The sequence below is a fragment of the Oryza glaberrima genome, chromosome 5, assembly GCF_000147395.1.
Source record: "Oryza glaberrima chromosome 5, OglaRS2, whole genome shotgun sequence".
Taxonomy (NCBI): domain Eukaryota; kingdom Viridiplantae; phylum Streptophyta; class Magnoliopsida; order Poales; family Poaceae; genus Oryza; species Oryza glaberrima.
In genome coordinates, this window is record NC_068330.1 from 8,444,513 (window position 1) to 8,588,691 (window position 144,179).

General features: G+C 43.0%; 3 protein-coding genes and 2 pseudogenes across 7 annotated transcripts; 4 read left to right on the plus strand and 1 right to left on the minus strand.

Annotated features, from left to right (window-relative positions):
• Positions 1-3,436: 3,436 nt before the first annotated feature.
• On the plus strand, positions 3,437-12,936 carry LOC127773702 (probable LRR receptor-like serine/threonine-protein kinase At1g56140). Of its 3 annotated transcripts, none has more exons than XM_052299839.1 (24): positions 3,437-3,641; positions 5,022-5,208; positions 7,502-7,573; positions 7,776-7,847; positions 7,929-8,000; positions 8,353-8,424; positions 8,525-8,596; positions 8,684-8,755; positions 9,026-9,097; positions 9,189-9,260; positions 9,336-9,410; positions 9,515-9,586; positions 9,679-9,744; positions 9,841-9,906; positions 9,978-10,022; positions 10,110-10,174; positions 10,276-10,643; positions 10,710-10,908; positions 10,982-11,140; positions 11,218-11,336; positions 11,483-11,693; positions 11,824-12,055; positions 12,138-12,288; positions 12,381-12,936. In XM_052299839.1, exons 1-24 carry the CDS (start codon positions 3,536-3,538, stop codon positions 12,699-12,701), a joined length of 3,018 nt encoding a protein of 1,005 aa, XP_052155799.1. In that variant the 5' UTR covers positions 3,437-3,535; the 3' UTR covers positions 12,702-12,936. The 3 variants fall into 3 exon arrangements, with proteins under 3 accessions (XP_052155799.1, XP_052155798.1, XP_052155800.1); XM_052299838.1 differs by having other exon boundaries at positions 3,438-3,641; positions 10,261-10,643; XM_052299840.1 differs by lacking the exons at positions 3,437-3,641; positions 5,022-5,208 and having other exon boundaries at positions 7,502-7,578; positions 10,261-10,643.
• A 7,602-nt stretch (positions 12,937-20,538) lies between these two features.
• LOC127775159 (gibberellin 3-beta-dioxygenase 2-like) lies at positions 20,539-21,198 on the minus strand (annotated as a pseudogene).
• A 9,420-nt stretch (positions 21,199-30,618) lies between these two features.
• Positions 30,619-41,718, plus strand: LOC127774586 (probable LRR receptor-like serine/threonine-protein kinase At1g56140). Of its 2 annotated transcripts, none has more exons than XM_052300854.1 (24): positions 30,619-30,772; positions 31,093-31,279; positions 36,304-36,375; positions 36,563-36,634; positions 36,718-36,789; positions 37,117-37,188; positions 37,296-37,367; positions 37,452-37,523; positions 37,798-37,869; positions 37,967-38,038; positions 38,117-38,191; positions 38,296-38,367; positions 38,454-38,519; positions 38,614-38,679; positions 38,753-38,797; positions 38,892-38,956; positions 39,041-39,420; positions 39,489-39,687; positions 39,757-39,915; positions 39,998-40,116; positions 40,251-40,461; positions 40,601-40,832; positions 40,915-41,065; positions 41,270-41,718. In XM_052300854.1, the coding sequence occupies exons 1-24, from the start codon at positions 30,655-30,657 to the stop codon at positions 41,516-41,518; spliced, it is 2,970 nt and encodes a 989-aa protein (XP_052156814.1). In that variant the 5' UTR covers positions 30,619-30,654; the 3' UTR covers positions 41,519-41,718. The 2 variants fall into 2 exon arrangements, with proteins under 2 accessions (XP_052156814.1, XP_052156813.1); XM_052300853.1 differs by having other exon boundaries at positions 41,156-41,667.
• A 21,016-nt stretch (positions 41,719-62,734) lies between these two features.
• On the plus strand, positions 62,735-71,659 carry LOC127774587 (tau-cadinol synthase-like). 2 transcript variants are annotated; one of them, XM_052300856.1, is made up of 6 exons: positions 62,735-63,294; positions 67,333-67,714; positions 68,266-68,484; positions 69,940-70,075; positions 70,639-70,887; positions 71,187-71,659. In XM_052300856.1, the coding sequence occupies exons 1-6, from the start codon at positions 63,018-63,020 to the stop codon at positions 71,478-71,480; spliced, it is 1,557 nt and encodes a 518-aa protein (XP_052156816.1). In that variant the 5' UTR covers positions 62,735-63,017; the 3' UTR covers positions 71,481-71,659. The 2 variants fall into 2 exon arrangements, with proteins under 2 accessions (XP_052156816.1, XP_052156815.1); XM_052300855.1 differs by lacking the exon at positions 62,735-63,294 and adding an exon at positions 63,306-65,846.
• A 9,341-nt stretch (positions 71,660-81,000) lies between these two features.
• On the plus strand, positions 81,001-97,909 carry LOC127773490 (probable LRR receptor-like serine/threonine-protein kinase At1g56130; annotated as a pseudogene).
• Positions 97,910-144,179: the final 46,270 nt, after the last annotated feature.

Genomic DNA, 144,179 nt, shown 5'->3' on the forward strand with positions numbered 1-144,179 from the left:
CCGCCGCCGTCTCCATCTCGCCGCCCCGCGCCGGGCCGCCGGCGGCGGCCTCCATCCCGTCGCCCTGCCCGGGGCCGCCGCGGCCGGCCTCCATCCCGCCGCCCCGCCGGAGGGGAAGGGAGGGGAGGAGGGGGAGGAGAGAGGGGAGGAGGAGATGGGGTGAGAGAAGAAGGAAGAGAAGGATAGGAGGAGAGGAGGAGAGAAGAAGATAAGATGGAGATGGCTGGATAGGAGAGGAGGAGATAAGGATGGAATTAATAGGAGACTTTGCATGCGCGTCTGGATAGAGGTTTTGTTTTACCGGTTGTTCAACAACCGGGACTAAAGTTAGGATTTTTAGTCCCGGTTGGTGTTAACAACCGGGACTAAAGATCACAAGAGGGCCTAACAGCCCCTGACAATATACGAACCGGGACTAAAGATCCCGGTTGGTATTACCAACCGGGACTAAAGATCAAATATACCCACTATAGCTACCAACCGGGACTAAGATCATCTTTAGTCCCGGTTTTTAGTGGAACCGGGACTATTGTGGATTTTGGTCGACCGACCAAAGATGGTTTCTCCACCAGTGATATCTACCCTCCGTGCATTATTAAAGGCTTTAAATGAAGATAGTACATAATTTCTACTCAAGGTACATTATTGTAAATAACGAAAATTATGCATGCACTAGTCTTGTTTTTCTCTGGTTTCTGAAAAGACAAATATAATATACTACCTCCATCCACAAAAGTTATACCTATTTCACATTTGAGTTTTTCCAAATAAGTTGTTCTTATTTATAGTCTTTATATATTAAGACTTAAATGAAGAGATAAATTAAATATTTTATTAGAACCAACGAGTCATCTGAATACTCATTGGTTACATGCTTGCATTCACTTCTTAATTTTATAACATCCAAGGTTATTTAATTTTTTCTTGGTCTTGGTGTCAAAAGAATACGTGTAATTTTGTAGATGAAGGGAGTACCTGTCTCTCTAAATCGATACAGTAAATATTCTTTTAATAATAGAAATGATTTACATCATCGGTCTTTGCCAAGCACACAGTCATTTAGCAAAGAAAATATAAAAAAAATCGAGGTTATGAGATAAAACATTAATCTCCCTCATGATGATATCTAATTAAAATACCGAATAGAAAAACACATATTATCTCTAACGATATTATATAGGAATTAAGTCATTTAAAGGGAAAAAGATACCCTAGCTAGCTACTGATTCCAGGCACCAGTTCCAAACCAAATCGGTTTTTAATGGATTTAGTTAGCCAATTACAAAATACTTTTAGCATTTCATGGAAGGGCATGCATGTTGAAAGAAAAAAAAAAGACACATCGCCAATCACACTCTGACACGTACGGCGATCTATGTAAAACATTATCTATCCATGTTACCTATCCATAGATGAGGTCCGCAGCTAAGGATAAACAAGGAGTAAAACAAACATGAATATGATAAACAACAATGCTTTTCTCCCTAATTTATATTAGCGAGGTTATCTTTTAGTTACTTTTTGTAACGGCGTAAAGACTTTACTCCCTCCGTCGCAGAATACATGGAGTTTTTTTTAGAGTTGGACACGGTTATTAAGAAAGTAGGTAGAATTAAATAGAAATGGGTTATGATTGGTTGAGAAGTGAAAGTAGTTGGGAAAAGTGAAAGTAGGACTGCGATTGGTTAGGAAGGGAATGTTGGTGGAGAAGTTGTTATATTTTGGGATAAACACGAAGTGCTAAAAGTTATTATATTTTCGGACGAAGAGAGTAACTTTTAGTGCTATCTTTATCTTGTGGATTCTCACATTGAAATTCATAATCATAATATACATATATTTAATTGAAAATTAACCTTTTTTTACAACCACGTAAAGCAATCTTTTTCATTTGATAGGGTTACATTTGATAAATGATAGAATAAATTACTCCAGTCATCTAGGAAATAAAATTTGACTATTATTTTTTAAGCAACATCAAATATAATACTAGATTTAAATATACTATATTACTCCTGCGTCCCAAAATATAACAACTTTTACACCAACATTCTATTCCTAGCCAATCACAACAGCCCATCATTCAATTTGTCCAATTACCTCCATTGCTTAACCAATCACAACATTCCCCATTAAAATGTACTCCAATAATCAAATCTATAGTTTGGATGGGATGAATCCTAATACTAGCATATGTCCCATCGTATGCTACGTTGCTATATTGTGGGGATGAAGATAACTCCTACTCTCTCCGTCCCAAAATATAAGTATTTTTGGACCTTGTCACAGTCTTCGAGATGCTACTTTGACCAAAAATATTTATAAAAATAAAATGTTTTAAATAAAAAGAATTGCATATTATAATAGTTTGATTAATGATAAATCTAGTAACATCAATTTTACATGATTGATCTTTTTTATTTTATTGCTATTAATAGTCAAAGTTAAAAATGGTTGTCTTGGCCTTATGCTAAAAATGCTTATATTTTGGGATGGAGAAAGTACATTTTTAATAACCGTTTCAACCTAAAAAACTCTTATATATCATGAGGCAAATGTAATAATAAAGTAGATTCGTTTAAAAATCTAATGATGATATATACTAACTATTATGGTACTACCTCTCCCAACATAATTATATTTATGGCATTCAAATTTTATGCCAGAAAAAATATATTCTAGTGAAGTACTACCTCCATCCGTCCTAGAATATAAGCATTTTTAAAGTTGGATGTGGTAATTAAGAAAATAGATAGAAGTGAATGATGGAGGGTTGTGATTGGTTGAGTAGTGGAGGTAGGTGGGAAAAATGAATGGTGGAGGATTGTGATTTGTTGGAAAGAGAATATTGGTCGATAAGTTGTTATATTTTGGGACAAATATCGAGAGCTAAAAGTTGTTATATTTTAGGACGGAGGGAGTAACAAATTAATTAGATAATATATAGGCTGAGTTCGTTAGGACCGGTTGGGAACCAGGATAACACGGAAAACGGAGCAGTCCATTAGCACATGATTAATTAAGTAATAGCTATTTTTTAAAAAAGTGGATCATATGATTGTTTTAATCAATTTTCGTATAGAAATATTTTTAAAAAATATACCATTTAACAGTTTGAAAGCGGAACAATACAGAGGAGAGTTGGGAAAACTTGCTGCCGAACACAGCGCTTCTAGTCTCTCATCTTTCCATCCCCATCTCATAATCTTTATTTTAATCCAGTTTACGTATGGATTGTATGCATGCAGTAAACGTGCAGCTAATCTTCAAGAAATATAATTATTCCGAGACGTAGATAGTAAATAATTAGATTTCCCAGTACAGATTGTCGGTCAAAGTTTGGCAACTTAAAGTCAAAGTAACGAAGAAGTACGCCTATTTCCATGTTCTCGTGTCAGCTGGTGAGCCATTCTCTGTTCCAAGTACAAAGGACAGCTATTTAACAACTCCCTCACTCTCTCAATCGGTGTTGTTTTGGACGAACGCGAGCTGACAGAGGAGAGAGAGAGAGAGAGAGAGAGAGAGAGTCAGAGAGATGCGGCGTTGCAGTTGCTGGCAGCTATTGTGGCTGGTGCTTGTGTGCTCATGGCGGATCGCTGCAGCTCAGGCTCAGGCGGCACCAAGAACGGATCCAACCGAAGGTAAGCTCCGCAATCACGCTCGTATGCCCTCCCATGGATGCATTTGCGTCTTCTTTGGTTTCCTCCTCCATCTATGGCAGGAGCTAGTACTAATCTTGGTTGCTACAGTGTCTTTCTTGCCCGATGCATGCCAAAAGAGTTACTAGTAGATCGAAACAAGATGATTTCGATACGGGAATTCGATTCAAAATCGAGCTTGCAGCCGCTGCCGTGCCCGCTTGAGCTGGAGCTCATCGCATGATCTGTCGATTCGGTACACGTGTGGAGGAGAGAGATTGATGAGTGGGGATAAGATAAGAACGCGATGGGGTTCAGGAGAAGGGGAAAGGTAGGGGTTGATTGGAACCACTCTTCTCTAATTTTCCTCGGTTCCAAACCTGTTCACACACACAAAGCCATGGGTGGGTCGGTTTGGTTCGATGTCCTGTCAGAATTTTCGCAGTGGCAGTGTCTAGTTCCACAGCCAAATTTTGTTAAGTATACGTTCACACATTTGGAGTATTAAATGCAGACTAATAACAAAACAAAATTACAGATTCCGCATGTAAACTGCGAGACGAATCTATTAAGCCTAATTAATCCATCATTAGCAAATGTTTACTGTAGCACCACATTGTCAAATCATGGCGTAATTAGGCTCAAAAGATTCGTCTCACAATTTACATACAAACTGTGCAATTGGTTTTTTCGTCCACATTTAATGCTCTATGCATGTGTCCAAACATTTGATGTGACGGAATTTTTGAACATTTGCTAATGACGGATTAATTAGACTTAATAGATTTGTCTCGCAGTTTACAGGCAGAATCTGTAATTTATTTTGTTATTAGTCTACGTTTAATACTTCAAATGTGTTTCCGTATACGTCAAACAAATTTTGGCCAAAGAACTAAACACGGCCACAGCCTAAGGATGTTTTGGCACTGCCACAACATTGTAGCGTCTGCCTTGAGTTGACACTTAACAGAGATAATTATGGGGTTTAATTTGATGCTAATTTTATTATTACTCCAAAATATTTGGCACAACATGATAGTAGCATCTGAATGCTTCTTTTTTACACGAGGTTAGTTAGTAGAGGTATTTTTAGTGATTCTCTAGCCAAAAGTTGTTGGCCTAAACAGTGCATTTGTCAAAAGTGCTAAGTAAATAGAAACGCAGAGTAATAATTGTGATATGGATGAATAGGTACTCCTACTTAGTACGAAAATTGTTTGTAGGCTATAATCTCAAAACAGTGTTTAGTTTACTACTCAGCTTACTTCTTCTTGTTTTTTTTTACATTTTTATGTTTACATGTTATTTTCATACTTTTAATTATATCCTCTGTTTTACTTTCCCACAATGCAAAGAGAGCATAACGCCGAGTTAACCGTGCAGCGGCAGCTCTGAACACAATCCTGGGAAGATGGGGCAAGAAAGCATCATCAGAGTGGAACATCAGTGGCGAGCTTTGTAGTGGCCTGGCTTCCGACAAGACCAACTGGGATGACTACCCCAACATCAACCCATTTATCAAGTGTGACTGCTCCTACAATAACAACTCTGTCTGTCACATTATCAAATTGTATGTACGCTCCTCGTCTTATTTTGATCAGCTGCAAACCTGGTGCTTGTTTACTACTCCATACTTCCTCTGCTTTTTAATGCATGGCGATGTTGAATTTTGGACACACGTTTGACCATTTGTCATATTCAGAAAGAATTTGCAAATATGAAAAAATGTAAGTCATCCTTACCTTAATATATGTTAATTATGTAATTTTTTAATAAGCCAAATGGTCAAAGATATTTCCAAAAGTCAATGATAAAACAAGTCACAACAAAATAAATGTTAATTATGTAATTTTTTAATAAGATATTTCAAAAAGTCAATAGTCATTAGTTTAGAAAAGTAACATTGCTTCTGGCTGCATAATTTTTGTAGTAGTGTAAAAAACTAAACCAGGCACGATTAATAGGAAAGAATCAGATTCAGTGGCTTGTGGTTAGATAGTCTGGTTGATCAATGTTACCCAAAAATATTTGAATGCACCAACAATGTTCTAAACTCACATCCACTGGGTTAGGAATAATAATGATATTGGAAAGATCTAAACTCACATCCAAAAATATTTGAACTTGCAAGAGAACCTCGTATCATTATATTAGGAAGAAGAAAGGGTAGAAAACCTTAAGTACACACACCCTCCCACCCTTAACTCTTAGAGTACATGTGCGCCTATAACAACAGATTACAAACGACCACGACCTGAACATAACCACTGGGTTCTAGGGCAGTAAAGAACGAAAACCCTTGAGCCCCAGCCAAACACCAAAGTCGGCCCTCTTCCTTTGCAAGCAGTACGGGGCCTGCCAAGTTTTGGATAACACCATAAAGAACAAAGCGATTTCGATGCTTCCAAAGCATCCAAGCACCAATAAATGATGAGAGGGTTGAGGCCCTGACGTACCAGGCCGCTAATTGCCTCACTGGCCTGTTCCACCATTCCTCAAAGCACTAATCTGCAAGCATAGGGGCCAAGGTGTTCAGATCATACCTCTATAGAAGGATGAACAAAAATTGTCTTGCAAAGATACAGCTCGTGAGCAAGTGACCAGTTGTCTCGTCATCGATATGTTCACAGGACTATAAATATTTACAAACAATAAGATATAATCTAGGTGTGACGATTAACAATAGAAATTTTCTTTCTTCGAACACGCAGGAGATCTGCATATCATTTCATTAAGCAAGGAAAAAATAACCGAAAAAAGGACTTACAAGACACCCACACGGAAAAGAGAGGAAAAAACAAAGAGAAAGAAACACCACTTAACAAACAACTCTATGAGCCCTCAGCCTCAACCCTAGTGACCAGCTGCTGAAGGTTGGCAGCTCCTGCTGTGCACCAAAGGCATAACAAAGGGACATAATACCATTGGTGTGGTGTTGGAGTTGTGCGTGCATGACTTTACCCACTTGAATTCAAATTCTGATATCCATAATTATGGTTGTGTGCATCGGTAGTTGGTGCTAAGGCCAAAAGTTATACTTGCAATCTCAAATAACAAAGGGAAAAAAGCAATGTTATTTGATCTACAAGTTTTTAGTTGATGACTTTTTAATTTGAGATCGTTTACATTCCTAAATATGTGTTGCAGAGCTCAATGATCTTTTGAATTTTCCATACAACTTTGGGTGAAAACAAAAACTTTATATAGAAGTTGTAGAGCTCAATGATATTTAGAACTTTGTAGTTGATAATTTTCTATTTGAAACCATCTAGAGTGTCAAATACGCCCTAAAGGGAGAAGTCCTCCCATATAACGCATGTGCTTGTATTTCACATGCAAATCACATGATTTTGTATTGTGGCTGTGCATAATTACCATGGAAAATACGAAATATTTTTTACAATATTTTTTTGGCACCTAAAAATCAAAAACTAGAACTAAACTATCACTCCTAGTTCATGCCTTGAACCGTTCAAACCGGTTGACACTCCCCAAGTACATTGTTGATTGTGTAGTGTATGTTCAGAAACCTGCAATGATGCCAGTTATAAATCGACACTCATGCCCATTTCTGTGCTAGTGAATCTTATCTACCTTGACTGTCATCTTTTTACTGCAACCATGAAAACTCTATAAAACCCTCTACCTTTCCATATCAGTTTTGGATGGTAAAGAGATTTTTTTCAATAACAGGATACATAGGACTTCTATAAAATTTTGCTTGTATGTTTCCTTGTTTGTGGTTCGATATTAATGTTTCCTTAGCATAGAGGAATTCTCCAGACCAGTTCATCTCATATTTTGTATTTTCTTATGTGCTTATTTTCCTTTTACTTATCGATATTACTTATTTGTTTATGCAGGAGGGTATATAAGTTAAATGTTGTTGGTCAATTACCTTCAGAGCTTCAGAATTTCACCTATATGGAGGACCTGTATGGTATCTGTGTGACTATGTCCATTCTTGAAAAATAAGAATTAAGCTGTAGATTAATGTTTCACAGAGACTATAAATTGAACATCATGCATGATTGAAATGTTCAACTTCTGATTTCCTGGCAAAAAGCAGCAAATAGTAGTCTGGTATGCCTTTTTTCTCTTTCGGCTATTTACTTTTTGTTTCTGGTCTTGTTTCAGGAACCTGGCTTATAATTACTTGAGTGGTGTGGTGCCATCCTTCATTGGAAAGTTTACTTCCATGGAATATTTGTAGGAGTTATAAGTTCTCTTATAGATTTATGTTCCATCCATTGTTTTTTTCTATTAATTGTCTTTCATCATTTATTAAAGGAACTTGGCTTTCAATCCATTATCCGGGCAACTTCCGAAGGAAATTGGGAATCTCACAAATCTTCTCATGTTGTAAGAGGTCTTTTCTTAGTTGTTAGATAAATCCTCAACTATATTATGTACTGCCTGAACTATTAGAATTATACATCAGATATTAATTGCATAACTTCTGACAACTAAACTTATAAATGAAATTGTAACTCTTTTATATTAGGCACAGCGATGTTACCTCCCTTTTCTCAGTGTTTCACATATGACTTGTTTGAGTAAAATTGACCTGATGAAGACTTGAAAATACTCCAATGGAGAATATTAGGGGGGGTCCGGGGGTCAGATGGCTCATCTGCAAAACAATGCCTTTTTTTTGCTATTATTTGAAGAGAAATAATTTATATCAGTCTTGAAATATTTCATTTTGATTCAGGGGAGTTAGCTTTAACAATTTTACGGGTGAACTTCCTGAAGAACTGGGAAATTTGGTGAAACTTGAGCAGTTGTAAGATGCTTGACTTCTAGCTTCCATTTCCTATACTTCTAAAAGAACTATAATTCGGAAGAGAAAGATCTGTTGTTGAACGTGATAATTTCAATGACAGGTACATTGATAGTTCTGGATTCAGCGGTCCATTCCCTTTGACGTTTTCAAAGCTTCAGAGACTGAAGATCTTGTACTGTTAATAACAGAGACTGGTCAGCTGTTTATGTTATTTTGTGTTCTCATATGCTTAATATCAAATATTTTGGTGTGCTTGCAGGAGGGCACAAGATAATGATTTCACAGGCAAAATACCTGATAATTTTGGCAGCATGAGTAGTTTGGAAGATATGTAAGATCAGCTATATTAAGTTGTTAATAATACATTATTCAGTGTATATTATGCAGTAACAGATGGAACCTGTGCAATATAAATTTTTTGTATATGTTTCTCTTCTCTGTGGACTAAACAGACGTGCACACATGCATGCCAATAAGCTGGCCCTATGGCATGTTAATGCGTAGAGTTTTTATCTAGAATAGTTGACATGGAGAGCTTTTTTTATTATATTAAAATAGACAGGCATATCTCCACATTTTATCTTAAAGTATGAACTTGTAGGGCTTTCCAAGGAAATTCATTTGAAGGACCAATCCCAGCAAGTTTGTCAAAATTAACCAAATTAACAAACTTGTAAGTACATTATCTTTTTTTTGTGCTATCAATCTCTAGAGGGTTGAGATTGTCAAGCTTGATAACTGCTTCATGAAACGCAAATGAGCAGGCGAATTGGTGATATCGTAAATGGGAGCTCTTCACTGGCTTTTATAAGCAATCTCACCTCTTTGAGCAACCTGTATGTGATTCTTTTAACCAAATTCATGCAATATGATAAAGTTACATGTAACGAGATTGGATTTCATTGTTACAGGATATTAAGGAACTGTAGAATATCTGGTAATCTTGGACTAGTAGATTTCTCGAAGTTTGCAAATCTAACATATCTGTAAGTTATCATTATGGACCATGTTCCAATTTATGATTCTATCGCGCTCCTTTCCTGTATTTTTGAAGAATATGTTCAAGTAATATTACTGTTGCACTGCACAGGGACTTGAGTTTTAACAATTTCACTGGCCAAATTCCTCAATCCATCCTGAATCTGGGAAGTCTTGAATTCCTGTATGGAATCCATCTTTATATTAATTCAATTGATACAAACACATGTTAACATTATCTCCATTATTCATCATCTTTTACTGTACCCAATCCAGTTTTCTTGGGAACAACAGCCTTACAGGAAGTTTACCAGATCCAATAAGCTCTTCGTTAAAAACGTTGTACGTCAAAAGATCACCATATTAGTATAGCAGGAAATATTTTCATAATACAATGTTGTATTTGTTCCAAATGTAATAATTCTAGTTTGTTTGTAGAGATTTTTCCTACAACCAGCTCAGTGGAAGATTTCCTTCTTGGGTCAACCAGAACAATTTGCAATTGTGAGTGTAAAATTCTGAAATTTGTATTGCTCGTGAAAAAAAAAATGTTCTGACATTTTTATTTTCCATAGGAATTTGGTGGCAAACAACTTTGTTCTTGTGGGCACTAACAGCAGGTACTTATAACCTTGTGTTATATTTTTTCAAAAGATAAATTGTAACAATTTCTTATACTTGTAATTTTCAATTCAAATTGTGCACAGTATTCTACCTTCAGGTCTAGGCTGCCTCCAACAAGACACTCCTTGTTTCCGAGGATCTCCAGAATGTATGTCTTGCTCTTTATCAACCATAGCAATTAACAGGATTACATGAATTGCAATAATGGTTATAATTTTGCAATTCTAATTGCAGATTACTCCTTCGCAGTTGACTGCGGCAGTAATAGTTCTACGAGTGCCTCAGATAATACTATTTTTGAAGCAGATCCCACGAGCCTTGGCACTGCAGCATATTATGTCACCAGTCAGACAAGATGGGGTGTCAGTAGTGTTGGGAACTTCTTCCAGGGCACAAATGGAATGGATAGAATATATAGCTCCTCCAAGCATTTTCAGAATACTGTTGATTCAAAACTGTTTGAGACTGCTAGGATGTCATCTTCATCACTGAGGTACTATGGTCTTGGACTTGAGAACGGAAACTACACAGTTCTGCTTCAATTTGCAGAGTTCTCTTTTACGGAAACACCGACTTGGCAAAGCTTAGGAAGGAGAGTTTTTGACATATATGTTCAGGTACAAATTGAATGCATTGTAAATCTTTTAGTTCTTTATCTGAATGTATTATTGAAATTGGTATAGGGTGCACTGAAAGAAAAGAATTTCGATATAAGGAAGACAGCAGGTGGAAAATCTTTTACTGCAGTTAACAGGAGCTACACAGCAACTGTGTCGAAAAACTTCATTGAGATCCATCTCTTTTGGGCTGGCAAAGGCACTTGTTGTGTACCTACTCAAGGTCACTACGGACCGACGATCTCAGCATTAAGCATCACTCCAAGTAAGCACAATATTTTTAGTTGACTGCAACTAGGATTATATTGGCTTCTTATGTGTAAAACCATTTTCTTCAGATTTTACTCCCACTGTACGGAATGGGGTACCAAAAAAGAGAAGTAAAGCAGGTGCAATTGTTGGAATAGTGATTGGTGCATCAGTTTTAGGATTGGCAGCCTTATTTGGAATATTTTTCTTAGTAAAGAAGCGAAGAACAATGGCACAACAAAGAAAAGGTACCATCTATTATTGTGCAGCAATTGGGACATTGTAACTTTCAAATGTTTTATTCTATCCTGAAAAAAATTTGCAGAACTGTATGACCTGGTTGGACGGCCTGATGTCTTTAGTAGCGCCGAACTCAAGCTAGCTACAAATAATTTCAGTTCACAAAACATTCTTGGAGAAGGCGGATATGGGCCAGTGTATAAGGTTTCTGTTTCATACAACTATTCATGTGAAATTATAAGTTCATAACGTAACATTGATATTTCATTTTGTGTTTCAATGCAACCTTTTGGAACCCTGTTGGTCTATGCAATATGCATGTAATTTTAGGAAGGTTCTTGCTTTTTCAGGGTAAGCTACCTGATGGAAAAGTTGTTGCTGTCAAACAACTTTCAGAATCATCTCATCAAGGGAAAAGCCAGTTTGTGACAGAGGTTGCTACAATTTCTGCCGTGCAACATCGTAATCTTGTGAAATTGCACGGCTGCTGCATTGATAGTAAATCACCCTTGCTGGTTTATGAGTACCTTGAAAATGGAAGCCTAGATCAAGCACTTTTCAGTGAGTTCACCTGCAAATTGGCAGCACCTGTTTTATTTCACTAAGAAAACTCTGTTGTTTAATGAACTCTTCAGCATTTTGACATGAACTGAATTCTCAAGGGCTTATTGAGTTATTTATGCTTGTACAGGAGGCACAGGCTTAAAACTAGACTGGACAAAACGCTTTGAGATAATTTTAGGCATTGCAAGAGGCCTAACTTATCTTCATGAGGAGTCGAGTGTGCGCATCGTGCATAGGGACATCAAAGCCAGCAATGTACTACTCGACACTGATCTCACCCCAAAGATATCGGACTTTGGACTCGCCAAGCTATATGATGAGAAGAAGACTCATATCAGCACAGCGATTGCCGGCACATTGTAAGAACATTTTTATCATCTCTGTTCTTGTGGCTGTAACTTCAAAACAAAAGCTAATTGTAACTTGTCTGTCATTTTCAAGTGGCTATCTGGCACCCGAGTATGCAATGAGAGGTCGTTTGACTGAAAAGGCTGATGTTTTTGCATTCGGGGTGGTCGCGCTCGAGACTGTTGCTGGTCGGTCAAACATCGACAACTCCCTTGAGGAAAGCAAGGTTAATCTCTTTGGATGGGTAAGTTGATCAATGATCCTTTTGCAACCTAGAATGAACCAATTCATTCATGTCCATAACCTTCTGATTACTAAAACTATGCTCATTTCAAGGCATGGAGCCTGTATGAAAAGGAGCGAGCTCTAGAAATCGTTGACCCAAGAATCAAAGAGTTCAGCAGGGATGAAGCCTTGAGAGTCATCCATGTTGCACTCATGTGCACCCAGGGCTCACCGCACCAGCGACCCCCGATGTCAAAGGTCGTGGCCATGCTCACCGGAGACGTTGAGGTGGCTGAGGTGATCATGAAGCCGAGCTACATCACGGAGTGGCTGCACAGGGAAGGGGACAGCAGCTACTTCACAAACTACGCAGGATCTGCCACCCCCGAGTTCAGTGGGCACAAAGAGAGTGAACTTTCGTTTATCAGTTAGTAACTTGTATATTCAAAGTTAATAATAGAATTACTTATTATTCTGAAATTGTATCATCGAAATAAAAATAACAACTCCTGCCGTGGTATCGGGGGGTTCCAATGTTTGAAAAGTTTAGTTTGGGAGCATTCGCAGGTGTTTGTGTGAAGAGGACTTTTACGGTACATTCTACTGCTAGAATATACTAGCAGCATATTTGATCCAACGGTGTATATTTATCTGATTTTCCTTCTAATTATCGTGCAGTATAAATTGAATAGGGCAAATTTGTCTTTTTATCTTTTTACGTGGGAGGGTATTTTTTAAAATTCACGCTATCTCACTAAGTCAGATCCGTTTGCCTGGGCAGGCCGGCACCTAGTCGAAATCGAAGCCGCTCGGCTCGCAACCGCTGCCGCTGGTTTCTTTCGGCGCCGCCTCTGCCGGCGTCAGCCACAATCGATGCCGCCACCATCGGAAATCGATTCGATTTCCCTCCTTTCCTCCTCTCGTGTCTTTTCCATCCACCCAAATCCTATTTCTTCCAAAAATTCCCCAAATCGGCGTCGGCTGCTGGGTCTACGGGAGGAGACCGGCCGGCGGACTGGGTCTGCAGGTGGCGGCGGGCAGGCGGAGGTACAGAAGGGCGCCGCCTGCCGGGGACGCCAGAGGTATCGAGAAGACGCGGATGACGATCTCCAGAAAAAAAAAAAAACCACGTCACGTCGCACTTGGTGAGACACGAAGGATGTTGCTCGCTTGTGAGAGTTGGTGGTGCCCGTGCTTTTCTTTCTCTTCCGTTATTACCTGATTCTACTAGTAATTTTGTTGTTTGTTTTGGACTAGCAAATGTACCCATGCTTTGCCACGGTAAAATTTTAGTGTCTCCGATTTATAAAGAAGGTTATATTCGCTTGTATATCAAATGTGTTGGCGGTACGGCATGGGACCCTTCGACCGAACCTGTCGAAACCATGCAACCAGTGAAGGATCAAGCCCGAGACGTCAAGTTCGTTGGGGTGAAGCCCCCACGGCAAAGACTATGAAGCGAAGACGGCGAAGGGCGGAGAATCGCGCTGGTACCTCGCAAGGATAAAGACATCTTGGGCAAAGGCTATAAGGCGAAGAGTGTATGACGAAGGAGGGTGACTTTGCCATAGCAAGTTCGGCTTCGGGGAGGCCCATGAGGCCTCTCAAGCCCGGTGGCCAGTGGGCCAACATCCGCCAAACGGCCGTCAGAAGCCCATATATCTCAATTACACTGTATACCCATGTAGATGTCCCTTTCATAAGGGCAACCATGTAAATTCCCCTGTATAACCTAAACCCTAGTAGTGAGGACATGTAATGGGGATATAAATAGCCCCCTAGTACCATGTAATGGGGGGATTGAAAATTCTCAATTTAATACACTTTACTGTTTTCCAACCACTGTTGAGTAACCACGTCTTTCGACGTATGCGGTTGTCGTTTGGACAACAAAATGCATTCTTTCATTTCTATTTTCAGGCTTATCAGTTAGGGCCCTTGCAAAATTGTACAGGAAGCTCAACAGAGCAAGACCATTCAATGAGTATTTTTATAAGCAGTAATCAAATTCTAGTTGTTGCTTTACTATACTATGCTCTCACGTTTTTGGATAAAAAAAATCATGCCATTAATTGTTAGTGCATTTAGGGCTGATGAAGAATCACCTAGAAACAAACACGTACGGGTCCCATACTCCCATATGTGTTCCGTTTCCAGTAATGGCAAAGATTCAGCATTTGGGACTTCTTAAAACATTTTTCACCGTGCTGTTATATATTAAACTATACGAATTTCTAAAGTAACTGAAGGCATGTGGTTTCACGAAACTGTACTGAGGAAAACGGCTCGATTAAACTCGAGGCGTTCTATCCTTGTTGTGGGTTCTTCATAGGTTTACCTCCAAAGATAATAATAAAGCTTTTTCAAAAGTGTTAATTATTAAAGCATCCAAACATAACGTAATACAATTTGTGAAAAATTATAAGCGAAAAGAAATTAAATACAAATCTAATTTCCAAGTTCCTAAATATAAAAAAATATTACAATATGAACGCATATGATTAAAAATAAAAAATGTTATAGTGATTTGGTGATTAAATAAAAATATAGTTTCCATAGATGAAATACTAACTAAATAGAATCACGTAAATAATTTTTTTATTGGGAAAATAAATCAAATAATACTTGGAAGGAAAAGTTAAAATAACTTCCAATATGATAAATATTATTGACATACAAGTGCCAAATTTATTAATTTCTCAACAGTATAGGTTAAGTGGTAAATTGATAGATCAAATTACAAACTATAAAATAAATATTACTCCCTCCATCCCATAATATAATGGATTTCGGAGGGATGTAACATATATTCTAGTAGGATGTGTCATATCCCTTTAAAATTCCTAATATTTTTGGATGGAGGGTGTATCCTTTAAAGAATGAACAGATATATTTTCAATGAGATGTAGTTTTGAGGGAGATTTGAATTCAATAATTCACATGGTCAAATTGCCCAAATGCCCTTGGCCTTCCCCTTTTCTTTCTTTGGGACCTGAAATGAAATTACAACCGGACACTGTTGATCAAATGAGAGCCGCTTGACCGATAATACTGTTGGGGAATACGTTCATTTATAGTCCATGTATAGTCTGTTTCTGAACTCATAAAACAGTGTCAACCTTTATCCCAAGGTAGTACGGCTCCCGGTTTCGTCCGACGTGGCGCTTTGGCTCTGGTCACCTGTGCCGAGTCAACGCTGGACCTACATGGGACCCACGTATCAACAACCAAGTCTCCTCGCCCACTCCCTTCTCAGCAGCGGTGCTGGCAGCGTGCCCACGAGCCGCGCGTGCCCCAAGGCATATGGCGAGCGGCGGCGACATGGTGGTGGCTACCGGCATCCGATGGATGGTGGGAAGAGAGGGTCGCGGCGGTCCGCCACCAGAGGCGGCTTGCGCAGGATGATGACGGAGTTGATGATTGATCACCTCGCCCTCCGGGTGGTGCACGCCAAAGCCATCGTGCCAGATCTCCACCGGGTAGAGGAAGATGCGGGCACCCTACGTGCTCCGCACCAATATGGTGACACCTGGCGCCATGTGCCTCCTAAGGTGCTCCACCATGTGTGCCTTCTCTTCAGTAGCAACACCGACAGGGAGCCCATGTTACGCCCAGAAATTCACGAACCAGAATTTCTAAGCTGAATGTGCATTAAATCCCTGTCCAGGACTAGCCAGGGTACACAAACGACAATTGTTGACATACAGATCCACATCTTACAAAAATATAAAAGATTACAAATGCAGCGGAAAAGATAAAACAAACTAAACTTGGACTCTTGACTTCTGCAGCGGGCGACTCCACTCCACAGGCAATCCTTAACGGCATCGACGAAACCAACTTCAACAGAACAGCTCCCACTAGGAAGATCTTCAGCTCTGGTGTGGGGGAAAAGAAAGCAAGACTGAGTACTACCCACTGTACTCAGCAAGTCATACAGGATGAGAAGGTATGATGCAGGATATAACCAAAGGAGGCTATGGGTTCATTTGCACAAAGCTAGCATTTAAAAGCAGCAGTTGAAAGCAGTAAAACAATTGTAGTAGTTAAGCAATATTAACCAATCACTGTCCAACGCTACACCACGTTGCAACAGGCCCAACCAACCACCTGAACTACACCAGTTCATTAAGCTAAACTAGGGGTGAGACTAATCACGGTGAATCTGGTTGATCGCCCATAACCGCGGGCACGGCTATTCGAATAGTTTTACTCTAGCCAGAGGTGTACAATTGTACCCACAAGACACTATTCCACACATGTCACCATGCCCCAAAGTATCACCATGATACTGCAAAGGGGGAAATCGTGACAAGACCCTCCGCATAACCCTCTCCTAACCATCCACACCACGCAAAGGTTTCACCCCCACCCCCAACGGGCAATGGGCGGTCCCTCTTGCACCGCGGTGAATCCGGCAGCTGGACAACCAGACACCCCGGCCGACCCAACTCCATCGCGCCCACCCTCGCCACCGGTGCCTAGGAAAGGGTCGAGCTATACTTCAGATCAAGCAGTTACCCACTCCCGCTTGTGGTAAGCACGGTAAGTCTCCCAGGGTTTCCTGTGAACCAGTCCTTAACTGCCATGGATGCGACCAGCTAAACCATGCACCCACAGCCCACCATTCAGTGTATTTTAATTAACTAACACCATTGCGGTGGCACCAATCCAAAGCTATGCTAATAGTCAAAGTCTATGTAATAATGTGATCCCCATTTGTGTACTAGTTGAACTAGGCATGGCTAAGCATTTCCTAAACCAACATCTAATCATTTTGATACCCAAGTTATCAATGGCATAGGGTAAACAATAAATGGCTGAGTGGTAGGACCCATCCCACATGACATTGTAAAAGAATGCAACATTTGATAGAAATGCGGGATATTTGTAAATTGGGTACAATATGATCAATTATAATGCATGACTTGCCTTGCTCTCGCACTGATGAGACCTCAGCAAGGTCTTCGAGAAACCGCGGGTTGACGAAACGGCCGAAATCTACGCGACAAACAAAGCACACAAGCAAAACATGCTATAAGACTACTGAAACATGAAACAAAACCATTTTTAATGGATTCTAGGGATTTTTATGAATTTACTGAGACTTGAATGGACTTAAATACAGCTCGGATGAATTACTTATGAATTTTAGAAGATAAACTATGTTTTTACTAATAAAGAAAAGTCCTTATTCGATTTATTGCGCAATAAATCCCCAGGACGGACATCACCCAAAGGGTGGGGTGCAGCGCCGACATGTGGGACCCACGGGCAGTGGCTCAAGGGGAGGGGAGAGGCACCGGTCCACCGTGGACCGGGACCACGCGGGTGGTCCACCGCCGGTCCACGGGACCAACTGTCCGGATCGGCCGGGAGGCCGATCGGACGGCGGGGGCGGCGGCGCGCGCATGCGCAGTCACCGGCGGTGACCGGCGGCGCGAGGAGACAGCGGCGACCGGCGCGAAGGCGGCGGCGGTGGCCGAAGACGACAGCGCACGCGCGGAGGGCGGCGGCGCTCGCGGGAGAGAGGAAAGGAAGGAGGAGAGGGGTTTCCTCACCGAGGCGATGACGACGACCGGCGCGGGAAGAGACGAGCGGCGGCGGCGCTTCCAACAACGGCGGATGGGGTCGGGCACAACCTGGGAAAGGCGATGACCAGGTTAGGAGGAGGGGAGGATGACCACAGCGACTAGAGCGGCCGGCCGGAGTTGGGCGGAAATGGAGAGCTCACCGGCGTGCGAGGGAAACGGCGCTTCGGCGACGTTTGGCGGCAAGCGAGCGGCGGCCGAGGTAGCTCTCGCGGCGGCGGAGGTAGCGGCGGTGGTTGCGCGGCGCGGCGGCGAGCCTAGCAGCGACGGCGTGCGGCCGAAGGTCGGCAGCGGGCGGCGGAGGTCGGTGTGACGGCGCGGGCGCGGTAGGGGGCGCGGGAGAGGACGGCGAATGGGGGAAACGAGAGAGAGAGCTCGGGGAAGTGATTTTATGGGCTCGGGAGGGGCGGAAACGGCTGGGGTGGCCCCCTATTTGGCCGGCGACGTGGGGTGGAGAGAGAGAGAGGAGGGGGATTCAAATTCGAATCCCGGCCTCTAAACGGGCGCGCACGAGAGCGGGAGAGGTGGAGGAGGTGGGCGGCGACGTGGGCTCAGGGCACGGGAGAGGCGCGGGAGGCGGGGAAGGTGGGCGGCGTGGGGAGCGGCGGTTGGCGCCGGGGCGTGGGCGGCTGGAGGTAGGGGACGACCTGATAGGTGGGCCCCACCTGTCAGCATCCCAGAGAGGAGAGAAGGCGGCTTGGGCTGGCCCAGCAAGAGGGAGGGCGCGGGAGAGAGATGGGCCGACGGCCCATCAAGAGAAAAAGGAAGGGAAAGAAAGAAGTAAAAGGAAAAGGATTTCCTGGGATTAAATATTGCGGTTAATGAATTTTAATTGGTTAAAATTATTTATAGGGCTCTGAAAATTCCACTAAAAATCCTGTTAATGCATTAGGGCATGGGGAACTCAAGAAAAATTCCACCACACTATTTCCGATTATTAATTGCATTTATTAATTAGGGATTCAACTCTAGGTTAATTAAACTATTTCTTCGGGCAATTTATTTAACCATTTTTTTTGAAAGCAAGAAAAAGGGGAAACTTCAGGGCGTGATAAGAAGCCTTCCATGAGGTGAGCTTGAGCGCTTGAGGCATCCGGCTGGCGACGGGGACAAAAGCGGCAAGTCGCCGGCATTCGGTGGGCGGTGGCCAATGCTGAGGGTAACTCAAGGTTTCCGTAGCCCGCCACCCTCCTGCCTCACCTTCCTCGGCTCCGGCCTGCTCCGACTCAGCTCCCTCTTCCTCACCGCGCGCCATCTCCTTGCCGCCAACAGCTACGCCAGTCACCTCGTCTGCGTCGATGATCCTGTCCTCGTTGCCCACCGAATGAGGATGGCTTGGCACACGTGGCTCGTGGGCTAGCTGCTAGCGCCACTGTTGAGAGGGCAGATGGAGAGAGAAAGGGAGAAGGAGAGGAGTTGGCTGCTAACATGTAGGGCCCCGTGTAGCTACCATACTGACTCAACATAGCTGACCGGAGTAAAAATGCCACGTTGGATGAAACTGGGAGCCATACTGCCTTAGGGCGAAAGTTGAAACGGTTTTGCGAGTTCGGGACAAGCTATACGTGGTATTGTAGTCAGGGAAGAATTTTAGACTCGGTAACAAATTGAGGCATCTAAAGTGAACTTATTCCTACCATTGGTAACATGCCAACAGTTCGGTGCAGGCTGAGCCCATCCAACTCTGTTCCCATCCTGGCCCCTGCCCTGCCAGACTGGCCTCTGGCCCTATGAGCCACGCCTAGCCACAAGCCCACAATGCACGATCGACAAAGAGCCGGGAGCCACGCCCATGATGGCGGCCAGCTCCGTAACAACTAACAAGGACATTGGCCAAGCAATAAGGACAGAATCGTTTGTGATAGCTCGAATAACGACGATGGTGATAAATTACCACCACAAGCTGTAGTTTAATTACATTTCAAAACTAATTTGAGCTGTGTAACTTGTATTTGAAATTGTAACACATGGCCCATGAAAATTTGAACACCAATCATCAGATATAGTACTGTATTTTAGTGTGACGTCGTCCCACTGTATTTTTAGGTTTACTTTTCCAAATTGTTTACCAAATCGTTCAAACAGGATACTTGCCTGAAGAATAAATTTTATGTAAAAATCCTCTACCCGTACTGCTTACCTACTTAAGATACATGTTAACTTTATTTCTCATAATATTTAATTTATCAATATAATAAAGTAGATAACCCGCATCAACAATCCGTTCAATGATGTTTTAAATCAAGCCTAAGTAGTATTATGAAGATTATGCAACACTTTTGATGACTTTTTGCTGATTAGTTTTTTCGTCAGCAGGGACCGGAATATCTTTGGAAGAGCATATGTGTGAGCAGGATTATCTCTAACCTATCTTGTTCACCTGAACAATAACAACATCTCTTTTCTATTTCTTTCTGCTTTGAGACGAGCTGTGATCAGAGCTGCTTTAATTTTATCCTAGTTTTGTCAGCACGTGAACTGTGAAGAGGTCAAAACGTCATGCGTTTATGAACAGCTGGAGGCCTCTGCCATAATCACCGTGCACGGAAGAAAAAACACAGAGCAAGAGGCAAGTATTGTGCTTTCTACCGAAAGTATTATACTACCAGTAGAACTAATCTGAACCGTTTATTCTTGAGGGTACAATAGTAAAGTAGTAAGACAGATTAGGGGTAAATATTATATGACATCCCGGACGATGTCGGTTACGTCGTTGTGTTCGTCAGTGGCGGTAGGGGTGGAGACCATCTCGAGGGTGGAGCCGCCTGTGGTGAAGGCCTTCTTGCGGACGGCCTTGTACTCCGGCCACGTGACGGCGCGGTAGGCGGCGCTCCGGCCGGGCGGCACGCGGCCTCCGGCAACCTTGACGTTCGGCGGGTGGGCCGAGGAAGTATCCGAGCGATATCCTATCGCGGTTGCGGTTGACAACGGCGCGGTGGTAGACGCTGTGGAAGCGGCCGTTGGTGAGCATGCATATGGATGAGGTCGCCGACGTTGAGGACGAAGGCGCCAGGAACGACCGCCGGCACTGCCACCCACCGGTCTGGTCCCCGCCGGAATAGCTGCAGCCCTGGCACGATGCTCTAGAGCAGAAGCCGGAGTCGCTGTGTGCACTGAGTCCCAGCGCTCGCCGCAGGTCCGGGCACCTCGGGTACCAGTGCATCGTCGCCGTCATCTTCTTCCACCTCGACTCCGGTGAGACCCAGTGCCCGCCCTGAGGAACAACTCCAGCAGCTTGTCGGCGCCGTCGGATCTCCTTGTGGAACTCCTCCATCACGTCACTGCGTATATTATACGTGTATCAGTACACTTATACGTACAACTATACATGTACACGCAGCTCGAGAGAGTGTGTGTGCATGGCGGCGACGGGTGTACGTGAGAATATCAGAAGAGGAGGTAGTCGTCGCCGGACTTGGGCTAGAGACAGCGGAGCTTTTGCTTATCCGATTGCAAATGCGTGTCGGATCAGAACGAGAGAAGAGTGAGTGCAGCTAGGTTTAGAAAGTGGGATTCGAGACTCTGTTGATGAAAACGGACTGTAGACGGACAAAACTATCTTTATCATATTTTATCTTAACTAATTAGAAAAGAAAAATCTGTAACCTTCCGTTCGTCACTTTTTTTTCTGTATTTTTGTCCGTCAACGTGCTAATTTGGTTGAATCAGACTTGACTTCGCCAGAGAGATAAAAACTAGGGTTCACTGGAGAGATAAACTCGAGTCTGAGCTCGATACGGAAGCAATTTTCATGGGATTGACTTCAATTTCCTGAGAGAAAAGATATATCAAAAGCCCTCGACTAATTTGAGATTAACTCCACAGGTTTGGTTGAATCGGACGCGGGATTAGGGTGGCGTCAGGTGTAGGCCGGCGAATTTCCTAATTAGCGCAGACGCGCTAACTAGCCATCTAGCGCGCGTTTTAGGCCCATGTCCTCGTACGTGATTTCTCTTCCGGCCCACTTTTGTTTCTGTTTTTTGCGCGAGGGATCGCTGGGAAGCGTGCGCAAGTGCGCCAGATTCCGATAATTATGTTTCTTTAATTAATCTTTCCTTTTTTTCATGAGGTCCTATTTTTTTAACTAAAGATTTAAAAATCTATACGTGAAATTTGAAACTTTCTATAGATGAAAAATTAAAAGTCACAACTCAAAATTTAAACTTTCAATTTAAAATTTAAAAACTTTCAACTCAAAATTTAAACTTTTAAATCAATTTTGAAAACTTTCATCTCAAGTTTTGAAAACTTTCGACCCGAATTTGAAGACTTTCGACTCAAAATTTGAAAAGTTTCAAGTCAAATTTAAAAACTTTCAACCCAAATTTGAAAACTTTCAATCTAAGTTTGAAAACTTCCAACTCGAGTTTGAAAGCTTCCAACTCAAATTTAAAAACTGTCAACTCGAAATTGAAACTCTCAAGATTTTTTTTTGAAACTTTCAACTCAGATTTTGAAATTTTTCATCATATTTTCGAAACTTTCAACTTAACTATTTATGTATTTTTTTGATAATAAAAACTATAACTAGATTAATCCATATGACTAGCGCTGTTATTAGCGCTAATGACGCGTGGCCGTAGTGGACCCACGCGCTTAACCTCCCCGGACGCGATGCGGAACAGAAAAATATACAAAACGATGAAACAGGAGGAAGTTATGGAAGTGCACGCTACAAAATTATCTAGCGCGTCTGTTCTAACCAGGAGTCCCCTGTAGGCCGGGCTCGACTGGAACTTGAAGAAACTACTGTAGCAATAGGGACATAAATTAGACTTCTGTTAGGACTTATTTTCCTAGACCCAATTGAGGAGGACGCAAGCAAGATTTACCGAAGAAAGGAAACATGCCAGAAACAGAGAAGAGACAAAACAAAAGGAGGGAATCAGGATTTTTCCATATTTGGCCCAAACCTGAAAGCGCGGATTTTGATTCATTTTTCTAATTAAATAATTGCTGAAATGATCTTTCATTTATTTTGTGTTCATGTTTCCGGGGCCCAGCTGTATGGCAGAAAGAAAATAGTTCGGTTTGCTGGCCGGTATAAGATCATGATTTGGATTAAATCTAATTATAAAAATATAACTTATATTTGATAAATCTACATCATTATATCTAAACATTCACCAAAATTTTTTTAGATCCACTATGATCAACGGTGTATATTTTTGTTTCAATTAATGTGTTGATTTCTAAGCCACAGATGTGAATAAATATTTCTTTATTTTTCGTTGCAACGCATGGCACTTTTTTTTTTCTATATCTAACTAAAAATTAAGTAAGACTTATTAAAGCATCGGTCCACTCGATATTATGCAGCTGATCCGCGAAGCGGAAGCGTGACCGCGATCTCTAATGCCCCGCAAATAAAAGAGAAGAAAACAAAAGAAAGCTAGCAAGCGGCCCAAACAAAGCAGCAGCAGGCTGGCCCAACAGCCAGCCCATAGAGTAGAGAAGCAACGGCCCAGCACAGTACCGCGTAACACTGTATCGGTACTCCCTCTATCAAAAAAACTCAACCTAATAAGGGATGGATGTGACCCTTCCTAGGACTATAAATCTGAACTACTCTTTTGTCCAGATTCGTTGTCGTAAGAGGAGTCACGTCTCCTCTTAGATTAAGTTAACCTAGTTTTTTTTGGACGGAGGAAGTAGGAATGCCTAAGACTGATAACACGAAATAAGGTTTGTGCTTACACGAAACGCGAAGCAGGGATAGAAAAGAAGATGCAATTTTATTATGTAAAAAAATAAAAAAGAATCACATATTTATAGTCCTCTGAACTACTCTTTTGTCTAGATTCGTTGTCGTAGGAGGAGTCACGTCTCCTCCTAGATTGAGTTAACCTAGTTTTTTTTTTTTTACGGAGGAAGTAGGAATGCCTAAGACTGAAAACACGAAATAAGGTTTGTGCTTACGCGAAACGCGAAGTAGGGATAGAAAAGAAGATGCAATTTTATTATGTAAAAAAATAAAAAACAATCACATGTCTTTCTTTTTTTTTTTCATAAAACAAGTAATCACAAAAAAATGAATTATTCTTGTTGAAAAAAAAATCACATACCTTTTTTAAAAAAACATGTAATCAGTAACAAAATGAATTATTTTAGAAAAAAATAAAAAAGAATCGCATACTTTTTTTAAAAAAAACACGTAATCACCAACAAAATGAATTGTGTTTACATCAAGAATTTTTTCCTCATCACATCACTTTTTTCTCATTCATGGTACGATTTCCTTATGATTTTTCTTAGAGTGAAAGTATTCTTTTTTTTTTCATTCATTGCATGATTTCCTTCCGACTGTTTTTTAGTTAAAGCCATTCTGCGATTGGAGTGTAGTGAGTGTGATCAGATAGCTAGCCAAAATCATTTCTTCTACTGTGAGTACTCTTTACAGTATGACAAAATAGTGTTTATCAATATCAAGTAAAAAAAATCATGCATTGCAACCGACTCATAATTTCTTTCTAAGGTTTCGAACTTTAGTCTGTAATACATAATTTCATTTTAAAGTGGGAATAATAGTTTTCTTATAATCATCCACGCTAGTGGATTTAGAGCAATTAATAATTATGTCATGTTAGCGTTTTTGTTGCACCGGTGGCATTATAATAACTTCAATTAATCTGGTGGCTTCATGCTCTCACACTCACTACTACTTATTTTGGCTTCACCCAGTGCAACGCATGGACATTTTACTAGTTGTTTTTATAATTTTTTGGAATTGAAAACTCTGGATACGGAAATGGTATCGAATTTCATCGAATACGGATATGAAACAAATACGGTAACTTACCAGAATATAAAACCCTGAGTAAATTGCACGTTAGGTCATCTGTTTTAACCAAATGTTTTAATTTAGACTACATAGGGATAAGACAACACCTTCATTAGAATAAATTTCACGAAAACAATCCGTAACCGATTCTTTCCTGGAGTCTGCCGGTCTAACCGTCATGCAATCGAATACTGTCGCGTACAAAGGCGGAGCAAATACAAAATGGAATGAATATGGTAACAAATATTTATCGGAATATAAAAACTCAAACTGAGATACCTGAATCAACAAAAAGATATGACTTGTTATTTTTCTAAAATAAAAGGTCAATATTTCTAAATTTTATATCATCAAATTCCCTAGGCGGTTACATGACTTTTTGTGAATTGATTTCCATAGTCCATCCCTTGAAAAATTTGCATGTGAAAATGAGTTTTCACTTCCTGGTGCCTTAATGGGATCCAAGATATCTTCCTCCACTCCACGTGTAGCTTACTAATTAATAATCTCATATATCAAGGTCTCGCTGTGTAGGTTGATGATGCTATTCATTTTATTTTACCTCTCCGAAGCATGTAATGTTTTATGCACTCCTAATATTTTTAGATAAAATGGTCATAGACTAGAAAGTAGTAAATCCCATCGAGCTATACAACTTTGGTATAGAGCATGTCCCCATCAGAGATTGTTTGAATCATAGATTTATGATTTTACAATGAATATTTTATCTCCTAAATGATCTCAAATGATAAAGGTGTCAGCAATAAAGTTGTAGATCTCATCAATCTCTACAATTTTGATATAAAGTTTATCTTCATCCAACTTTATATGATAAAGTGACGTACACATACGTGTTTTGTTTTTTTGAAAAGTTGATCCTCCATCTGACCGTTTCCGATATCCATCATATACTAGTCCCACCGTTTTCGTTTCCATTTCTGAAAATAAAACTATCCATATTCGTTTACCATCTAAAAATTATCTATCCAAGACTATTCGTTTACGAAAATGCGTCTGAAAATCGAAACTATCCGAACAGATTTCATTCCTAGTCTGGGCAACACAATGATTTGTGCTGCAATCCTGCGTGGTCCAAAAGCAACGAATGTATGAAAACCAAACAAAACCTACATAGCATAAAACCTATATGTTCCTCTTATTTAATAATATTTGAAAATTGGAATGTCAGTTCTTCAATTCTTCTGATGCATGCAACTTCACCAAGTTGCTAGTATATACTGTACACCTCTTCTTATTTAATTATTTGAAAATTAATTGGAGTGCCAATTCTTCATTCTTCTCATCCAACTTCACCAAGTTGCTAGTTCTGTAACCTCTTGTGGAGAGTCTAAGATGTCCCTCTCGATGGTCATCATCTCATTTCAGGCTATTCCTTGCGCTGAGTCGTCTACGATGTCCCTGTCCTCCCTCTTGCTGATAAAAAACTGGGGTATGATAGCATCCGCGTCCCTACATTTCTAGTATTATGTAGCTTTCTAGTTTCTAAATTCAAGCAATATTTATGTACAAATGAGTTCACCTTGTCATTGTCAAAAATCAAGTGTAGATTTGAATTAGCTGCTAGTCTTTCTGTAGAGATAAACATATATCAAGGAACAGTACGTCGAGGAATCTCAAATCAGGTAATGCGAAAATTAAATAATATATTGGTCCAGCAAATTAAATAATAATATCTGGACTATTATTTAATTTTCCTCGACGTATATGCCTTGATATAATGGACTAATCAAATTGGCTTGCCCATTATAGACTCAATTATGTATAGGTCCAGCAAACAAATGACCAATGCCATGTACCATGCATCGATCGAAGCCTCATGTGCCCCAACATAATTATTCAGTAAATTCCACTTGTAAAAAAATACACTTTTGTAGGTGCTTGATAACCCATTTACCACTATAAAAAATAAATTTCGCATATGAATCCCATATCACTGTGCAAACGGGTCACATTTTTAGCTACACATGATAGCACAAGTGACAGCCTAAAGTCCTGGGTGGGGGTGCGATGGGCGTCCTCCTACGAACCGCTTAATTAAGGTCCGTCCCGCTCCGCCTGTGTATACATATGTGTTTTTTTTAAAACTAATTGCCTGCAGAAATCAAGGATTTGCGCAGGGAAATAGAGCCTCAAATCAAGGATTCATGAAAATGAATGTCCAGAACAAAAGCGTTTTACGATCTTCATGCAACTGACAACCTACAGAAATCATGGATTTATGCACATGGATTTCACAACCGCACCTGAAAATTATTTTATTTTTCTCAAAAATAGATTTCTTCTTTTTTATTTTTTAGGCACAACCACCACCCTCCCCCTCTCCCCCCAAAAATAAAAATTTTAGTAGTTATCTATATAGGGTAGCAGGTAGTGTAAAGTCAAAAATCACACGATTTTACACTCGTGTGTGGTATATATATAGGATTCAAACCTAGCACCTCTTACTCCACACTCCACGCGTAACGGTTTTACAATCTCACTCTAGTTTGTGAGCATGGTATGAATGCCCACTTTACCTCTCTAGAATTTGTACTCTCTAGCTTGTTTTCAATTGTAAGACGTTTAGTGTCTTTATCCCTTATCTATATTCACTAGCATTTCCCTCATCTATATTCACTAACATTCATATAAATTTAGACACATATACGAACTTATTTTACATGAATCTATTCAAAACATATCAAGTAACATATAGATCATGTTGAGGTCTACAACTTTGATATACAACATATCTCTATCTGAGGTTATAATTTTCTTCATGGCTCTTAAAATCATGATTTGAAGATGCAGTTTTCTTAAAAAAAGATATCCTTGAAAATGAACCTATTTTACATAGGTAGTTTTCTTAAGACCCAAATGTAAAAAATGGATTTTTAACAGACAGTTTATGACATTGAAGTGGCATGAACCATCTTCTCAGCCGGTTTTCTTTTGAGGCCATCTATAAAAACGAAAGCCTAGAGTCTGCGCAAATAATTTTTTGTAGTGTTCAAATCAACCTTTCCCCCCTTAAATTTTTCTTGTTTATTGTGGATATTTTCTTTTTTATTCTTTTCATTTTTTGATTTTAACTTTTATTTCCTTTGTTATTATTATCATATGCCAGATATCAATGTACATTACTAGGTAAATAGAATTTAGGAAACCAAATGCTAAATTGAAAGCAAGATATACAGGGACTAATAAGGCTGCGTTCATTCGGACGAGAATGAAGAAATCTCTCGTTTTCCACGCACACGCTATCCAAACAGTTAAACAATGTATTTTTTAAAATATTATATAGGAAAATTTCTTTGTAAAATCATAATAATTCATTGTTAATTTTTTTAAAAAATAATACTCAATTAATCATATGCTAAAGTCTCACCTTATTATTTTAAAAATCTTATCGTTCTTCTCTTTTACCCTCCTATAGAACGGAGCCTAAAACAGAAAATTAATTAAAAATCAGTTGAACTGGACTGCCAAGTTGAATATGGAGTGCAAATAATAGAATAAGACGTAAGTAGAGATGGAACACATTGTGGATAGTCTTGCCATGTATGCAGCTTTCCACGGAGAGTCTGTTATCCGCCCTATCGGGAAAACAACTAAGGAAAATGAGAGGTCGGTAGAAAATTCAGGCAGAGGATGCTGTCATGCATGACTATGGATAAAAACAATAAACTCCCTTCACGTGGGCCATTCGGACACTTGGATAAAATGTTTGTTTTGAACATGTCATGGTCAGCTTATACTCCCTGAAATTTGTTTTTGGGTCAATCATTTTAGCAAGCCAAATGGACCAACTAGGCTTGCAAATGGTTTCACACACCCAAACCGGTGAAAGAAAAATCATTGCAGATAGCTAGAATGTTCTATACTTTCTGCAATTTGTAAAAGGAAAAAGTCTAAATTACTACTTTGAACTATATAGCGATTGTACGAATTACCCCTTAATCACGAAACCAAACATTTTAAACCCCAAACTCTTTATACCGAATAAATTACACTCTATCTCGAACCAAATTAGTTATAGTCTTGATTGAGAATTAGGGGTAACACTACTAGAAAAAACATTTTTACAGGCGGACAAAACTAATTTTCCGAGGCGGGAGGGAGGTCCGCTTGCACCACAGCGACTGCGAAAATCATCGGGGCAACGTGGCCCGTCTGCGAAAATGGAATGAACAAACAAAAAAAAAAAATCACCGGCCCGCTCCATCGTCGCCGCCGCCACCGCTCCACGCTGTTGTCGCTGTCGCCGGCCTCCCCCCTCCCTCCTCCGGCCAGATCTGGGAGGGAGGGGGAGGGGAGCCGCCGCCGCCCTCCTCCCTCCTACCTCCGGCCAGATCTGGGAGTGAGGGGGGAGGGGAGCCGCCGCCGCCGCCCGGCCCGCGCCGTCGTCACCGCCGCTCCACGCTGTCGCGGCCCCCGCTGGCCTCCCCCCTCCCTCCTCCGGCCAGATCTGGGAGTGAGGGGGGGGGGGGGGGAGCCGCCGCCGCCGTCCTCACCGTCGTGGCCGGAAGCCGCGCCACCTTGCCTCCTCGCCGATGTCGCCCTCCGCCGCCACCGCCTGCCGCCACCGCTGCGCTCCCCGCAGCCCCCTCTGGCTAGATCTGGGAGGGACGGGCCGGGAGCCGCCGGCCGCCGCGCTCCCCCCGCTCCCCTCCGGCCAGATCTGGGAGGGAGGGGCCGGGCCGCGCTGCCCTCCTCCGTCGCCCTCCTCGGCCGCGCCGCCTCGCCTCGCCGCTGCAGCCCTCCGCCATCACCGCCCGCCGCCGCCGCCGCCTCCGGCCGGCGGCCGGGTAGAGTAGAGGTGAGGGGAGGGGAGAGGCCGGTGAAGAGAGGTGAGGGGAGGGGAGAGGAGGAGAGGTGTGGAGGGGAGGAGAGGTGTGAGACTTAGAAAAAAATTTGCGTCCGCAAGTCTATTTATATTCAAGTCTATTTTCGCAGGTGGACCACTTAAGCGGTGCCTGCAAAAATGAGCCCCCCACGTCGGGAAAAATGCTTTTTCTAGTAGTGTAATTCATCTAGTTTTAAGAGTTTAAGGTTTAAAATGTGTAGTTTTGTTGTTTAAGATATTTGTGGACTATCGCTATAGATAGGGGAGTAATTTGGATTTTTTTTTCTTCGTAAACCATCATGTTACCAATCTATAGCATTGACATACGTATGGTAGCACGACTCAACTACCGCAGCAGAGAGATCGATCGTTGTTCCTTCCGCAATTTGGTCGACGGCAGGTTTTTCCTTCGCACGGCTGTCAAAACAACAGTGCGGTTGCAGCTAGCGACGATGACAACTCTAGGTTGACAATGAGGGCCACTTGAAACTATTAAGACTATATATATGTATATATATGATTGGAGTATAAAACAAAAAATGAAGTACAAGATGATTATGAGAGGGAAGAAAATCGAAGGATATGTATATAAAAAAGATGATTAAAACGACACAATATTTGTAATTAAGAAAACAAATTTTTACACTTTGTTTTATATTTTAAGACAATTTAATTTTTTCAAGTCAAACTTATTTAAGTTTGACCATATGGTAACATGTACAACACCAAACTAGTTTCATTAAATATAGCATAAAATGTATTTTAATAATGTTTTTGTTTTGGGTTGAAAATGCTAATATGATTCATATAATGTATTAAAAAGTCATAAGCAAACATCTACATACTCCTCCGTTAAATAATATATCTCACGCTATAGTACTGTGTTTTTTTCTTTTTTTTTTGCCTGCGATGTTGACACGTTCGTCCGGTGCATATATTCTAGTGCTGTACCTTTTTTTTCTAATTATATTTTTGCTGACAGATCTACTAATGTTTATTTTGACAAACGAAATCTTATTATATTTTATGCATGTACTTACTCCCATTTTTTTCTATTGTTTGAAGCGACATCTATGATCTATATCTATATTTATTAACAAGCCAAGCAACTACCCAACGTCGTTGTTTCCACAGTGCGTATGAGCGAGCGAGCGAGCGATCAGAGAGATGCGGCGTTGGTGCAGCAGGATGAGCGGTCTCGTGTGGGTGGTGCTTGTGTGCTCATGGACATGGAGGATCGCAGCTGCTCAGGCTCCGCAACCACCAAAAACTGATCCACTCGAGGGTAATTGTACTACTACATCGATCTTACCAGATTTTTTGATGTATCATTTTTTTTTGTTTTGTAATAAAGACTCTGTAAGTTTGTTTGGCTCAATTTCTACATATATACCAAAGGCTGAGTCAATGGATCTGATTTGTCCGAAAGATCATCTCATACCATGTGCAAATCGTCGTCTTGATCTTGGTTTTCCTCCATCGATTGCAGGCCTCTAGCTTGCCTCAGAAAAAGAACTAGAGGGAACTTGATTCATTTTATAGTTCTGCATGGACATATATACATGAACACTAATTAAACAGTAACGCTGAGTTTAACCATGCCAGCGGCGGCCCTGAACACGATACTGGGAAGATGGGGCAAGAAGGCGTCGTCGGAGTGGAACATAAGCGGCGAGCCCTGCAGCGGTCTCGCCTCTGACAAAAGCGACTGGGATAACTACCCCAACATCAATCCATTCATCAAGTGCGACTGCACTTTCAGCAACAACACCCTCTGCCACATTACCAGACTGTAAGTATACGCTTCCACGTCTTCTCTCTTTGGTCAGGTGTGCTGTGCACTATGAGTTCAATGAAGTGCCCTTTGTAAAGAGTTCGTTTAAATATTTGATCTATATATTTGATGGTTCAAATATATGTGGTCAAGTGTCAGACTGTTAGTGACTGCTTGTTTTTTGATCTAGTGTCATCTAGTTCAGCTAATTAACTCTACATGTGTTGCTTGCAACTGCTTCCTACCATAAAATATGGTCCATTCCAACCACTGCTTTTGATCCAATTTGTTTATATTGTACTACTGTGTTTCCTCTATTTCTTTTTTCTTTAAACAACCCCGCACAAGATAGTACGACGTTTCTATTGATACAGCAGAAAAAAAAATCACAAGTCCATAGTCCTGCGAGACAATAGTTAGGAAAAAGAAAAAGACAACCACACCACATATCTACATCTCCTAATGCTAAAATCGAAACAAGCACACAACAATCCTAAGGAATGTGTCTTCTAAATGACGCCTCCAAGGAGAAAACGACGCTAAGAGCGCCGCCACCACCCATTCTAAAGAATCAGGACTTAGTTTTCACCAAAATAACCCATTGGGAGAGAAGAGGAAACATAGCAATGCCCCAAGGGGAAAGCGGGGTCCGTAGGCGTCGCCGTTGCCGGCCCGAAGGCTAGGCCTTCGCCCATAGTTCCTACTCTCCCGTACTAAAGAGTGCATATCAGATTCAGCAGAACCACCAACCAATCCCCTTCGACACATAGCAACTACGCCGGCACCTCGCTGCTGGCCGGTCATCAAAGAGAGTCTCAAACTCCGGCGCACTTCAACTGCATCCACGTGGTTGGGTTGGAGAAGGAGAGGATGAGAGTGAAGAATGGATCATCTCTTCCCCGTACTAGCTTGTCCAGCATGGCCATCTTATGGCAGCAAGCCACCGTAGCAAAAGCACAAACGCCTGGAAAGATGCTCGCCGCAGGCTTCAACGTTCTTCTCATAGCACTACCATTGTCACCACCTCCACCAAGCTACCAGTGTTTTCGCAACGGGCCGCTAGGTATCATCATCATTGCTTCCATCCTCTCACCACGGCAGCCACACCGCCACTGCACACCAGCCATGCCATGCTCGCACCATGACGCCGTTTGCACCGACCTTCCATAGCCCTTGGTGGCCTTTCACTGCCTCTGCTCTCGCCACGTTAGACTCCCACAGCCCCACCTCATCGGGTGCGTCTCCTAGCGCCACCATGCCTACTAACTGCCGCCACCGGACGCTCCCAGTAGGGTTCTCCTATCCCCGCCGCCATCTCCGCCTTCCTCCCACCGACGGTGTTGCACGGGTGAGCCCACCATCGATGGTGCAGCATCGCGCCTTTCCGCCTCCAAATGTCTGCCCCACCACCTCTGATGTCCACCACCTCCACACTGCCGCGCCCCACCGCCTCCCCGCCGCCACTAGCTCGAGGATCGGCTCCCTGCGCCTGGGAGGCTGGATCCGGGCTGAGGGGCTGGATCTAGTAGCCTCCTTGCTGCCTCCACGTCCGCACTGCCACCGACATCTACACTGCTGCCTCCACGCAGCCGTGCCTTGGCGCCTCGCCGCCACCACCGCCGGATCTAGACAGGAGGATGCCAGATCTGGCCAGCGGCATCGTGCCTCGCCATCGTTACATTGCCCTAGATCTGGTCGGGGTTGTGGGCTTCGATGCCGCGACCTCGGGGGGAAGGGATGGCCCCGCCGCCGCCATCCTGGCGGCCACGTAGTTTCTAGTAGCCTGCTCGAGGGGCGGTGAGGTCGAGGAGGGAGATAGGCAGGGATGGTGGCGCACCGGCTGGGGGCGCCTCCCGTGTCGCCCCTGCCCTAGGAGTGACGTGGGGGCTTGCCTCTATTTCAAATTACTTGTGCTTCAAATGCACTAAGAATCCTCTCTTCACGACTGTCGATACCTAAACTTGTCGTCCGTGTCATTTTCCGATCTCTCAAAATATATTTTCAGGACTTCAAACTTGTCAAAGTGTGCCGTTGCGGTCCCACATTATCAATAGACGCTCATGTGAAATGCCACATGGGAGTTGACTCATTTTCTTTATCTTTTTTCTCCCCTTTTTCTTTTTCTTCTGTTCTTCCTTCCTTTTGGTGTGGAAAAAAGGAGAAGGGAAACACAAAGGGAAGGAAATAGAAGAAGAAAAAAATTTTGGGACCGGAATATTAATGTGTTATGTCACATTAGTGTCCATGTGACATGCCACATAAGCGCCATGTAGGATCTCGGAGGGTCGTGGTAATTTGAGACCATAATGACACATTTTAATAAGTTCGAGGACCTAAAAATGAATTTTGACAGTTTAGGGACCTAGATGACATAGACGAACAAGTTTAAGGACGGGCAATACACTTTACTCTAAAAGTTATATCTGACATTGATTAGTGGACATTATAGTCGGAGTGAAGTGTGCCGACAGTCCCTAAATTAGTGCGGGTGTATCATCTAGGTCCATAAACTATCAAAATGCATTCTTGGATCCCTGAACGTGTCGTGGGTGTCATATAGGTCCAAGCGGGCTCCAAGTCGCTCCGTGCGTTGACGTGGAATGCCACGGTGACGCATATGTGTTAGTGTGACCCACATATTAGTCACATAGAAAAGTATATTTTCTCCTCCCTTTCTCCTTCTGGATCTTACATGAAATTAGAGGAAGATAGGGGGGAGAGAGAAGAAAAATATGTTTTTTTAATTTTAATATCTTCTATGTGAATGACATGTGGGTCCTGTTGACATGTAGGTGCCACCTTGGCATGTCACATCCACGCATGAAGTGGATTGGAGCCCATTTAGACCTTGATAACACCCATTAGAAGTTCGAGACCCAAAAATAAACTTTGGATGTTCAGGGACCTAGATGGCGCACTTACACTAGTTTAGAGATCACCTGTGTACTTCACTCAATTTTAAATCACAAAAATTGTTTTTTTTGTTGGACCGAGGGAGTAGTACTTTCTATGTATATACAACAGTGAAATGATCATCTCTCCATGGTAATGGCCGCAGTATCGTTTTTTCGCATCACTGTCCTCTCTCATCTAAACCCTAGCCACTTGCTACCCCCCGCCTCCACCTCGCTGCTGCCTGAGCAGGCCACCAGAGGGCGAGCGATAGCTAGGATGGCTGCGGTGAGGTCTTCCTCGCCTCTTTTGTCGGTCTGAGCCAGAGATGAGGGACAGTGAGCAACACCAGAGTTTTTTTTTTGACTGAAAGTGAGCAACACCAGAGTTGAGGGACAATGAGCATGGCTTGAGCGACATGAAGGGTGATGAGCTGATGACGCTGTCGTGGCCACACGCAGGAGTGCTAAAGGAACCCATGTGTTGGATGTAGTGCAACGGTCGGCTCATAATAGGGATAGTGAATCCCATGGGCTAGATTTGGCCGAATGACAATGATGGATGGCAACCACATAATGCCTATCAGTGGCCAAGGTGGCACATGGGCATTGGGAGCCGTGCAGTGGTGCCGTTGGCAGGTGCGGCCTAGGTGGGCATTGGTATTCTCGAGCCTACAAGCGACGCCTAAGTTTCAGTTGTGCCGGTGTCACGAGTGGTGGTGTCAGCGGTGGTTTAAAGCAAGGACATATTTTTTAAGATTTGAAGCTTAGTATTCTAGCTTTCTTTTCAGTCCTCTAGCATTTTTCTTGTTTTTTCTATAATAGAAAAGGTACCTGTGCGTTGCAACGGGTAGAGCCAATTTAATTTGTACATATGTGTCAGATAGAGAGGGGAAGACATATAGGTCCCACTATTATTTTGAAAAGTTTTTTCTGCCGACTTAGCATAAACCATTGCCTAAACCACTAATGGAGCTAATTTGCACCGGTTTTTTAAGTTGAGGGAAGCATTATACCCGGTTCTGGGTTGAGAGATGCCATTTGATCATAGGCAAAACATGAGATAGGTAAAATAGACTTATTCCTTCCCCTCAAGTTTACAGCCCATATATGTTAGTTCAGCCAGCTTTCTACAACCCAATTAAATTTGAGAGGATCCATTATATGCCACTGACTTTGTCACATGTTTACGATTTGTCTCTGACTTTGTCATGTTCTATAATATGCCATCGACTTTTGCTTAACTTCTACAATTTACCATCACCGTCTGGTTAGCCTCCGTTAACACTGTACATTTTTTTTCCAAATGACCAAAATACCCCTAGGACAAAAACTTCCAAAATTTGGATAAAATTATCAAAATATCATATTATAAACATAAGATTGTAAACATCCAAATTTTGGCCAAAAACATAAAATATGATATTTCAGAATTTTTATCCAAATTTTGAAAGTTTTGCCACAGGGATATTTTGGTCATTTTGACAAATTTGTACAGTACTAATAGAGACTAACCGGACGACGATGGTAAATCGTAGAAGTTAAGAAAAAGTCGATGGCATATTGTAGAACGTGATAAAGTCAGTGGCAAATCATAGATATGCGACAAAGTCAATGGCATATAATGGATTCTCTCATTAAATTTGCACTAATAAAGCATGAAAATAATCCTTTTCTTTACAGCTCGATTCAATCTTCATTGTCAGTCCGAGCGAGTGAACTTCGGCTGAATTGTGCCGAACTGAGCTGATATGACAATGGAAACAAATCGGACAACACACAAAATTTTCAGGCAAAAACACCTTAAACTTTTATAATAGTAGAGATAGAGATAGAGATTGTGAGGCGTGGGGTTTAAATACTCCCGATCGTAACTTTGGCTGCATACATCCAACTATGGACAAGCCCATCCAAATTTCACTTCTTTTGTTTTCCTCTGAAACCACACCAGTCCGTCCCAAATTTGGTATGCCGGATGAAAACCGGGTATTCTATTTTTTTTGGGTGAATCGGCCTGATTTTGTACGTTCTTTGGGCAAACCAAATGATTTGGGAGTTAGGGTAAAAAGTGAATAGTTCTCAACAATCCAAGGGAAAAAATAGAATTATTTCATTTACTTATCAACATTGATTACTTTCTTGTTTTTGCAGGAGGGTAACAAATTTGAGCGTTGTTGGCGAAATACCTTTGGAGCTGCAGAATTTCACCTATATGCTGGACCTGTATGGTATTCTATGCCTTATCATCTTAATCCTGATAATCAATGTTAATTTTGCAGGAAATATAAATTCAACTCCTTGTTTTGAATACTCAACTCTCGACATCCTGGTGAAAACCAGCAAATAGTAGTCGGGAATGCAAGATTTTTGTGTTAGCTAACTGACATGATGTTTCTTGGTGTTGTTGCAGGAACCTGGGCTATAATTACTTGACTGGTGCCGTGCCATCATTCTTTGGAAAGTTTACTTTCATGAAATATTTGTAGGAGCTATACGTCAATTTCTCAAATTCATGTAGCATCTATAGATTGGTGTTTTGTGTTAACTATTTTTCATCATTTAAAGGGCTTTTCCTTTCAATGCACTGTCTGGACCGCTTCCAAAGGAACTTGGAAACCTCACCAATCTCCTCTCGCTGTAAGGACTTGTTTTTCATGGCAGATCAATCTTCAAATATAATTTTGCGACTGCCTGAACTAAAATAATTATACTAGAAACGATTAATCACATTTTTTCTCGACAATAAATTTACTGTAAATTCAGAAGTCTATATGTTAGTCCTGTCGGCATATCTTAGCCTGTAAGTTTCAAGTTGTACTTCACATGTTCAAGGAAAATTGACCTGAGGAAGGCTTGAAAATTTATTATGTAGGTCAGATGGCTCATCAGGTTAAACTGAGCCCCTTTCCAGCTATTAGAGGAATATAGCTAATTTATTGTCATGAAATATTCGTTTTGATTCAGGGGCATTAGCTTTAACAATTTTAGCGGTCAACTTCCTGAAGAACTGGGCAATATGACCAATCTTCAGCAGATGTAAGATGCACCATTTCTAATATCCAATTGCTATTTATGAATAACTAAATTTTGTTATGGGCAGATATATTGTTGTACAGGATAACACTTCAATCTTTCAATAACAGGTACATCGATAGTTGTGGATTCAGTGGTCCGTTCCCTTCAACATTCTCAAAACTTCAGAACCTGAAGATCTTGTACGGTCAATACCATAGCCTTAGACATTATATATGTTCGTCATGTTTTCATGCTAAATGTCTAACATTTGGATGCGGATGCAGGAGGTCATCAGATAACGATTTTACAGGGAAAATACCTGATTATTTGGGGATCATGCCTAAGTTGGAAGATATGTAAGATTAATTATATAAACTTGTTGACATACCACTCAGTGTATCTTATTCAGAGACAAATGGAATTGTTCAACATAAAGTTTCTGCATGTGTTTTTCCATCTGAACTCAAACAATAGAATTTTTCACCTTCCAGTCTGCATGGAATTAGAGTAATCTGCATGCCATGTTGATACAAACAATTTTGACTTAAAAATGCTCATACATGGAGCTTACTTTTCTCTATTAGAATGAGCTTCGCATGTCTGTACTTTTCTGAAAGTGTGAGCTTGTAGGGCTTTCCAAGGAAATTCTTTTGAAGGACCGATCCCACCAAGTTTAGCTAATCTAACCAAGTTAACCAACTTGTAAGTACATTGTTTTGGGTATCATTGATTCGATGATGGCTGAGAGCCTGACAAGGTCAAGCTAGATAACTGATTTGTAAAATATACAAATGAGCAGACGGATTGGTGATATTGTAAATGGGAGCTCTTCATTGGCCTTTATCAGTAACCTCACATCTTTGAGCAACCTGTATGTGATGCTTTTACACATAGAGCTTGTAGTATTCACAAAGTTTCAAGTTACTGAAATTTGATCTTTTTGTCACAGAATATTAAGGAACTGCAAGATATCTGGCAATCTCGCACCAGTAGATTTTTCGAAGTTTGGAGTTTTAACCCTGCTGTGAGTTTTCACTCTTAGCATTGCTACATGATTTATTGTGCTTTTAATCATTTCTTCAGATTGTGAAGCATCTCTTGATGTAAAAAATCTGTCATGAATCACAGGGACTTGAGTTTTAACAATATCACAGGCCAAATTCCTCAAACCATTCTGAATATGACAAATCTTGAATTTCTGTAAGAATGTTTTCATTGCCTTAATTAAGTTTACACAAATAAAAGCTGAGCTCATCATTATGTTCCATCATCTTGTACCATATCAGGTTTCTTGGGAACAACAGCTTTACAGGAAGTCTTCCAGATGCTATAAGCCCATCCTTGAAAGCGATGTATGTCAAAAAGACCAAAATAGCACCATAGGTCAAATTATTTTCATAATACAATGTACTAATTTCATATGTACTGACCGTGGACTGTTTGTAGCGATTTTTCCTACAACCAACTCACCGGAGGCTTGCCTTCTTGGGCTACCCAGAACAACTTCCAATTGTGAGTATGAAATTCTGAAGTTTGGATTGAAGAGTAGTAGAATTAGATATTCTAATCTTTTATTTTGTACTAGAAATTTGGTGGCAAACAACTTTGAACTTGGTACCATAGGCCACAGGTACTTATGACATTTAGTTATAATTCTGCAAGAGGTTAACCATCAAAAGAATGTTACTCACAACTTTTATTTTTTTAATTAAAATTGTCCACAGCACTTTACCTTCAGGACTAAACTGCCTCCAGCAAGACACCCCTTGTTTCCGTGGATCTCCAGAATGTATATTTCTTTCTCTTCATCTACAGTAGTAGTTACCATGAGCATGGAAATTTGAATGATTGATTTTACAAATCTTAATTCCAGACTATTCCTTTGCGGTTGACTGCGGCAATAATAGAACGACTAGAGGCTTAGATGGAACTATTTACGAACCAGATGCTGCAAAACTTGGGGCTGCATCATATTATGTTACTAGTGACACAAGATGGGGTGTAAGCAATGTCGGGAACTACTTTCTGGCTACAGATGGAGTGAACATAATAAATAGTCCACAGAAAATTCAGAATGTCCTTGATTCAAGATTATTTGAAACTGCAAGGATGTCGGCGTCGTCAGTGAGGTATTATGGCCTTGGACTCGAGAATGGAAATTACACTGTTCTGCTTCAATTTGCCGAGTTTGCTTATCCAGACTCGCAGACGTGGCTAAGCTTAGGAAGGAGAGTTTTTGACATATATGTCCAGGTAAAAATTGACTGGCTTGTTTACTGATTTTTTTTATTCTTTATCTGAACCAGTTGCAATTTGCCTAGGGTGATCTAAAAGAAAAGAATTTTGATATAAGGAAGATGGCGGGTGGAAAATCTTTTACTGCAGTCAACAGAAGTTATACTGCAAGAGTGTCGAAAAATTTCCTTGAGATTCATCTCTTTTGGGCTGGTAAGGGAACTTGTTGTGTACCTACTCAAGGTTACTATGGGCCGATGATCTCAGCATTAAGTGTCACACCAAGTAAGTGCAACCATTATGTTATCTTCAACAAGGATTATATGGAATCTAATAAGATCATTTTTTATACAGATTTTACTCCAACAGTTCGAAATGGTGTACCAAAAAGGAGAAGTAAAGCAGGTGCAATTGCTGGAATAACAATTGGTGCATTAGTGTTAGGAGTAGTATCCTTATTTGGAGTATTTTTGTTGGTAAAGAAGAGAAGAACAATAACACAACAGCAAGAAGGTATTAATTATTTTTATAGTAATTCAGTCTAAAACTATTTAGATGATTTACTCTTTCTCATCTGACCATGAAAAACAAGCAGAACTGTACAACCTTGCTGGACAACCTGATGTCTTCAGTAACACTGAACTCAAGCTAGCTACCGACAATTTCAGTTATCAAAACATCATTGGAGAAGGCGGATATGGGCCAGTGTATAAGGTTTTCTATTATCTGTTACTAATAATGTGCAAAAAGAGACGAGTATTTATTTCATTTTCTATTAAGACCAGAATTTTGGTAATCTTTATGTGCATGTTCAAAATATACATGTAATAGGTTTCTTCATTTGGCAGGGTAAACTACCTGATGGAAGAGTTATAGCAGTGAAACAACTTTCTGAAACATCTCATCAAGGCAAAAGCCAATTTGTGACAGAGGTAGCAACAATCTCTGCTGTGCAACACCGGAATCTTGTTAAATTGCATGGGTGCTCCATTGATAGTAAAACACCCTTGTTAGTTTATGAGTACCTTGAAAATGGAAGCCTGGATCGAGCAATATTTGGTGAGTTCAATGATGCAAATTTCCAGCATATGACATTATGCTTGGTTGATTTCACTAATACAATTTTGCTTCACTAAGACAAGACAATTTGTTTTTTTTTTGTATTTTGCCAACAGCTGAGTTATTTTTGCTTGCACAGGACATAGTATCTTAAAACTAGATTGGGCAACGCGATTTGATATCATTTTAGGCATAGCAAGAGGCCTAACATATCTTCATGAGGAGTCAAGTGTCCGCATTGTGCATAGGGACATCAAAGCCAGCAATGTCCTACTTGACACTGACCTCACCCCAAAGATCTCTGACTTTGGACTTGCCAAACTATATGATGAGAAGAAAACTCATGTGAGCACAAGAATTGCGGGCACAATGTAAGAACATTTAACCATTTCTCTTCTTAAAACCGCAATATCAATATGATTGCTACTATTAATTTATCTTATCTTTGTCTAGGGGCTACCTAGCTCCTGAGTATGCAATGAGAGGTCATTTGTCAGAGAAGGCCGATGTTTTTGCATTTGGAGTACTTATGTTGGAGACTGTTGCTGGTCGATCGAATACAAACAACTCCCTTGAGGAAAGCAAGATATATCTCTTGGAGTGGGTAAGCTGATCAATGATCTTTCCATCCCAGAAAACATTAGTTCGTTCGTGTTTATTGTCTTCTGCTCACTGAACCTATGTTTGTATATAGGCCTGGGGTTTGTATGAAATGGGGCAAGCTCTGCGCGTAGTCGATCCATGTATTAAGGAATTTGATGAGAAGGAAGCTTTCAGAGTCATCTGTATTGCTCTCCTTTGTACGCAGGGTTCACCGCACCAGCGGCCGCCAATGTCAAGGGTTGTGGCAATGCTCACCGGAGATGTTGATGTGGCTGAGGTGGTCACGAAGCCGAGCTATATCACCGAGTGGCAGCTCAGGGATGGTGGGAGCAGTAGCTACACCACTAGTAGCTATGCAGGATCTAGTAACCCTGAGTTTAGTAGGCAGAGGGAGACCAACCCTCTTGCACAGTCATCACCAACGATCACCAAAGCTAGTCTGGTGGGAAGGTGAGAATTGAAAGTTGAATTGCTGCAGGTGATTGACCCTTGGTTTGCAGTGACAATATTATACGTTGGTGTGAATTGGAGAAAATAACATAATTACTTACTCTGGTTTCTTGTCTGAAAATAAAAGCTTTCCTCCTATAATTTTTGAAAGGTGAATTAATGTGGCGTATTATTAGTATTCTGAGTGAATAAGTGTCAGCAACATTTGTTGGGTACAGAATTACATCATGCTTGTCACATGAATGTTTGATGAGGTGTACAATGAAAGGCCATATGGACATCAATCCAACAATGAGAAAATGGTTTATGGCAGAAAGAAATACTACTTCGATCCAAAAATATAAGAAGCTTTCGGGTTGAACACAGGTATTAAAAAGTAACTAAAATTAATTGGAGGAATATTGTGATTGGTTGATAAGAGAAAGTAGATGGAGAAATTAAGAGGTGGACGCATGCGATTGCTTGAGAAGAGAATAAGTTATATTTGGGACAAATTTTCAATTCTAGAAGTTATTTTATTTCGGGATGAAGGAGGTAAGAGATTTCCAGTATTCAGAAACTTCGATATGAATAAGTTCGATTCTTCATGGCCCAGCAACAATGGACAGGATACACAACTAGAACCTAATTCATGTAAAAGAACAGACTCGTCATAGTAACACAAACACTAGATCAAAACAATGACAAACGTGCAACTCAAACTAAAATCAAGACCGGAACTTGACACAACATTATTCGACTTAAAATTCTGCTCAGTAGACTAATGGAACGATGCAACAACTCAAGTTGGCTTGGTAATGGATATAATCTTTTTATGGCTATTTTCTGGTTAGGTAGATAAATTACTACTCTCTCTGTTTAAAAATAGAGGGAAACTATTTTATGCCATTGCGAACGGGCTCTAGCTGAGTTGGTTAGGTGGCTCTAGTAACACTCGTCAGGTCCTAGGTTTGACTTTCAGTGGGAGTGAATTTTAGGCTGGGGTTAAAAAAAATCCCCTGTCCCATGCCAAAGCACAGGTCTAAGGCCCAGTACATGTCGTTGGTCATTCTCACACAAGTTACGGTGTCACTGTATTGGTGGGGTTGGGGTTCGGGGGTTTTTTCGACTTGCATGAAAAGGTCTTCTTCTATACAAAATGCTTGTGGGTGTTGGCAACTTTTTGTGACAAGTTGACAACGACGATCGTAGCACCTTAAGCCTTGCGGTGATCCTAGAGTCGCCAACCACCTCGATCTAGCAAAGAGCTAAACCTAGATGGGTTTTGATAACTAAACCTGCTAGCGGAGCCGATTTCTAGATAACTACCCGTCTCGTGGGCAAAACGGAAGGTTTTCAGGACAAACCTACAAAGAGATGTCGCACTCTTGCAGCGGAGGCGGACGGTTTACGGCACAAACCGACAAAGATGGACAAACTAAGAGAAAACTAAAAGCAATATGAAAAACGATTCGATTGATTGATTGTAGATTGGTTTTTTTGCAATGAACCGGCCATGTCCCTTATATAGGGGTTGGTCTTGCCCTCTACAGGCTCTCCTCCACGTCCAACTCGGGGTAGAAACTAAAGGAAACCCGAAACATGCCTTCCCGAGCAAGGAAACCTCGAGACCTGACGAAACACAGTCGGGCTCGGACCTGCCGGTCAGACCGGCCCTCAACTAGCGGTCTGACCGCCCAACACACGGCGGTCAGACTGGCCCACTCGGAGGAAACCGATAGACTTCCAAATTCTGGCAATTTTTCCTATTTTAATCCTAGGTGCCAAATTTGGGTGTAAACACATGCCCCCCTGCATTTTTGATGAACAACGTGAATCTAAAAGCATAGAACATGTTTTGGTCTTAGGACAATAATCCAATTACCGGCCATAGTACCTCCTAAGCGTCTTGCCAAACGCTCGGGAAGTATTTCTTCAAGTATTTCCCGTTGATTGCTCGCTGAAAACGCTCCCCTTGAAGTGTCTCCAAAAAATATGCGTTTCCTCGAACAATGCCGCATACTCGATAAGGACCCTCCCAACTAAGAGACCAGTTACCGAACTCCTTGGATCGAGTACCCAAAGGCAAAATTGTCTGTCAAACCAAATCTCCAACTTGAAACAACTTTCCTTTCACCCTTATGTTGTACGCCTTGGCCACCCTTTTCTTCTCGTTCTCTATCTTTTCCAATGCCTTCAAGCGCTTGTCAATGACTTCATCAAGGTTATCTCCCATAAACGTCTTGTAATCTTCACTTGACAAATCATCTTGCTTGATATAATGAAGAGAACCAAGATTTACCTCCACCAGTAAAACGACTTCTTGACCATAAACCAACTCAAAAGGAGTCACTTTAGTGGCACCATGTTTAGATATCCTATGCGCCCATAATGCTTCGGAAAGCACCTCATGCCACCTCTTTGGGTGTTCCTCAATTTTCTTTTTCACTAACTTCAACAATGTCTTATTACTCGACTCGGCTTGTCCATTAGCCTGAGCGTAGTAAGGAGAAGAACTCAACAATTTAATACCATAAGATTTGGTAAAACTCTTCACTTCCTTAGACATAAAAGAAGCACCTTGGTCCATAGTTAATGTTTGCGGAATACCGAATCTATGAATAATATGCTTCAAAATAAAGTCAATTACCTCCGTATGAGTCATGTTCTTCAAAGGCACAGCTTCGGCCCACTTGGTGAAGTATTCCGTAGCAACTAGCACGGACCTATGCCCCTTTGATGACGAAGGACAAATTTGACCAATGAAATCCAAAGCCCTACCTCGAAACGGCCATGGTTTCATTATAGGATTCAACACGGCGGCGGGCGCCAATTGAACATTGCCGAACCGTTGACAAGCTTCGCATCCCCTATAATATTTGAAGCAATCATCAATCATCCTCGGCCAATAGAACCCCGCTCTCCTAAGCAACCAATTCATCTTGTGGGCCGATTGATGAGTTCCACAAATTTCTTCATGTACCTCTCTCATAGCCACTTTAGATTGATCTTCATCTAAGCACTTCAACAAGACACAATCTATATTTCGGCGATATAACTCTCCATCAAACAAAGTGTATTTGAACGTGTAACATCCTCAAATTTTAAACTAAAATTTGACTGCATCATGCTGGCTTTTGATTAAATTTGTTTGGTTCAAAAATCTATTTGATGTTTATTTAAAAATTGGTTCAAGTATTATTAGAACCCTTCCAATTTACTCTAACTTATTCCCTTTATTTTAAACCCTAGTGAATTTGAGCAAAATCTCTCAAATTCAAACCATAGATTATTTCTTTAGCCTATCCTAATATTAGTGGAGTTTTGCTATACTCTAAACCCTAGTGAAACCCTTCCAAACTCCTAGTTTGAATTCAAATCTTTTCTAGGGAAATATTCAAAAATTCTGGAAATTCACTGTTCATTGCACCCAAGGTGCTCGACAGAATGCCTAGCCCAATTAGAGTAGCCCAACTTCTTCCAATCTTGCACAAAGTTTAGATTTGGTCCTAGGGGACCACAACCCACTCAAAACCGTGGCTTTCTTTGCCTCTTCCTCCCCTTCGCGCCGCCCGGGCATCCGACTTAGCCGCGCGCCGTGTCGCCGCGCGTCGGCCTCGGAGCCGCCTGCACATGCCCGACCGCCTTGGCGCGCCATCACCTGTCCGACGCCCTCAGCTCACCGCCGCTGCACCAATCTTGACGACGACAAAGCCGGGACGACCGCCGCCGCACGAAATCGTCGCTTGACGCCGTGCGCTCCCATCCAAGCCGCCGCCGAGTGCGATTTCGCTTCTACCCAGGGTGAATCGCGCCAATTCTTGCCGCACGGTTGGATTGGAGATAGACGGTGGTATCCCCTCTCACAATTCAAACCATTCACCCCAAGTCGGCCGTTTTCACCCTCGCCGCCACCGCGCGTCGTGCTCGGATTGGCGCCAACACGTCGCCAGCCGATTCCAACCGCGGTCAAGTCAATCCTTCACTGGTAAGTATTCGAACATGGCCTCCCGCCACTCAAATCGATCTTGCCCGCCCTCTCTCAGCCTCTGCCACCTTTGCCTCATCCAAAACCCAAGTTCATCCATGGCGATGACGGTGCCCGAGCTCATCTGGTCCTCCTAGCCCTATAAATAGGACCCCAATCCCTTCCCTGTCCATCATCGATCATCAACAACCATAGCCCCACAACCCCAAAGTTCTGCTTCACCAATCCATCTCATCAACCACCCTCGCCCGTCGGTCGAACACCTTGTGCGCGATCGACTCCACCCCTCTCCATCCATCCTCCACCCTAAATAACCCTTAGAACACCTATATCCTACCATGTTCTAGCATAATAAGCCCTAACCAAAGCTCTGCGTCGAGTTTTACCTCGCCGCACCAAGCCGAGCATCGCCGCCCCCGCGCTGCTCTGTTCTTCGCCGCCGCGAAGTTTTTCCGGCCGCAATCCGTCGTTTCAACCAACCTCGGTGAGTTCTTCCGTTTCAACCATCTACATACAACCTAGATTCCATTTTAGCAATCCTTTTGCACTAACATGCCGCCCTCTGAGCTGCCGACGTGAGCACGGCCGCCGGCTATGGAGGTGCTCGTCGGCAACTATGTTTCGCACCTTGCCAAAGGTTGGCAAGCTGCCGGAATCCCTCTAAATACCTCATAGATGCTCTGGAACCCCTCCCCTAGCCATGTCTAACTCTTATCACCTTGATCGCCAGCTCGGCCTAACCGTGCCATTGCCGCCCTAGCCGCTAAGCCGTCCATGCATCAAATTAACTCCTCCGCCGCCGCTCGCCTTCGCCGGAGATCCCTAGCTCCCTCCCCTCCTCGGCCGCAACCACTTTCTCCCTCTAGCGCCGCCGCAATCCTAAACCCTAGCGCCGCTGGCCTGATTTGGGGAAAGGCCGGAGGTAGAAGAAGAGAAGAGAGAGAGAGAGACTGACAGGTGGGACCCGCACACCGTGCCATTTCACATTTATTTGATTTTCAAACTTTAGAAGCCCATATCTTTTAAAATATAGATCCAATTTCAATGAAACTTGGACCAATATTCTTCTAAAATCATTCTCTATCTTTTGGACCCCTTTTTGCTATTTTTACATTTTATTTTATTTTCTCTATTTTTCTTATTTTTAGATTTTATTTAAAACTCCTTTTTGAATTTGGATTTTATTTGTCTAACCCTAGGTCTTGAGGATTCCTCTGACACTCTAGATAATATCAATCAATCTCAGGACATCGAGCAAGGCAAGTAACCATATACCTGTTGATCATTTAAGCCTATATTTTACAAATTATTTATTTATAGCCTTCTATTCAATATTCTATTTTCTATGCATAAATTAATCATAGAAACCCAGATAATTTAGTATTGCTTATTTTGCTTACAATCTGGTTAAAATACCCTATACTTAGATTGGAACAATACGTAAGATTTGGATGATTTCCGGGTGGCTAGTATTGTCTCAATCGATATAAGTTTTACCAGGTACTTATGTCGAACAAACGGGTACGACCGCAGTTTCTAGAATGGGGACAGACCTAGTTATTAGGTTAATTGGCAATATGGCACCTCTGTATAGTGGTTCTTATTTTTAAGTCCTCGCGCAGGAGGCAACTATAGCCGCGAAGGGCAACTTTAACCATTACCATGTACAGGTAAATGGTTTGTGATACTCGAGTATAAACTATATGGTATATTTCTAAACCCTGATCGAGATGACGTGGTGTCATACGGTCAGTTCCCCTTAAATACCTCGGGAACGCCAGAACTCCTCTTGCTGCTGTTAACATTACGTTCAGAGCATATGAGGATATAAGTTCATGGAACAGGTGCCATAATTGTTAATGACTTAATACTGGGCCATGACTAAAGTCGATGATTATCAGCAAGTCGTGGACTGCAGGTAAAGCGTACATCTGCTGCAGTAGAATATCTTTGAAACTATTCGAATAGCCGTACTCATGGAGTTGAGTACCGGGACTCATATGGTACCCTGGTTAGAAACCTAAAGTTTATATGTTTTATAAACTCTTGCTATGATTTTTCCAGATTGTCCAATACTGCTTTTTGCAAAGAACCCTATTATATGTCAATGCACAACATATTTCCGTGATAACTTGCTGAGTATTGTGAATACTCATCCTTGCTCTTATAACCCCTTTTTCAGATCTAGGTCAAGAGGAGGACCCTTATGACTATTACTACGAAGACCCCGATAACTTAGAAAATCCCTAAAGGTTATACCTCACTAGTCAGAATGTATAGAAACTTCCGCTGTGTATTAATTAGATAGGTGAGTACCTATTATTGTAAAACCCATAGTATTGTAAGACTTTAACGTATGCAACGAAGAACCAGTTATATTGTATGTATCATTTTTTACTGATCCAGGGATTGATACATTAATCTTAGTTAGATCCAAGTTGTTAGTTTTGGGTCTCGACAGAACGCTTGCCACCGAATTTTCCAATCAACCTTAAGTGTAGGATCTTTCAAATATCGAATCAAAGGAATTCTCCAATCTTCTTTCTCTTCCTGGGTAAAAATGTCCGAATTTACAATTAATTCGACCTCTAAATTGATTGAAACGTGCCCCCTGCGCTCTGCCTAGAACCGGTCAGACCGGCCACACAGGGCCGGTCAGACCGCTCGGGGTTGCCGGTCAGACCGGCGGCATGTAGCCGGTCAGACCGCCCCTGGTCACCAGTCAAACCGGCGACGCAATGCCGGTTAGACCACCCCTGGTCCCCAGTTTTGCCAATTTCGCACAAAGGTTTAAAATCAAGCTCCGGCTCTTCCAATACCAGAAATATTCCCTTCTTCACATTATAGCCAGATGCTTGTTGTGCCAAGTCATTTACTCTAGAATTATCACGTCTAGCAATATGTCTAATAGCAAAATTATCAAAATTGGCAATAATATCCAAACATGAATCGAGGTACCTATTTAGTGATCTGTCCAAGCATTTATAAACTCCGGCGACTTGTTGCACCACCAATTCCGAATCACCAAAAGCCTCCACGTACTTAGCTCCAACCATCTCCATAACTTGTTAGCCGAATAATAAAGCATTATATTCGGCTTGATTATTTGTACAATAATACTCCAAACGAACCAATGCTTCATAACACATGCCATTAGGTAAAAACAAAACTACCCCTATACCTTGACCTTCTTTGCAAGAAGAACCATCAAAATAAATCTTCCAAGGTATAACTTCAACTAAGCAAACCTCTCCCTCATAAGCGATATCTACATGATGGTCCACCATAAAATCACATACAATTTGGCCTTTCATAGATTTCAATGGTTCATAAGCCAAATCATAATCTATCAAAACATATGCCCACTTGCCAATTCTCCCACTTAGAATTGGCCTTTGCAACATGTGTTTAATAACATCGGCTTGACAAGCAATTATGCATGTACTAGATAACAAATAATGCCTCAATTTGGTACAAGCATAATATAAGCATAGACAAAGTCTATCTATAAAAACATACATCGTTTCGGCATCTAAAAGGCGGCGGCTCAAATATGTAATGATATATTCCTTGCCATCTTCCTCTTGCGTCAAAACGGCACCAATGACTTTGTCTTCGGAGGCAATATATAACCGAAGAGGCTTTTCGGCTTTAGGCGCTCGCACAACGGGTGGAGTAGACAAATATCTCTTCAACTCTTCAAACGCCCCTTGTTGTTTTGCCCCCCAAGTAAAATCGGCTTATTTTTTCAAGCGAAGTATAGTAACAAAAGCATCGATTTTACCCGCTAGGTTAGAAATAAACCTTCTCAAATAATTCACCTTACCTAGCAACTTTTGGACCTCCTTCTTGCATGTCGGCGCTTTGAAATCACGAATCTTTTCTATCTTCTTAGGATCAATCTCAACTCCTCTCTCATGCACCATGAATCCTAAGAACTTCCCCACCGACACACCAAAAGCACATTTAAGTGGGCTCATCTTTAAACCATACCGGCGCATCCTCTCAAAAGCTAACCTCAAATCGGCTATGTGTCCTTCCATACCATCCGATTTGACAACAATATCATCAATGTAGATCTCTAAGATAATACCTAGCAAATCATGAAAGATCAAATTCATTGCCCTTTGATATGTTGCACCGGCGTTCTTCAACCCAAAAGTCATGACAACCCACTCAAACAAACCAACAAATCCCGGGCACCTAAAAGCCGTTTTGTACATATCCTCTTCCGCCATAAAGATTTGATTGTAGCCGGCATTACCATCTAGAAAGCTAATCACCTTATGACCCGAGGCATCATTAATCATCATGTCGGCTATAGGCATAGGATACTCATCTTTGGGGGTGGCTTTATTTAAATCTCTAAAATCTATGCAAACTCTAATCTTACCACTCCCCTTCTTCTCCACTGGGACTATGCTAGAGACCCACTCCGCATAACCACCGGGATCAATCTCCTCTTTGACTCGGTCATATAGCAAAGGATTAAAACGACAAGGTGGTTGCTTATAAGGCCTAAAACCCGGTTTAATTGGAAGCCGATGCTCAATGAGCTCACGGCTAAGACCCGGCATCTCATGATATTCCCATGCAAAGCAATCAACATATTCTTTAAGTAGCTCGATTATCTTAACCTTATAATCGGGTCTCATATTTTTGTTTACAAAAGTCGGCCTTGGTTTCATTCCGTCACCTATATCTACTTCTTCCAAAGGATCGGCCGATGTAAACCCTTTCCCAAGCTTCTCTACTTCATCAAAATCTTCAACGGTTTCACCAATATCGTTCTTTGTAGACCGATATTCTTGCACCCTCTTTTGTAACCACTCTAAATTAGCCTCCTTACTCATTATACAAATTTATATGGCTTAGCCGTGCTACACTAGCCGGCTTTACAGAGATAGGTACAAATTTGCCATCGGAGATACTAATAAAATCATAACTAGAAAGATCCCTCCCCGATAAGCATTGAATATTCCCATGACGCCACTCAAAAGTAGCATCGGCCATTGCAACCTCGGCCGATGTATCCGCTTGAACAATTTCAACATCATCACCGTCCCATTGAATTAAACATTGATGCAAGGTAGAAGGCACACAACAATTGGCATGGATCCAACAACGACCCAAAATAACATTGTAGTTACCTTGCACATCGACGATGAAGAAAGCGGTTGGTAGCGTCTTGTTTCCCACGGTGAGCTCCGCCGAAAAGATACCCTTTGCCTCCATTGGTTCGCCATTAAAGCCATTGAGAATCATGTTAGTCTTCTTCAACTCATCATCCTCACGCCCCAACTTCTTGAATAATGAATACGGCATCAAGTTCACGGCGGCACCTCCATCCACTAGCATCCTAGAAACCGGCTTCCCATCAACATGGCCATGTTGATATCCATGTCTTCTTTTGGAGACGATTCACCTTTATCAACCGATTGTTCCTCCTTCTCCTCTACAACAACCGGTTTTTCCTTTTCTATGGATTTACGCCTCCACACCGGTGGTGGTCGCAACTCTATGAACCTTTTATCTCCTTGCTCTTCAGCCTTTTTCTCTCTTAGTTCTTGAGCCCGAAGACGTTGCAACCTTCTCTTCTGAGTAGCCGTCAAATCCTTAGGCATCCATCTAGGATTCGGCTCTATTCTAGGAGGTAAATAATGTCCTCTATTGGTCTTGTTCGAAGACGATGAAGCCCTCACATCGCCCTTTGCAAACCTCATATCAAACCGGCGCTGGAGCCCGGTCAGACCGATCAGATGCGCCGGTCAAACCGACATGTGGTGCACGGTGAGACCGGCCGGAAGCGTCGGTCGAACTGCCGTCGGGTCGGCAGTCAGACCGGCCGCATGGCTGCGGTCAGACCGGCCGACTACGATGAGCTGGTACCGGCTTCGGATTTTTTGTTTGAGGACTCCCCAACTTCATCTCCAGAAGGTATTGGCACGTCATGAGACCCCACTTTGATAGTGATTACTTCCGAAGTCCTTGCCTCCACCTTGATGCGCTTTCCTTCCCTTTTTTCTTCATTAGCCCGATTCTTACCATAAAACCGGCCATTGTTTGGTGAAGACAAACGCGCATGAATTGGCCTCCTCGGTCCTCCCCACCCTTGGTTGAGTTGTATTGGAGGCATATGACTGAACATTGGATAAGAACCACATGACATGTCTTGTGGATGATGATATGGAGGTGAATGCGACCGTCTTGGTGAATGACCAAATCGCTCCCTAGGAGGTGATCTTGGTCTTTTACCTTTGTTGCGAATTTTCTCACCACCTTGCTTCTCATATTTCTCCAAAAGCATATCAAAAGTCACCTTGGTCTTCCTAGGGGCTTTAGAAGTCAAAGCTCCACTCTTATTCTCCTTCCAAACGCTAACCTCCGGCTTCTTTGGCACTATCATCTTAGGCCTTGGTTCGCCAATGACCACCCCTTTTCCCTTAGTAGATTCAGCTTGCTCCGGCCGAATCAACACCTTCTTATAATTGAAATTAATTGTATTCACCGGAAAAGGATCATGATCAAGTCCTTCATCTATGGCCGATTGAACCTGTCGTCGAAACACATTGCAATTATTAGTAGAATGAGAATGAGAATCATGCCATTTACAATAAGCTCGACGTTTCAATTCTTCTTGAGATGGTATGACATGGCCTTTAGGTAATCTAATTTGTTTCTCTTGTAAAAGATAATCAAAAATCTTATTACACTTGGCCACATCAAAACTATATTTAACCTCACTTTGCCGATCTTTGCGAGGAGTCGGCATTAGGTTAGAGCAAACAAAAGGCTTATTTTTGTTAGTCCATGACCATTCAGCAACATATATATCATGATCACCTTCCTCCTCACTATCACTAGCCTCAGGGTAATCAATCACATTAACATTAGGCTTTTTGTCGTATGGTCTAACAAGTTTTTTATTATCCTTAACCTGGCTTTCCTAAGCCAGACCCCTTTGCATAAGTTGACTAACATCAAGAAATTGTTGGCCATCTAGTATTTCTCTAAGAGGAGAAATTAAACCATTAAAAGCAAGACCAGCCAAATTTCTATCAGTTATATTCAAGCTATAACATCGGTTTCTAACATCCCTAAATCTCTTAATATAATCAATGACAGGCTCATTATATTTTTGCTTAACCGATGTTAAATCACATAACCTAAGCTCAGTTTCTCCAGTATAGAAATAATCATGAAATTTTTCTTCTAATTGAGCCCAAGTATGAATAGAATTTGCCCGTAAAGAAGTAAACCATGTAAAAGCAGTACTGGAGAAAGATAAAAAAAACAAGCGCAATTTAAAAGTATCACTATTAGCCTCACCACATTGCACTAAAAATTGACCTACATGCTCCCATGTGGTCCTACCATCTTTAGCACTAAACTTGGTAAATTCGGGAACTCTATAATTACGAGGAAACGTCACATTATCATAATAGTCAGGATATGGCTTTTTGTAAACCCTAGCACGATTCCTAGTTTCAATCCCGAATTTATCCCTAATAATCTCACTAAATATATCCTCCATATTATCAGGCCTATGTTGATTTGGCGGTGGATTTGGTGGCCTAATAGGTTGTGTTTGTGGCGCAATATGATTATATTGGCCTTGTCTAGTATCGGGAGGATACCCCCTAGCAACATCATTATAAGCATTAGGAACATGGGGGGAACTTGGGGACTATTTGCAGCAGTAGATACAGGAGGATCAAATGTTCTAAGATGATACAAATAACTAGCATTAGTCGTTGGATCTATCCCCTATATCGGTATAATCGCGCCGGTCTGACCGGCCCAGGGCCCGGTCTGACCGGCATCCAGAGGAGTGGTCGGACCGGCCTGAGTCCCGGTCGGACCGACGGCGACGTCGCGGTCTGACCGGCCATCAGGTCTGGTCGGACCGGCCGTGTGCGCGGCTCCATCGGTTCCGCTACCAGTTTGATCTATGGGAGGTTGGTTAGGAGTGGTAGAGGCTTTATCTTTTGACATGTAAACGGCCATAAGAGGGCTGAATTTAAATCTTAAAAACTCATCAAATTTACCCTCAAAAGTTGCATCTAACTTATCTTTAAAAACAGTCATAGATGAATCTATTGTAGGTGCTACTTGTTGTTGGATAGATTGTGTTACCTCTTCAATGCTTACCAAATTGGGAGCGAGCTTAGGACGTGGCCCGGGCTTGATGATCGCGCCTTGACGAGTCCTAGTGCATGCCCTCATCAGCGCCTCCTATGTGATCTCCTTGAGGTACTCCTCTATAGACTTGCGGTCTTCCCCTTCAAAATCATCCAATGTGATAGGTATCACATTAGATGGCTCCACCTCCGTCTTGGATGGCGGCTTCGTCATGGCGAAGTCGAAGTTGAGTTGACGCTGAACGGATCTCCTCCCCAGCGGAGTCGCCAAAAATCGTGTTGGCAACTTTTTGTGACAAGTTGACAACGACGATCGCAGCACCTTAAGCCTTGCAGTGATCCTTGAGTCGCCAACCACCTCGATCTAGCAAAGAGCTAAACCTAGATGGGTTTTGATAACTAAACCGGCTAGCGGAGCCGATTTCTAGATAACTACCTGTCTCGTGGGCAAAACGGAAGGTTTTCAGGACAAACCTACAAAGAGATGTCGCACTCTCGCAGTGGCGGCGGACGGTTTACGGCGCAAACTGACAAAGATGGACAAACTAAGAGAAAACTAAAAGCAATATGAAAAACGATTCGATTGATTGATTATAGATTGGTTTTTTACAATGAACCGGCCATGTCCCTTATATAGGGGTTGGTCTTGCCCTCTATAGGCCCTCCTCCACGTCCAACTCGGGGTAGAAACTAAAGGAAACCCGAAACATGCCTTCCCGAGTAAGGAAACCTCGAGACCCGACGAAACACAGTGGGACTCGGACTTGCCGGTCAGACCGGCCACACACCGCCGGTCTGACCGGCCCTCAACCGGCGGTCTGACCGCCCAACATACGGCGGTCAGACTGACCCACTCGGAGGAAACCGGTAGACTTCCAAATTCTGGCAATTTTTCCTATTTTAATCCTAGGTGCCAAATTTGGGTGTAAACAGTGGGCTATCGAGTTTTCGTTTATGCCACCGAGTTTGTCCTAGTTCAACAATTTACCACTAACATTCTCTCCATATATAATATATCAATGACTTCATCAATTGTTCTACAATACCCAAATGGTTGGGCCTTTATTTTCAGAAATACACAAAATACCCTTATGGACATACAACATTAACAATTGATTTATCTTATTAGAACTTTCAAAAAAATATGATTTTTTATTTGGCCTCCTTGCACTACACGGTAGTTTGTATATAAGTTTCAAGATTTGCATTTCTACTTTTTAAAAATATAACTAATTCGTTATATGTTATGTAAAATACTTTTTTATATTGTCGATTTTAATGTAGATCATCTTTCGTATGCTACATAAGATTTTCTTTTTGTATTATTATCTTTTGTGTAAGCAATTTCTCTCCTACAGTACACGGAAGTATTTGTTTTGACAAATAAAAATACTAAAAAACTTGAAACTTATATAGTAGTGTAAGGAAGTCACATAAAAAAATCATTTTTCTTTAAACTTGTATTGAGATAAACCTATTGTTGACCTTATATGTCACTAAGGTACTTTGAGTATTTTTTTTAAAAAGCCCTACTGAAATGACATATTATAGAACAATTGACAAAATCATTGGTATATTACAGAAAAAGACAATGTCAGTAGCAAATTGTTGAACGGAGATAAATTCAATGCATAGAGTAGATTATCTCTTAAAAATATATAAAGTGTTTCTTTTATACAAAAGACCTCCTTGTGATTATGTTTTTTATCAGATAAATAATATATTAGTAAAGCATTTTTAGTCAAAGCCTGGTCATAACATACAAAATACACCTTATAATAAAAAAATTGGAGGGAGCAGCAAAGTAAAGGATACATGTATACTTATCAGGCATCCTGTGCTCTAATACCACTTAATGTGAATCGGTGCTCAATATTCCGATAAATTTTATTTGCAGGCATGAAGACATTAATGTTTGGAGGTTTCTGATCAGCCTATCGTCACCTTGTAACTGCTGCACCTGCGTGACTCATTATAATCGTTCATGTTCTCACACAATTAATCTAAAGAACAAGGAAGTGTGATGCCTGAATTACATATAAATGTTTAACACATTAAGTTAGTTTCGACGAACTGATCTAGCACAAACTACAAAGTAGAAGAATAATCTAGAAAACCCAAACCCTAAAGACGATGACATGTACCTAATTATGAGTGAGGTGTGGTGTAAAGTCATGCATAACATAGACTAGATGGCCAAACAAAACTCTATCTCAACGCCCAAGGCCCTATATTTGGACCGGAAGAGGTATGCGACTTGATAACATGCAGCCATGAGTTGGATCGGTAGACTTCATAAACATTCCAAGAAGGCCCCCAAGCAATCTCTTGGATCGGTAGCTAGGTTTGTTTGAAGTTGATCCCGTCAGGTGGGCCAAATCTAAATCCAAAACATGCAGAACTTTATTTTCTTCCCTTTTAAGACGACAAAAGTGACATGGGGAAATGGCAGGAGGCTTAGGGAAAACCTAAAGCTGGTCCCAATCATCTGTGCATTTCTTACCCATGCTTCCCATTTCTTCAACCATGCATGCCTGCGTTCACACGGTTGCTATATTGTGTGAACAGGCTTGTAACTGCTATGCACATACTCATGTATACCCATTAAATGATAATGGTATAGAAGAGGGGATTAAAACCCATAATTCCAATCCTTAAAATTAGTATAATCCATCATACTAGTCATCCATCTCATGTTGCCTGCTGGTAAATTTCTCCGTTTTCAACATACACGATGTCTTCATCTCGGTCATGGATGTTGGCTCAAACAGATTGTAGACTACCCTCAATATCGTCAAGTCTATCAGTAAGACGACCCTCACGATCCTCAATTCTGTCGGGCAGCGGACAACCGTTTATCCATGCGCTCAATGGAGTTCCTGATGTCCATTTTCGCATGTATGTCTTTCAGCCTTTTAATCACTTGGTCTATTGCACCCTACATCTGAGCATGACTAGCACACTCGTTGAAATTCTTCGGGCTGCTATCTCCGCTTTACTTTTTTAACGAAAACTACGAACAGAAAACAAAAACTCAAGAGATTATTCCTATCAGCTACTAGAACAAGGATTGCAGTGGAGACTAGCTAATGGAAGTGTCTTATTAAACTCTTACAAGTATCTTACCAACAATTCTAAGGATAGTACAACCGGTGGACGTGATACCTTGAGGGTGCGATCTAGCGACTGTAACGGCCGAAGCTATGCTAATCAGAAGTATGTATGTGGAGTTTGGGAGAACAAATTTGTTTTTGGTAGAATACAATTCAGTAACACATAGTAATGTTGAGTAAATATCTCAAAGTATGTGTATGCAATCACTAGTTGAGACACGTTCCCAAGCCTAATCAGTGAGAATAAAAAACAAACCACTTAGGACAGTTCTCTCACAAAGTCTCTCAAAGCAGCTCGAGGAAAAACAATATTACACCTCCTTTATCACCTTTTCATTCACTTCTTTTATTTATTTTCATTTTCTTCTCAACCACAGGCATGAAAGTAGAAGCACAATATGAAGAAGCAACTCAAGCTGACGAAAGATGCAACTGTATAATTTTGGGAGCGTCCTTTAAAATTTGTGCTAGAACTTCGAAGCTCGATAACTCAATCTTCCATGCCAAATTTAGTAAAATTTTTTTGGCAAACCAGATGAAGTGCAGATAATCCTATATAACTTTTTCTATAGATGTGCGTAGATTAATTTTTTACCCAATTCCATGTCCCTATGTAAAAGTTATATCTGTTTTAAGATAGGTGACACAAGTTAGTGTTTGGAGGCATACCTTGTTTCTCTGGCTAGAGTAAAATTGCAAATAATCCTCAAGAATGCATATAACCTACTGTTTAACTACAATATTGCTGTGGGTGGCAAAAGGTAGTAGGATCCTTGTAGTCGATAGAGAGACGATAGTGAAGTGGAGCCCATATGTGGCGGCAAGGAGTTGCTCTTGTGGGGGTCGGTCGACTACGAATCACATGTACAATTCAGTAAGCACCTAGTCTGTCCACGGGTGGCCAAGTGCGAAGCCGCCAATTGATCTCGTCATTCCGTAAATCTGATGCCTGAAAAATCTGAGCCGCTTTAAGTTGATGTTTTTTATTGGGTTATGTTTTTTAAGGTTTGTTTTGTAACAATGAAGAAATCAAGTTAACAGAACCGAGAAAACAATATAAACCAAACACCCATCCCTATTGTGATTGATTAGGTCATTAGGATAAGAGAGTACGTGGAGAAGTCCTCATATTTTAAAGAAAAAAAAGTATGTTTTACACCCTCAAACTATTTCATTATCCACTTAAACCTCTATTGTAATATTTTTGACTGATTTTACCAACTAAACTCTTGTTTGTTCTCTTTACATGACCCGTATTTTCTGCTAGAATTTTGTAGATCCATTGGTAATATCATTATTAATGTTCAACTTTTTTTGCAAAAATTTTCATGAGTATCTTTTTTTTAAAGAAAAACAATAGGGGAGGTCCCCCACTATTAAATAAACATTTATTAATGAAAGAAATAAAGGAAAAATAAAAAAAGAAATTACAACAACTGATCCATCTCATGACTACATTTTGTCTCTCTCATTTAACCTAAAAAGCAAAAGGAGAAGATCACCCTTAAAGAGCTGTATCCAAGAAGACAAAGAAGGAGACTTATTATCAAAAATAAAATCATTTATTTGCTTTCAAATATTCCATGCCCCAAACAAGAATTTTTCAATAAAACAATGGCCTTGATATCGATGTCTAGCATCCACTATCTTGTTCTCCAGATTCAAAGAAATGTCCCAAGAAATACCTATAGCATTCCAGCAACTCATGAAGGGGCAATGAAAAAAAGAAGTGAAACAAATTTTCAAAGATTGGATTGTGCATAGCACACAATTCAGGTCACAGTTTGGACGGCCACCATGCTTATTATCCAACATATACTTTGTGTTTAATCTGTCCATCAGCCAATGAAACATTTTAACTTTTGAAGTTGCTTTACTCTTTCATAACAATAAGAAATGCTGTGGTAGCTGTGGCTCGGGCTAGGTGGATGCGGGCGAGGCCTCAGCTCGCCTTGTCCGGCGGTGGTGACGGGCGTGACCGGCGAATCGGACGGCGGCGGCATCGGGCGTGACTGGCGAATCGGACGGTGGCGGCATCGGCCACGTGGCATCGGGCGGGACCGGTGGAGGACTAGGCTAGGTGGATCTGGCTGGTGGCTGTGGCATCCTCGAGTGTGACGGGCTGAAACCTAGGCCCCACAGATTTGGGAGTGGCAGCGGTGGCACATGCGAGCAGTGGCTTGGAGAATCCGACGGCGGCGGGCTTGACCGGCGAAGGTGCCTCTTTTCTTCCTCATCGCCAGTCGAACTCAGCTCCCGCTCCTGCCTCTGAAGTGCTTCTAGGTCCTGCTCGATGATGTTGCCGCTTCACGTCAACCTCCTGGCGCTTGTTCATGCCATCATCAGCTCAGCCATTCACTGGCACCACGTTGATCGGTACATACGCTCCAGATGAAGAGAGAGGAAGGAGATTAAGTTTGGTCCAGAAAATCTTGTAAGTTCACCAAAGAGGTAAGCAGTGGCTTATCTGAAATATATGTAAGATTGTAATGGCATCACTTCAAATAATTAAATAGTAATGGTATTTTTCAAAACAGATAAAATTGTAGTGGTATGGATCCAATTAACCCAAATATAAACCCATGTATCTTAGCCCGGTGATAAGTTCACCTCTTCTAACAGTTAAGGTTGTAAAATGAGTAAAAGAAATAGTTTAGGGGTTAAGTTAACCAACAGAATAGTTTTGGGGAGTAGAATTGATTTTTTTTCTAGTTTAAAACGGATGAAATATCTATGTTAGCAGGAAGTGCATTTTGGCACGTTCAGAGCATGAGAGCAGTGCTTTAACTCTGACAATGATTGGAATTTCCTAGACGTTTCAGTGTTTGGTCGAAGAACAAGTTCCGGCCGGATGATGATTACCGAGCTAGGCGCATGTTTCTTGGGTGTTTTGCGGGTGTTCCTTTTTTTTTTTTGTAAGTTTCTTTCGGGTGTTTTGGTCACTACGGAGATTCTGCTGTACAGTAGTGATGTCTGCAGTAGTCGTCAACACAACAGTTAGCTGAATGGCGTATGTAACTTGGACCAATTTGCTTTGTGTAATTGTGTGGTATGGTTTATCGCCACATGAGACACGCCGCCCAAGTATCGACAGCTCAGACATTTCGTATGGCCATATAGCTCAGACATCCACCCAAAGGTACCATCGATGTCATCCTGCTAGCACTGCAATAATCATGCGACCATGTATACATACCAGTCGTTCCGATTTCACGATTCTTAACGTTGAATAACGTTGGACTTAAATAATTAAAATTTTACTAACCTAATAACCATAAAAATATTTAACTTGAAGACACTTAAACACGACGTCAAGATTAGTCTAAAAAATATTTTAATAAACATAGATATCTACTTATTTTGTACACATATAATAATAAAAAATTGATAGTCAAGCATATTTCTTGAAACTATGTTATTGTCTAAAACGCCGAGAGTTACAGAACTAGGTAGAGTTGAAATATCTTTTTCCTTTATTTTTGTGGCAAAATAATAAAGAAACTGAATATTCATTTTTATGGCTGTTCAAGAGACCGCCTTTGAAAAATCAATTTTATTTTCACACAGGCGTGCTATTGCGCGAATTAATCAGCGATTTCCACCCAACCCTTAGTTGGATGTGGTTCAAACAAACACCAGTGTAGATAAGTTGTCCACCGTCTAAAGGGTATATATATGTTAGTGTAGCAATTGTGTTTTCACCCTCACTTTCATATACAATTGTGATTTTTCCCTCTTTTTTAGGGTTTGTCAATTTGTTGTTGTTATTTTGAAATGAAACTACCGTTTACCCCTAGTTCAGATGGCTGTTAGGTGGGCATGAAACTATTGAGTTAAATTAAAGAAAAAATATTTATGAAAAAAAAAATGACCATTCTAACCCCATGTGTATCACCTACCCATGTCCAACTCATTTCCAAATTCTTATTGTTAGCTTATTGTTAGCTTATTGATTGGTTGCTTGCACCCATGCATGCATCCATCCACCATGTGCCATTGGCATGCCGACGAAGCCGCCAACTCCAATGTCCAATCTTGTGTCGTTCTTCTCTTGTAGTTGACTTCCTTTGTTCGCATGAAGCAAATGTTTATGCAAGTTGTGTTAAATACAACCGATCTTTTATCGTGGTACTCAAAAAACAAATACCTCGGTTAGATTTAGAACCGGTACTAAATTTATTTTTAGTACTGGTTAAAAAAGTCTAAGTCCCAAAAACATCTTTAGTTCCTGTTTGGGTTACCATCTATAGTATCAGTTGGGAACCCCAACCGAGACTAAAAATTAGTCTCGGTTGGGGTTCCCAACTCATACTAAAGATGTCTCCAAGGTTAGATTAAAAAGATGTGTGCAATAGGTGGGATGGTAACACGTACACGTACATGTGAGTGCTGAGATGAGAGATCATGAGTTCAAATCCCACATTCTGCATAAGTTCAAATCCCACATTCTGCATAAGTTTGTTAAAATAGACCAGGTTTGAATTATGTGAAACATCACCTAAAAACATAGGTATAGATGGGCCTAGGAATAGCCCAACGGTTGGGTTGTGCCGTGCCTGGTCCGGGACAAAACCCCATGACATGGGTCGGGCCATTGGGCCGCTTGCCTTTTGGCCATCTATAAATAGAGGCAATGCCAAATTCCTTGATATCAAAACAGGACTAAAACACAAATATTCAATAATATGTAAGGGTATGCATATCATTTTTTTTACAAACTTAACACCATTAATATGAATTGGCAGAATAGGGGTAAACTGAAACTTCACTTCGAAAAAGTATGGACAAAATAAAAAACCCTAATAAGTGGGAATAAAATCATAATTACAACTTAAAAGTATAAGTAGAGATAAGAACACAAATACCCCTAAATTAAACGGCGATTAGGATAAACTGACCCTACATATACTGTTATATACGTTACTGTTGGCCTGTTGCAGATGCATCAACGAGTTAGGGTGTGTTTAGTTCACACCAAAATTAAAAGTTTGGATGAAATTGGAACGATGTGGTGGAAAAGTTCAAAATTTATGTGTCTAGGAAAGTTCTGATGTGATGGAAAAGTTGAAAGTTTGAAAAAAAACTTTGAAACTAAGGCTGTGTTTGGATCCAAACTTCAGTCATTTTCCATCACATCAACCTGTCATACACACACAACTTTTCAATCACATCTCCAATTTCAACCAAAATCCAAACTTTGCCATCAACTAAACATAGCCTAAACCAGGCCTTAGGCGAAAGTTGCTGATCCACACATCAGTTTGGCAGGCATCAGAATTTTTGTCCGGTCATTCTCCTACAGTACACAAGTGCATATAATTGCTCTCGCATGGACCCGGACCAGCAGAGATTGAGGTAGCGTGCAGGCGGTGCAGCTCTTCGTCTCTCAAAATCTCCCAATTACCGTACAGAGGTACAGAGTTATGTGATTGTTTTGGAAGATACACGTGCTTAGTCCTATATAAAGCAGCTATAGCTAGTTAAATTAAAGCAACCATATCACACAGAAGATGCAAAGCTAGCTAGTCTTCACAGATATCCTATCTTATAATATTAGATTAATAGTACGTATACACAAAGCTTCTAGCTACTTAATTTCTCGGTCGCTGAAAGGGCACTATGTCTGCAAGCTCCATCCCTCTCCCTCTCTTGTGTAATGGTCCTCCTGTGCATATTAGGGTTAGCCATCCACCGGCTGGGCTTCTTGCTCGTTCGGATGGTGTCCGAGCAAAAGGTTACTTCCGGTAAAGCAATGTTCTGCGACATGCAAGTGGACATGGGATTCGATCCGGGAATGAGCTAGCGTCTAGCTTTGAGCCCTCTGCGTGGGGGGATTTCTTTATCAACTACGAGCCCAAGCCCCTCCAGGCATTTATATACATACTTTATTTTTCGTGCGGTATATGTTTGATTCTAATAACTCTGATAATTAAACTATACACCTTTGATATCCCAGATAATTTTGATACCTAAGTGTTCTCATTATATATTCATCAAGATTGGTGCAATTTTCAAATGTAAAATCTCATAATTAATGCTTATGTTTTTTATTTGTCTTTTTTTAAAGTGACATATATAGTTCTCATGTCCCAAGTACGGATCAATTGTGTTTCATTAATTTTGTTTTTTATTCTAGTTATCTTTGTTCTGCTTTTTGCAAAACATTTGTCATGCCACGAATTGCACAAATTAATTATATTAATTGGAAATCATTTAATTGACCTTATTAACTGTTCATTTCAGTGTATTTTTTCTTTCACTCAATCATAACAAATCAAATTCATGCTGCCAAATAAGCAGAGATCAGAGGGATGGATGATGGAGATGGCCGAAAAACTAAAAAGAGATGTCCGCATACTGTTCGGGACCTGCAATGATATAGTGGAGAAGATGAATTTAATAGATGCAGTCCATCGTCTTGGAATAGATCACCTTTTCCAAGAAGAAATAGGTAGTGCAATAAGTGACATCAAAGGAAGTGAATTCACTAGCTCTAGCCTTCATGAGGTTGCTTTATGGTTTCGCTTACTTAGGGAGCATGGCATTTGGGTATCTCCAGGTATTGTTCTACATGCTAAAACCTAAATGATACTAGCGAAGCATGTGTTAACTGATATAAGGAAATCTGAATATTATTGGTTTCCTTAAAAACCAAAACATTTTTTGAGAACTAAAAAGAACTATAACTAATTATTACAAATAAGTATGGCTTCCAAAATTCTATGAAATCAACAAAAAGTTAATTCCAGCACATAGTGATAGGCGTTTTTGGAAGAGTTGATTGCCAAACTTTTGAATGTTCTCTTTGGATTAGAATTATTTAATTTCCTTATCATTTTGTAGGCGATTCAGAATTGCATTTATTTGCATTAATTCAGTGGAACAACTTCTCTGTATCTGTCCGAACTAACCACACTACAACCTCTGTTTCAAATTGCTCAAATTGCTTGTCAATCTAGCTTTTTGTTAAGTCAAACATTTCTATCTTTGGTCATCAATTTTAGAAATTTTGGGTAATTTAGAAACATATGTATTATGTATTTCGGAAGTATTTTTCATGATGGGTGTACAAACATAAATATTAAGACTTAAACTATACGGTGGCGCTAATACGCGCGCTCCACGCGGAATATTACTTTGAGCGCCACACAACGCTCCCTCCTTCCGATTTTCCTTTTTTTACGACCCCACCTTTCTTCCGTCTGCTTTTTTCGTTTTTTACCACCCCACCTTCCGTGTTTCTTTTTTCTCTTTTCCACCTCATTCGTTTTCATCAAAGAGCCCGGTAAAATATTAACCATCCATATTTTTCCCTTTTTCGTTCGTTCTCTCCAGTTTTTCTGTTTTCGCGTTTTAGTAAAATATTTACTGTCTAGTTTTTCTTTCTGAGTTTTTTGTTTTTCTAGAGTCTCCCCACGTTCCAAAAGTAACGAATTTACTCTATAGAGCTTTCCATTGACTCCCGGCCTCCCATATCTGCACATTCAAAAGAAACAAATTTACTCGCATGAATGCCCCCTTCAAAAGTAACAAATTTACTTGCACGAATGCTCCTACATCGTACGACACCATTCCTAGATGGTCGTAAAAGAATTACTACCAGCTTACAACGCTAGTAGTTCATTTACCAGTGTTATAAATATTGTTCAGACTTCATGGTCTGTGAGTAAAACAACCACCACCTTCCTCTTGATATAGCCCGTGATCTCGTAGCCTGTAATTTATTTACTGATGTGTTCAATACATAGTATAAGAATAAAAACTGATACTAAAAGTATTGTTAATTTGTATCATGAAATGGTCGTACGAATGAAAAAAATTAAAGGCTCAATCACACACGAGTGATAAAATCACTCATAGGTGAATCAAACTAGAAAAGAAAAAAATGACAGTTTCTACCTGGTTACAAGCTCTGTAATATTTATGGGACTGTTGGACTTGTATATTTTATACATTTTATAACTTTCTTTTTTGTTTTAATGTATTAAAAGTAATGGGGGATGCCTCGTTGTAATTTTACTAAAAAATAAATCCATTGTGAATCTGGGATCCTTGAGGCTTTCCTGGATCTTGCTATAAGGATGGACAGGCTGACCTATGTCTTGTGACTGTTAGCGGAGAGGGTAACCGGGTGGCGTCACTACTACAAAATCAATTTTTCATGGCACCACCTTTTTTTTTCTCTAGCAGTTATACGTGGAAACCGTCAGCAAAAATATTACGAGGGGTAGGGGGGCTACGGACCGCCAGCGAAAACAGATCTTCGCTAGCGGCTGGGTTAAGAGGGCCGCCAGCAAAAATATAACTATTTTCGCTGGCGGCCCACTTAAGGAACCGCCAATGAAAATTGGATTTTTGGTAGTGGTCCTCTTTACCAGCTGCCTGTGAAAATCTCTATTTTCGTTGGCGGTTGGTAAAGAGGACCGCCAGGAACAATTCGATGTTCGCCAACGAAAATTCAATGTTCCCTGGCGGCTACTAAAGTGCACTGCTAGCGGAAATCATACCGCACATTACAAAGGCAGCCCCACCGCCACCCACTCCTCCTCTAGATACACTGCCACCCACTCCTCCTCTCTTTGTCCTCGTCTCTCCTCCGCACCCTTCTCCTCCCCCTCCACCGGCGACTCCACCGGTGTTCTCCACCGCGTGGCTTGCACAGTCGGACGGGCCACTGGGCCGCATGGAGGACGCCGTAGGGTCGAAGGAGGATGGATCCACTGCCACCAGGACGCGGGGAGGACAGATCCGCCACCACCGAGCCGTGGGGAGGATGGATCCGCCGCCGCCGGTCCATTGGGAGCACGGATCTGCCGCCGCCGAGCCGCGGAGGCACGGATCCACCGCCGCCGGGCTCCTCCAACCGCCTCCCCACTCCAAGGTCTGGAGGCTGCGGATCAGGGCATGGACTTCGGCGGGCGATGTCACGTGCCGCGGATCCAGGCGATGGAGGTGCGTGGGCGGCGGGCGACAATGACCAAGAACCATGCTCCAGCAAGTTCCAGGAGGAGACGGCGTTCCGGAGCTGGCCTTCCTCTCGCTGTTCCACCACAAGCACCTCATCGGCTTCCTCGGCTACTGTGAGGAGAACGTCAAGCAGCTGCTCATCTAGTAAGTGTGATTGTGGTTGGGGATTTGGGACAACGATTTGGGATTGTGATTAGGGATTCGGGACAATGATTTGGAATTTGTCAAAACTATTTTGGACCTAGATTTTCTATGGTTGTGATTACTGTGATTGTGATTATTGTGGTTGTGATGATTGTGATTGTGATTGTGGTTATTGTGGATTTGGGGGATTTAGGACGGTGATTGTGGGTCGGAGAATTATGGATTTTGGATAGTAATTGGGGATCTTGATTTTTATTTTTTTATCCTAAAATCATTTTCATTGGCGACTCTCACTAGCCACCATTAGTGAAAATCACCTTTTCTCTAGCAGCTGTCCTAGCTTGGCCACCTGTGGAAGTCAATTTTCGCTAGCAGTTGGTGGACCACTAGTGAAAATTTATTTTTTCACTGGCCTTAGGTTTCTGGCAGTGTTGCCGGCCGGCAGCAAAAACCTGTTTCTGCCGCCAGGAAAAAGCCTTTTTGTGCTAGTGCGTGCGGTAGTAGATGATGGAATGATGGAAGGATGTAGCTGCGTGGTATAGAGACGAGCTCGATGTTGCGCAGTAGCAGTTATTCGTCATCTAGCAAGCATGAAAAAAATGCAAAAAACATTCTCGTTCATGTCATACAAACGACGAGCAAAAGAAAAATAGGAAACAACCTCCATCACCGGTGGACTTCACCCTATCCTCTGCGGCAAACCACATGGAGCATGATGTCCAAATGTAGGACATGTGCAGCCCATCAATTTAGATCAGGTAATATTGGAGATTGCATGTTAATTTGATTTGCAAAATGAATTTGGGGCTTCACGCATGAAGGTGAAGGAGAGTATGCAGATGCAAATTGGAGTGTCATTTCGTTACTTTCTTATTCTGCCAATGTCGCCGACATGGAGCAGTCGCCGGTTGTTGCTCTTGGCCTAGATGAACACCTCCTTTCTAGTTAAGGTGCTGCTCGGCTTCCAGCAGCGAACCCCGAAGCAACGTCCATGGTGCGTCATAGATCTATGGGCTGGGATGGTGGATCGATTCAGACCAGGAAAAAAAAAAGGAAAAAATGAAGTGGGGGTGAGAGTGGTTGGTTGGGTACAGGAAAAATATAATATACCAGAAGCAAAGAAGTTGTTTTTATCGAAGTAAATCATTTACTCCATTAGTGGTGGGAGCGGGATGACAGGACGTGTGGTGGGATCGGAAGCAGGGAAGTTGTTTTTATCGAAGTAAATCATTTACTCTGATAATAGTGGGAGCAGGATGATGGGACGTGAGGTGAGGTAGGGCTTGGCTGATATATGTTTGGCGCTCGGAATACTAGGAGCTCCTAGTAGTATCTCTATAATAAGATGTTTTAAAAAATCAATGGTCAACAATACAAATATTTGATTTAGGACAAAATTAAATTGAAACTGAGGGAATACATAGAACGAAATTAATGTGATTTGGAGAAGTGGTTTCCTTTATATGAAGAGGATTATGTCTTGCAGATGCATTCAGGAGATTCAAAGGAGAGGATGGCAGGTTCATCAATACTGGAATAGCTGATGAACCGAGGGGGTTATTAAGTTTATATAATGCAGCACATCTCCTCATCCATGATGAGCCGGAACTTGAAGAAGCAATCTCTCTTGCAAGACACCATCTTGAATTAATGAGGGGTGGAGGTGGGCTCAAACCCCCTCTAGCTGATCAAATCAACCGTGCCCTAGGTTTACCATTACCAAGAGCCTACAAGAGAATAGAAACATTGCATTATATGCTGGAGTATGGGCAGGAAGAAGGGCACAATGTGGATCTTCTGGATCTTGCAAAGCTAGAATTTAACCTGCTGCAGCATGTCCACTTGAAGGAGCTCAGAAATTTTTCTCAGTAAGCATGTGTTTATTTGTTGTACGGGGTATATATATATATATATATATATATAACTTTGGTATTACCAGAAAAACCTTGTTTTGGCAATTCATCTAAACAATCAGACGTTATAAAGTCTACTGGCCCTGCATAGAGCTGGTATACAAATATTTTTTATGGAATATTTGTATACGATCGATGGACAGTTTGTTCAAATGGTCTCTATTGGTAGTAGAATCGATATCTAGACTGCCCATCGATCGTTTATGTTCCAACAGTTTGTATCTATTTATACTGCCATCTCAACTACTAAGTAGTTCTATAATATATTTTATACTGGTATTAAAACTGACAAATTAACGGTTGCTATCACTCCACTAGTGATAATACTAGTATAGTAGTAGAGACCACCGTAAAGGTATTCTCAGTGAAATGGATCTTCACATTGGTAGTATTTTAGGTCTGCTTGATAGGTATACACGTCCACATTATTACTATCATAACTAAACACAATGCTACTCTATCTTAAATACAGTATTAAACATGCACCTGAATCACTTAATTTTCAGGTGGTGGAAAAATATCTATGGATATGTGCATCTAAGTTACGCCAGGGATCATGCGGTGGAAAGTTACCTTTGGTCCTATGTCGTGTTCTACGAGAAAGATTTAGTGCTTTCACGGATGATCTTTGCGAAGATATTTGCACTGCTCGTAACTATGGATGACACGTATGATGACTATGCCACCATCGAGGAAAGCAGGAAGCTGAATGAAGCGATACAAAGGTTGGATTAATATGAAAAAAAAAACAGGGCAAATATCCTTGAGATGAAACCACCTGTGCGGTAGTATTGCGAAAACCACTCCACAACCGCAAACTATACTTACAAGTTTCCAAAAGTTCCCAAACAAATTCTCTCAAAAAACCTGAGTTACGAATACTTTTTTGTCAAGTTGGTGAGGCAATATTTTTTAAAAAATATGTAAATTTCAAGATCTTGACCAATTTGGTTCAAAAAATTACAAAATTTGGAGGTTTGAAAAGCTTTGGAAAACAAAAATAAATCAACATCCAACTGTTTTATACACCTCTTCATTCTTCTATTTGTCAATCGATAAAACTGAATCAATTACAATTCTTGTATTTTACATTATTGTTTGATATGCAAAGTAAATTTTTTGAAGGTTTTATGTATATTGTATCTTTCGTGATGTGCCAAAAACTGACAGGGAAATAGGAAAAACATTTATGTTCTTGTCGGTTTTTACCATCTGGCTCATCACGATTTGCATCATAGCACTTCTAATTCTATACCTGATTTTTTCTGAAGTACCACATGCAAGGATCAGGAAGAACAACCTATGCATACACACTAGTATCATGGCTCATGAAATCGAAAAGGCAAACATTAAGTAAGAGATGTGCAACTATGTGATACAGGCACCCTTGAGGGTTAGGGTTTGAACCATGAAATTTGTCCATTGTTTCGCCACTAAAAAATAAAAAGAGGCAACATTGATGCCACCATCATTGTCCTTGTTACCGTCTTTTCTCAAGTAATAGATGAACCAACAATTTGCAAGATGTTGACCCACACCGTTTAGAGCTATAATTTAGAAATCATTTGTCCAAGAGTTTATATTTTTATAGTACAAGCCATTATAAGGGTGTATTTGGTTCCCAGTAAAGATTAGATATGATATGGCCATTCATATTTTCAAAGATATAGTTCATGATTCAATTTTTTATTTAGTTGGATGGATGGGATGATCCACTTTCTTTCTTAGATGGACGAGGATGGATTGAATGAAAACAATGATCTATTATTAACAATAAAATATGTTAATTCATTAGTATTAACATAATTTTTACTAATTAAGAAAAAAAAGACTAATTATATATAATCAACTCTAACCTTGATAAGTTAATTATCACTAATCAGTTAGTAATTTTTATCAAGATTAGCAAGGGACATTATCCTCAATCCGTCAATTTTGCAGGATGAGATCATTCAACATGTTCGTCGAATGTTCCGTCTCACAGCCTCCGTGTTCACTACTGCCCACACACTATAAACGTGCACAAAATTTGCCACCCTTCCATTTAAATATAATTTAATGTGTTCCCTTTTTTGCTTAGTGGCCGTTACAACCTGATACCTCCCTACCAAACCAATGTGCTTATGCTTGCCAATTGCCAAAGTAATTTCATGCAAATTGCCAATTTGCTTATTGGACAGATGGGATGAAAGTGCTATATCTTTACTACCAGAGTACATGACAAAGTTCTACAATACATTGCTGAACAACTTCAAGGAGTTTGAGGCTCAAGTAGATGTCAGTGGTCAGTACAGGGTTCTGCGCATAAAAAAAGAGGTATACCTATTATATGTACTTTGTTGGTCCACAATTATTTCAAGTGTTTTGATTTGTCCAAGAAATTACACATTGACCATGAATAGTTCATAAAAAATATATTTTTGATAGCTTCAAAACAATCATGATATCAATAATATTTGTCGCATGAATCAATTGGTATAATGTTTTCACATCAGTTTATATATATATATATATATATATATATATATATATATATATATATATAAGTAAATAATGGCCGAAATTTGTGATGTTTGATTTTTTTAATGTAGATGCACACTGTACATAAGTGGGTGGTTGGATGGAGTACTAGTTCATTATAATTCTTAGCACACATTTATATAACACATAGTTAAAGTACTGAAGTACCTACGTTTTGACTTGTAGTTTCCATCAAACTAATTTTTTTTTATTGTATAAGTATTTTGACTATGGCTTGTCCAAATCGACAATTAGCATGCCTGGATCATGTACCTTTGTGTTGAGTACTTTCGTAGTGCAGCCGAACAACAATGTTGCAAAATTTGTATGACTAATTAATTTTATTCACATGCGTGTAGTTCCAAAAGTTATCTGCATTTTATCTCCAAGAAGCTGAATGGTCTCATCAAAATTACAAGCCAAGCTTTAAGGAGCAGGTGGCTTTGTCTACTTTATCATCATCAATGCCACTACTTTGTGCAATTACTACAGTTGGCCAGGATGATGTAGTAACGCGGGAAGCATTTGAGTTGGCAACACAACATAATAGTGCAGTATTAGCTTGTGGAAAGATATTACGCTTCATGAACGACATCGCTGCATTCAAGGTACAAATGAGTAACTCAACTGGGCTTAATTTGAGTACATGCCTTGTACTTCCCTGATTTCTCTTGAGGCTGAATTTTTCCATATCCATCATATACACACTAGCAAAATGCAGCCTACCTAGTAAAGGATATTGATATCATACTACTTAATTATATCTTCACCAATATTAATTTAATGGTGGATAGTTTAATTTGTCACATAATGCTAGCTACCTGCAGAACATTGAAACAAGGAATTCCAAGAAAACCTAGATATGTATAATGTAACTGAATCATATTTCTCTTTCACAAACATGCAGTCTGGAAGAAAGAACAAGGGAGATGCCACAAGCACCGTGGAGTGCTACATGAATGAGCACAAGGTAACAGGCGAGGAAGCCATAGCCAGAATCGATTCAATAATAGAAGATGAATGGAAAACCCTAAATGAAGTTCGGTGTGAGCATCCTCAGGTACTCCCTGTGGTGCAACGAGTTATGAATTTAGCTATTTCTGTGCCCTTCTTTTACAACAAGAGGAGCGATGCATACACATCCTCTAAATATCTTCATAAGATTGTTGAATGTCTCTTTGTTACTCCCATTCCCATATAGACCATAGTTAATCAGCTACCAGCAATGTGGCCATATGTCTATGTAGTTATATGATGTCGGTGGCTATGTACCACCTGTAATAATTCTTATGCGTGTATACTGCATGTACATTGGTAAACAATTAAAAGTAAATAAAAATGCCATGCTCAAAAGTGTATAACCATTTCTGATGTGGCTAAAGAATTCGCGCAAGATGGTTTACATGGGTCATTGGAGATTCCTCGGGTTAACATAAGTGTTAGGAAAAGCTTTAATAGTAAGAGTGAGCAAGGTACAACTCATTCGAATTTGTTAGAAATTGAGGTATATAACATTGTTATTGGTATTTGTTACGATCACAGATAAGTTCACAAGCGCCCAGTTATCATTGTAGCAATTCACCTCAGAGTATTCCAAAGATATTGAATCTTAGGGAACTTGTGTGTATAATCTAAGAAGCCGGATTCAACCAAGAACAACAACTAATGGCAGGCTTAGGTTAGAGAGGATTCCTATGGATTAATTAAATATACCAAATTAAGGTAAAACTCTATTGATTGCTTCGGGCGCCGGATCTCCCCTGATCTGCCGAGCTAGTCCGACCTGCCAATCGAATTTCGCTCCCATCTACCGTAGTGATTGGCGTTTAACCAAAGCGGAAGATAACATCAGAGAGTATCAAAGCTATAAATTAGTCATTTGCCTAAATCATGCCACCGCCATTGAATCGAATAACTGATGGCAACATCGCAACAAGGACGCTGCACCAACCGGTAACCTCCAATGCGACACCGTTAAGAACATTTCAACATTTGGGATGCCACCATCGATAATTTGGATACCTAGAACAGGGATTTAACTTGGAATGTCCACCCGTGGAACAAGTGAGGAAGTGGGTGTTGGGACATCACATCCAGTAAGGTGTGTGGGGCCCACGTTTATCACCATTGTATGTCCTTGAGAAGCCCACGATGACGATGCTGGAGTGGCCCATGATGATGATGGCGTCTACTGACCAATAGCGGCAACACCGAAGCTCGGCTGCCAGAAAGGTTAATGGAAGATGGGCTAGAGGGTTATTAGCCCTCCTGCGGCATTTTAACCATTGCCACACATATTTCTCCCGCCGTCAGTTCTCGTTGCAACCACGTTCATCACAATCATTGTCACGCCCTACAGACCAGGCCCAACCAGATCCAGATTTAGACAATGTGGCCCTCCTATCCTGCCGCTTCATCATCCATAGTTGCAGGGTACCCCATCGCAGCCATCATTCAGGAGTTGAGGTGAGCCAATATACCACAATGCCGCAGCCGGATCTATTCTCGGAGACCCAGATATTTGGACTCCCCACGCACCTATCCCTACCTACAAGTGCCCACCACCGCTCCGCAGCATGGCACCACTCCCGCAAAGCCGCTGCCACCTCAAATCACGGCCGTGCTTGAATGCCTTGTGCTACCATGGAGATTGCCTTGCTGCCGGCGGGCCTCTGATGGCTCGTACAGGCGGCGGCGAGGCAAGGAGGGAGAGGGGAGGTTGGTTGGTGGCTAGGGTTTGATGTAGGTGTATATATCTCTAACGTCCAACACAACATCCCGTATGGTTATAGTTAGGTCGTCAACATTTTATCCATAAATTGTAGTTCTCTCAACTATTTGGAAGATCGTTTGATCCTACAGTATCGTCGATGAACAACGTGCCTAGACAGCTTTAATTTTTAATCCACATAGCTCCACATGGAACCCAACCACAACCTACATCTACTCTTTGATCTGGAAACTGGAATTCTAGCGAGTACCTTCTCTTCTCCTTGTCTAACTCCAAGTTGATAGTCTGCGTCACCCTCCGCCTGCGGAGAGTGTTGGGCATGGCTGATATTTCTGGTTCTTCCTTGCTAGTGGAGCCACAGTCTGTCACGTCCCTACATGTATATATGTGGAAACGAGCTCATCTAGCTACATCGTTGTCAAAATCGAGAAAATTGCACTATTGGGACTGCAAACATGGGGGCTTCGCTATTTTGACACTCTGAGTAGATGACAAATGGGCCCATCTGTGTCTATGAAATGTGGGTCCAGTGTCCTTATAGCAAAGGTTAATGTTTGCAATGTCATAATTGCAAATCCACCGTCAAAATCAAGTGTACAAAATACAGACTAGTCTTTTTGTAGGCCTCAACACAGGGATGTCCTCATCTGAAGGTCAGTGTATGAATGTGGTCAAAAGTGTCAAAAGTGTTAATCAAAAGTAGTTACTTCCTCCATTTCTGGTTATAAGACTTTCTAGCATTGCCCACATTCTTATTGATGCTAATGAATATAGACAGATAGCATCTATATGAATGTGGGCAAATGCTAGAAAGTCTTATAACCTGAAACGGAGGGAGTATATCCTAACATAGATCAATGTTAGGTTGAGCAACCAAATTATGTCAGTTCTAACTTTTAAATTTTCTATCTTTCTTTAAACATAAAAGGTACGCATCAAATATTTAAATCCAAATAGGCGGCTAAATAGAAAATTTCAGGAAATCCAATGTGAAAAGCAAAAGATGTACTAGGAACTGAAAAAAAAGGCAAAATTTGCTACAGGACACTCAAAGATTGTGGTCTTTGCTGTGAGACATCCGAAGATCGTGTATTTGCTCGTGGACACTGTAAAAAAGTGGTAATTAGCTGCTGGACACTCCTCCTATTATTTTATTATTTTTGATCAAGATGGAGAGAGAAAGAGTTGTGTAAGTACCAAAATACCCCTGGACACTGTTCTTCCTCTCTCTATGTTTTTCCCCTTCTTCTTCCTTGCAGCAGAACAGAGGCACAACGGTGGCTGGCCCAAGCTGGGACGGCTCGGCCACGGCGGGGTGGCGGCGGGGGCAGCCACGGCGGGGCGGCAGCAGGGGCGGCCATGGCGGGGCGGCAGCGGGAAGATGACGAAGCTGGCCGCTGCCGCTATCGAGCTCCTGCCGCTCGCTGACGTCTCCGCCTTCTCTACGATGACATCGGTGGCTCGCCTCGCCTTGCGTGACACCGCGCAAACCACCGCGACCATGGACACCAGCAGCACGGCGGCGACGGCGAGCACCAGCCTCGGCCAGCTTCGTCATCTCCACCACCGCCCCACCGTGGCCAGCTTCGTCATCTTCCCGCCGCCGCCCCGCCGTGGCCGAGCCGTGCCGGCTCGGCCCAACCGCCGGCCTCGATATGGAGCAAGGACACGACGTTCTCCTTCGGCGACATCCTGGTGGTGACGGAGCACTTCAACAACGCGTACTGCATCGGCAAGGAGAGCTTCGGGACCGTGTACTGCGCCGACCTCGGTGGCGGGCGCGCCGTCGCCGTGAAGCGGCTCCACGCGTCGGAGACCGGCGATGCATGCTGCGGCAGCTGATGCCGGTGAGCGTCACGACGTAGAACGTCGGCACCATGGGGATGCGGCGCATCGGTGTGAACGAGAAGTCGGCCGCCGTGTTGTTGCTGTTGGGCACGCCGAGGGCGATGAAAAGCGTCGCGTTGCTGTCGAAGAAGGAGAACAGAGAAAGAGAGGAAGAAGAATAGAGAAAGAGAGATTGACAAGTGGGCTCATGGGTAAACTTGTCTTTAACCAAAGTTTCTCTCTTCGTTTTCATCGAAAATAATAAAATAATAGGAGGTGTGTCCAGCAGCTAATTACCACTCTTTTACAGTGTCCATGAGCAAATACACGATCTTCGGGTGTCTCATAGCAAATACCACAATCTTTGAGTGTCTTATAGCAAATTTTGCCTAAAAATAAAAATAAGAACCCGACAACTTGAATGCCATGTGGATAATCTTGCATCTATGCCACTTGCCATGGCAAAGAGTTAAAGGGTCAGAGATTATATCTGATAATCTGAATGAGGAAAACGAGAGGAGATTTCAGAAAACAGTCGAAGGATGCTGCCAGAATAGAATAGTTAAACCCCCTTAAATTCATATGTATATCTTGTAATCCGAGGACCAAGTAAAAACTAAAGCATGTGCATTTGACGCCTTTTTCAGTTTTCACCATCCACATGTCCGTTTTCCACAAGTCGTACGTGGCCGGCTCAAACTCACTTTTTTTTCATGTCAAATATTTTGGTAAGATAAATAGACTGCTCCAGTTGACTTGCAAATGGTTTTTCTCACGGCAGGTTTCATTCCCTGTGGTAAAAAACTGATGGCAATGAACACAAATACTGCAGATCGATCTGCCCAACTCTCTAAGCTAGCAGCAATTTGCAAGATATCCTAATATATTTGTACAAAAGTCAGAAAAAATAATAGTAATATAGATCATGATGTAACATGTCTATATATATATACAAACAATCAAAGCTACTCCCACCGATTCATTAATTTGTCCTCCCTCCGTCAAAAAAAATTAGCACCCTAGAATGGGATGAATCCCATCTAGGATTATGAATTTAGACAATTCGTAGTCCTAGGATGAGTCTCATCCATGCTAGGTTGCTATATGTTGGGACGAAGGTAGTATACAATATAAACATTTATGTGGCACAGATTACCATATACATAAACCTATATTTTCTACCAATATCGCACTCCCTCTCAGCTCTCCCCCACTCCCCACTCTCGGCGATGGCGGCAGCAGCGGTCTGGGGCGACGGTGGGAGTAGCATCAGCGGTGTCAACGAGGGTGGCGGCCTCAAGGCGAGCGGGATCCACCAGGGATCCGCCACCGCTGGGCCTAGGGCACACCAGATCCACCATTGCAGGTCTAGGGTGAGCTGGATCCACCATCACCGGGCCTCGGTTATGTGGATCTGCCAGCAGCGGGCCTTGAGAAGCTCAACCTCCTCGTCGTGGCGGTCTCCGTCCTCCCTTGCCCCTCCCTCTCCGCACCCCACTCGTGCGGATTCACTGGTGGCGACAATGGGAAGGGTGGATCCAGCGACGATGATGATGGCAACGGATCCCGATGCGATGATGGTGGTGGCTTCAGCACGACGATGACGGCAGTGGATCCGACGTGACAGCATGGGTCGATTAGGGTTTTCGGATTTTGGATATACGGTTTCTATATTAATGGGTTTGGAATTTTTATTTGTTTCACCAAAATTATTTTTGCTAGAGAACGGCTTAAGAGCGCGCCCACGAAAATTGTATTTTGGTATGCGGTTGCGCTAACTGCATGCTAAAAGGCTATTTTTCTTAGACACCTAGGTGCAAGCGGGCCACTTAGCCTCCTGCAAAATGATTTTGACCGCATGGAAAAATTGATTCTGTAGTAGTGTTTGTCTCCCGTTTAATTCGGTAGGGTTTCAGTCATGACAGAACTAACCACAACAATGATTTCCACAGCCAAAAAATGCAAAATCCATCAATAAAAAAAATTCAGGAGATGCAAAAGGGAAATCACACAGACAAATCGCAGGCAAGGGTTAGGACATAGTGTTGGTATTTTCTTTTGAAAAATCACAACCAAAATTTGAAAAATGACAGCAAGACTTCCTTAGCAGAACTTGAGTGATGATGCCCCCGGTGCCAGTCTCTGGGAATGGAGGAGTTCGCAGTCATCAAATCGCTGCTCGTTCCCCTCACCGTTGTAGGAATCACTGGTGGTCACATCGCTGAGATATGTACGTGCACGGCACTAGCGTAACGGTAGGGAAACTTCCCATCTGTAACTTTTCTGTAAAACTAATATAATAATAATGTTTTTACTGACTATTATCGTTTAAAAATATAGTTTTTTCTAATTTCTATTAGCGTCGCATTTAAGTTTAGCACTAAATAGTTAAATGTATAAATACGAGAATTTTCTTATTGTTTTCAACCGTCTTCATAAAAATAGTAAAAACTGATACAGTTTCCTATCATATTTATGATTGTTTTCTTTCCAAGGACCTGTATAACTATGTAGATTACATGTATGTTACTATGTGTATATGCACTTAGGTGAAAATTAAAATAATTCTTGTTCTAGCGGCACAGGCACACGATTCAACAGTAGCAGATCAGGAAAAATGAAAGAACGTCAGGGGATAATCCTGCCGCCGCAAGGTTTGCTCTGGCAGCAGTACCATTTGAAAAAACGGTGGTTAACAGCGATCATAATGTGACCTAGACAACTCAAGAAGTCAAGACGGACATGACGAACACTATAAAACTTAAAACCAAGAGCAAAGATAGGACTAAAACCGGTACTCAGAAGCCTTAAGCCTTGTTAGGTTAATCCTAAAGCTTTTTTTTAATCTCCAAGAGAGAGATTGGAGGGGATTGAGAGAGAATAATTCCACACCATAATAAATGTGGAATAAATTCCTCCAAATTCACTCAATCCTATTTTGGGAAGGATTAACCGAACAAGGCCCTAGAGGGAGGGATTAGATGTGTGGAGATTATGGATACCCCATATCTATATGGCAGTTATAATTAGACTGGATATAGGATACCGAATATAGATAGAATATCTTTATTGTATCTCGGGTTTGCTTCTTAACTTGTACGTCAAGAAAATATCCGGAGATTTAGTCGGTTACGATTGTATTTTATCTGTATTTTCATATTCCGTTAGGGATATGAGTTATACCCTGTAATACGGACTCCTTCCCCTATATAAGGAGGGGTCCGAGTCCTTCTTGGGACACAATTCTCTTGAAGATCATACATTCAAAAATACACTCGGCGGATTCATCCCCGGACAGGAGTAGGGTATTACTTCTTGAATAAGAAGGCCTGAACCTGTATAAATTCCTTGACTACAAACCCATCCACTTTTCTAACTTGATAGCCACCCCCTTTCAGTATTGCCGAAATCTTGTTTCGACAGTTGGCACGCCAGGTAGGAGTTGCGTCAAGCTTTTCGCCGATCAGTGCAATGGGTTCCGTCTCCGGCATCGACGACCTCGTCTTCCCTCCCGGGCAGGCGTTTCTGTTCGGCAGCCTCGACTTCATCACCAACGACTTCGGCAAGATCTCTCTCCTCGACTCGGAATCAGACCAGTCGGGAGAGAGCCAGATCATGGCCCCGTTTGGAGTTCCGAACTCGGCCAAGATCTACTCCAAGACCATCTCGATCGAGTCGGCTTCAAACCACTCGGACGAGATCTCATCCTCTTCAACAGCATCAGATCGAGATGATGGGGCTTACCCACCGATCCTAATGAAGCTCCCCGATGATTTGGCGGCCGTCTTCACCACAACGATGTCCTCTCGCCGCAGGCCTAGGCAGAGGTCGGCTTCAACACCGATCCTACCTAGCTCCAGGGAAGTTGGTGTCATCCTCCAGCCACTCGGTACAGTTTCGACGGATCAGTTGGAGGGCTACTCCAGCTCTCCCGGCGTCGACTCGCGTCCAACCGAGATTGTGGAGTACGACGACTTCGGCTTTCGCAGCAACGACCAAGATCTTGACGACTTCGACGAAAGCCTGGAAGATAACTACACCCCTCTCTATTTCGGCGTCTTCATGGCCGATAATGAGACGGAGGAGCAACGCCAAGCCCGAGAAGCCGAAGCACGACACGAGGATGAACGACGCCGACTGGAGAAGGAGCGTCAAGCACAAGAACAAGAACGACTGCGGCGTGAGCAACAGGAACACGAGCGGGCCACTAAGGAGTCAGAAGACCGGCGGCAACGAGCCTTGGATGCAGGGCGCCGAGCGCGAGATCTTATTGGCCAGCAAGATGTTGAGGGGACACCGGTTTTCCGCACCCCACAACAGAATGCTGTTGCCGCGATCACCCTCCTCGACACCCTCCTCAAGGAACCAGACCAAGACCATGATTGCTGCTTCGGTCCCAGTTAACTTCGGAAGCGTCCGCACGCCGACTGGCAGCTGAGTCCCCCATCTTCGATCTCATGACTACCATCAGCCAAGCCTCAGCATTGCCGGCGCGGGATCTAATCGCAGGAGCAGGGGTCATGATGAGCGATCTGTCCACTCGCCTCCCGAGCATCATAGGGAGCGCCGAGTGGAATGACCTCGCTCGCTGCCTCGCCGTCGCCCCCATCGATCTTCGCGAAACGGTCATTCAGCGCCGAGCAGCCCGAGGCCACCATCATTCACCGGATCGCTACGACGACGACCTAGATGGAGTTGCCGCTTTCACCAACGACCTGCGTTGAGTGGATTGGCCAGCCAACTTTAAGCCGACTGGAATAGAGAAGTACGACGGTACCACCAATCCGGAATCATGGCTTACCGTCTACGGTCTCGCAATCCCCGCAGCAGGAGGAGACAGCAAGGCTATGGCAAACTATTTACCTGTGGCTTTAGCAGATTCCACCCGGTCCTGGCTCCATGGATTGCCCCGTGGTACAATTGGATCTTGGGCCGAATTACGCGACCACTTCATTGCCAACTTCCAAGGCACTTTCGAGCGCCCCGGCACACAATTCGACCTTTACAACGTTATTCAGAAGTCCGGAGAATCCCTTCGAGATTACATCCGGCGATTTTCTGAACAACGCAACAAGATCTCCGACATCACCGACGATGTTATCATCGCCGCATTCACCAAAGGAATTCGCCATGAAGAATTGGTCGGCAAGTTCGGGCGTAAACCTCCCAAAACCGTCAAACTTATGTTTGAAAAAGCCAACGAGTACGCCAAGGCTGAAGACGGCGTCATCGCATCAAAGCAGTCGGGCTCCAGTTGGAAGCCAAAAAAGGATACGCCGGCTACGGGAGGGGGTGGAAGTAACAACCACAAGGACCGCAAGCATAAGCCTGAGGAACTTGTTGCAACCACCACTCACTCTTCTCGACAGCGTTCGCGCGTCAACACGTTTGACAAAATCATGAACTCCCAATGCCCGCATCATCCCAATTCCAACCACGCGGCCAAAGATTGTTTCGTCTACAAGCAGTTCGCGGAACAATACACCAAGACTATACGGAAGAACTCTGACGAAGAACAAAGCACGTCAAAGAAGAAGGACGATGGCAACTCCCCGGCAGGTTTTCAAGACCACCGCAAGGAGCTTAACCACATCTTCGGTGGCCCTTTGGCTTACGAATCTAAAAGAAAGCAAAAGTTGACTCAACGGGAGATTAACGCTGTTCAACCCGACACGCCCCAATATCTCCGATGGTCAGAAACAGCAATCAAGTTCGACCGCTCGGATCATCCCGATCGAGTGGTCCACCCGGGGCAGTACCCCCTGGTACTAGACCCAGTGGTCCGCAACGTCAAGCTTCGCAGAACCCTCATCGATGGTGGCAGCGCACTAAATATCCTCTTCGCCAAGACCCTGGACGATATGCAGATTCCTCGCGCCGAGTTAAAACCGAGCAATGCGCCCTTTCACGGAGTCATCCCAGGCCTATCTACAACTCCACTCGGCCAGATCACCCTTCCGGTTACCTTTGGCACACGGGAAAATTTCCGCACGGAGAACATCTGTTTTGAAGTCGCCGACTTCGAGACAGCATATCACGCCATACTCGGACGCCCGGCGTTAGCCAAGTTCATGGCCGTCCCACACTACACTTACATGATGATGAAGATGCCCGGTCCTCGAGGAGTCCTATCCTTACGGAGTGACATCAAGCAAGCCGTCACATGCGACAAGGAAAGTTGCGAGATGGCCCAAACTCGCGAGATGGCGTCCGCCCGGGAAGATATCCGACTGGCTGCGACCATGGCAAGCGAAAGAGAGGTGCCCGTGACCAAGGTCTCGAAGAGCGGAGAAAGCGAAGCCAAGACTAAGAAGATTCCCCTAGATCCTTCTGATCCCACTAAAACTGCTGTAATAGGCGCCGAGTTAGATTGCAAATAGGAAAGCGCGCTCATCACCTTTCTTCAAAATAATAAAGATATCTTTGCGTGGAAACCATCTGGTATGCCTGGTATTCCTAGAGAGGTGATTGAGCACTCTTTGCACGTCAAAGAAGACGCTAAACCTATTAAACAACCACTCCGCCGCTTTGCACAAGACAGGAAGGATGCGATCAAGGAGGAATTAACCAAGCTGTTAGCAGCAAGCATCATTAAAGAAGTCTTTCATCCCGACTAGCTGGCTAACCCGGTCCTAGTTCGGAAGAAAACTGGGCAATGGCGTATGTGTGTCGATTATACCGACCTTAACAAGTCTTGCCCTAAAGATCCTTTTGGGTTGCCTCGCATTGACCAGGTAGTCGACTCGATCGCCGGCTGCGAGCTACTCAGTTTTTTGGATTGCTACTCGGGGTATCATCAGATCCGATTGAAGGAATCCGACTGCTTGAAGACTTCATTCATCACGCCCTTTGGGGCCTAATGCTACATCACCATGCCATTCGGGCTGAAAAACGCAGGAGCAACTTATCAACGCATGATTCAGAGATGCTTCTCAACTCAAATTGGCCGCAACGTCGAAGCTTACGTAGATGATGTAGTCGTCAAGACTAAGCAGAAGGATGATTTAATCTCGGACCTAGAAGAAACCTTCGCGAGCATCCGTGCTTTCAGGATGAAACTAAACCCTGAAAAATGCACCTTCGGAGTACCGTCAGGGAAGTTGCTTGGTTTTATGGTGTCTCATAGAGGCATACAAGCCAACCCGGAGAAAGTCACCGCTATCCTCAACATGAAACCGCCGAGCTCCCAGAAAGACGTCCAGAAGCTGACTGGATGCATGGCGGTGCTCAGCCGATTCGTCTCACGACTTGGCGAGCGGGGGATGCCCTTCTTCAAGCTATTAAAGAAAACAAACAATTTCTAGTGGGGATCTGAAGCACAGAAGGCCTTCGAAGACTTCAAGAAACTCCTCACCGAGCCACCAGTCTTAGCCTCACCACACCCACAGGAGCCGCTGCTACTATATGTATCAGCCACCTCCCAGGTTGTGAGTACAGTCTTGGTTGTTGAGCGTGAGGAAGAAGGCCACGTCCAGAAAGTCCAGCGACCAATCTACTTCGTCAGCGAAGTCCTAGCCAACTCCAAGACGAGGTATCCTCAGGTTCAGAAGTTGTTATACGGTATCTTGATCACCGTTAGGAAATTATCCCATTACTTGCAAGGCCACTCGGTCACGGTGGTCACATCGTTCCCGCTCGGTGATATACTGCATAATCATGAAGCAAATGGACGGATTGCCAAATGGGCCTTAGAATTGATGTCTTTGGACATATCCTTCAAGCCCCGAACCTCAATCAAGTCCCAAGCATTAGCAGATTTTGTCGCCGAGTGGACCGTGTGCCAGGAGGATACCCCCGGAGAAAAGATGGAGCACTGGACCATGCATTTTGACGGATCAAAAAGGCTTTCGGGCACTGGAGCGGGAGTGGTCCTAATTTCCCCAACTGGAGAAAGATTAAGTTATGTGCTTTGGATACATTTTTCGGCATCTCACAACGTCGCAGAGTATGAGGCGCTCCTTCATGGACTACGGATCGCAATCTCCCTGGGGATCAAGCGTCTAATAGTTCGTGGAGATTCACAACTTGTCGTCAACCAAATTATGAAAGAGTGGTCCTGCCTCGACGACAACATGACGGCATACCGACAGGAGGTACGCAAACTGGAAAACAAGTTCGACGGACTCGAGCTTAGTCACGTTCTCCGACACAACAACGAAGCTGCCGACAGACTAGCCAACTTTGGATCCAAGCGCAAGGTGGCCCCCTCCGATGTATTCATCGAACACCTTTATGAGCCGACTGTACCTTAGAAAGAAGCGACTCAAGTTGCGGACACTCAAGACATAGCCATGATTGAAGCCGACTGGAGAGAGCCCCTCATACGATTTTTAACCTCCCAAGAGCTCCCTCAAGATAAAGATAAAGCCGAGCGGATTTCAAAGCGTAGCAGGCTTTATATTATTCATGAAGCCGAGCTATACAAGAAAAGCCCTTCAGGAATTCTACAGCGCTGTGTATCTCTAGAGGAAGGGAGACAACTGCTGAAAGACATACATTCTGGCATATGCGGAAACCATGCCGCCGCACGCACCATTGTCGGCAAAGCTTACCGGCAGGGTTTTTTCTGGCCCACTGCTGTGTCCGATGCCGACAAGATTGTGCGCACGTGCGAGGGTTGCCAATTTTTCGCCAGACAAATTCATCTACTAGCTCAAGAGTTGCAAACAATCCCGCTGTCCTGGCCGTTTGCGGTTTGGGGGCTCGACATGGTCGGCCCGTTCAAAAAGGCAGTCGGCGGTTACACGCATCTATTTGTAGCCATTGACAAATTCTCCAAGTGGATTGAAGTTAAACCGGTTATCACAATCACGGCAGATAAAGCTAGAGGTTTTTTCATCAACATTGTGCATAGGTTTGGAGTGCCTAATCGGATTATCACTGATAATGGCACACAATTCACTAGCGGAGTTTTTAAGGACTTTTGCGAAGACTTCAGAATTAAAATTTGCTATGCCTCTGTAGCGCACCCCATGAGCAATGGACAGGTCGAACGAGCCAATGGCATGATACTTCAAGGGTTAAAAGCACGAGTTTTTGACCGACTAAATCCCTATGCCGGAAAATGGGTGGAACAACTACCATCAGTACTTTGGTCTTTGCGTACTACCCCCAGTCGGGCCACAGGCCAGTCACCTTTTTTCCTAGTCTACGGGGCAGAAGCAATGTTGCCTAGTGAAGTGGAATTCGAATCCTTGCGCTTTCGCAATTTTCACGAAAAACGCTATGAAGAGGACCAAGTGGATGACCTGCACCGATTGGAAGAAGCCCGCGAAGCAGCTTTGATTCAGTCGGCCCAATATTTACAAGGGTTGCGACGCTATCATAACTGTAACGTCCGATTACGCGCTTTTCTAGTCGACGACCTGGTTCTGAGGAAAATTCAAACTACACGAGATTGGCACAAGTTATCTCCTTTATGGGAAGGGCCATTCATAATCTCTGAAGTCACTCGGCCAGGTTCCTACCGACTCAAACGTTGTTGACAACTCTTGGAATATCGAACATCTTCGTCGTTTCTACGCCTAAGTTTATCTCTATATTTCCCTGTCTTGACTGACAACATCGAGCTTTTTCTCGAGGTTGTTAGTCGGGGGGCTACTATAATAATAATGGAGTATGATCTTTATCAATTCAATTTGCTTACTCGGTCTATCATTGCCTTGCTCGTTTTTTCTACTTAGTTTACGAGGACTGAAAGTTTTTTAATAGCTTTCGCGGGTTTTAGGCTCAGCAAAGCATGACAAAGGCTTTTAAGAAATCAATAGCTAAGCATGAAACACCAAGCACAGCATAAATATACTGGTATTGTACAAATTGTGCCTCCATCATCCATCATCAAAGACACTTTACATATTAATCAATGTCAGTCTTTTCGTCGTCAGAGTTACCACTACCAGTCGGCCGAAGATCAGTATCTTGGAACCGTTCTACTACATCGCTCGCAATTTTGTCGGCTGCTTTCTGCGCGTCGTTGATGAGATCAAGGGCAGCCTCTTCGCTTGTCCCGTCCGCAAAACCGTCGATGGCATCAATGTCAATTTTAGGGTACAAGGATTTGGTCATCGCAAGGGCCAAACTCGCTCCCATACTTCCGGCTTCTTTAATGTTCTTGAAATAGGTGTCCGGAGCGACTCTCAGTTTGTCAAAAACTTCAGAAGCATTGAATCTACTCGGACCATTGTTATTAAAGAACATTGCCTGGACAAGCGGAGTAGCGGCATTTGCGACCTCATCCCTGGCTCCTTCAAGTCTTTTAGTCTTGCCGACCAGGGCATCGAACTGGGCTTGCGACTTGATCTTGCGGTCTACAACAACAAAGCCATGTCAATGATTTGCTGCATTAAAGAGAGAAAATCAGGTTGCTGGCTAACAATACCTTCAACCTCCTTCAAAGCCGAGTCCCTTTGTGCGACCAATTCTGCCTTGTCACTCTCTAAAGTCTGGATCTGCTTCTCCTGTTGAGCTATCTTGGCGGCTTGCACTGTTTTGATTCCAGATAGCTGAAGACACAATAATAACAGCACAAATTAATGGGATAGATTTGGTGGTTACCTTTTGATGAGCCGCTCAGTTCAAAGTTAGAATCCTGGAGTTGAGCAATCCGGTCCCTCAGATCGTGCTCTGTCTTTCTAGTGAGCTCTTTGGTTTCGTGTAACTGCTCTCTAACAGCTTCAAGGGTCCCTAAATGAGGAACCAGCTTCTCTAGGGTTGTGGTTTTGGCCTCATTCCGGAGATGGATTCTCTGCGTGATGATTTATTGTTAAGTCTTGCCGAGAAGGAAACGAGGTAATCAAGGACAGCTACCCGGAAACTTACATTTACGATGCGGGTAGCTTCTCCGAGTGCTTTCTTCAGCTGGCGCACCTCTTCGTCTTCCTTCTGCCGGTTTATCACAATGCCTGCGGGTTGCAAGTTGTCGTCCCACCATTTGATTAGAATAGGGGGACGAGAATCAGCGGTTGCCTTTATCCGAGGGATTTCCTCTTCGTCACCGGCTAGTGGTCCTGATGTATTCCCGGACATTAGTCAAGTAAATTGGAGTTACTCGGATTGCCATTACTTGAGAAGATGGGTTACCTGAAGCAGTTTCTGGATGAGCGTGAGGTGATCCTTGCCCTTTATCCGAAGACCCAGGCGTCGGGTCGTTATCAGCGTCCGGCCCTTGGGAAGCGTCAGCCTGAGTTTCAACTTCAGGGATTTCCTGGCTGGCTGCAGTTTCCGCTTCCGACTGGTTTCCAGTCGGGGGCTCCTGGCTGGCTGCAGTTTCCGCTTCCGCCGACTGGTTTCCAGTCGGGGGTTGGTCACTTAGGTTTACATTGTCGGTTGATGCCTGAGCGCCAGTCGGGTGGTCCTCAGAAGTCGGCCTAGCTTCTTTGGAGGAACTCGTTTCTGTGTTAGCTGGATAGGAGTCCTTTCCGGATGGTTTCCTGCAAGTTTTTTCGGTCTTCAATACTGTTTTCATGTGAGAAGCATGTCAAAATGACTAAGGTATCAAACGATTTGTACTTGGAGGACTTTCTAAACTTCGGCATGGGGTGGCTAGATGTTTTCTTCTTCGGAGCAGTGTGCTTCGGCCGTTTTTTGGGTGATCCCTTATCCCCAAATTTGTTGTTGACATCGCCTTCGTCGTCACTCAGCACAAGCTTTCTCTTGCGAGAATCTGACTGCCCAGTCGGATTGGGAGTTTTAGATTGAGAGTCTGACCTGATTTTTGGTCCCCCACTCCCCTGAACGGTCTGATGACGAGGAGATCGGTGTTGAGTAATTGGGGGGTTAGGTTTCATCAAAGCAAATTCCTAAATAAGATGCCCTCCACGGTCAGTTAATTCAACAAGAAGACAAAATTATATTTTGGTCACGGTTTGAAGAGTTCTGATACATACCGGCGGAGGTGGATTAAATGCGTTATATGGAACGACTGGCAGCAGATGTGTGTAACTCACAACGATGGCATTGGAAAAGATCTTGTACATCCTTTCTTTCATGGTCTTAAAATCCAAGGAATCTGGATCTTCGCGATTTGGATCATGCTTTCCATCAAACTCAAAAGCTGTGCGTGATCTTTCCTTAATTGGAGCTAACTGGCTTTTAATGAAATGCCGAGTGATTTGCTCTCCCTGCAAACCTTGTTCCTTGAGCTTCAGCATGCGCTCCATCAGTTCTAGAGCTTGCGCAGCTTTATCTCCCATGGGCAGTGAGTTCCAGGTGTCTTGATAGACTGGGGGAAGGCAGGAGTACTCGGGAAGAGCAGGCTCGGGGTTTTGAACATAAAACCAATTGGCGTGCCATCCTTTGTTTGAGGTCTTGAAGGGCATGGAGAAAAAATTTTGGCTCAAAGTTCCCCTCAGTTGAAATCCAGCACCTCCAACTACGCATGGTTTGCTTTTGTTCGGTTGGGGTTTGAGGAAGAAAATACGGCGGAACAGAGCAAAATGAGGCCTAATGCCCAGGAAAGCTTCACAGACGTGGACAAAATTGGCAATGTGGACTATGGAGTTTGGATTCAGATGATGCAAATTAATTCCATAGAAGTTCAAGATTCCGTGGAAAAACTTCGAAGTCGGAAGAGAAAATCCGCCATAAAAGAAATGGGAAAAAACCACGACCTCATGTGTATCAGGGGTTGGGAAAGCTTTACCAAATGCCGGACGCCACCCGATGATCTCCTTTGCTGGAAGAACGCCGTGCGCCACCATCTCCTTCAGATTTTCCTCCGTCACGTCGGACGGCACCCATTGGCTTTCGAAACTTTCCTTTTCTTCCGCCATCGATTCGACCCGAATGGGTTGATTTGATTCGAGGGATGGCTAGGGAGGGATGTGGAATCGGAGCGGTGGGGTGTGCACAGAAATTTTGTGAATTTCTGGGAGTGGATTGGGGCGGAATAGCGAACCCTAGTTTCGCCGGCGCAACTTTGTACTGTAGCAAGGAGTGGGGGAAATGGCGAGAGTTCCGGCGGGGAAGACGAAGCATCACTTAGACTTTGGGATTTTGTTAAGGGTTTCGGAGGTGCTAATGGGCCTAGGTCTGAACAGTACTTCAGCCCAATATCATTAACAGCGTGGCCCGTTGTGATCCTTAGGGACTTAGGCATTTTTGCTTTGGCAATTTGTGCTCACAATGGTGTGGCCCGATGCTGCTAAAATCCTTTTTAACGCGGTTATATAATTCTTTGGAATTATTGCAATGCAAATAAAAAGGTACCCGACAGAAAGGTGTTATACTATTTTTGTAAGCCTTTTTAGGCTGCAAAAGCTGTCTGGGTTGATTTGAGGCGGCCTGTTTTTCTAATGGTCATTCTCTTGGCATATTATGCGCTTATTTTGATTATGGTGAGGGTCATAACCTAAGCTGTTAGACTTGTTAATTACCATAATTTTTATAACATTTGATGGATTATCTTAAGAGTTTTTACTCGGATTCCTGTCAAATATATTCATTTGTGAACCTTTTTTAGAGTGTTATTCACTCGGGTTCTTTTGACCACGGCTAAGAAGAAGTCGGCTGAATGTCTTATTGGAGGCCGCATATGCTTTTGCCGTATCTGCTTTTGTCATATGATGCTTGGTTGTGAAATCATTTTGTTCTTGACTACATGTTTAGTTTTTTAACTAATCATATAGCCGGGGGCTACACCTAATTAGGTGCATCTATTTGATGCACCATGTTTTTTATTTTTCGCCCTTTACAGTCTTCGTCTTTATTACTCGGCAGGCCTGAGCAGGAAAAATTAAAGCACTCGGATTATCATTCTTGAGAGAGCTATGTTGACGACTGCAAAGGTCTCGGGGGCTACTGTGGAGATTATGGATACCCCATATCTACATGGCTGTTATAATTAGACTGGATATAGGATACCGAATATAGATAGAATATCTTTATTGTATCTCGGGTTTGCTTCTTAACTTGTACGTCAAGAAAATATCCGGAGATTTAGTCGGTTACGATTGTATTTTATCTGTATTTTCATATTCCGTTAGGGATATGAGTTATACCCTGTAATACGGACTCCTTCCCCTATATAAGGAGGGGTCCGAGTCCTTCTTGGGACACAATTCTCTTGAAGATCATACATTCAATAATACACTCGGCGGATTCATCCTCGGACAGGAGTAGGGTATTACTTCTTGAATAAGAAGGCCTGAACCTATATAAATTCCTTGTCTACAAACCCATCCACTTTTCTAGCTTGATAGCCACCCCCTTTCAGTATTGCCGAAATCTTGTTTTGACAAGATGGTATTGAGAGGTAATAATAGTTTCACACCGAAATAGATGCAGAATAAATTATCTATAGACTATAGGTGCCGAAAGTACTAAAACCAGCACCTATAGACTTTTTCCACCATCGTGGACTAAAAACGCAAAAATACGGCACCTTTAAGCGACTACATATATCGGTTCTATAGAAAAACCAACATCAATACCCATAAAAACCGAGAGTGAGCAGATAATTGATAAGGTGAGTAGCGGTCTGTCTCTCTCTCGCGCGCCCCTCTCCCTCTCGGTCTCTCGCTTCTCTCACTCGTGGCGGCGTCCGCCCCTCTACCAGATCCAGTAGGAGGGGAGGTGACGGGCTCCCATGGTGGTGGCAGCGTCCTCCGCTCCGCCAGATCCAGCAGGAGGGGTAGCAGGGGCAGTGGCGGCGCCTTTCCCTCCACCCGATCCGGTGTGATGGGTGGCGGTGGCGGCGGCGGCGTCCTCCTCTCCACCAACAAATTTGATGGGAAGGGAGGTGGCAGGCTCCCCATGGCGCACGCAGCCACGATGGTGGCGCTCCTCTTCTCCACGCCTTGCATCGTCTCCCTTTCCCCTAGCCTCCCACCGGTGGCTCTCCTCTCCACCGTAGCAAGGCACGGCCTCCTCTCCAGCGCTGGCCACCGCGAGCTCGGGGTCGGATCCGCTGCCGCGACGGTGAGGGGCGGCTGGATCGACAACAGGGAGACCGAATCTACGACGGTGACAGTGGCATGTGTTTGCAATTTTGTTCATTTTTGTGATTGTGTTTGGTTGATTGGATGATGTTGATCTCAATAATGACTTTGATTGTATTTGTTTGATGCAGATGATGCTTATCTCTGTGATGATGGAGAGCTCCTCGATGCATTTTCTCGATTTGAGCTGATGCATCGAGCTTTTTTTTCATTCCTGGGATCTCAATGATGTCGCCCGCTAGATGTCGGTAGCGAAATCAGATACCTATAACCGGTTTCCAATTGTCACATGTCCTTTTCTCTGTAGTAGTGATCTACCAACTAATTAAATTAGTTCCGGAGGCCAAACTACATGCTACTCCATATATATCGTTATCAACCGTGACGGGTGTGGTTATATGTATTAGCACAAGGGTTATTGAGAAGCTGCATGCGAGCGCAGTTGACCATAACTTTTAACGTTTAGCACGTATGTACATACTATATATATGAAAATGTCATCTCTTTGACAAGCCACCCAGTGTAGTTAATTTCTTGAGAGAGAGAGAGAGAGAGAGAGAGAGAGAGATCATATCGATGCATTCCTGCCGCAGCAGCACCATCAGTGGTGTCGTTCTCCATCTGGCGTACTGGCTGGTGCTTGTGTTCTCATGGCAGGTTGCAGCTGCTCAGGCTCAACAAGCACCAAAAACTGATCCAGCCGAAGGTAAGCGTGCAAGCATATATTGCACGTACGTCGACGTATACCACGCATGCAGATGTCTTTGATTTTCTTCACCACATAGCTAGATCGATGGCAAGAGTAGTGCTGTAACTTTACTAGTAGACAAGGTACGCTCTAGAGAAAAGATTAGTAGGAAAGGATGGCACTTCTATCCACCATGGTTATGTTGGCGGGTCTTGGTGTGGAAGGGCGGATTCATCCTTCTCTTTTGGCTTCTTCCTCTCCTATCCAATAGTATGGATAGATTTGAGTGCAGTGGGATGCCATGTTCTCATGTGTCTCTCAACACAATGGGCAATGTGTCTTAGGCATGCGATGAGGCATGTTGTTTTTATCTTTTTATTATAGTCTTTCAGGATTACTGTGTTGTAATTTTGTTTCTGTAATATCTGATACTATCTCTTGTGGTTCGTTAATAAAAGGAAAGTGCCCTCTCTTACGCCTAAATTTCTATGCAGTGGCAGCCCTGAACATGATCCTTGGGAGATGGGGTAAGAAGGCATCATCCGAGTGGAACATCAGCGGCGAGCCCTGCAGCGGTTACGCCATTGACAAAACCGACTGGGATTACTACCCCAACATCAACCCATTCATCAAGTGTGATTGCACTGACAGCAACAACACAGTATGCCACATTACCAAACTGTACGTACACTTTCTTTTGTTGATCTTGTTTTCATTAGCTGTGCACCATGTACTCGACGCAGAGTCCAAACGAGTCCATATATATCACCCCCCAAATAAATAAATAAATTATGCTGATGTGCAAGCTAAGTAAGGCAACGAGACATATTGAATTATCGATATTAATTAGTACATATGCTATTGGGTCCTCCGATCTAGCTCAAATGGCCTCGTTTCGCATGTTCTTCAGGTAAAACCAAATATTCCATGCACAATTCCCTTATGCGTACTACTTGTCTGTTTTGCAGGAGGGTAACTAAGTTGGACGTAGTTGGTCAAATACCTACAGAGCTACAAAACCTCACCCATCTAGTAGACCTGTATGGTATCTAAGTCTTTTCTCCTTTATCTTGATAATAAAGTGTGACGCTATAAATTAAGGTTTTGCATAACCTATGCATAGATTAGAATTTTCCCCATACTATGAATCTGGACAGGGGTCTACCTAGATTCATTTTACTAGGATTTCTAATCATCTATGCCTAGGTTATATTTTGGGATATAAGGAGTACTTCCTCCGTTTCACAATGTAAGTCATTCTAGCATTTCTTACATTTATATTGATGTTAATGAATCTAGTTAGATATATATGTCTAGATTCATTAACATCAATATGAATGTGGAAAACGCTAGAATGACTTACATTGTGAAACGGAGGGAGTATGTGACAACCAGCAAATAGCAACTAGATATATGCAATATATTTTTGTCTGCTATTTGACCTAGTGTTTCTTTATGTTGTTTTCAGGAACTTCAATTATAATTACTTGACTGGTGCCATTCCATCATTCATTGGAATATTCACTTCAATGAAATATTTGTAAGAGTTACTTGTCAAGTTCAAGATTCATGTATCATCCATTAATATTGGCTATTGATTTGTCTTAATATTGTTTTATCGCTAAAAGAGCATTGGCTATGAATCCACTCTCTGGACCACTTCCGAAGGAACTTGGGAACCTCACCAATCTTGTCTCCTTGTAAGAAAATTTTTCTCACATGGCACATGAATCTTCAACTACATGCCTACATATCTGAACTACTTGAACTAATGCAACAACACAACAGTCAATCGTATAACTTCTCTACAATAAAGTGATGGAGAGTGTAACTTCCTTTTATGGTGTGTTTCATATGGGCAAATAAAATTGAACTAATGAAAAGTTGAAAAATATTATAATCACGAATATTGTGTGCGAAATGGCTCATTGGGACAAAGCATGGCCACATTATGCTATCAGTTGAACAAAAAAATAACATCAGTCCTGAAATAATATTTTATTTTTATTTAGGGGAATTAGCCTAGACAATTTTACTGGTGGACTTCCTGAAGAACTGGGCAACTTGACCAAACTTCGGTAATTGTAAGATGAACCCCCTATTAATTTCTAAGTACCAATCGCTACAATTAAAAGAAACAAAATTGGAATGGCCAGATCTATTGTTGAACATAATAATTACTTCAACGATATTTCAATACTAGGTACATTGATAGTTCTGGATTCAGTGGTCCATTCCCTTCAACATTCTGGAAACTTCAAAACCTGAAGATCTTGTACAGTCGATAACTGAGCCTCAATTATCACATTCTTCATATTTTCATGCTAAATCTAAAAATTTTGGTGTCCTTGTAGGAGAGCATCAGATAATGGATTCATAGGGAAAATACCTGATTATTTGGGCAGCATGACTAATTTGCAAGATATGTAAGAGATTAATCTTATTGTCTTATTAACATATCATTTGCTCTATCTTATTCAGAGCCAGATGAAATTGTGCAACACAAAATTTCAGCATATGTTCTTCCCATTAGAACTTGAACAATAGCATATTTCACATTTCAATTCTCACTTAACATATGCATACATCTGCATGACATGTTGACACATATAGATTTTATATAAGAATGTTCATACATAGTGTCTATTCTTTTCTCATTTTGAAAAATAGTGGTATGTCCCTACTTTTTTTTTATCTAAATGTGTGCACTTCTAGTGCTTTCCAAGGAAACTCATTTGAAGGACCAATACCACAAAGTCTGTCCAACCTAACCAAATTAACAAGCTTGTAAGTATATTTTCATGGTGGCATGGATCTCTTGATGGTTGATAATATCAAGGCTTGTAACTGATTTCTGGAAAACACGAATGAGCAGACGGATTGGAGATATTGTAGATGGGAATTCTTCGCTGGCTTTTATCGGGAATATGACATCTTTGAGCGAACTGTATGTGATGCTTTTAGCTAAAAAGCTTAATTACAATTTTGACAAAGTTGCAAGTTAATTACCAATGTTTGATTTCTTTCTTACAGAATATTAAGGAACTGTAAGATATCTGGTGATCTCAGAGCAATAGATTTTTCTAAGTTTGAAAAGTTAATCTTGCTGTAAGTTTTGTGGGTATGGTACTAATTAATGATGTTATTGCTCATTTCCTCATGCTGTGAACCATATATATGTTTCAGTAATGTTGTAGTCTTGTCACACAGTGACCTGAGTTTTAACAAAATCACTGGGCAAGTTCCTCAATCCATCCTGAATTTGGGAAATCTACAGTTCTTGTAAGTAATTATTTCTTTGCATTAATTTAGCTTATAGAACCACCTGATAAGCAGACAAGCATATTAGATTATGTTGAACTGTGCCCAATTCAGGTTTCTTGGGAACAATAGCCTTACAGGAATGTTGCCAGATGGTATAAGCTCTTCCTTAAAGGCAATGTATGTAAAAAACAATCGACATATATATATAATAAAACGATGTATTAATTTCATATGATGTAATTTCTGGAGTGTTTACAGAGACTTTTCCTACAACCAACTCAGTGGAAGCTTTCCTTCCTGGGCTAACCAAAACAATTTACAGTTGTAAGTAAAAATTATGATATTTGTGTTATGAAGCAAAAAATAGATCGTCTAATATATTATTTTCTGCAAGGAATTTGGTGGCAAACAACTATTTACCTGGTACTATCGATAATAGGTACTTTTGGAATTTATTTATAGTTCCGCAAGTCATTAAGTATAAGAAAATCTTCATGACGATGACTCTAAATTTTTAATTCAAATTATACATAGTGCATTGCCTTCGGGACTAAACTGCCTCCAGCAAGACATTCCTTGCTTACGTGGATCTCCCGAATATATGGTCTAACTATTCGCCAACCATAGAAAGTAATGTGAGCTTAATTAGGAATTTTAACGGCTATTATAATTTTTAATCTTAATTGCAGATTATTCCTTTGCTATTGATTGTGGTAGCAAAACAGCTTTGAGAGGCTCAGATAATACTATTTATGAGGCAGATTCTATAAATCTTGGAGCTGCATCATATTATGTTACTGACCAAACAAGATGGGGCGTCAGTAGCATAGGAAACTACTTCCAGGCCACAGATGGAAATAACATTATATCTAGCCCCCAACATTTTCAGAACGTAGTTGATTCAGAACTATTTGAAACTGCAAGAATGTCACCATCATCTCTGAGGTACTATGGGCTTGGACTTGAGAATGGAAATTACACAGTTGTACTGCAATTTGCAGAGTTTGCTTTTCCAGACTCGCAGACTTGGCTAAGCTTAGGGAGAAGAGTTTTTGACATATATGTCCAGGTACAAATTTCAATATGTTTTTATAGTGATCTTTTACTGACTCTTTTTTAATTCTTTCATCTAAAAGAATGGTTGACATTATAATAGGGTGCTCTAAAAGAAAAGGATTTTGATATAAGGAACATGGCGGGTGGAAAATCTTTTGGTGCAGTTAACTGGAGTTATGTGGCAACTGTATCTAAAAACTTCCTTGAGATCCATCTTTTCTGGGCTGGGAAGGGCACTAGTTGCATACCTACTCAAGGTTACTATGGCCCGATGATATCCGCTTTAAGTGTCACTCCAAGTGAGCACAACACTAATTAAGGTGATATCAACTAGCATTATACAAAATTGCTTCCATTAAGTATGATTGATATTTCCTTTGCAGATTTCACTCCTACTGTGCGAAATGGCGTGCCAAAAAGGAAACGTAAAGCAGGTGCAATTGCTGGAATATCGATTGGTGTTATAGTTTTAGCATTAGCAACCATATTTGGATTGTTTATGCTGGCAAAGAAGCGAAAAACAATAGCACAACAGAAAGACGGTACTACTTATTGGCATAGAGTTTAGACATCAAAATTTTTAAACACTATACTCTCTTTCTTATTCGTCCTGGAAAAACATGCAGAACTATACAACCTGGTTGGACGACCTGATGTTTTTAGTTATCCTCAACTCAAGCTAGCTACAGAAAATTTCAGTTCTCAAAATATCCTAGGGGAAGGTGGATTTGGGCCAGTATATAAGGTTATTTATTTGAAATAAATAATTATGTACAATTGCAATAGTATATTTATCTTATTAGTATTTAATTGCTTCGTTTTTATTAGCAACCTTTTGGTCTGTGCTAAAAATATACATGGAATAACTTTTGCAGGGTAAGCTACCTGATGGAAGAGTTATAGCTGTGAAGCAACTTTCTCAATCATCTCATCAGGGGACAAACCAATTTGTGACAGAAGTTGCAACAATTTCAGCTGTGCAACACCGGAATCTTGTGAGATTGCATGGATGTTGCATTGACAGTAAAACACCCTTGTTGGTCTATGAGTACCTTGAAAATGGAAGCCTGGATCGAGCAATCTTTGGTGAGTTCACTTTTTCAAAATTGCATGCTTGTGACACCCATAAAATTATATTTCCTTAATTCACTAACTAAAAATTGTTTGCTTCATGATTAAGGATTTTTTTATGCATTGTCGATAATTTGCATTCTTGATGTTAACTGAAATTATTTCAACTTGTAAAGGTCAGAATAGCTTTAACCTTGACTGGGCAACACGCTTCGAGATTATTTTAGGCATAGCAAGAGGACTAACTTATCTTCACGAGGTGTCAAGTGTGCGCATTGTGCATAGGGACATCAAAGCTTGTAATATTCTTCTTGACATTGATCTCACCCCAAAGATCTCTGACTTTGGACTCGCAAAGCTCTATGATGAGAATCAGACTCATGTGAGCACAGGAATCGCGGGCACAATGTAAGAACAAATCAACATTTGTCTTCATACAACTATAACTTCTAAATGAATGCTACTTTTAACTCGTTTGATCTTTGTGAAGTGGTTATCTAGCTCTTGAGTATGCAATGAGAGGTCGTTTGACAGAAAAGGCTGATGTTTTTGCATTTGGAGTGGTCATGCTGGAGACCATTGCTGGTCGACCTAATACCGACAACTCCCTTGAAGAAAGCAAGATTTATCTCTTTGAATGGGTAAGCTTGTCTATGATCTTTCCATCCAGAAAACGTCAATTGATCATCGTGTATCACCTTTTTGTTAACTGAACCTATGTTCATTAAAAGGTATGGGGCCTATATGAAAAGGATCAAGCGCTCAGAATTGTTGAACCAAGTCTCAAGGATTTTGATAAGGATGAAGTATTTAGAGTTATATGTGTTGCACTCCTCTGCACTCAGGGCTCACCGCACCAACGACCACCAATGTCGAAGGTCGTGGCAATGCTCACTGGTGATGTTGATGTGGTTAAGGTGGTCACGAAGCCGAGCTACATCACTGAGTGGCAGCTTAGAGGTGGTGGGAACTGTAGCTACAAAGGATATACCAACCCTGAGTTTGATAGACAGAAAGAGATCACCAGAGATTGTCTCCACGGAAGATGAATTCAAAGTAGAAAATCTCTACACGGTCAGCCTGGGTTTGAAATGACAATATTGGACACTACTTTTTTTACATAACTCTATGTCGATGTGAGTTGAGCAAATAATGAATTACTTATCCTGAACTCCTAAAAATTTGTAAATGGTGAATTATTGTGGTTTATGAATGTCACGGTTGTGAATATTATTTGGCGTCTGGCCAAGTTTGGCAGAGATTGGGGTGACATTTAGAAGTGGAATTTTGGGGGGGGGGGGGGGTTCAGAGGAAGAACACACAGAGCAGAGGCGGGGAGGATATTGTATTTTTGTATTCTATTTCATAATCCCCAACAGGGTGTCCACAGCTGAACTTATACAGTCTCTCCCCGTGCAACTTGGACCTACAGCAGCTCAGCTAACACACCATCAACACAGATATAGCAGGGCGCGACGGCATGGTGATCTCCTCAAGGCGGAGTAGGGAGCAGAACCCGGCAAACGTCGAGAACCACGCTGCATAGGGATTAGATACCGAAGATGGATGAACTTGTTGGACAGACCGTTTAGTGTATTGAGGACTAGTGTGCGGGCACGGACGGGTTCACCGAGGTCGCCGCAGCAAGGGCGTTCATATTTGCGGCAGTACTTGGAGACGGTGAGGTCGCCTTGTTGTAGCATGTGGAACTCGCTCTTCAAGTTGAGGGCGTGTTGCTCACAATTCCCTAGAAATTGGTGTTCGTGCTCTTGCCAGACGATGCGGGCGGTCGTGTCAACGGTGAGGACGTCTTGAAGGAGGTTGGTGGAGATGGTGCTGAACAACTACGCGAGGACGACGCAGTCCGTTTGGATCCAATCAACGCAATCGAAGTGGAAGGAGTTGGAGAGGATGTGATCCGTCAACGCGTACTTGCCGAGGGCAACCAAGAACAAGCCATGCCTCTGAGTGTAGTTGGCGGCGGCAACGTTGAGCGTGACGGGGACTTGGGCCTTGATGTTGAGGACGCCGATTGCTTGGGCATGGAGGGCAGCTAGTGTGTCGTCATCTAGGGCGGGCACGGCCTGGCGGTGAGTGTCCGCAGCGCCGTGGGCGAGTCACGCCGAGGTGAAGAGGGCGGCGAGGGCTGGCACATGAGTCGTCGCCTCGGGAAGATAAGTGGTGGGCACCGTGGCCTAGAGTACGGTGACCGTCGCGGTAGGGGCGCCGGAGGAGGGGGTCAGTGTAGCCGGCGCCAAGAGGAGCCCACTGAGGATGGTGGAGAGAGCCACGGGGCACCATCGGAGGCACGGGTCGCCGTGGAGTCGGAGACAGTGTTTGTTGTGGTCGGCTCAATCACCAGGCCAGGAGGAATAGTGATGGTGGCACGGACGGCATCCGCAACAGCGTCGGCAGTGGAATTGATTGCTGCCGAGGTGGACTAGGGAGTGGTGGAAGAGGTGGATGACATGGCACCACTAGGGAATGCATGGCGGTGAGGTGACATCGGCGGGGGGTGGACCCGGCGACAGAGTGACGTCGGCGAGGTTTTGGATGCGGAAGCGATGGATCAGTGAGAATCGGATACCTTGTTGTATGGAATGACTCAACGCGATAATGGAAATGATCACAGGGCGGTACATGTATAGGCCTCCACCTTCCATACTCACTCTACCGATTTATGGAAACAGGATCGGGAGGAAATGGAAGGGGAGCCAACTGTCCAAAATTCAGTTAACATATCCAATGCCCTGACCATTTCCCCCTTCTTAAGTAGCATCTTGTCCCCAAGCTAGCGCCCCAGAAACCGCAACTTTAGTTGTCTGAAATTCTTAAGTAGCTAGCTCTGTTGGCATTCCTGTCCATTAGATCAAGGCATAAGGGATAGTGGCCTTATCTCGTTTGATCAGATTGCGTCGCTAGACAGCTTCAGATTGGAGTTCCGGGTTATTTAATTGATTTGTAAAGGCAATTTAGCACTAATCACATTGTCTGGCTTGATTGCTCCCTTCAGCAAGCGCACATGGACCACAGGATGAATATGACAATCAACAGGGAGGTCCAAACGATGTGTTGGTATTTCTTACGATCTCACATAAATCTGCAACCACACATAATACCGTTGTAACAGTTCTCCTCAGAGTATTCCAAGGGTATCAAACACAAGGAACATGTGTGTATTATCTACGATCAAGATTCGGTCCAAGGACAACAATCTATTTTCTTTTAATTAGCTACTCCCTCCATTTGATATTATAAGTCGTTTCACTTTTTTCTTAGGCAAACTTAATTAAGTTGGACCAAGTTAATAGAAAAAATTAGCAATATTTAAAATATCAAATTAGTTTCATTAAAGCTAATACAGAATATATTTTGATACTATGTTTGTTTTATGTTGAAAAAACTACTATATTTTTTTATAAGCTTGGTCAAACTTGAAGAAGTTTGACAAGGAAAATAGTCAAACGCCTTATGAAAAGAAATGGAGGGAGCACTTAAGTTAAAGGTAATTATCGAATGTTTCGGGCACGAGCCTTCCCTTGGTCTACCAAAATGAGTCCGGCCTTGAGCTCTATGATGTAACCGAACGTGGAGGGATACAAAGGACGGACACGGCTATCATCACTTGCTGCCTACTTCACTTTCCATGGAGCACACAACAAACGAAGGTAATTTCTATGTTAGGCACCACGCCTATGTTATTAATTACTATGCTAGCCTTGAGCAAGAACTTCATTCTTTATCCAGAGTCCTAGTACTAGAGCACTCGGTTACACACTAAACCAAGAACATAAAGAAACTTGAATACTTACTTAGATTACGGAAGCATCTACTAAGGTATAAGTGAGAGAAGAAGGTCAACAATCCCGGCTTTCTCCGGAACTCCGTTTGAAGAATACCGACACTCCTACCGGAGCTTCCCCTCATTCTATACTAAGCTAACATACTAGAAATGATACAACAAGTGAGTTGTACTCAACTTGAGCTCAAAAGTAGTGTGTTCAAGTGTGTGAAGGCCTCCTCCTTTTATAGCTTGGAATGGTAGTTGTATGGTGGTTGTGGAGGTTGGTGCGCCCTTAACCATCATCGGGGAACTACCAGGGACATCTATGTGGATGGCTAGGATCAGAGATGCCAGTCGCGGTTCGGCCGACCTCTGGTGTCGGTGATGTGGGCCCGGGGGTACCAAGCTTAAAGGGGAGAGGCCGCCCCCAACGTGCACGTACCGTGTTTTCCCCCTGAGGGGGTCGGGCCCATAGATGGGTGGCAGCTACCTCTTCTGAGCCCGAGGGGTCGGACTGCACCGACCCCTCCCGGCAGACACCACATGGCCACCATGCAACTTAGGTTAGGTGGACGCTCCACAGCGCCCACCTAACCACATTTAGTGCAGGCCGAGCGAGCGCATGCATGACTAGCCTGTGACCGGTTCGTGACCGGCCGAATGACAGGTGGGACGGTGGCAAGCCACGCGCGTTCTGGCTGAGTGTCAGGCAGCGTGCGGCAGGTATGCTCCGTCCCATCACAATGATGAGAGGCTCCACGCCTCTCAACCGTCCGGAATTGGCTTGACCACTTTGGACGTGCCCGAGATCGTGTGCCCAGTGCCTCCCGTGTCGGCTTGCGTCACCCGTGTCAGCCAGCATGATTTGATGGGCCCCGCACAGCAGCTGATGTGTAGACGACTTCCGAGTTAAGGCACGAGAAATGCATTAAATGTAGAGAATATTTTCCCTCTTCACTAGGTGGCACTAATAGTGCATGTGGGGACCCCTTCGAGTATAAAAGGAGGTCCATGCCTAGTGGGGGAGGGGGATAAAAAAGGGAAAATGCTTAGCCCTAGATTGTACACCAAAGATTCAGAGATTTTGTAAGCTTAGAAAAATCATCAGACACAGGAGTAGGGTATTACGCTCCTTAGCGGCCTGATCCTAGATAAACCCCCATTGTCTCATCTTCATCGAGGGCCTGACCCCCTCAATACCTCCCAATACTTCTAGCTCTTCAACTTTCACCCGTTGCCCCCGGCCGAACTAACAAAGGAGGGGTCTCATGGTCCCCCGCTCGAGGAGTTCATCCGCCGACACCTAGCCCAAACTTCTGGCATATCCTTTGGCCAAGAGACTGGCTGGTGGGCACTTATGGCATTTAGGATGGTTTGGTCCCATTTTAAGTCGGTTTCTATTAACTTGTGGGCCCTCCAATCCTTGTACTCGTGCATGATTTTCTCCTTAATTTACCTGCATACATATATTTACCAAAACTGGTAGAAGTTCGAATAGTATATTTGATATATTTTATGGATGAATTGACGGGTATAGTTTGCACATAACGTGCATCAACAATATGCCACTTAACTCTAACCGATCATAGCTTTACTCGGAAAAGTAGGAAAGGCTAAACCCTGAAGGGGTACCCTGATGGGCCTCACTTGGGCTAGGGTCCTTAATGAAGTTACAAGCCAAAAGGCCCATCACAGGTGGTGCAACACCTTGTTTCTTAAATTGCGGATGACTGAAATAAATTCGGCGATGAGACTAGCTTCATTGGAAAGAGGACTCCAAGTTCTAAGCATCAAGTTCTTATGGGCCCAAAACAGAACTCATATGCACATTTGGGGGCCACCTGAAGTGAACATTGTAGGAGGTGGTCAAATTGGATTCCAGAACTTGCACAACTTGAATTTGATGTCTCCCTATTGAGCTATCATGTGAGCAATGGTTGTATCAATAGAAGCCATTGCAACATCGCCGTGTAATCCCTTGATCAGTTATATCACCGGTTTGCTTGATATGGAACCCCACATTTGATACTTTTGCTAATCTAATCCTACATCTTTATTCCGCAAATTCAGTTGCTCATTCATATTATTCTTGCTAGTGCTCGATTGCTTGGAGGAACAAATAACCTCATGGTTGGGCTGATCACCGTGCAATATACGTATTACAGATAAAATTCGCAAGCGGATGGATATACCGTTGTAGCTGTTTACACCCAAATTTGGCACCTAGGGACAAAAATAGTAAAAATTGCCAAAGTTTGGAAGTCTGCTGGTTTCCTCCGAGTGGGCCGGTCTGACCGCCATATGTTGGCCGGTCAGACCGCCGGTTGAGGACCAGTCTGACCGGCGGTGTGTGGCCGGTCTTACCGGCAGAGTCCAAGTCCAAGTCAGTTTCGCCGGGTCTCGAAGTTTCCTTGCTCGGGAAGGCATGTTTCGGGTTTCCTTTGGATTCTATCTCGAGTTGGATATGGAGGAGGGCCTGTAGAGGGCAAGACCAACACCTATATAAGGGACATGGCCGGTTCAATTGTAACTAACCAATCTACAATCAATCAATCGAATCGTTTTTCATATTGATTTTAGTTTTCTCTTAGTTTGTCCATCTTTATCGATTTGCGCCGTAAATTGTCCGTCGCCGCTACGAGAGTGCGACACTTCTTTGTAGGTTTGTCGTGAAAGCCTTCCGTTTTGCCCACGAGACGGGTAGTTATCTAGAATCGGCTCCGCTAGCCGGTTTATTTATCAAAACCCATCTTGGTTTAGCTTTTGCTAGATTGAGGTGGTTGGTGACTCTAGGATAACTGGTTTGTTGCGTCTTTGCCCCATCGGTTTTACTACCTATTTGATCTATAGGGGCTTGGCTAGCACTGGTAGAGGCTTTATCTTTGAACATAAAATCGGCCATGAGGGGGCCGAATTTAGTCCTCATAAATTCTTCACAACGAGTTTCAATAGATGCATCTAACTTATTATTTAAAGTAACCAGAGATGAATCTATTGTATGAGCAATTTGTTGTTGGATAGATTGTGATACCTCTTCAGCACTTCCCATGTCGAAAGTAGGTTTAGGCAATGATCCCGGCTTGAAGGTCACACCTTGATGGGTCCTAGTGCACGCATTCATCAATAGGTCTTGAGTGTATGCCTTGAGATGTTCATCCAAAGCTTTACGTGCTCCCTCATCAAGCTCCTCAATGCGACTGGTATCACATTGACCGTTTCCACCTCTGCCTTGGTTGATGGAGGCTTTGTCATGGCGACGTCGAAGTTGAGATGCCTTTGAGCAGATTTCCCCAGCGGAGTCGCCAAAAATCGTGTTGGCAACTTTTTGTGACAAGTTGACAAGCACGATCGCAATACCTAACGCCTTGCGGGAGGGGTGGACGGCGCACACAGCCGTTCCGACCGGGCCTGATGGTTGGTCAGACCGCAACTTCGCCGCCGGTCAGACCGGCCAAATGGCCGGTCACCCCCGTGGTCAGACCGGACCTCAGATCGGTCCGACCGCACCTCTGGAGGCAGGTTAGACCGGGTCTTGGACTGGTCAGACCGGCGCAATCATCCCTATACAGGAGGTAGATCCAATGACAAATAATGTGTATTTGTATTATCTTAGACCATTTGTTCCCCCTGTATCTACTGCTGCTGCTAGTTCCTAAATTCCCCCACATGTTTCTAATGCTTATAATGATGCTGCTAGGGGGAATCCTCCTGATACTAGGCAATGCCAATATAATTATATTACGCCACAACCACAACCTATTAGGCCACCAAATCCACCACCAAATCAACATAGGCCTGATAGTATGGAGGAATTAATTAGTGGAATCATTAGGGATAAGTTTGGGATTGAAGCTAGGAATCGTGCTAAGGTTTACCAAAAGCCGTATCCTGATTACTATGACAATGTACCATATCCTCGTGGTTATAGAGTTCCCGAATTTACCAAATTTAAGTGGTGATGATAGTAGGACCACATGGGAGCATGTAGGTCAATTCTTAGTGCAATGTGGAGAGGCTAGTAGTTCCGATACTTTTTAATTGCGCTTGTTTTCTTTATCTTTGTCCGGTACTGCTTTTACATGGTTTTGAAGGTCGTGCTCATGACAATTAAGGACCGGTTCGCGAGCTACTGTTGTGAGACAATAATCGTGCCAACCACAAGCTAGCGTGGGCAACGGATTTACCTTTTGTATAGCATGGTTCATTGTGGGGCACCAGACTGAGAAGCGGCGAGAAGTCCGTGGGGGTCACTGGGGAGTCCATGCCTCTGGTTTTTGAGGGGGTGATTATGATCCAGGAATGGTGCACTGTGGTGAGTTGTGTTGTGCGAGGGGTACTATCACAGTCCCGTTTCGAGTTACCGTGGTGGTACTAAGGGCATGGTAACATGTTTTGGGGCTGTGTCTTGTGGGTACGGTGGTACACCTCTGGCTAGAGTAAAACTATTCGAATAGCCGTGCCCGCGGTCATGGGCGGGTTGAGCAATGTTTTTGGTGATTAGTCTCACACCTCTCACAATAATAATTGATGTTATACTGGTAATAATTTGCTTAGCTCCTAGTATGGAGTTAGATCTGTACAGCTGGGAATGGTTGTTCAGGATGGTTGGGCCTGTGCAGCATGGGTGTATTGTTCAGTGTTGATTAATAATGATGATTAATTACTCTATTATTTTATAATTCTAAAATGTTTGCTAAATGCTGCTTTTGCAAATGAGCCTATATTATGCCATCTTTTGGTATCCATATGCACTTGCATACTTGCTGTGTGGCTTGTGGAGTATTCCATGTACTCACCTTGAAATAATCAATCAAACCTCAGTTGAAGAAGTCGCAAAGGAGAAGACGTTTGGCTTATACCCCAGTTGAGCTGCCTGTGGGAGTGGAGCCGGAGCTTCGCTAGACCGTTAATCCGCTGCTATTTTTGTTTTCTTTTGTAAGTATGTAACGTTATTATTAAGATGGATTTGTATATTAAATTGTTAGTTTTTGTACCTTGACTGATTCCTGGACGAGGATTTTATGCACAAATATGTTCGGAAATTACTAGTGAATTTCTAGGCGTGAGAATTTACCTCCTGGAACAGAGCCGAAACCGAGGTGGATGCCTAAGGATTTAACGGGTACTCAAAGGAGGAGGTTGCAACGTCTTCGGGCCCAAGAATTGAGGGAAAGAGAGGCCAAAGAGCAAAGGGATAGGAGATTCAAAGAGTTGCAACCACCGCCTACAAAGATGTGGAGGCGTAAGTCCATAGACATTGTAGAATCGGTTGTTGTAAAGGAGAAGGAAGAACAATCGGTTGCTAAAGATGAGTCATCTCCAAAGGAAGACATGGATGTCAACATGGTATATATGTTGCCTATGGAGTTTTGTGCTATGGATAAAGCCGAGGTTGCTCAATTTTCACTAGGTCCTAAAGATGCAGTTTTGAGAAGCCCAATGAGTCAAACCATATTATGAAGCCTCTCTATCTCAAAGGTCATATTGATGGGAAGTCGGTCTCTAGGATGCTAGTGGATGGAGATGCCACCGTGAATTTGATGCCGTACTCGTTGTTCAAGAAGTTGGGGCGTGGAGATGATAAGTTGAAGAAGACCAACATGATTCTCAATGGCTTCAATGGTGAACCAATGGAGGCAAAGGGTACCTTTTCGGTGGAGCTTACCGTGGGGAACAAGACGCTACCAGCCGCTTTCTTCATCGTCGATGTGCAAGGTGTTGGTATTTCTTAACGACATTACTAGAAATATAATTCCCAGCAATGGCGCAGAAATACTCCTAGTATATTATGGTTACAGAGTTTATCTGCAAGCGCATGGATATACCATTCTAGCATTTCACCTGAGAGTATTCCAAGGGTATCTGTGGACCCCCGTTTCTATAACAGGAATCATTCGTGTAAACAGTACAATTTCCCTGGATCAAGTAGTCTGGTACACACGAGTTCATAGCTGAAATACCAAAAGCACATACACGAGAGTCTAGTGCTAATTATTACATCATAAGCCCGCAGGCATTCTCTTAAATCATCGAACCGAGCGGTCCGGAATACATCCAAAAGCAGAAATAGATGAGGCAGCGGAATTCAGGCAGCGGCATGCCATTGCCACAGGCAACGACCGTAACTAAGACCTACTGAGCGCCATCGTCTTCTTCTCCCTCCTGGTAGTAGGCATAGGGATCCTCCGAAGCTTCATCTCCCGCTTCTGATTAATTTTATATTTGCAAGGGTGAGTACCAACCGTACTCAGCAAGCCACCACAGCAAGAAATGCACATGATAGGGGTATTCAAAGGATAGCTATGGTTCCTTTGCGCAAAGCCAGTTTTGTAATTCTTTTCGCAAGCCTAAGACCTAGCACAGACTAACCAAATTTTAGTACCAGCGTTCATATTAAACAATGACGGTTCTGTCCACCATCCATTGTGATCCCAAGGATAGCTTCCCGCCATCGAGTCGTTATGGTTTTCTGAGGACGTCCACATTCCCACCTCTCAGGCAGTGGCTCCATCAGCATAAAAATCATCATGCAATATCCCATCCCACACAGGTTAAGAATTTAGAGTCTAGCCAAGTGTAATACATGTCCCGGTGCTCAATAACCGCGAGCACGGCTATTCGAATAGATTTGGTTTACTCACACTGCAGTGGATGTACACTTTACCCGCACTCCGCAACTGCCCAACACATGAGCCTCGTCCCAACACATGAGACGCGTCACGGCAAAGCTTTTCGATAACCTCGCATTGGCAGTACCCGCTCCATGAACTTAAATCCTCATGCACTCTAGGTGTCCATGTTTCTAGCAGTGAGAGGAGTTCTGGCGCTCCCGGGAAAGAGAAGTCTCACACACATATTAAATTATAGTTCAAGTTAAGTTCTCTCTCTCACACACTCATGGCAGTCCTACCAATGGCGACACCGATGTAGGGCACGCCTCTCGGCCCTACCTCAACGGCTGTCCCATCGTAGCGCACCTGCCTCACTCAGGGGTGAACCATCTATGCAGGGATACTGCCTCCGCTCGGCTATCTAATCCGCTAGGTCTATACCCATTCGAGAAGTACGGTTGTACGGGGGTCGTTTCATGCTTAACTTCATGGCTCGGTCCTTAATTGACCGGGGACGGTACTAGCCTTTTCCAGATACCACCCAAATCCTCCGTCCGCCCCAGTCGAAAATAGTTGTTTAGTTTTATTTTTTTTCCTTTCACAAATCATGTCATCAATATCATGGCAATGTGGCGCTCATGTCTCCACATGCCGCATCTCAATTACCTTCCCAAAGGTAATTGCCCAAGCATATAGCATTTGATAAATATGAGTATGCATAATTCTAGAATAGCATTTCTAAGCAATTGTCATAATTGACTAGGGACTCATACGTAAACATGGTTATGAAGGAATAAGGGCAAACAATAATCAAGGCATGGCATAATCACAAGTAGGATGTTCATCATTGCATGCAATTTTATTTGTAAACAAAATAATTTCGCAATTGGGATCAACATGTTCAAAGAATAGTGATGACTTGCCTTGCTCAATGTCTTGCGGGTCTTGACCTTCGCTTGGATCCGCAACTCCCTCGGGCTCTATAGTTACGTGCGAAAATTGATTTGAATTCGGTTAGAATTCAAATTAAAATCCAAATAAATCCAAATAAAGGTCGAATGCGAAAGTCGATTTCTTTATATTAACTTTATTATTCGCGAACTAAGGCAAACCCAATTTCGATTCAAACTATTTTGCGGGTATAAATATTTTGTTGTCATAAGTTTTTAATTTAATCTAACCGAGCATTATATCCATATAATAGGTTAGACATTACTATTGCGAGCTGAACATCGGACGGAATCCTAAAATTATCTTATAATATTATACGATTTAATTTAGTCTATGGCTAAATGATTAAATATAATATACGTCTAAAATTCCTAGTGATTAAATCCGAATTTCTATCGTGAATCGATTTCTTATAGAGATTACCCAAATATAATTTATAATAGCCTATAAGAATTCATCTAATTAATTATATCTAAATTACTACCACGAATCGATCATTTGTAGAGATCATTAAAAACAATCTAGATAATCTATATAATTCACCTAATTGTTTAGTTTTTAAATACATCTATGATTATAGCATTATTTTGCAAATACTATATTTTCGTTAATCCTATACTTAAATTCTAATATTTTTTTTAAGTGTCCTAAATTTCTCCTAATTTTTCCTACTTATTTCCTTCTCTTTTCCCCCTTTTTCTTTTCCTTTTCTTTTCTTTTCTTTTTCTCTTCCTTCTTTTCTTTTCTCCCTCTCTCTTCTCTCTTTTCCTTCCTTCTTCCTCTCTCTTCTCTCTTTTCTTTTCTTCTTCCTCCACCCGGCTCCTCCCTGTCTCTCTCCCTCTCGGCTCCCTCTCTCCCTACCCGAGCGGCGACGGCGGTGGACGCGAAGGGGGAAAGGCGGCTCACCGGCGGCGGCGGTGGCGGCGACGACGGCGACGGCGGCGCAAGGCGGCGACGCACGGCGCGGTGGCTTCGAAGGTGGCGGCGCGGCGGCACGACAACGGCGGCGCGGCGGCGCGACGACGGCGGTGCGTGGAGAAGGGGAAGAGGGAGAGGAGGAGGGAATGGAGTGGGGTGGAGGAGGGGATTGGGCCGGGGTTTTTATAGGGGAGAGGGGAAGAAAGAGAGGGGAAGGAGGGGGAAGGGTGAAACGACGGCGGCGCGGGGCGCGAGGCGGCGGGCTCGCGGCGCGAGGCGACGAGACGGTGCGCGGCGCGGCAGCGGCGATGGGACGCGCGCGGCTCGGGGCGGGATGCGATGGGCGGCGACACGACGGCACGGCGCGGCGCGGGCTTGACGGCGACGGGCGGCGACGCGGCGACGGGACGGCTGCGCGGGGCTCGAGGCGACGCGGCAACGGGACGGCAGCACGCGCGGCACGGGGTGGCGATGTCGGCGCGGGCTCGGGGCGGGATGCGATGGGCGGCGACACGACGGGTGGGCGGCGATGGCGATGGGCGGGTGGTGCGGCGCGGGATGGCGACGGCGAAAGGACGATGGCGTGGCGACGGGACGAGCGCGCGGCGCGGCGACGGGATGGGCGCGTGGCGGCAGGCGGGCGCGCGGCGCGGGGCGCGAGGCGGCGGTACAGGGCTCGAGGCGGCGGCACGCGGCGCGAGGCCGACGGCAACGCGACGGCGATGATGGCGACGGCGGCGCGGCGGGCGAGCGGCGCGCGGGCGAGCGGCGCACAGGCGGGCGGCGCGCGGCGAGCGGCGCGCGCGGCAGGGGAGGGGGCGGGGCTAGGGGGACCGTGTCGAGCACCTGGAGTGCAATGAACAGTGACTTTTCTATTTATCCCGATTTTTGTGTATTTTCCATATAAATTTGATTCAACAATTCCTAATTTTTGCATATATGCATTTTACTCAATATTTGTGTTATCTCAACTAATGAATTCACCGTAGATTAATATTACTCATATTTTATTTTTATTTAATCTATTTGAATTTTTAATTAGGGTTAACTCTTATTCCATCGTATTTTAATTGATCCAAATACGGTCGCGATAATATTTTATTTATTCCTATCCACACCTAATCTTTATTTTAGTTTATATTTATTTTACCAACTTGTTTTTATGGTTTATTCCTAATTAACTATTCTTTACTCACGGTTAGTAAACTTCGAGATCAAATCCAAATAAAATAAGCGAATAGGATCGGCATGATGCAATTAATTTTTAAAGTTTTTGAAAATCCGTATTTTTAGAGTTTAGATTTTTGTCGGTCGAATTTTCAGGGTGTTACAGTATCGTATTTATTTTATCCCGTAGGAAGATCATGTAGAGAGAACTTGACTAATAATTTATATGTTACATGTGATAATCATATTCTAAGCAGGGGTTAAGATAATCCAAGGGTAGAGTGACACACAAGCATCAGCTACTCATTCTCATAATATATTATCTAAGCTAAGTGGAAAGAAAAGAGAGAGAGAATCTATTCCGATACTTCTAATATACATAGTATACATACATTCTATAGTTAACCAATATACTAGCTAATACCCTCTATCCGATGCCATCCTGGTACTTTGAGAAGCCACCCCTGACTGCCGAGTTCCTTACGACAGACCGTTATGACCATATAACCGGGGCTCAATACGGAGGAATACCCTCCCCAAGGAATTAACTTAGGATTATATACAGGCGCGGAGGAATACCCGTACTGAGCTGTCACCATCAGCGGCCCACCTCTCATCCGCAACATATAACCCTAAATAATAATATCCCGTAATCTAGACACCACGTCTAAACTACCAGATACTACTCTAATATCATCGTCATGACATAGAGTAATTGATTAAGCAAACATTATACCCGCACCAAAGCATCTCCCAGATAAGCTAGCCGTATATTCTATATAACAAGAACATAATGTAAAGTAGATATTCATATACTTGGAAAGTATTTCAATACCATAAATGTATATAGAAAAGTACTCTAATAAAAGTACAAAGCTTACAAAAGAGGAAAGGAAAGCTACTAGAGCCATACCCAAACTCTTCCGAAGGCTTCTGGACTCCTGATTTCTACTCTATTCCTATTCCACCAGCTAGATACTACTAAACTAAACTTGAGAGAAATGAGAGAGCTCTTACTTGAGGTGTGTGAGTGAAGTGAGAAGAGGAGCTCATTTTATAGGCAGGTAATGACGGTTGTGACGGTTGGAATGGTCGGTAATACCCTCCAACCATCATTTGGGATCAATCCCAACTGTCCATCCAAACCCTGCATCCATCGGCGCCACGGGAGGTTCCGAACCCTATGGTTCGGCCGAACCATGGGCTGGCCCAATCCAGCCCATCTTCGACTAGCGGCCTCCTATGTTGTTCTCCTCCGTAGACTTGTAAATTTTGACCTGATAAGTTGTGTCATTTCTGAGTTCTTGGCCCATTCATACATAAGTCTAATTCTCGACATCGTCCGATTGATTTATTGCTTGCGTTGATGTCGATTCTCCTCCACTTTATTATTATTCTCTGCAAAAGGTTAGTATACATAATACTAGTGGAATATTATTATTCTAACATATTTATGCATTGCAAGCATGGCTAGTTCTCCTCTTATTTTGGTAATATTGACGGTCGAAACGGATCGATAACGACCGTCAACACAAGGTAACTACAATGTTATTTTGGGTCATTGTTGGATCCATGCCAATTGTTGTGTGCCTTCTACCTTGCATCAATGTTTAATTCAATGGGACGGTAATGATGTTGAGATTGTTCAAGCGGTGTCAGCCCCAAAATTAAAAATTTGGATCCGACTGAGACTAATATATCAATCCCTGGATCAGTAAATATTGATACATAATATACAACTGGTCCTTCATTGCATACGTTAAAGTTTACAATACTAAGGTTTTACAATAATAGGTACTCACCTAACTAAACATAGGTAAGACTATTACACAGCGGAAGTTTTTATACATTCTGACTAGGGAGGTATAACCTTTAGGGATTTTCTAAGTTATCGGGGTCATCGTAGTAATAATCATAGGGGTCCTCCTCTTGACCCAAATCTGAAAATAGGGGTTTTAAGAGCAAGGGTGGGTATTCATAATACCCAGCAAGTTACCATGGAAACATGTTATGCATTGGCATGGAGTAGAGTTCTTTGCAAAAGGCAATAATAGACAATCTGGAAGTATTAAAGCAAGAGTTTATAAAAACATAGACTTTAAGTTTCTAACTAGGGTACTATATGGGTCCCGGTACTCAATTCCATGAGCACGGCTATTCGAATAGTTTCATAAATATTCTACTGCAGTAGATGTACGCTTTACCCGCGGTTCACGACTTGCCAATATTCATTAGCTTAGTCACAGCCCAGTATTAGGTTATACACAATTGTGGTACCTGTTCCATGAATTCAAATCCTCATGCGCTCTGAACGTATAGTTATCAGCAGTGAGAAGAGTTCTGGCGTTCCCGAGGTATTTAAGGGGAACTGATCGTATGGCACCACGTCATCTCGATCAGGGTTTAGAATTATAATAATTTATAATTTATACTCGAGTATCATCGACCATTTACCTGTACATGGTAATGGTAAGATCAAATTGAGTGGCGGGAGGCCACGTTCGAATTCTTACCGATGAAGGCTTGGCTTGACCATGGATGAAAACATCTGGCGACATGTTGGCGCCAATCCGGACTCGATGCACGGCGGTGGCGAGGGTTAAAACGGTTGGCACGGCGGTGTTTGGTTTGAATTGTGAGAGGGGAAACCACCGTTTATCATCAATCCAACCATGTGGCAAGAATTGGCACGATTCACCTCGGGTAGAAGCAAAATCGGACTCGGCGGCGACGTTGGACGGGTGTGCATGGCTTCGAGTGGCGGTAACTTGCGGCGGAGGTCGTCCTGGCTTCGTCTTCGTCACGATTGGTGCGGCGGCGGTAGTCTAAGGGCGTCGAACAGCTAGCGGGGCACCAAGGCGGTTGGGCAAGCACGAGCAAGCCCGAAGCCGACGCGAAGTCGAATGCTAGGGAAGCGTGCGCAAAGGGGAGGAGAAGGCAAAGAAAACCACGGTTTTGAATGGCTGTGGTCCCCAAGGATTGGATGGGTGTTGGGCTGCTCTAGTTGGGCTGGGCATTCCATCGAACACTTTGAGGGCAATGAATAGTGTTTTCAAGAATTTTTGAATATTTCCCTAGAAAAGAATGAATTTAATATATAAGTTTGAAAGGGTTTCACTAAGGTTTAGAGTTTAGCAAATTCTTACTAATAAAAGGGTAAACTAAGGAAATAAACTAAAGTTTGAAATTTGAGAGAATTTGCTAAAGTTCACTAAGGTTTAGAATAAGGGAATAATTAGGGTAGGGTAAAGGAGTTCTTAAGAAATAATACTTGAACCAAAAATGAGAATAAAAAGGATTCAGATAAATTTTTAGATTATACTAATCTAGTCGAAAGCCAGCATGATGCAGTTAAATTTTAGTTTAAAATTTGAGGATGTTACAAGCGGATACATCGGCCGAGGTTACAATGGCCGATGTTACGTTTGAGTGGCGTCATGGTAATATTCAATGCTTATCAGGGATGGATCTTTCTAGCTATGATTTTATTAGTATCTCCAATGGCAAATTTGTACCCATCTCTATAAAGCCGGCTAGTTTAGCACGGCTTGGCCATATCAATTTGTGTAATGAGTAAAGAAGCTAGTTTAGAGTGGTTGCAAAAGAGGGTGCAAGAATATCGGTCTACAAAGAACGATATTGGTAAGACTACTGAAGATTTTGCTGAAGTAGAGAATCTTGGTAAAGGATTTACATCGGCCGATCCATGGGAGGAAGTAGACATAGGTGATGGAACTAAGCCAAGGCTGACTTTTGTAAACAAAAATATGAGAGCCGATTACAAGGTAAAAATAATCGAGCTACTTAAGGAGTATGTGGATTGCTTCGCATGGGAGTATCATGAGATGCTGGGTCTTAGCCGTGAGCTTGTTGAGCATCGGCTTCCAATCAAACCGGGTTTTAGGCCTTATAAACAATCACCTCGTCGTTTTAATCCTTCGCTATATGACCGAGTCAAAGAGGAGATTGATCGGTTGTTGAAGGCGGGGTTTATAAAAATAGGCCATGTCGTTATCCGGAGTGGGTTTCTAGTATAGTCCCGGTGGAGAAGAAGGGGAGTGGTAAGATTAGAGTTTGCATAGACTTTACAGATTTGAATAAAGCTACTCCCAAAGATGAATATCCTATGCCTATAGCCGACATGATGATCAATGATGCCTCGGGTCATAAGGTGATTAGCTTTTTGGATGGTAATGCCGGCTACAATCAAATCTTTATGGCAGAGGAGGATATGTACAAGATGGCTTTTAGGTGCTCGGGATTTGTTAGTTTGTTTGAGTGGGTTGTCATGACTTTTGGATTGAAGAACGCCTGTGCAACATATCCAAGGGCAATGAATTTGATCTTCCATGATTTGCTAGGTATTATCTTAGAAATCTATATTGATGATATTTTTGTCAAATCGGATGGTATGGAGGGACATATAGCCGATTTGAGGTTAGCTTTTGAGAGGATGTGCCAGAATGGTTTGAAGATGAACCCACTTAAATGTGCTTTTGGTGTGTCGGCGGGGAAGTTCTTAGGATTCATGGTGCATGAGAGAGGAGTTGAGATTGATCCTAAGAAGATAGAAAAGATTTGTGATTTCAAAGCGCCGACATGCAAGTAGGAAGTTCAAAAGTTGCTAGGTAAGGTGAATTACTTGGGAAGATTTATTTCTAACCTAGAGAGTAAAATTGATGCTTTTGTCCCTATACTTCGTTTGAAAAAAGAAGCCGATTTTAGTTGGGCGACAAAAGAACAAGAGGCGTTTGAAGGGTGAGAAGAAGTATTTGTCTACTCCACCCGTGGTGCGAGCGCCTAAGGCCGGAAAGCCATTTTGGTTATATATTGCCTCCGAAGACAAAGTCATTGGTGCCATTTTGACACAAGAGGAAGATGACAAGGAATATATTATTACATATTTGAGCCGCCGTCTTTTGGATGCCGAAACGAGGTATGTCTTTATAGAGAGACTTTGTTTATGCCTATACTATGCTTGTACCAAATTGCGGCATTATTTTTTATCTAGTACATGCATAGTTGCTTGTCAAGCCGATGTTATTAAACACATGTTGCAAAGGCCAATTCTAAGTGGGAGAATTGGCAAGTAGGCATATGCTTTGATTGAATAAGATTTGGCTTATGAACCTTTGAAATCCATGAGAGACCAAATTATAGTTGATTTTATAGTAGACCATCATGTGGATATTGCTTATGAAGAAAAGGTTTGTTTAGTTGAAGTTATACCTTGGAAGATTTATTTTGATGGTTCTTCTTGCAAAAAAGGTTGACATAGGGGTAGTTTTGTTTTCACCCAATGGCATGTGTTACGAAGCATCAATTCGTTTGGAGTATTATTGTACAAATAATCAAGCCGAATACAATGCTTTATTATTCGGCTTACAAGTGATGGGGTTGGTTGGAGCTAAGCACGTGGAAGCTTTTGGTGATTCGGAATTAGTGGTGCAACAAGTTGCCGAAGTTTACAAATGCTTGGACAGATCACTAAATAGGTATCTTGACTCATTCTTGGATATTATTGCCAATTCTGATAATTTTGCTATTAGATATATTGCTAGGCATGATAATTCTAGAGCAAATGATTTGGCACAACAAGCATCTGGCTATAATGTGAAGAGGGGATTATTTCTGATATTAGAACAGTCGGTGCTTGATTTTAAATCTTTGTGCAAAATTGGCAAAGTTGCAGACCAGGGGCGGTCTGACCGGCGTTGCGCGGCCGGTCGGACCGGTGACCAGAGGCGATCTAACCGGCCACATGCCGTCGGTCTAACCGGCCACCCCGTGCGGTCTGACCGGCCTTGCACGGCCAGTCTGACCAGTTCTGGGCAGAGCGCTGGGGGCACGCCACAATCGATTCAAAGGCTGAATTAATTGTAAATTCGAACATTTGTGCCTAGGAAACAAAAGAAGATTGGAGAATTCCTTTCATTACATATTTGAAAGACCCAACACTTAAGGTTGATCGGAAAATTCGGCGGCAAGCGTTCAAATACACATTGGTTGATGAAGATTTATATCGCCGAAATATAGATGGAGTCTTATTGAAGTGCTTAGATGAAGATCAATCTAAAGTGGCTATGGGAGAGGTGCATGAAGGAATTTGTGGAACTCATCAATCGGCCCATAAGATGAATTGGTTGCTTAGGAGAGCGGGGTTCTATTGGCCGAGGTTGATTGAAGATTATTTCAAATATTATAGGGGATGTGAAGCTTGTCAACGGTTCGGCAATATTCAATTGGCACCTCCCGCCGTGTTGAACCCTATCATTAAACCATGGCCGTTCCGAGGTTGGGCTTTGGATTTCATTGGTCAAATTTATCCTTCGTCATCAAAGGGGCATAGGTTCATACTAGTTGCTACGGATTACTTCGCCAAGTAGGCCGAAGCGGTGCGCTCAAGAATATGACTCATACGGAGGTAATTGACTTTATTTTGAAGCATATTATCGATAGATTCGGTATTCCACAAACATTAACCACGGATCAAGGAGCTTCTTTTATGTCTAAGGAAGTGAAGAGTTTTGCCGAATCTTATGGTGTTAAATTGTTGAGTTCTTCTCCATACTACGCTCAGGCTAATGGACAAGCCGAGTCGAGTAATAAGACGTTGTTGAAGCTAGTAAAAAAGAAGATTGAGGAACACCCAAGTAAGTGGCATGAGGTGCTTTCCGAAGCGTTGTGGGCGCATAGGATATCTAAACATGGTACCACTGAAGTCACTCCTTTTGCGTTGGTTTATGGTCAAGAAGTCGTTTTACCGGTTGAGGTAAATCTTGGTTCTCTTCGTTATATCCAGCAAGATGATTTATCAAGTGAAGATTACAAGACATTGATGGGAGACAACCTTGATGAGGTCATCGATAAGCGCTTGAAGGCTTTGGAAGAGATAGAGAAAGAGAAGAAGAGGGTGGCCAAGGCGTACAACAAAAGGGTGAAAGCAAAGTTATTTCAAGTTGGAAACTTGGTTTGGAAGACAATTTTGCCTTTGGGTACTCCATCCAGGGAGTTCGGTAAGTGGTCTCCTAGTTGGGAAGATCCTTATCGAGTATGCGACATTGTTCGAGGGAACACGTATTTTTGGAGACACTTCAAAGGAAGCGTTTTCAGCGAGCAATCAATGGGAAATACTTGAAGAAATACTTCCCGAGCATTTGGCAAGATGCTTAGGAAGTGCTATGGCCGGTAATTCGTTTATCGCCCTAAGACCAAAAACATGTTCTATGCTTTTAGATTCACGTTGTTCATCAAAAAGGCAGAGGGGCATGTGTTTACACCCAAATTGGGCACCTAGGGATAAAATAGGAAAAATTGCCAAAGTTTGGAAGTCTGTCGGTTTCTTCCGAGTGGGCTGGTCTGACCGCCATATGTTGGCCAGTCAGACCACCGGTTGAGGGCCAGTCAAACCAGGGCAGTGTGTGGCCGGTCTGACCGGCAGAGTCCGAGTCCGGGTCTGTTTCGCCGGGTCTCGAAGTTTCCTTGCTCGGGAAGGCATGTTTCGGGTTTCCTTTGGATTCTATCCCGAGTTGAACGTGGAGGTGGGCCTGTAGAGGGCAAGACCAACCCCAATATAAGGGACATGGCCGGTTCAATTGTAACTAACCAATCTACAATCAATCAATCGAATTGTTTTTCATATTGCTTTTAGTTTTCTCTTAGTTTGTCCATCGTTGTTGATTTGCGCCGTAAATCGTCCGCCGCCGCTGTGAGACTGCGGCACATCTTTGTAGGTTTGTCCTGAAAACCTTCTGTTTTGCCCACGAGACGGGTAGTTATCTAGAATCGGCTCTGCTAGCCGGTTTATTTATCAAAACCCATCTTGGTTTAGCTTTTGCTAGATTGAGGTTGTTGGCGACTCTAGGATCACCGCAAGGCTTTAGGTGTTGCGATCGTGCTTGTCAACTTGTCACAAAAAGTTGCCAACAGTAGCATTTCACCTGGAAGTATTCCAAGCTATCGAATTTTCACAGGGAATATGTATGTTTAGCTCTTCTTTAGGTTCATCCAATGACACAAGATAAATGTAGGCCAAAGGGTAGAGAGGATTTTCTAATGTGGTGCAGTGTCGTTTAGAAAGCTTAACTTTAATCCTATTGCTATGCTTCAGGCACTGGCTTGCTCGCTGCTACTAGAACGTGCTCTATTCCGTACCCAGACATGGAGTACTACGTTGATCTCGAGGGCTGTCACCACCATTATAGCAACCTCTGACATGCTGTGGGATACGTAGCAAACACTGGTAATTAACTACCTAGACACCATGTCGAACAATAGTGGTAACCAACTCTAGCATTTGCTAAATACTAAAGTAATCACTATTTCTTAATAAACAATAGTGAACAATGATCCAGCAAGCTAAATAGAAACTAACTCAGAAGTATACTGCACAAGATAAGCACAAGATAAATCTCAGTTAATTAATTAAAATATTCTCAACTAGAGTAAAGTAATTGCTAAGGTATAAAAGAAATAGAGAAAGATACCGACAATTCCGGAACTCATCTAACTCTTTTTTCCTCACTCTCTCTTTTATTCTAAGTACACATAAAAGAATACAAATAGCCTATTATAATTCAGCTCACATCTTGGTGTGTATTGAAATAAAGGAGTGGGCCTTTCACATCTTGGAGTGTGGGAATCGGCCACAACCGCCATAGGAAGGTCGGTTGTTACTGCCAAAGGCGGTTGTGGCTAGGCTAGGCTGAGCCTGGGTCAGCCAACCCCTGGCTGGCCCACTCCTTCCTCCTAGGCTCTAGCATGTGGGTCCTTAATCCATTGGCATGGTGTTTGGGCCCAGTTGCAGATATTTCGTTGGGTTTATGGGTCCAAGACTTCTTGGGCTTGGATTTGAATATAATTCTTCCCCTCCTCTATGTACATGTTATTGAAACCTTGGTAGTTTGTCACCTACATCCAAATATACATCAACAGTCGTGAAATTTGTTAGAAATAAACCCTATCACTATGTTGGATGTTTTATATTTTCAGATTTATGCAGCTTTTAACAGTGTAAATTTGAAATTTAACTGTCGTCAACATGCATCCGGCGAGATTCATGATATCATCTGGAGTTGGTATAATGATTGCTAAGGACGACGTCCCTGGACAGTTGCAGTCAGATCCTTAACATCGTTCCATTCTATCACATTATGCTCTAATCGAAGATCAGGACACTCTCGCACATATCATCCTTCGACAGCTACCACATGGAGAGGAAATAATCCATAGATCCAAGTGTCGGGAAATGAAAAACCACAGCCATGCACGATACTGAAGACAAGCATGAAGGATCTATCTATCTATTTATACATATACTAATTGGGTATTTTTTTAAAGCTCTCACCTAAATTAGAAAGATCTTACCGTTAATTAGATGCATCGTGTTATCCTAACTATAGAGGTGGGCTCGTTAAAGGCCAATCAAAATTACACGTGGGCCTCCCACACGTTACATAACAATTTATCGACGAGTAGGTTGTACCAGCTAGGACTCCACACGGCGGCACGTATGACATATCTGATCTGCAGTCTTCAAATGGTCCACACAAGTGCAGAAATAGGATATGTGTCCGTGGCCTTTTCTCCCAGCTGCCGAGCCACGAGGATCCCCACTTAAGCGAAGGCACGACTCATTGGACGTCAACAGGATGAATGTGTTCCCCAACCTCTCCTGCTCCGATATTATTGTTGCTATTTTATCAGTCCAGATTTGATTCAATTTTTTTTCCAATTCATGACAGTTGCGTGGTCTTTATCTATTTTTATAAATTTTAGTTTTAAGATGCTGGTCCACTAATCAACATGTTCGCGTCCAGGACTAATCAACATGTTCGCGTCCAGGAAGATCCGTGCAGACCTGTTGCCTCTATAATAAATCTGTCACAAAGGTAATCTCTGAATTTGCGCAGTTTGATTAATACGTTTGTAACTTTGTATATACTCCAACTTTATCGTTCTTAATTTGTGCACCTCATATATCTATGCGATCGATCTCAGTTTTTCAAGCACCAGACGACTCGGCTTGTGATGGGAGCCGTCGCCATGTGTCGTCAAGACTTCGCCTGTGGCTCGGGAAAGCAGCAATGCACGCAATTCTACTAGCGATAGCCACCAGCGATGAGAGACGCTCTAGAGCAGAATCGAGCCAACGAGCTATGTTTGGACCTGCAAGAGGTCACGACATAGAGCTTTCCAGCATCTTAATCAAATACTTTCAACGGTACAGTTTTTCTTTACATTTTTCTCACCTGAAAATTGATTAACAGTCATACTATGCATCAGACAAATTCCTTTGCTGCAGCCTTTAGGGCACTCCACACATATGGATGTAGTAGAAAGAAATTTCAGTAAATAAGTTCAATCTATTCATATAATCGCAAATTTTAAGGTTTCATCTGTAATAGAATATTGTCCAATTAAAAGAAAAGCAAAAACTCAATTTAGAGAAATAATGGGCCGTTATTTAGGTAAATCGTATTTCATTAAAATTGATCTTACTAAGAAATTGTACTGAACAAAATACATGACTGGATATTGATGAGGATATCCTCTACTATTACCCGTTGGCAAAGGCGCAACAAGGGAGCTGTAGTCGGCTTGCTTAGCTTGGGAGGAGGAAGCCACCTTAAAAGGGAGAGCCACTCTTCCCTTATTGGACTAGTCTTCCAGAGAGATTGGGCCTTTTTCTAAGTGGGTGTGCCTAAGAAGTGTTCGGGTCCGGGCAACCTTAATTTATTGGGCCTCGGCCAATCCCACCTGAACCAGATGTATCATATATACCATGGAATTTTTTGTTTTAGTTTTTCCAAAACTAACTATACCAAAATGTGGAATTAATAATGATGAATATGTATTCATCTTGAACACCCAATTCAGGATTTTACTAATTCGATTATTTAGGTTTAATTTTTCAAAATTAATGGCTGTGAAATTAGAAATTAATAAATTAGAAGTTTTACATATCTTCGACCCTCGAGTTAGTATTTTATTAATTTAATACATACTCTATAATTCTTAATTAACAAGTTATAACTAACAGGAAATCTTGGACTGCAATGATCAGAATTTGCAATAGCACTATGATAATAGCCCTTATGAAATAATTAGCTGAGCTCTTATTTAGATTAATTATTGTAGTTAGAAAAAGAACTGATATATATTTAATATATATATATATATATAACAACTAAATTTCAATATATAATTTGTATATATGTCAATAAATAACTCCCGTGCAACGCACGGGTTGACGACTAGTAATACATCATGCGCTCTATCGATCGGTTGACTAACAGCTGATTATAAGTTGTGACGTTAATGGTTTATTAGTGAAAATCATAATTATAAATACAACTTATATATTTATATTCAACTTACCGAGAGTTTTTACCGTTCAGCAGTATAGGCCGGTACCAAATTCAGACCGCGTTGATCTAGGATGATCGAAGGGCTAGCAGTTCCCACACTCATCCCGCTCGGTACTAGTAGTCCGAAGGGTAAAATTGGAATTTCTTGTTTAGCCTCAAAGCGCGTCCCTCTCGCAGGAATCCCGACTCGGGAGTTGTTGCGCCTGACGCCACATGGTCTTCTCTTCTCTTCTCCCAGCGCACCTCGCAGGAGAACTCATCAACGACCAGAAAACAGGGAGAGGGAGCTAGGGTCTGGATTCGGCTGCCCCAAGCCTGGGAGGTGCAAGATCTGGAAGCGCTGCCCACCAAGGCGCTAGATCCGGCCTCCCAAGGAAACAGCCTCACGCCCTCACCATCCCCACCCCCTCCTTGACCCAGCGACAGGAGTTCGACCCGCCTTCGGCACCCTCGCCGCACAACGCATCTTCCTCGCTAGCGATTCGAAACCATCTGTGTTGATTTTTTTTCCTCGGCTCGTCCATGGCAGAACCATTTGCCCTGATCTTTTTTCCTCTCATCCTTTTCAATCACAGTATGCTCTCACTATCGTAGATGGATGAAGCTAATCTATTGGTTCTATTCAGACATGGATTCAAAACATTGATCTCCAATTTGTACGACATATAGCTCCAAATTTTTTTCCCCAAAACTTGAAAATCGGTGGCGTGTGATTCATATGTTTTTCGGTCTATGTAGGGATTAATTACATATGCATGCTAGATTTAAATAGGTTAGCGAACCAAGTCAAATCAAGTTTATATTGGTTTATCTGATGATACATGTGATTTACGGCCTCTGGATCACTCGATGCATCGGCACCGCTCAGACTAATGAGTAGTTAATCGGCGATGGCGACACGGAAGAATACGCAGGTGGCACTACGACGGTGCTGGTGGCCATGAAAGAAGAACACCAATGTAGTGACTGTGGCGACCAGAAAGTTCACCAACAGGAAGACGGTGCTAGATTGAAGAATCGGGTCAAAGGGCGATGGCGCTAGGTAATGTTTGTTGGGTTAGGCGCAGGCTACGATAGCATAAATTAAAATTTTCTATCGCATAAATCAGGAAACATGCATGTATTAGATCATAGATGGTTACCACTTGACGCGCTGCGCAGCGGAAGAAGACGCTGAGAAGTTGTCACACCCTAAAAATCCAAAATATATAAATTGTTGTCTAAATTAGAATTATTAGAATTTATTTTAAAAGCCTAGAAGAGAAGATCTAGTTTTAATTAATAAATTCCAATATAAAATGGGGCCACATAAAATTTCATTAAATACTTTGCTTAATTCTATAATTCCTAGATTTTTCTGGGATTTATTTGAGCTAAGGAAGTATTTTTAATAAATGGAATTGCATTTAATGAATAATTTAAATTGAAAAAGGTTTTTAAAATCCTCTTTTGGCTTTGAGCCGAAAGTCGGCCCAAAACCTTCTCTCTCTCCCCGGCCCAAGCCAGCCCAGTCCGCCCGCAGCCGCCATGTGCGCGCGCCCTCGGACGCTGACAAGTGGGGCCCGCCTGTCAGGTCGTTATCTACCTCCGGCCGCCCGCCGCCTGAGCCCTAGCGCCACGCCGCCGCCATCTCCTTCCAAATCCGGCCGCCCCTTTCCGTTTCCGATGAAATTAATAGAGGGGAAATGATTCCCGGGATCTCCTCTATCTTTTCTCTTATTGAATCGTCGGCTAATTTCGTTTGGAAATCCGTGGATTCGATCTCGAATCAGATTCATCTCACTCCCCGAACCCTAATCTTTCCATCGCCGTCGTCGGCCGCCGTGGGCCTCCGACGCCGCCTCCTAGCCGCTATAAATTGACCCCCAAGCCCGCCGCTACTCGCCGCCACCCTCGCCTTCGCCTCTCGTCGCCCGTAGAGCCCTAGCCCCGTGCAGCCTAGCGTCGCCGTCGCCGCCGTCGCTCCAGCCGTGCGCCGCCGTCGCTTCGGTCGTCGCCGTCGCTCGGGGAGGTCACCATCGTGGTCGCCAAGTCGTCGCAGTCCTCGTCCGCCCCTCCGCCGTCACTGTCGACCGCCGGAACACCGTCACCGTCGTCAAGCCGAAGAGCGCCGCCGCTTCTTCCTCGTCGCCGACGTCGTCCGGTCATCATCCGTCGCCGTTTAGGTCATCGGTGAGTTCGCCGCTTCGCCCGCATCGTTTTGGTCCTCTCCGTTCGCGCCGCCGCGCCGTCGTTCGCCGGCGGGCATGCGTGCCCGAGTCGTCGCCGGTGATGACGTCACCGCTGACGTCATCGTCATCGTTCCCGGTGGCCCGGTCATGGACCGATGGATCTTGGCCGTCCGTTTTGGATGGATCAATCTCGGCCGTCCAATCTTGTGAACTGCCGTCGTGCACCCGGTCCACCGTAAACCGACCCGTTAACGCAATAAACCCCTTTTTCCTTTTCAAAAATAATTCATTATTGCGTCATAATTCAATTAAAATCTAAATAAATAATTTAATCTGATTTAATTTTTGAAAATTCATAACTAATTCATCTTAGCTCGGATTTAGTTGGTTCAAGTCTCTAAATTTTTCTAAAATTGAGATCTACATGTTAAAAATATCCACATGTACTGTTCATGCTTGTTTATGTGCTGTTTTGGTGATTTTGTTCTTTTCTCTTTAGATTCCAACGTTCCCGGAGAGTCCGATTTTGCAGGAGAAGACTTTGAGGATTTCCAAGGCCAGCAAGGCAAGTCACACAGATCCCAAACAATCCTTTGAGCATGTTGATCCTATTTAAAGCTATTGTTTCTATTCAACTATTGCATTTATTTTCGAATGTCATTGGGTGAAATTAACCTATTCTTTGTTATGGCCCTTTTGTACTTGATTACTTTATTCCTTGATACCTTGGGTTATTATAACTTGACTAGTTGGGCTTTATATAATGGTTCAGCTAGATGTTAGATATAATAGCTTAGCCATGCTTAGAAACATTAGCTCACTATTGGGGTAATTTATGATTCACTATTATTTAATGATGGTTTAATGATAGCTCATGATGGTTAATCATGATTGGATAATTAATTAATTTGATAACTAAAATATGATAATGGTGGGTTGTGAGCATATGGTTTTGATGGTTATGCTCATGACAATTAAGGACCGGTTCACGATTTTCGGTTGTGAAACATTTATCGTGCCAACCACAAGCCAGCGTGGGCAACGGCTTTACTTTCTGTATAGTATGGTTCATAGTAGAGCATCAGACTGTGAAGTGGCGGAGATAAGCCCACGGGGGTCGCTGGGGAATCCATACCTTGTTTATAAGGGGGTGATTATGTTCCGGGAACGGTGCACTGCTTTGAATTGTATTATATAGAGGGTATTGTCACAATCTCTATTCGGGTACTTGTCAAGTATCGCGACGCATGGTTGACATGATGTTGAGGTTGTGTCTTGTGGGTATAGTGGTACACCTCTGATCAGAGTTTAAACTATTCGAATAGCCGTGCCCGCGGTTATGAGCGGGTCTAACAATGTCTTTCGTGATTAGTCTCACAGTTCTCACCCTATTAAATGATGATGTTAATAACTTGTTTAACTCCTGGTTTGGAATGGTTAATTCCTGGTTTGGAGATAGAACTGTGTATCCGGGATTGGTTGTACAGAATGGTTGGGCCTATACAACAGGGTATATTGTATAGCGTTGGATTAATATTTCTTAATTATTATTTAACTGTTTTATTAAATTCTAAAATATTTATTAAATGCTGTTTATGCAAATGAGACTATATTATGCCATCCTTTGTTATCCTGTGCACTTGCATATTTGCTGCGTGGCTTGCTGAGTATGTCATATACTCACCTTGCAATCATTCATCAGAGGAGGAGTTCTACAGCGATGCTGATGGTGTGGATGATTAGGCGTAGCCCTGGTTAAGCTGCCTGTGGAGAGGAGTCGCCTGCGCTGTTTCTTTTTAGTTTCCGCTGCTTAGAACTTTATTGATTGAGAGGAACTATCTACCTCTGTAATGACATTTTATTCGATTATTAATTAGAGTAATAATTTGTACTCTATTATCAATTTGTTATTGTGTGTCTCGGCTGATTCCTGGACGAGGGTTTATGCACATGTAAGCGTTTGGAATTTTGGATAGAAATTCCGGGCGTGACAGAAGTCGAAGGAACTCTCGCGAAGTAGCGCGCGTCGATGTAGAGGAAGTAGTCGATCGCACCGGCTCGACCTTCTCCTCCTCGTGCATTCTCCTCGCCGTACTCCCACACCGATTAGTACCGCAAACCAGCGGTGCCTCTACCGGTATCCACACGTACAGGAACAGAACACCACACGCAGATGTGCTAGCACCCGCACGTGGCTAAGGTTTTGCTCGGGGAGGGAAGTGACTGCTAGGGTTTCTCACGTGATGCAATACCTCCGCCGGTCACACCCCTCATGAATATATAAGATTCATCACTCGTGCCTCCAAGGCCCGTAGGACTCCTATTCGGATCCCTATCTGAATTAAGCTCATATTGGATCTCTATCCAATCCCCTTATTCCCGCCCATTAAGCGTGCGACCCTGTAGGTTCATATATACTCGGCTGTAACCCGAAAACTCCTTTTCGGTCCACACGTCAACAGCGGCTCCTAGCAGAACGTATTGACCCACCAGGCATACATAAAGATCATATCAGCTGAACCTCTTCTGTATACTTGTATGAATCCCTTTACCTCACGATATCGATTAAGCTGAAGGCTAGATATATGCCATCCTCTGACATTCACTCGACCCTGTTGATAGATTATATAACTTGTGATTGACTCCTCAATCACCGTTGGCATGGCCATGCACTTCCATAATCTACAACATCGAGGGGCCCAGAGATATCTCTCCATAGGAGAGGCAAATCCCATCTTGATTATTCATATCCCACTACATGTTTCATAGCATACCCGAAAACTACTTTTATAACTACCCAATTACGGAGTAGCGTTTAGCAGTCCCTAAGTAAACTACTACACATGTTGAGAACCATGATAATCTCAGGTCTAAGGATTCAACACCAACACTCAATGAGATCACTGATGACACAACACATATGGCTCTTGCAATGTCTCATGTTGGGTCTATCCAACAACATGTTCACCAACATATGTCCACATTATTAATTTGGTATCTCTATACCATGATCCATGAGACATGATCATCAATTAATAGATGTGCTGATCATATAAACATATTTGTTCCACATATGATATTTGATCAGGGATCCTTTAGAAATAGTAACAAACAACATAAAGAGTCCCATGAAAGAATCACATATTCATTAATCACATAAAGGAACAATGTTGGATAAATATATAAACATAGTATGTGATACAATCATCTCTATGATTGCCTCTAGGGCATATCACTAACAGTCTCCCACTTGCACTAGAGGCAATCATGAATGCATCTTACACCCATTGCCCTAGTGTGTGCCTCATGCTTAGGCTTAGGGAGTGGCTTTGTCAACGGATCTGCAACGTTTAAATCCGTATGTATTTTGCATATCTTCACATCTCCTCTACCTACTATCTCGCGAATGAGGTGATACCGCCGTAAAATGTGTTTGGACTTTTGATGCGATCTAGGCTCCTTGGCTTGCGCAATGGCACCACTATTATCGCAATAGAGGCACTAGTCATCACACCTAATTGAGAAACGAATTTCTTTATCAAAATAGTCTCCTTTGCTGCTTCAGGAGCGGCAATGTATTCGGCTTCTGTTGTAGAATCAGCCACTGTATCTTGCTTGGAACTCTTCCAACTCACAGCGCCTCCATTCAGGCAGAACACAAATCCAGACTGCGATCTAAAATCATCTTTGTCGGTTTGGAAGCTTGCGTCAGTGTAACCATTTACAACGAGCTCTTCCTGTCCTCCATAGACTAGGAACAAATCCTTAGTTCTTCTCAAGTACTTCAGGATATTCTTTACAGCTATCCAGTGACTCTCACCTGAATCTAATTGGTATCGGCTTGTTGCACTAAGTGCATATGAAACATCTGGACGTGTACATAGCATAGCATACATAATGGATCCGATTGCCGAGGCATATGGAATCACACTCATCTTGTTTCGCTCATCAGTCGTTTGAGGATACTGATTATTGCCAAGATTAATGCCATGTGACATCGGTAAGAAACCTTTCTTAGAATCTTGCATGTTGAACCTCTTCAACACTTTGTCAATGTATGTACTCTGGCTTAATCCAATTAGCCTCTTTGATCTATCTCTATAGATCCTTATGCCCAGAATATATGCTGCTTCCCCTAAGTCTTTCATTGAAAAACTATTTTTCAACGATGTCTTAACGGATTCAAGCATAGGAATATCATTCCCAATCAATAATATGTCATCTACATATAGGATTAGAAACACCAGTGCACTCCCACTAATCTTCTTGTATACACAAGGCTCTTCTTCGTTTTTGATAAAGCCCAACGTCTTGATTACTTCGTCAAAACGAATATTCCAACTCCGAGATGCTTGCTTCAACCCATAAATGGATTTCTGCAATTTGCATATCTTTTTAGCTGATTGTGGATCAACAAATCCCTTGGGTTGTGCCATGTACACATCCTCATCGAGATTTCCTTTAAGGAAAGCTGTTTTGACATCCATTTGAAATATCTCATAATTGAAATAGGCAGGAATTGCTAAAAAAATCCGAATAGATTTTAGCATGGCGACTAGCGAGAAAGTTTTATCATAATCAACACCTTGAATTTGTCTGAAACCTTTCGCCACTAATCGTGCCTTGTAGATGTGAACATTTCCATCTACATCTGTCTTTTTCTTAAAGACCCATTTGCACTCAATGGCTTTTACACCATCAAGTGGATCAACCAAGTTCCAAACTTAATTGACATGCATAGATTCTATTTCGGATTTTATGGCTCCAAGCCATTTCTTAGAGTCTGGTCCCACCATTGCTTCCTCATAGGTAGTAGGTTCATCGTTGTCTAACAACAATATATCACATTATCCTGTAGTTAACAACGCATACCTCGCAGGTGTACGCCGTATCCTTACGGACCTTCGTGAAGCCGGTGCTTCCACAACTGGTTCAACAACAACTTGTTCAACCTATTGAACAACATCTTGCTCAGCTTGTGGTTGTGTGGATGTTGAAGCGTTTTCCGGTGTTTCCTGAATTTCTTCAAGTCGCACCATGCTCCCACTATCCTTTCGTGAAATAAACTCTTTTTCCAAGAAAACACTATGTCGGGCGACAAACACTTTGCCCTCTTCCCGATTATAAAAATAATATCCTTTCATTTCCTTAGGATACCCCACAAAGAATTATTTATCTGATTTAGGTGTGAGTTTGTCCGATTGCAAACGTTTTACATAGACCTCACAACCCCAAATCTTTAGGAAAGACAAACTGGGATGCTTCCCAGTCCATATCTCATATAGTGTCTTATCCACTGATTTTGATGGAACCCTATTTAGTGTGAACGCAGCTGTCTCTAGAGCGTAACCCCAAAAGCTTAGCGGCAGATCAGTTTGGCTCATCATTGATCGCACCATGTCCAACAATGTACGATTCCTCCATTCAGACACCCCATTCCACTGAGGCGTTCCTGGTGGAGTGAGTTGTGGAACAATTCCACACTCCTTTAGATGATTACCGAATTCAAGGCTCAAGTACTCTCCACCAAGATCAGATCGTAGATACTTGATTGTCTTGCCCAAATGATTTTGTATCTCATTCTGAAATTCCTTGAACTTTTCAAAGGACTCAGACTTATGCCTCATTAAGTAGACATAACCATATCTACTAAAGTCATCGGTAAAGGTAATAAAGTACCCAAAACCACCTCTGGCAGTTGAGCTCATTGGTCCACATACATCAGTATGTACTAGTCCCAATAGTTCACTTGCCCTTTCACTTTGACCCGTGAAAGGTGCCTTTGTCATTTTGCCAAGGAAACAAGATTCGCATGTCTCAAATGATTCAAAATCAAAAGAGTGTAGAAGTCCATCTTTATGAAGCTTCTCCATGCATTTCTCATTTATATGACCCAAGCGACAATGCCAAATAAAAGTGGGCTTCAAATCATTAGGACGTTGCCTTTTTGCATTAATGTTATAGACTGAACATCCATCAAGATTCACAATGTATAAGCCATTCATCATGGGTGCATGGAAATAGAAAATGTCATTATAATAGACTGAACAATCATTGTCCACAAATCTAAAACCATAACCCTCTGCTTGCAAACAAGAAGCAGAGATAACGTTCTTACACAAAGCTGGAATGCAATAACAATTATTTAACTCCAAAACTAATCCTGACGGTAAAGATAATGGCATAGTGCCGACCGCAACAGCAGCAACTCTTGCTCCATTTCCCACGCGAATCTCCACTTCGCCTCTTGCTAAGCTCCTACTTCTTTTCAGCCTCTGCAACGATTTGCATATGTGAGCAACTGAACCGGTATCAAATACCCAAGAATCAGTAGAGGAAGTAGCATGATTAATTTCTATAACATTAATACCTGAGATGGAACTCTTTCCATCCTGCTGCTTCTACTTGAGCTGCTCTAGGTATTTCTTTCAGTTTCTCTTCCAATGACCTGTCTCCTTGCAAAAGAAGCACTCTGCATCCTTAGCGGGCCCTGTCTTTTGAACCTTGGTCTTAGAGTTGCTAGTACTCGTGATCTCATCAGAGTTTAGCTTTCTCTTTTGACCACTCTTCTTGTTGTTGGGCTTGTGCTTATGCATAACCATCATATGGTTGGAGTTTTTCTTAATGCTTTCCTCGGCAGTCTTTATCATCCCATGCAATTCTGCCAAGGTCCTGTTCAGGTTGTTCATGCTGAAATACATTATGAACGGCTCAAAGCTGGGAGGGAGCGACTGGAGAATCAAATCAGTAGCCAACTCTTGGCTAAGGGGAAAGCCAAGCTTATCTAGACTCTCGGTGTAACCAATCATTTTGATCACATGTGGGCTCATTGGATTACCTTCTGTAAGCCTGCACGCAAACAAGGACTTTGAGGTATTAAACCTCTCAGCTCTTGCTTGGTCCTCAAACATGTTACGTAGTCCCGTGATTATCGTATGAGCATCCAATGCCTCATATTGCCTTTGAAGCTCAGGGGACATAGTAGCAAGCATGAGACAGCTTATATCAAGGTATTCATTGCATCGCCTTTCATGCTCCCTACGTTGAGTAGCAGGAGCATTGTTGGGCAAGTTAGCTGGAAAAGGCTGTGCAAGCACAAACTCTTTGTGCTCTTGCCTGAGAACAATTCTCAGGTTGCGATACCAATACATGAAGTTTGTTCCAGTCAACTTCTCTTTCTCAAGAATAGACCGCAAGTTAAAATTGGATGGTGCAGGAGCTGCCATGATCTACAATAGAAATATATGTATGCAAAATCAGCACCATGTTTACATTTAACCTTTCATTAAACAATTTAACAAAAGATACTCCCACTATGTATTGTGAAACAAAATTCCCTCTAGTAACATAGTGAGTCAAGATCCTCATTTTATTAGTGTCTAGTGAGCTTTGGCATCACAGCTAGACAACTATCAAAATAGGTAAGCAACACCTTACTAATCACATCATATGTGACTCTTGTGCTGTTGGGGTGACATCTCTATGTCCAACCCAACCTATACCCCAAGGTCCAAAACTGTTTTGATAACCTTGTCAAGTAAACCAATAATCTCCGCATATAGATGTCCGACATCTATCCTATTTTATCATGATAAAAAGTGACACTTTGCTATGGCAAACCCATCACTTATGATCACAACCGTAAGAGGTGCAATTATTGGAAGAGCATAAATTACACTTAATTTTTCTAAGGGAATCTATCCTACCATGTCATATCAAATATATAACAGCAATATAGTAAGATAGACATAAAAACCCCAAGCGAAATCTAAGGGGCAACGCACACGGGGTACATAGATCTCATCTACGATTCGCCATGTGAAAATCTTAACGGCGTAATCAAATTATGCCGAAGCCGAGTCAATCTCATTGGCTCGATTTTCTCATTGGCGTGCGGTTCCAGTGGACATCGGACTATCCGATGAACACAATCGCGCTCGGCCTTGGTGAGTACTAGACATTCCAGTGAAGTCACCAACACACATACCGATTGATCTCATCAACCCATGCGGCTATCGGTTCATCTCATGTTCCGATCACCTAAGAACTCATATACAACATAATATATCTCATCTACTACATCCGCATATCAATTATATGCAATGATCTAGATCATAAACTATACAAGGCGGCTCTGATACCACTGTTGGGATACGCGCAGGCTACGATAGCATTAATCAAAATTTTCTATCGCGTAAACCAGGAACCATGCATGTATTAGATCATAGATCGTTACCACTCGACACGCTGCGCAGCGGAAGAAGATGCTGAGAAGTCGAAGGAACTCTCGCGAAGTAGCGCGCGTCGATGTAGAGGAAGTAGTTGATCGCACCGGCTCGACCTTCTCCTCCTCGTGCATTCTCCTCGCCGTACTCCCACGCCGATCAGCACCGCAAACCAGCTGCGCCTCTACCGGTATCCACACGTACAGGGACGGAACGCCACGTGCAGATGTGTTAGCACCCGCGCGCGGCTAGGGTTTTGCTCGGGGAGGGAAGTGACGGCTAGGGTTTCTCACGTGATGCAATACATCCGCCGGTCACACCCCTCACGAATATATAAGATCCATCACTCGGGCCTCTAAGGCCCGTAGAACTCCTATTCGGATCCCTATCCGAATTAAGCTCATATTGGATCTCTATCCAATCCCCTTATTCCGCCCCATTAAGCGTGCGACCCTGTAGGTTCATATGTACTCGGCTGTAACCCGAAAACTCCATTTCGGTCCACGCGTCAACAGCGGCTCCTAGAAGAACGTATTGACTCACCGGGCATACGTAAAGACCATATCGGCTGAACCTCTAGTGTATACTTGTATAAACCCCTTTGCCTCATGATATCGATTAAGCTCAAGGCTAGATATGTGCCATCCTCTAACATTCACTCGAACCTGTTTATAGATTATATAACTTGTGATTGACTCCTCAATCACCTTTGTCATGGCCATGCACTTCCATAATCTACAATATCGAGGGGCCCAAAGATATCTCTCCATAGGAGAGGCAAATCCCATCTTGATTATTCATATCCCACTACATGTTTCATAGCATACCCGAAAACTACTTTTAGAACTTCCCAATTACGGAGTAGCGTTTAGCAGTCCCTAAGTAAGCTACTACACATGTTGAGAACCATGATAATCTCAGGTCTAAGGATTCAACACCAACACTCAATGAGATCAATGATGACACAACACATATGGCTTTTGCAGTGTCTCATGTTGGGTTTATCCAACAACATGTTCACCAACATGTGTCCACATTATTAATTTGGTATCTCTATACCATGATCCATGAGACATGATCATCAATTAATAGATGTGCTGATCATATAAACATATTTGTTCCACATATGATATTTGATCAGGGATCCTTTAGAAATAGTAACAAACAACATAAAGAGTCTCATGAAAGAATCACATATTCATTAACCAATAAGGAGTTATCTAAACAATGTCGGATAAATATGTAAACATAGTATGTGACACAATCATCACTATGATTTCCTCTAGGGCATATCACTAACAATGTTCCCCACCACTACTTCCTTTCTTTTTTTTCCCAATCATGCCCCTCTTGATTCAACGGTTGGATTTCATTTGGTACCTAGCGGTACCAGTACCTGGAGGTACTAGTTGATGGACCATAAAAACTCCCTAAATAGACTGCATGTATAGGAGAACAATACCCTTGTGTCTATTACAAAATTTTTTCATACTAGTCGTCTAATTTTTTCTTGGCATAGGAACCTTACTCGCTCTAAGTTAGTAGCATTGAATCATCTTCTCTCATGTATCGCTAATATTATATTATCTCACGACCAACGAGTTTAAATGGAATCTAACCAATGATGGGAGATTCTCGGTTAAATCTCTTGATCTTGCATTGGTGCAGACCAGTGTTCCCAAAAGAAGGAAAAGAATTTAGAAGATCAAAGGCCCCTAAAGATTAATATCTTTTTATGGTACTTACGTCCGGTAGCAGTTTTAACAAAAGATATCATGATAAAAATGAATTAGAGAGGAAGAAAGACTTGTTCTTTCTATCACGAAGAGGAAACTATTAAACATTTGCTTTTTCATTGCCGTTTTGCCCGCATGGTTTGGTCTTTAATCCACTTTGCTTGTAATATTACTTCACCTAATAGTATAACTCATATATATGTTTGGGTGTAGGATAAGAAGATGACCACACAGCAATGAAAACAAATATACAACATTAAATAGCTAAAATGCTAGCTCTTCAATTGTTCTTTTTCCTAAATTTTTTATCCAATCTTTGATCAATTATATCATTGTATATTCCTCTCAAAAAAATTATATCATTGTGTTGTCGTTAAATTTCCCTAATCTATAGGCATTTTGATCAAACTATTAGAAAACTACATATATTTAACACCAAATTTATCATAAATCTATAGATTTAAGGCCTACATATTTTAGAGTTTAAATCATAGCACCTTGTTACTGTGGAGCAAAACTAAATTTTGGGTTCTGGTAGTGAGTTGTGACGGTACCGTCGGTATAGAAGCATTAGCCAAATACTTCATGGCATTATACCTCATTTTTTGTAAGTTAGATACAAAACGATTTATAAAAGCACGTATTAATTTGAAAGGTCGTCTAGCAACTGATTAAATTGTTTACATATCGTTATCATGTTCGCACGAGGGGTTACTGAAGTTGTGTGCGCAAAGTTAGTTGACCATAATTTTTAACGTTTACTTGTACACGTACACGTCATATCTTTAATTAACAAGCCACGTGGTGTTGTTTCTTGGGGGAATGAGTTCTTCCATGAAAGGTTTACTTTTCTAGTGAGTAAATGCTCCAATATTATATTGAATCATTAATTTGTTCTAAAATAGAAATGTATATTAAATCTCTTGTCATTTCTTTTTTAGTGTGCAAAGCAGGATCAGAGGACTAACTTATGCGGCAACTACGTCTGCAAGTATATCCACTGCCTAGCACACCAAATCAGCACTGACAGGGACCTGGAAGTATGTAAAATTATTCATACATTAATTATGTCTCCATTAGCTTATTGATTTCATATATTTATATCTTATTTTTTTCAAATGATAGGTGATTTACATGAGGGAAGACCTCACTCACGCAGATTTCATAATGGCTGTTCAAGAACAATTGATGAGATTCATCAATGTGCAGCTTATTGATCCCGCGGGAGAATTCTATTACGACGGAAAGTCTCTTCTTCAAGCCGGTCCTTCTTCTTCTGAGATGAAGCAGTATACGACAGAAACAATAAATATAAAGTCCGAAAGAATTGTAATATGTGCATATGCATATAATATCGGTAAATTTAATTGGAGAGGCCTCTCCAATTAGTCTTAACCAGAGACACCCACGTGCTAGTACTTTAGGAGTTTTGGTTGCTATTAATCCATTGAGCAAGTAGGGGAAATATTCCTATCATCTATGCTTCAAATAAAATTTTCTCTTAAATTACTCATCCGATTTACAATCCGATTACACCATTGTGTTCGTAATAATTAAATCTTTACAACAAAATCTCACATGATTATATTTTGATGAAAAATCACAAATTACTTTTATGATATGTCTAAATTACTTTTAGATTTCACTAAGTTACTTATTAGACATATAAAAGTAAATTCAGTAAAGCCTAAAAGTAATTTACATATATTATAGAAGTAACTTATAACAAAATAAAGTAACCCTTTTTTCATTGAACAAATTATCATATATATGTATATATATATATATATATATATATATAATGAACCAAGGTACATTTTCTCCTTGATTCCTAGCCGTCCATTCCTGTTGTCGAAACGACAACTGCATACGTCGAAGGACGTGGTTACTCAACAGTGGTTGGGAAAATGAAGTGTACTAAATTTTTAATTTCACTTGGGATCCCCCGTTACATGGCCCTAGGGGGCTATTTATAGCCCTATTGCAGGCTCTTACTACTAGGATCTAGGTTGTACAGGGGAATTTACATGATTACCCTTATGAAAGTGACATTTACAGGGGTACATAATGTTATAGGGTCTCATGGGCCCCTGATGGGCCGTCTAGCGATTGCCGGCCCTTAGGCTTGATGGGCTGGAAAGGCTTCCTTGGCCCTTGCGGGGGCGAACTTGCCATGGCGAAGTCGTCTTCCTTCAGCAGATAGTCTTCGCCTTGCACCCTTCGCCCGAGACGCCCCTGGCCTGACAAGGCCCTCGCGCGACTCTTCGCCTCATGCCGTTCTTGCTCCATAGCCTTCGCCACGGGTTTCGGCAGATCTGGTCGAAGAGCCTCATGCCATCCGCCAACAAGCCCCTCACGGGCAAGGGTGAGATTGGAGCTTCGGCCGAGACCGTGTAAAACATGTGGTATGGTATGTGGCTCCCCCTTTCGACCGATGCTCCTGGCGAAACCTACATTATTCCTGCAAATAAAGTTTGTTACTTGTGCGGCTGGTATTATTTTGCCGTGCTTCGCCTCGTGCGATTGATGGTTATATATATTCTTTTTTCCTGGGCCGAACGGAACAGTATTGGGCCTTCCTTTCTTGGGCTTTTTACTGTGCCGCTCGATCGACGGGAATTTACAGTTTTGCCTACCCTTGCGACACGTGGCGCTTTATTACTGGTGGGTAGGCGAACGGTCGCTTGGGCGGGCTATATATTCCCGTTGCTCTTTCCTTTTCACCGCCACACTTGCCATTTTACCGTGCGTGCTCTCTTTCTCCGTCTCTTCCTTTCACAGCATCTTTCGACCCCTCAGGCATTTCGCCGAATCTCTTTTTTCGCTACCGCAAACGCACCGTTCGCCATGGCCCCACGTAAGCCAAACCCTACTTCGGCGAAAGGGCCAGATTGTCACACCCTAAAAATCCTAAATATATAAATTGTTGTTTAATTGGAATTATTAGAAATGATTTTAAAAGCCTAGAAGAGAAGATCTAATTTTAAATAATAAATTCCAATATAAAATGGGGCCAGATAAAATTGCATTAAATACTTTGCTTAATTCTATAATTCCTAGATTTTTCTGGGATTTATTTGAGCTAAGGAAGTATTTTTAATAAATGGAATTGCATTTCATGAATAATTTAAATTGGAAAAAAGTTTTAAAAAGTCTCTTTTGGCTTTGGGCCGAAAGTCGGCCCAAAACCTTCTCTCTCTCTGGCCCAAGCCGGCCCAGTCCGCAGCCGAGCCGCCGCTCGCGCGCGCTCCCGCTCGCTGACAGGTGGGGCCCACCTGTCAGGTCTTCGTCTTCCTCGCGCCGCCGCCGCCCGAAACCCTAGCGTCGCGCCGCCACCGTCTCCTTCCAAATCCGGCCGATCCTTTCCGTTTCCGATGAAATCGATAGAGGGGAAATGATCTTCTCGATCTCCTCTATCTTTTCTCTTTTGGAATCATCGGCTAAAATCGTTTGGAAATTCGTGGATTTGAGGTCGAATCGGATCGGTCTCTCTCCTCCGAACCCTAGACTTTCCTTCTCGTCGCCGGCCGCCGTGGGCCTTCGCCGCCGTGTCCTTGCCCCTATAAAAGGATCCCCGGTGTCTCCGCTACCCGTCGCCACCCTCGCCTTCGCCTCTCGTCGCCGGTAGAGCTCTAGCACCGTGTAGCTTAGCGCCGCCGTCGCCGCCATCGCTCCAGCCGTGCGCCGCCGTCGCTCCGATCGTCGCCGTTGCTCGGGAAGGCCGCCGTCGTGGTCGCCGTCGCGTCGCCGTCCTCGTCCGCCACTCCACCGTCGCTGTCGACCGCCGGAACATCGTCGCCGTCGTCAAGCCGGAGGTCGCCGCCGCTTCTTCTTCGCCGCTGTCGCCGTTCGTTGTTCTTCCGCCGCTTCTTTGGTCACCGGTGAGTTCGCCGTGCCGTCCGCTACTCGTAGGTGCTCTCCGTTCGCGCCGCCGCGCCGTCGTTCGCCGGCGAGCTCGCGTGGTTCAGTCGCCGCCGGAGGTGACGTCACCGCTGACGCCATCGGTGCCGACCGCCGTGGTCTGGCTGTGGACCGATCGATCTCGACCGTTCGTTTTGGATGGATCGATCTCGGCCGTCCGTTCCCGTGAACCGTCGCCGTGCACCCGGTCCACCGCAAACCTTAGCCGCTGACGCAATAAATCCTCTTTTCCTTTTCAAAAATAATTCATTATTGCGTCATAATTCAATTAAAATCCATATAAGGGTTTTAATCCGATTTAATCTTTAAAAATTCATAACTAATTCATCTTAGCTCGGATTTAGTTGGTTCAAGTCTCTAAATTTTTCTAAAATTGAGATCTACATGTTAAAAATATCCACATGTACTGTTCATGCTTGTTTATGTGCTGTTTTGGTGTTTTGCTCTTTTCTGTTTAGATTCCGACGTTTCTGAATAGTCCGTTTTCGCAGGAGAAGAATTTGAGGAGTTCCGAGGCCAGCAAGGCAAGTCACACAGATCCCAAATAACCCTTTGAACATGTTGATCCCGTTTAAAGCTATTGTTTCTATTCAACTATTGCATTTATTTTCGAATGTCATTGGGTGGAATTAACCTATTGTTTGTTATAGCCCTTTTGTTCTTGATTACTTTATTCCTTGATACCTTGGGTTATTATAAATTGACTAGTTGAGCTTTATATATTGGTTCAGCTAGATATTAGATGTGATTGCTTAGCCATGCTTAGAAACTTTAGCACACTATTGGGATAACTTATGACTCACTATTATTTAATGATGGCTTCATGATAACTCATGATGGTTAATCATGATGGGTTAATTAATTAATTTGCCAACTAAAACCTATTAATGGTGGGTTGTGAGCACATGGTTTTGATGGTCGTGCTCATGACAATTAAGGACCGGTTCACGAGTTTCGGTTGTGAAACATTAACCGTGCCAACCACAAGCCAGCGTGGGCAACGGCTTTACCTTTTGTATAGCATGGTTCATTGCGGGGCACCAGACTGAGAAGTGGCGGAGATAAGCCCACGGGGGTCGCTGGGGAGTCCATGCCTTGTTTATAAGGGGGTGATTATGATCCAGGAATGGTGGATGGTGTTGTGCGAGGGGTACTGTCACAGCTCCTTTCTGAGGTACCGTGGTGGTATCAAGGCGCATGGTAACATGTCGTGGGGCTGTGTCTTGTGGGTACAGTGGTACACCTCTGGCCAGAGTAAAACTATTCGAATAGCCGTGCCCGCGGTTATGGGCAGGTCTAACAATGTCTTTCGTGATTAGTCTCACACCTCTCATCATAATAAAAGATACTATGACTGGTAATAATTTGATTAGCTCCTGGTTTGGAATGGTATATTCCTGGTTTGGAGATAGAACTGTGCAACCAGGATTGGTTGTTCAGGATGGTTGGGCCTATGCAACCGGGTATGTTGTATAGCGTTGGATTAATATTGTTTAATTATTACTCAACTGTTTTATTAAATTCTGAAATGTTTATTAAATGCTGTTTATGCAAATGAAACCCTACTATGCCATCCTTTGTTATCCTGTGCACTTGCATGTTTGCTGCGTGGCTTGCTGAGTATGTCATATACTCACCTTGCAATCATTCATCAGAGGAGGAGTTCTACAGTGATGCTGATGGTGTGGAGGATTAGGTGTAGCCCTGGTCAAGCTGCCTGTGGAGTGGAATCGTCTGCGCCGTTTACCTTTTTTTTCCGCTGCTTAGACCTTTATTGGTTGAGAGGAACTATCTACCTCTGTAATGACATTTTATTCGCTTATTAATTAGAGTAATAATTGTACTCTATTATCAATTTGTTATTGTGTGCCTCGGCTGATTCCTGGACGAGGGTTCACACACATGTAAGCGTTTGGAATTTTGGATAGAAATTCCGGGCATGACACAGATCCTGGCCGAGTCGATGACGACAGCACCGCCTTTCTGGGGGTCTCTCTTGTGGACAACGTCGAGCTGGCGAAGCTGGTCAGCTCCGGAGCGTTGGTTGAGGGGCAGGCTTTCGCCCCAGGGAAAACCGTGGTGCCGAAACCTGTCGACAACCGGACGGTGGTGTTCACCGTATTTTTTGAGGCAGGGCTACGGTTTCCCTGCAACGTGCTGTTGCTGGAGATCCTTTGCCTCTTCCCGGTGGAACTTCCGCAGCTGAGCCCATCGGCGCTTGTTCGGATCGCTATCTTCGACTGGGCGTGCCGGACTTCCGGGTTTGAGCCCAACGCCGAGCTCTTTGGCGCCATATTTTTCGCCACCGTGAACTCGAAGACGGTGATTACCCCGGCTGGAATGAAAAAAACCGTGTTCGGGAGCGTGAACTTCAATGTTCGCCCCGAGCGGTCCGATCTCTGGCTGGTGAACGCTGCTATGTCGAAGTGGGACCGCCATTGGATGGCGAGGTGGTTCTACCACACCATCCCCTTCGAGGCTAGTTCTGAATCAGCGAAAGCCCTCCGGTGCCGGCGTAGGGCGATTACGCCGAACCGGAGACCCAATATTGCTGTGGACGGCGCCATGGAGGCGCGATTCGTTCTACTGCGGAAGGTTTGCTCCCGCCTTAGCTGCCATGACTTGGTGAAGGAATTTTGTATGCTTCGCATTTTTCCCCTCTTCCAGTCATGGCAAGTCGCGCCTGAACAAGGCGAAGAAGTCGATGGTTTGCCGAACCTTCGACTTCCTGAGGGGGTGAACAGTAAGACTGTTCTTTTGCTATATACTGCTGTGCTTTGTTATTTCGCCTTATTTGACTTTTGACGTAGCTTCACTCTCTACTTTTACAGTGTTGACCCTCGACCAGGCCGAAGCCGAAGCCCGCAGGATGATCGGCGATGTTTCGGTCATCGAGTATAGTCAGCTGTTAACGCGTCAAGCGGCTGGGCGGGCGAACCGGGTTTACAATGGCGAACTGCCTCCCTAGGCGAATCCCCAAAAGGCCGACGACGAGGCAGGGCCTTCGCGAAAGCGGATGCGTGGACAAGTGAAGCTTGCCCCCAAGAAGCGAAGGGTTCCTGCTTCGTCTGACTCCGACGCCGACGACGAGGATGATGCCGAAGAATGTGATGGCTAGGAGGAAGGAGAGGAAGAGGAGGAGGTGGAGGCTGTGGCTGATAAGGCCGCGGGTGAGGCGGTCGAAGACCGCGCCAACACCCCCGGGTACACTCGTACCCCAAGTCCTGGTCACAACAAAACCGGGGTGGAGTCGAACAGCTCCCCCCTTCGTCGGAAGGATTTGGAAGGGGCGAAGGCCCTAGTTGCGTTCTCTTCAGGCGCGGCGGCGAAGGAAGGTCCTGTCAAAAAGGTGGCTAAAAAGAAAGGACTCGTCGATGTCGCTCGCGTTTTTAGCGACGACGAGTCCTCCGACGGGACTCCGACTTCGCCCACTGGTCGCAGCCTGGATCTTTCGGCCGCCCCCATTCCTCCACTTGGCGCTGCTGGAGTGGACGGTAGTACCGCCGCTAGGGCTTCGGCTTCTGCGGAAAGGATTGTGACGGCCACGGCGAAAGTATTCGGCAGTCCTCCGCATCAGCCGGTTGCAGCGCCGCTGATGGAGGCGAAGGGAAAGAGAGCGGTCGCTGAGACGTCCGCTTCGGAATATTCGCTCTCGGTACCCCGCTTCGCCCCTGGCGACTTCGAGACGCGAGCGGACCTCCTTCCTTTTGTGGAGGGGGTAAGCAATCTTGTACTGCCCGCCAGCGCCCCGAGCTTGTTCACCGAATTGAATGAGTTCGACGAGGGGTGCTCTGCTATAAAAAGCCTGGCTGTTCGGGTACGTTTCCCCCCCCCCTTTTTTATCTTTACTCTTCCTCTATCTTGTTTTTACATTTGACACTTGTTCTCTTCGCCGCTCGTATTCTGCGCCCAGATTCTCGTGGCTCACTGCTCAACGGAGCGAACCGTGCGAGCTCGACTTGATGGGTTCAAAAGCCGTCTTCGGGCCAAGGATGACAAACTGGGCCACAAAAATTTGGAGACGGAGGCCCTTGCCAACTCCCTTAAGGAGGCGAAGGCTGAAAACAAGCGGCTCCAATCGGAACTGGAGAAAGGGAAAGAAGCTAGGGCCGAAGTTGATCGCTTGAAGGCCGAACTGGAGAAGGAGAAGGCCCACACCGCCGTGTTCATAGATTATTACAACCTCACCGAGCCGAAGATGGAGGCTCTTCGGCAGGAGGTTCGCAAGGCTGAAGCAAGCGCTGCAGAGGAGTCGCGGCGGTTTTCACGGGAGATGGGGAAAACCACCGAGTCCGCGCGGACAGCGTGCCAAACGCTTCGCCTCGCCCTTACTGACATGGGCGCGAAAGTGCGGGGTGTCCCCTCCGAAGATGCATCAGCCTTCGACTTCTCCGAATGGACCCAACAGGCTGGTGGTTCGGTTTCCGACTGCGCCACCGCATACGGCGATTGCTGTGCACGCGTGTCAGCGGCCTTTACCATGGGCCTCCTGCAGCAGTTCGGCTGCGAGCACATCGCCGAGTTCCCCAAGTACGCGAAGGGGGATTGGCAAATCAGTGTGCAAGACATTTCGCCCGCGCTTCATGCATGGCGAAAACAATTTTGGCAGAAGGACGGCCGCTCCGCCGCTAAGGCGCGCCTTTTGGCGCAGCTGGCGAAAGCAGAGGCGGAGGACCTTTGTAAGATGAAGGCGTGGCGACCGGAGGGGGTGGAGGCGATGCCTGGGACCACCCAGAGGTGTGAGGCTCTCCGCCCTTCTCTTAGATTTTCATAGTTTTCTTTTGGTGTTCGCTAGATGTGGCGAACCATTGTATATTCGGCAAACTGCCGCTAAACCTTAAAAAAGGCTTTTTGGTATATTTGGAATGTATGACACAATCTTAATTACTTTTTGATGATCGAAGTCTTTGGCATATTTTTATTTCACTCGTTTCGCATTATGCCATACCTTCCCCTTCTTTCGCCTATTCTTACCATGCAAATTGTGTTTTGCCTTTTCTGCACTGTCTACCAGGGGGTCTGCCGAAAATCATGCATTCGGCCCCCTTCTGGGAGCTGGCGAGGTCTAAACGAGAAATTCGTGGCATTGAAGGGGCTGCCGAAGACGCGATGTCCATTTCGGCCATTTTATCGCGAAATGGAGATAAACGGTCGCAGCTATAAGGTTATCAGGGTTGCCAACTGGCTACGTGCACACCCCGGGCGAACTTTAGAAGATTACGATCTTCTTCACTCAAGACGTTTGGAAGATATGGCTCGCTTTTGGCGAAACCATCAGAAGACTAAACACCAGGAATCGATCTCTCAGCGTCGTTACAGTTTAATCTGTGTTTCGTCCCCTACTCCTCTTAAGGTTGTGTATGATATTAGTAGTGATGACGAACTTAGTTCGTCCGACCATTCCTTAGGGAGGGATAATGATTACTGGGGCGAAAATGTAATTTACTTGTAAAATGAATTGTATCGGGTTGTAAACCTTGTATTCTTCGATTATTTTTTCGAAGCTAATAAAGAACGTGCTTTATTTCCTTTTCGCTATTTTTCGCATCGTCACATTTTGTGCTTTTGTTAGGCCGGAACATGCTGGCCCATTTGCATATATTAGCGAAATAGGTGTACTGACTTTTCAGCTTTTCGTCGTTCGTTTTCGATCTGCAGCGTTCTGTGTCGAGAGAAACGCTTTTGCTTTTATGTTGATCGGTCGTAACGTCGTTCGGCTATTTATTTTCCAAGACAAGCTGTTGCGGTTTCAATGTTCGGCGAGCAATGCTTCGGCCGATTCGTTTCGCCCCCCTGGCCTTTTTCGCTGATCAGGCGTTTGCCTTGGGGTTTTTCCACAAATTATCAATCACACGAAAAGAAATAAAAAGAAGGTGGAGGACACAGAGATTTTATACTGGTTCGGGCCTCCATGGTGGATAATAGCCCTACATCCAGTTTTTTTTTCTTTTTCTCTTCTCTTTTTTTCTTTTTTTTTTGCCGAGAGGCTTACATAGTGCCGAAAGGCTTACATGACAGTATGTACATTTTTACAAGTTGGCGATTTGGGTGCCACCCATTCTAGACATAGAAGCGCTTGAGGGAGGCGGCGTTCCAGGAATGGTCGAACTCCTCGCCTTCGAGTGTCGCTAGGCGAAAAGATCCCGTCCTGGACTTGTGTTTGATGATGTATGGTCCTTCCCACTTTGATTCAAGCTTGCCAACCGGTACTGGGTTTGCCTTTTTCCTTAGGACGAGATGACCAGGCATTAGCTCCGTGGGTCGGACTTTTTTGTTGTAAGTTGCCAAAGTGCTTGTGGCGTACTTGTGCATGTGCTCGAGCGCTTCAACCCTTACACCTTCCAAGAGTTCGAGCGATACCTCGCGCCCCTCTTCGCCCCCAGAGAACATAACCCTTGGTGAGTTAGCCCCTACCTCCGCTGGGGTCATTGCCTCATCGCCATAAAGAAGCATAAATGGGCTAAACTTGGTTGGTCTTGTGTGGGTCGTCCGAAAGGCCCAAAGGACCGATAACAATTCTTCTGGCCATTTGCCTTTCGCCGCCCCCTCAAGTCTTTTCTTTAGTGCTTCTAGGATCTTGCCATTTGTACGTTCGGCCGCCCCATTTGACTGTGGGTGCGCGACCGACACGAACCTGATTTCCAGGTTAAGCCCTTCGCACATTTCTCTGAACTTATCAGAGTCAAACTGCTTGCCGTTGTCAGTAATGAACTCTTTTGGCACTCTAAAACGGCAAACAATGTTTTTCCATACAAACTTCTGTACTGCGGCCGAAGTGATTGCCCCAAGGGGTTCGGCTTCGATCCATCGAGAGAAATATTCCACGGCTACAATTGCGAATTTATACCCGTTTCAGCTACGAAGTCAGCTAGCACTTGAGACTTGATAGCAGAGCGTGCCACAAAATGCAAGTCGAACAGGGATAGCTCTGCCGCCCACTTGCTGAGCCGGCCAGTGACTTCCTTGCCTCGGAGTATTTCGCCCAAGCGGTACTGTGATGGGACTATGACTTTGTGGGCCTGTAAGTAGTGCTTAAGCTTGCGCGAAGCCATTACTAGAGCGTAATACTCCGAGCCAATGTACCTTGTTTTCGCTCCTTGCAGTGCTTCGGAGACGAAGTAGACCGGTTTCTGTCCGGACTCTGTTTCTTGGACGAGTGCTGTACTGACTGCCACCGGCGAAGCTGCCAAGTATAATAGCAGTTCGCTTCCTGGGGGTGGGCTTATCAGAGCTGGCGGGCTTTGCAGGTATTGCTTTAGCTCGTCGAATGCTGCTTGGCACTCTGGTGTCCAATTAAACTTTCCCACGCCCCGGAGGGTCTTGAAGAAGGGCAAACCTCTTTCGGCCACCTTTGAGACGAATCGACTGAGTGCTGCAATTCGGCCTATAAGCTTCTGTACTTCATGTACGCTTGACGGAGGCTTCATTTGCTGGATGGCATCGATTTTCTCGGGATTCGCCTCGATGCCCCTTT

Excerpts from the sequence above, each read along its gene's own strand:
- LOC127773702 (XM_052299838.1), top strand. The coding sequence starts at position 3,536 with ATGCGGCGTTGCAGTTGCTGGCAGCTATTGTGGCTGGTGCTTGTGTGC. Across the intron at positions 8,001-8,352 it reads CTCACAAATCTTCTCATGTT|GGGAGTTAGCTTTAACAATT; the intron begins GTAAGAGGTCTT and ends ATTTTGATTCAG. Across the intron at positions 9,261-9,335 it reads CTCACCTCTTTGAGCAACCT|GATATTAAGGAACTGTAGAA; the intron begins GTATGTGATTCT and ends TCATTGTTACAG.
- LOC127774586 (XM_052300853.1), top strand. The coding sequence starts at position 30,655 with ATGCGGCGTTGGTGCAGCAGGATGAGCGGTCTCGTGTGGGTGGTGCTT. Across the intron at positions 38,957-39,040 it reads TTTCCGTGGATCTCCAGAAT|ACTATTCCTTTGCGGTTGAC; the intron begins GTATATTTCTTT and ends TCTTAATTCCAG. Across the intron at positions 39,916-39,997 it reads AATAACACAACAGCAAGAAG|AACTGTACAACCTTGCTGGA; the intron begins GTATTAATTATT and ends AAAAACAAGCAG.
- LOC127774587 (XM_052300855.1), top strand. The coding sequence starts at position 65,447 with ATGGATCCACTGCCACCAGGACGCGGGGAGGACAGATCCGCCACCACC. Across the intron at positions 67,715-68,265 it reads GAGCTCAGAAATTTTTCTCA|GTGGTGGAAAAATATCTATG; the intron begins GTAAGCATGTGT and ends CTTAATTTTCAG. Across the intron at positions 68,485-69,939 it reads CTGAATGAAGCGATACAAAG|ATGGGATGAAAGTGCTATAT; the intron begins GTTGGATTAATA and ends CTTATTGGACAG.